The sequence below is a fragment of the Anas platyrhynchos genome, chromosome 3, assembly GCF_047663525.1.
Source record: "Anas platyrhynchos isolate ZD024472 breed Pekin duck chromosome 3, IASCAAS_PekinDuck_T2T, whole genome shotgun sequence".
In the NCBI taxonomy this organism is placed as follows: domain Eukaryota; kingdom Metazoa; phylum Chordata; class Aves; order Anseriformes; family Anatidae; genus Anas; species Anas platyrhynchos.
This window is the reverse complement of record NC_092589.1, coordinates 38,115,926-38,239,688: the sequence shown is the minus strand read 5'-3', so window position 1 is coordinate 38,239,688 and position 123,763 is coordinate 38,115,926. Positions and strand designations below refer to the sequence as shown.

General features: G+C 49.5%; 1 protein-coding gene, 2 long non-coding RNA genes and 1 other non-coding gene across 8 annotated transcripts; 1 reads left to right on the top strand and 3 right to left on the bottom strand.

Moving 5' to 3' along the window:
• Positions 1-22,887: 22,887 nt before the first annotated feature.
• TRNASTOP-UCA (transfer RNA opal suppressor (anticodon UCA)) lies at positions 22,888-22,974 on the bottom strand. Its single transcript has one exon. It is a non-coding gene; the product is annotated as a tRNA-Sec (tRNA).
• A 1,364-nt stretch (positions 22,975-24,338) lies between these two features.
• LOC119716379 (uncharacterized) lies at positions 24,339-42,983 on the bottom strand. Of its 3 annotated transcripts, none has more exons than XR_011808179.1 (2): positions 35,057-42,983; positions 24,339-33,589 (listed from the first exon to the last, which is right to left on the bottom strand). It is a non-coding gene; the product is annotated as an uncharacterized lncRNA (long non-coding RNA). The 3 variants fall into 3 exon arrangements; XR_011808180.1 differs by lacking the exon at positions 35,057-42,983 and adding an exon at positions 34,050-34,215; XR_005264290.2 differs by lacking the exon at positions 35,057-42,983 and adding an exon at positions 33,820-34,015.
• Positions 42,984-43,054: 71 nt separating this feature from the next.
• On the top strand, positions 43,055-94,628 carry LOC101797709 (uncharacterized). Of its 3 annotated transcripts, XM_005016799.5 has the most exons (5): positions 43,800-44,147; positions 59,181-59,256; positions 60,347-60,837; positions 80,647-80,700; positions 92,243-94,628. In XM_005016799.5, exons 1-5 carry the CDS (start codon positions 44,079-44,081, stop codon positions 92,369-92,371), a joined length of 819 nt encoding a protein of 272 aa, XP_005016856.1. In that variant the 5' UTR covers positions 43,800-44,078; the 3' UTR covers positions 92,372-94,628. The 3 variants fall into 3 exon arrangements, with proteins under 3 accessions (XP_071891819.1, XP_005016856.1, XP_005016859.1); XM_072035718.1 differs by lacking the exons at positions 59,181-59,256; positions 92,243-94,628 and adding an exon at positions 87,084-88,975 and having other exon boundaries at positions 43,055-44,147; XM_005016802.5 differs by lacking the exon at positions 80,647-80,700 and having other exon boundaries at positions 43,802-44,147.
• Positions 76,626-105,647, bottom strand: LOC113843162 (uncharacterized). The gene is made up of 2 exons (XR_005264289.2): positions 105,088-105,647; positions 76,626-83,598 (listed from the first exon to the last, which is right to left on the bottom strand). It is a non-coding gene; the product is annotated as an uncharacterized lncRNA (long non-coding RNA).
• Between the last annotated feature and the right edge of the window lie 18,116 nt (positions 105,648-123,763).

Genomic DNA, 123,763 nt, shown 5'->3' with positions numbered 1-123,763 from the left:
TGACTTTTTCCACAGGATCTGGGATCCTGTGGGCCTCCAGAACAGCTTTTCTCTGGGTGAAGTTCAGTTCTCATCAGCAGGCAGCTGAGAAATTGGACTCACATGGGATATGTGTGGTGAGTCTCATGCAAAGAAATGAATGTCATTGTCATTGCTTATGCCAACAGCTGTGACCAGCTGGGACACTGAAGGCAACATTGTCTACATGCATACAGCTGATCAAAGGTTGTTTTTAGCAAGCCTCTAAACCTTCTTCCCTTTTTGGGCCAGCAGAATAAGGCTTTTGACTTCCAAGCATGGTGTTTTGTACACAGAGCAGCTTAAGTCATCAGCAGGGCTCAGTCCTGAGGCTTTTTAGTCCCCCAGATGTAAGTCACCCACACTGTTGCTGAAGGCATTCCTTTTTTTGGAAGAAGAAGCTGTCTACAGGGAGGATGGGGTAGAAGGTGCGTTAGGTTACATCTCTAAAGTAGACCTTCTCTCAGGAGAACAGAATCAGTTCTTGTTTGTTTGGGCTTTTTTCTAAACATTGGATTGCTTTCATTTTTACCACCCTGTAAAACAGGAAAATACAAGATGTAACTGGTCAGTAAACAGTCTCTATTGCTTAGAAACACGGGAAATTCAAACAGGCAGCGTACCTAGTGCACCATCAAATGAACATGGGATTGGTTGCAAAGTAGCACAGAAGGGATTTAGCTGTGGTGTTGTGGCAAAGAGTTTATCAAAAACAAAGCTGTGAAGCCATAAGACCGGTTACTTTAAAGCAGGATATGTAAAGGTGAAGGGAGAGGGTAATTATGCACTGTGAAGTTGATATGATGCTGACAGATTTTTTTTCCTCCTGTAGCTTATTGGAGGAAAAGGGTTCAGGTGCCCAGACGTAGTTCATTTTATACCAACAAATCTCTTTGGTTTGTAATTCCCATCACTGCTTGACAAGAAAGGTATCTTCAGCTCTACGCTGGAGCTAATGTCTCTAAGGGAGAAGAAAACAGGCAGGTGCGAGTGTGGCAAGTGGAGGTGGTCCTGCCCATTTTTCAGTCCTGGAAAAAAAAAAGTTTTATTCTAGAGAACTAGGAGAAGAATAAGGCTTTCTGCCTGCCATGGCCTCCCTGGAGACTTTCTCACTTGGAAGGAGGTCACAGGGTTCAAAGCTGTTTCTCAAGTGCTGCTATGTAGTGTAGCTGTGATGTCATGCATCATTACAAACATGTTATTATTTCATTCATTGTTTTGGGAAATGATGGGTCTGGAACAATACACCCACAGAAGTTCCCTCCCTCATCCCAGCAGGCTCTTTTGTGAGTTACTTATGAGCTGTACCTGGCTAAATGATGGCTGTCTGCCTGTGTCTGGCAACTGTCTGTCTCTGGGGAATTTGGAGTAGGAATATTGATGGGTTTTGTAATGGGTGGAGAGCTGGAAAGGAGGAGAGGGGCAGACATTCGTGGTGTTGTGGTTTATCAGCTGCCTGATCCAAGAACTCCAGGCTGAGAAGGCCCCAGGGCTGCATTGCTGCAAGCACTGACTGCACCATCGCTCCTTTTTCTATGCGTTTGTGCCTCTGAAGCCAGTCAGTCATTTACACCTGACGGGACAGCAGAAAAACAGAGTTAAGCGGGGCAGTGTTCCATTCACTAACGTCTGCTTAGATCAGGTTTGAGCTAGACTTGGGATCAATACTTAACAAAATATGAATCATCGTGCAGGAACAAGTGCTAGAAATGAGGTGCAGCAAGGGCACATATAAAAATCTCTCTGAAGCCATAGGCTCTTGCAAAACCATCTCTGACTAGTTCCCTAAACTTTTTTTTTTTCATCTGTTCTAGTCTCTCTCTACCCATTTTACCTCAAAACATACAATTTGAACATCCCGATGGCACACAAAGAGCATGCGGTGACCTTTGCAAAGTGATTGTCTTTCCTCCTGCTGTTTCATGAGCACTGTCCGGCCTTGCTCTGTCACATCCCCGGACAGGAAGAGATGTTCTCTGTCCTGCAGAGGGGAGGCAGTCCATTTGGTTAACAAGATATACTCTAAACAAGTATTCATAGGTGCCTGTTATAAGGGATTTGTTGATCAGCAAAGATTTATGTACACTCCTGTCACCTTCTAGCCCATCTTGAACTCTCCAGTGCTGTTAAACTACTCAGCCAGGTAATTTAAAGGTAGCTCAAGCTAGCTGGCTGGAAATATTCCCTGCCTGACAAAGAACAAGATATTTCCCCACATCGTTAGATAGATCAAAACATACTTCAGCTGCCCACAAAACAAAGTTAGACTGAATCATGTGTTTTCATCAAAAGTTATCCTACCCAAAGGAACCAGAAAAACCTTTCAACTTTTTTTTTTTTTTTCTCCAGCTCTTACAGCATAGGCTCCAACCTCACCTTTACAGGAAAAACTGCTCTTTCCAGCCATGATGATCGATAAGAGACTAGGTGCTACTCCCTAAATGTAACCAATGCATTCACTAGTCCAGTTCATCAGAGGTGCCTTGCTATCTAGTCTCACCTCACGAAATGTCCAAGAGGCATAACTCCCAAAGAATCACGTAGGTAAATATGATGAAGAAGCGGCCTGTAGCACCTGACCGTAGCCAAATTCCTGTTCAAACATTCTGCACGCTCACACGACCCTCTCCATACTCCAGATGAAGTGGGAGAAAACCGGTGGGTTGATCTTCCCAGCCCTGCCCTGCACCAGCTTCTGATTACCTCCTTCTGGGTATCTGAGATGATCCAAATCTCACCGCTTCCCTGGTATAAAAATACTCTTGCATCATTTTGCAGTCATGGTGCTCCTGGTGAAGAGGGCACATACTCCAGTACTTAGCTGCCTGTAGTGACCTCGTGCCGGTATGCAAAATGAAGGTCTGGGTGCTTCATGCTAGCAGGGAAACAGAAAGGTTTACTGGAGAGGGAGCAAATTTGTATGTAAAGTTTCTGCAGAGCTAAATCAATTCCCAGGGAGTTTTTGAGCGGCTGAACAGCCTGGGGTAATCATTGCACTTCTCTGTTTCCATTTCCAGCCTTTTCTCTCTTCTCGGCAGGGACTGTCTTCTTTTCCATACTTGTCCAGCCTTTAATTTGGTGGGGTCCTACCCCACCTGAGCACCTGCACCAGTACCGTGGTATTGGTGGCCCTTCGCTTGCAGGACAGTCTGCAGGACACCTCCGCAGCTGCCCTCCCTCCTGCAATACCTGCGGGTGAAATGCAGGCAAACGCATTCACGTTAGACAGAAATCTGATGCCAACTGCATCTGGCAACTGCTCTGGCACTGCACAGGACTGCCCCAGGATTTCTAGTTATTTATAATTCTGCATCAGATTGGACCCAGTTGCTCCTGGTTAGAGATCTTTTTGCAATAACAAACTAAGATTACATGAAGAGCTTAAAAAAGAATTGCACCCCTCCAGGCCTAAATTACTTCCACTTATATACAACTGTCATATCTTTAAAGGGCAAATGCGGAAAGCTAACACTGGGAAATGTAACTCTACAACTGAGATTATCTGCCTGCCCTCTCTAGGCAATCACATATCATATCTATGAGGCCCTTCGTAGCAAAACCCAAAATTCAAGCTAAGTGGATGGAAGATTTATGTACAGAGTAGGAAACAACAGCTTGGGAGGAGGTGTATTTGAATGCTAGAGCCAGTTACAAAGACAAACCTCAAACACCATACGACTGCTTTTGCATAGCATCTCACTCATGTCTGGTAAAATCACTCCATGCTCACCCAGACTTTGCAAACTCCGAGTCACCAGCTGAGAAAGGCATGGTGACGTACACGTTACGGTATCATCCGGCACTGACAAACAATCCGCTTCCATATGTAGCTCAGGATCCATTCCAGGCATTTTATAGCTGATGTATTTTTCATGGAATAAGAATGGGAGAGCAGGGGAATAAAAACCCTCTGCGTCAACTTACCTGTCCCACAGGAGGCCTCACACTGATCATTTCACCTCCAGTGAATTTAATCAGGAGCAGGGCTACACAAGAACATGAAGGTCATGCGTTCCCTACACTTTTTGTGAGTATTCCCAGTCATATGATGAGAGAGCAGTCACGCTTCACATAGTGGCTGTATTTGGCTCTGATTATATACCTGGATTAATAATTGAAGCACTTAACCCCAGGGGGAAATGTATTTCCGTGAAGAACATAGAAACTACAGAGGGGGGAGCTCAACATGTCAAACGCCAAGACATGGAGCTGCTCATAGCCCTTTGTTCAAAATGTTTCCTACAAAGAACATTATTGTCTCTTCAGAGGCCTGGGGGATGTAGGCTTTATTGTCAACTTTCCTCTTACCCCTTTTTCAGTGATGGCACAGGAGAAAAGTGGGAACGGAGAAAGGAAAGATGAGGAAAAGAAAAAACATTTTGCATTTTTTTAAAAAATCAGATAATTTACATAGAAAAGTCTGGGTTTCACATTCTCATCCAAGAAAGGACAATGTCCATGTTTTTTGTTGTTATTGTTTGTTTGATTGATTTTTATTTTTTTTTAAGTTCTGCCTATGGAAAATATTCCCTGTTGAGGCCTTTTTGTGGTGGTTTCTTTTCTCCTCTTTCTGTGTGAAGTTAGGGGTCAGCACCTCATTGTCTTCAGAGAACAGCACGCCGAGACCAGTGACTAACTGGTACCTTGACAAGAAGCCTAGCCCATTCTTCAGCCACAATAATATCTGCCATCTCCAGCTGCCATGAATGCATGGGTGGCTCTCCCCTGGGTCTGGGCTCTGCACGGTCCCTCCCAGGAACGATGTGAGAACAGACTTTCAGAGCAAGTTGCTGAAAGGTCTCCTTCACTGACAGAGTTAAAAAATCACTGCCTATTCATGTCTCTTTGTCATTTGCTTCCCTCTTCCCGTCAAGTGTGCTGGTGTTTGATATCACTGCCTTGATGGGCTGGGGGATTTTCTGGAAGAGCCTGAGATGATCCTTCGGGGCACACGCCCCTATTGTGCCTGAATTCTGCCCTGCTTGTACTGCCAACGAATCCTCAGCAGCCTTGATTTTGGCCCTGTGTGGAAATGCTCAGGCACAGCAGTGACGAGTCCAGCTTACGGGAGCCGTGTGGTCCCTTGGTCAACCATACCTGGCTGTGCTGGAAGTGACGTGTGAGCTGCCTGCTTTGCACAGAGTGGCAGTGAGGTTGAAAGGGTGCATGAGGTATCCGAGGGCTTTGGTAACATGAGAGTCAGAGGGAAGTGTTGAAATAGAGCGTTCCTGTCTCCCTGCTTCTGTGCTCGTATCACATGCAGCTGAACCCTTTTCAATAAAATCCCAAGATTTAGAGAGACCGAATCGCTGTAGGCCTCCCTGGTTCATTCAGTCTGATGCAATTTATCATTTAACCTTTTTAAGCAAATCTCCCAGTTGCCAACCTTGGCTTCGTTTTGTCATTCCTAGAGCGGCTGAGCAGAAAGGTCAAACAGTATGAAATATACCAACAAGCAAAGGCCATTTCATCGATTCTGGATGTTGCTTAAGAAAAGGAACAACTTGCAGCCAGTGATGCGGTCCCGGATGGGCAGGGTGTGTCATTCTCCACAACCCTGCTGCAATTTCACGTCAACAGAGAGGGTCGAGGAGCTGCCTGCTCTGCTGTGTGCACTCACACTGCTTCTTGCAGGGTTTTCTGTCTTCCAGGAGGAGCCTGTAATTCACTGACTGATTGGCAGAAATTAGGTAGGAGTAGCTGAGGATCTTGAGCAGAGCTATTGATTTTCCAGTAGGATCGTGGCTCTATAGAAAGCCTGGGCAGTGGAACAACGCACTTACACAGACCATTGACTGCTGCACATGCAAAGAACCCTTTGCACCTACTCTTTGACTCTCATGCTTGGCTCAGAGGTGTCGCTTCATCGTCCTAGCCTCTGACTCCCCCAGGAAAAGACACCCATTCCCTATTAGGAATGAAGGAAACAGTCCTGGCAATAACTTGGTCCCAGCAGCTCTACTATTTTGAAAATCCAGACTAAAATTCCCCAAACTAATTGGTATTCGCTAAATCTAGTGTCGTCAGATGCTTGGCTTTCTCCTAAGGTCTTTGGCACCCCAAGGAGATTTCCCATTGCTTTCAGTGAGGTTGGAATTCTGAGTTTCAGGGAGGGAGTTTCAGCTTAAATAAGGCATAAGGAGGTTGGGGTGAGGCCTGACCTCATCCCATCTGGCCTCAGGTTACAGGGACTCATCAGCTACTAGAGACAGCTGGGAGTGATGTGCCACTCGAGAGAGCAGACAAAATCGTGCCTCTTTCCATCAGCTAGAGGCTGGTACGGCACCTGCAGTTCAGGTCTTTCAATCAAACGCCTTACATGAGGGCAGACCTCCTGAGTGGTCTCAGGCTGTTCATTCTCTCTGTACCTCTTGGCAGCTCTAAGGGCAGTTTTATCTCCTCATATATTAAAAAGCTGGAGGTCTTTGAAAAGAAAGCTTTATAGAAGTACAAAGAATGATTATATTTCAGCAAAGGGAACCCGCTGTCAAAGAAATCCACACACACAACCTTCTGTCTTCACCAGTCCCTCTCTTCTTGTCCAGTACCACCACATTACCACATTACCGACTGTCAGTTCTTGAGCATCTCAGCCATTGTTCATTCATATTTATTTCAGCTCCAACTAGTGCAGAGTCTAGAGGCTAAAAGCATTCTGCAAGATTGGTTTCAAGTAGATATGCAAAGAAAGGCAGCTGGGCAGCGGGCCTATTTCCCTTCTAGCAGTTTTTGTTATGATTTTAGATGTGAAATCCACTGATAGGGTGGAGGCTGAACTGATTTTCTGAACTGACTTGTTCACTGATATGAAAACCTCCTATTTTAAAATGAATCAGACCAAACCCTCATGATATTACTCCATGACCCAAAGGGTGGCTTTGCACATGGCCACAAGAAGAGTGACATTTTTTAGCTACATGGAGCTGAGAATTCTTCATGCACTGACTCCATTTATTCAACGAGTGATGCACAGACATGACTGAAGGAACAAATTACCAGATCAAGCAGCCTTGTTTAATCCCTGTTATAGCCCTTAAAGTTGGGCCACTTTTATTTTATTTATTATTTTTTTTAATTCTCTGCCAAAATGTATTTCTAAAGTTGTTATTGAAGTAGCTGCCAGATAGGAGGATGCAAGTGCCTCCCCCCTTTTCATCTAAGAGAATAAGTGAGTGGGATCACGCGGCATAGATTGACTCTCCCAGATGAAGATCCTAAAGCACCCTGCAATTATTAGTCAAACCTCACAAACCCTTCCTGAGACAGTATGAACCCTTCCTGAGATAGCACTAGGTCCCTTTCATTGGTGGAAGGCAAATTAAAATAGGCAGGGCAAGGGGCAAGGAGGATTTCACTTCTTGAGGATCGAGGGGAGTGAAGGTGTATCTTGTAGATCTAATTCTAAGTGATTGACTCAAGGCGATGTCACTGGAAGCCTTCCCATTGATCAAGGTGGGTTCTCAGTGCCCTGCCTGCCATTCTACCTCTTTCCCCTCCATCATTATAAACATAATTAGAGCTTGCTGAATAACATTCATGAATGGTGTATCAGTGCATTCAGCCCCTTACCTTCTGCTATCAGTTTTGAGTAACTTGCTTGTTGGTTCAGAGATTACAAAGTGAGAAGAAGCCAGTGTCATCATTAGTCTGAGCAACTGCATACCACATGCTGCAGGACCACACTCCCTTGCTTTTCCTTGGAAACACAGCATAACTTTTAGTTTTGTTTGTTTGTGAATGGAGAAATCCACCACAATCCTTGCATAAACTGGTTAATCATTCTTACTTCTAAAAACAACGCATATATTTATATTTTTTCTAGGCAGGATTTGTCCAATTTCAGTTCCCTATCATGGTTTTATTTATCTGTCTGCCAGTTTAAACATTTCTCCATTACCAAATCTCTGCTTTTACGTAGGAGCTCAGAGATCGTGATCAAGTCAGCCCTTCACCTGATTTGTGCTTAAGCAGATTGAGCTCCTGGAGTCTTTCACTGTGAGGCACATTTTCTAGTCCTTTAATCAGCGCAGTATCTCTTCTCTGTACTTTTTCCAATGTGTTATCATCCTTCTGGAATTATTCACAAATAACCTTTTCATTAGTCAAGCCATTCTTCAGATGGTTGAATAATATTTGCCTGATGAATTTACAGTAACTTTCCTATTGGTTGGTTGTATTGTTTCTGAGTTGTTAACACAAACAGCTGCAGAGGTCTCTTCTCCTACAGCTCCACTGGCCGTAGAAGACAGTTTCGTGTGTTGTTAGTCCTACTTCTGGACAAGCCAATATGCCATCTGCCATCAATCCCAGCTGGGCCACACTGAAATACCAACATGCTAACGTGTAAAAATGTTCCTGCATCTCAGGACAGAAAGGGAGATAAAAAACAGCCACTCTTGGTTAGCTCAGCCCTGCTCGTTTCCTGCAGATTGCCAGAATCCTTTGGTATGCAAGAAATTCTGAGAGAGATACAATATTATATGTCAGCTAGACTCCTGAACTGAGACACTCTTCAAAGAAGGGCATGTTTATCACCTCAGGAAGCTTCATAAGTAGCTGTTTCAGCTGATGCTAGTTACTGTATCTTCTTAACCTCCCAATCCCAGTGATTTATCTTGGCTATCAAGCCCCATGGTAAGTGGTTGTCCTAGTGGGGTATTTGCGAACAAAGAGAAGGCTGCTGTGACTTCTGGGCAAAAATTCATAGCATAGAAGGCTTTCCTCATTGAGAACATCCTCAGTTGTTCTTGTTTACAACTGAAAGGACTAGATGGCCACAAGAAAGCTTTGCCTCTCCCATAGTTACACAAATTTTAGCTCAGCTGAGTATAAAGTCCTGTTTTAATTACAAATTACCCTGACTCCTTTCTCCTCGTCTACAGTGTTTTGCTGTTGTTTGCTGCAGTGAAACAGGTTGTGGAACTTCCCCTTTAGCTTTTCGTTAGAAAGCCACTTGTTCAATTTCATGTTCTAGGCTTCAGCTGAATTCTCCTTCCTTGCCATCACATGTTTCCATTGAACACACAACTTGGTGAAGAAATAGCCCCTTCCCTATCCTGTAATCTCCCCTGACCCTACCTCAACCAGACAGGCAGTTGTGGTTGTGTTTGCTCTCAGTCTCTGAACTATTAGGGAAATACAGCCCAATCTCTCTTCCCAGCTACATGGCACTCAAATACCACCAACCTCTCCCCTTTCCCCTCCAAGGGAAGATCAGGATGATGGAAAAGCTCACATCACTGGCTGTTACTCTCCTTCTGCAGTTTTGGGTCCTTTGAAGCAGCTCCCAGTGCCATCAGTATGGTAAAAAAGAGCCTCTTTCTGCTACTTTCAACTAGAAGTTGAGAAAACCACAGCCACCTCCAGGTTTTGATTTTGAGCCAAAGCCAATGACAGTCTCCTTTGTTCCCCAGTTCTTTTATTTTTGCTGTGATAGACACAAGTGTTCTTCTCTGTGCTTTCCTTCTTCCCTCCATTCCCTCTTCTTTCTCCCCGCTCCCTTGAACTTGGCTAGGAGTCTGCAACCATTTTGTCCCTGCAGGAGAAGATGCTTCACAAGTCACCCAGACAATGCTGGGCCAAGGGAAGTGGGCAGGCAGAACCTAGGTGATTTGGCCCCACATGTTAAGACAATGGGCTTTCCTGCCATTGTTTCCCATCAGTATGTCTTACTGCAGGAGGTCATGCACGCTCTGTCCTGGAGGCTAACCATGCCCAAGAGGGAAAGGGAAGGGCCATATCAGACATCTGGGGCCAAAGACAAAGCAATTTGTTAACCACATGTGGCAACAAATGGAGCTCTGAGGGAGGGGACTGCAAGTAGCAAACTGTCTCCAGATGTTCAAAGCCAATTCAAACATGCCACCTACTGGACCTGAGCTTGGAGACTTGGTAGAGATGGGGCAGATGGCACTAAGGAACCAGGGAAAAGGAGCTTCTATACTCCTTAGGGTTTTCTTGTAAAAGAAGGTCCTTCCCTTACCTCTTCTTGACTGTATTTTATGGTCAGTGTCCTCAATCCTACTCTGCAGAAGCAAAAACTGAAGAGAAGCAGGCAGACTTGGGATGCTCCAACCTCAGGCGCAGCGGCCTGTGCTTAAGAGGTGCTGAGCAACCTTCACACTCATTAGTTTTAAAATATTGTGTGCTCAGCACTTCTGGAACATTTCGTGTCTTAGTTTCTTGGCCTCTGAAGTAACTCTGGGTGTGACAGAGAGGAAGGTGAGCTGTTTGCCCTGGGTAGAGGATGTAGAGAAGTCGGTGATTCATTACCTTCCTACACATCCCAAGGCATAATCCCCTAGGAACCTTGTGTGCTGTGGATCTCATGGAACCGAAGAAGGTAGAACTGAGGGGCACACCTGAAGTATTGCCCGTGGCTCGGAGCTTTGTCAGCGCGCTAACTTGAAACATTGTCTGTGCTGCTCATCAGCAAATGCAACCAAAGGAACTGAGAAGCCAACCTAACGCTGAGGCAGGTAAATGTTCTTTCATACTTCTTACGTGCCACCAAGGGAAAAGCATCATTGTCACAAAAACAGCTGCTATTTGTTTTAATCCCTCCCTTCTATTTGTGGTAGATTGTTTTGGTCATTTACGTTCCAGTTCTCCCCTAAAGCTTTGCCACAGGGTTTTGGGCAGGAGTTCAAGTACCTGGCAGCTGGAACCGTGCCCCTAGTAAGCCACCTAAAGACTGACATTCCAGGCCTCCCCTCATGGAGAAGAGCCTTGGTCCTCTAACTGAGCTTCAGCATCCCGAGTACAAAGCCTGTCAGGTTTCATTGTTAACGAGTGAGGAAATAAATTTGCTCTAATTATTCTATGAAGAGCTTAGATGGAAATTTACAGGGAAGGAGATTTGTCTAGAGATTATAAGGGGGAGACTCTGAGGCAGGGCTCACAGGTTTTATTTCTGATTCTGCCCCTGGTTCATTGATTGACCCTAATGAATGTTATATCTTGGTTTCCCCCATCTGTAAAAAGGGGTAATGATACCAAACTGCCTAACGTGAGTGTTTTTAGGCTTGATTAATTAACAGCAGTGAAACAATCTGAGTTCTCAGTTGGAAGATGCTCTAGTAATAATCAAAGAAATATCTCTAAGTGCCTTTGCTGGTTGGCATTCTCATTCTTTTTCATGTATAGATGACAGCCCTCAGTGAGAGAGAACAGAGCTTTCAGTCTACTGACTGGTGCCTGGGCATTAAGGAAAACGGGCGTGTAACCGAGTAATAAATTCACTGAAACTGCATTTCTTCTCAGGCTGTGAAGAACAAACCAGCAGACTGCTGCTCAACTATTTGTTAGTCTAACATTTTCAATGAATTCTTTTATGCAAACTTTTTTTTTTTCTAATTATTCACTGTATCTTTGGAGTAGTTTCCACCTGTGTGGAGTGATTGGCCAATCAACTCATATGGTTTTGTGTCTCCTTAAGTGGACAACTCCTGGGCTCCCAAATGCCTTTCAAAATCATACAATCACAGAACTGCTCAGGTTGGAAAGGACCTCTGCAGGTCTCTAATCCAGCCTCCTGCTCATCAAAGGAGGAGGTCAGCTATAAGATGAGAAGAGGTTGCTCAGAGGGGTTGACTCCTGAAAATCTCCAAGGATGGTGACCGCACAACCCCCTTGGGCCTGCTCCACTGCTGGACTCTCCTCACAGTTAAAAAGCTTTTTCTTAAAGCCAGCTTGAACCTCTTTTTTTCAACTGTCTCTTGTCCTCACACCATGCACCACAGAGCCCGGCTCCATCTTCTTGGTAACTTCCTTGTAGGAGCTGGCAGGCTGCTGTTCGCCTCCTACAAAGCCATTTCTTCTGCAGGCCAAACAAGCCCAGCCACCTCCGCCTCTCCTCACAGGGCTCTAGCCCCCGGTTGTATTGATGGTCTCTCCTCAACTTGCTGCACTTTGTCATTTTTTCTTGCACTGCGGTTCCAAAACTGGATTCAGTATTCCAGTTTCACCTGAGTACCTTGGGAAAGGGAATAATAACGTCTCTCAACCTCCTGTCCATGCCACTGTTAACACAGCCCCGGAAGACTTTGGCCTTCTTTGCCACCAAAGCATATTGCTGGCTCGCATCCATCTTGCTGCCTGCCTGGGTTCACAGATATTTTTCTGCAGAGCTGCTCCCCTGCCCATCATCCTCCAGCCTGTACCACTGCAGGGGCTCTTCTTTTCCCCGGTGTGGGACTCTCCATTTATCCTTGCTGAATTTGGTAGGCTTTCTGTCAGCCCATTCCTCCAGGGCCCTGCACTCCAGCTCCTCAACCGCCCCCCACCGCCCTCATGTCATCTCACAGCTCGGTGAGCTAGCACTCCATTTCCTCCTCCTGATAATTGCTAAAGATGTTAAACAGGACAGACCTCTGCGGTACCCCACTTGTTGACAGCCCTCAGGTAGAGCATGACATATTACCTATTACTCGCTGAGCCTGACCATTGATACCAGCTCTTTACCCATCTGATAGTCCACCCATCCAGATCATAACGTCCTAACTTGAATATTGTGCTAGACGGTGTCAAGCCTTGGTAAGTATTGGTAAAATGCTTGCCATGAAATTGCAGTATTAAAAAAAATAGTTGCATGGATTGTATTTACCTCCGTGTGTGCGTGTGTTTCTATGCAGGCACTTTTTGAAAACAGCCTTCTGAAGCACCGTGTGCTCATAGTCTAAAAGCCAGTGTGATAAGGAGGTGAATTTGTATCTTAGAGTACAATTTATTGAACATGTGTTGCGCTGTTTTCCATTCTGTGGTTTTCCATTTTACCTTTGACCAGGATTTTTTAAAGAAACTGTCTTTGTCCTTACATCCAACTCCAGTCATGAGTCAAACAGGACCTCTGCATCTGACTTTGACACAGCTATTTCTAGCCATAAGCCGTTCTCTGAAGATTTTCTATCTCCTAACATCAAAAGGAGCTCTAATCTTTTTAACCTCTGCTTTCCCCAGTAAATATCAAACATATGGTCCGCAGGAGATATGGACCACCAACAAAATCATGGGAAGCTCATGGACTTTGAGAATGGATGTGAGCAAGACGCTCCAGAACAGGATTGGCTCCATGCCCAGCCTGCGTAGGCTTGTCAACATAAGCAGTATGGATCCCAGGCACCATCCACTTTGTATACATCTAGGCTTTAAACTTAAACCAGATCTCCAGCTTCGATTGTCATATCCTTGCTACTGATGTCCTGTTCCGTCCTGTGCCTGTCATCCCATCTCCTGTTGTTTGGAGAACCAGCACAAAGAGTTGTTTTCCCCTGACACTGGGAAACTGAGGCTCGGTGTGCTCTCCATCATCTACCCTTCTTGGTGGTAACATTTTTCTGAGGTAGTCAAGAATATGCCCTGAGTGCTCCTGGGGATGCAGGGCAAGGCCAAGTATGCAGGAAGGGGGAGCCTGGCCATTTGGGGGAGAAAGAGTTCACTCTTTCTGAAAGCCTTAAGCCACTCAAGGAGGATGGTGCATGAGGGATCTGCTCTAGAGTGAAATTGGAGCTATCCTCCCTGTTATCTCGGTGTGTTACAGACTGTCCCCCTGTACTCGGCTCTGGTGAGGCCGCACCTCCAGTACTGTGTTCAGTTTTGGGCCCCTCGCTACAAGAAGGACATCGAGGTGCTTGAGCAGGTCCAGAGAAGGGCGACGAAGCTGGTGAGGGGCCTGGAGAACAAGTCCTACGAGGAGCGGCTGAAGGAGCTGGGCTTGTTCAGCCTGGAGAAAAGGAGGCTCAGGGGCCACCTTATCGCTCTCTACAGATACCTTAAAGGAGGCTGTAGCGAGGTGGGGGTTGGCCTGTTCTCCCATGTGCCTGGTGACAGGATGAGGGGGAATGGGCTAAAGTTGCGCCAGGGGAGTTTTAGGTTAGATGTTAGGAAGAACTTCTTTACTGAAAGGGTTGTGAGGCATTGGAACAGGCTGCCCAGGGAGGTGGTGGAGTCACCATCCCTGGAAGTCTTCAAAAGACATTTAGATGTAGAGCTTAGGGATATGGTTTAGTGGGGACTGTTAGCGTTAGGTCAGAGGTTGGACTCGATGATCTTGAGGTCTCTTCCAACCTAGAAATTCTGTGATTCTGTGATTCTGTCACAAGCTGGAGAGAGGAGAATGTCTGAACCTCTCGTCCCTCACCTGTCAATGATCTCCCACCCAGGCTCAGTGCAAGGCCGGTGGCAGAGCAGCCAGGCCTGGTGCTGGAGGACAGGCCTCCTCCCCTCTTTACACTACACAGATCTCCCAAATCCCTTGTTTGGGCAATTCATCTAGCTTTCCCTCCTCGGACAATGATAGGCATGTGACGACACCCCGCCACATCATTTGGAGGAAGTTGTTTGTTTCGGGCTGGCCTGTCAGCTTTGCCTGAGGACCCATGTTGGGCAATGTGCTGCGGATGCACTGTCCAGGAGTCAGGCAGCGCTGTGGTGATGAAACAGAGCACGTGAAAATTACCATATGGGAAAAATGCAGAGGTTGGCACTGCCATCTGACACAGCCGGTGCCGCGTGGGTGAGCGGATGGCTGGATGCTGTTTCTAGCTGCTCTTCCACCCAAAGTGCACCAAGGACCTATGTAAACATGCGGCTGCCTCCCCCTAACAGTACCCTCACAAATGTCATGGTAAGTGTTATTTCCATTTGCCAAGAGGTGCAGAACTAGCCTAAGGCTGTCCACGGGGCTGTGGCAAAGCCATGTTATGACCCTCAAGGACCTGAATTTCTGTGCAGTTAAAGACCGAAATCCTTCCCTTACCAACTCCATGCCACAGCACTCGGTGACAGCCAGGCAGTCACCTGAAGGCCTTAATGAGGCCTCTGGAGCCCTGCAGCGAGGGGTTGAACTTACTGTTGGATTTTCCCATCTTATTTTCTGTCAGAGAACCAGATCTCTTGTAACAACCTGAGCTGTGAACATAGGTACGGCGATATGTTTTTTATGCCAGGGTTATTTACCCAAATTGGGTCCTGTTGGGGTCAGAGGTGAGCATGGTGTGCCTCTTGGACGAGGTGTGGTGACAGCCAGAAAGCCCTGGGGTATCAGCACCCGCAGGTGCTGCAGATCCCGGCGGGTTTGGGGTTTTGCCTGGGCTGCGTGGCCAGTGGCAGGAGGAGCGAGAGCGGCCCCGCTGCCCCCACTGCCCGAGGTGTCGGCTGCCCACAGCCCAGGCTGTGTTGCCATGGAGACCTTGCCCTGATGGCCCGCGATTTCTGATCGCTTCAGTGAAAATAATTTGATGCAATCAGCGCAGACACGGGCTTGGCTCTTACCACACGCCCGCACAGCTACGCACGCTCCTGCAACCATCTTCTTTGTGCCATGATTTCAGCAAGCGAGCGGGTGAGTTGGCTTGCAAGGCACAGCGTGGCACGTCAGCCGGCGGGGATGGTTACAAACATGGCTTTCTCTGGCTCGGATTAACAAGACCTCCTCCTGCTGCTTGGAACAATGCGTTGTTACCACAACACGACATCTAGTTAGGCAAAGAAAGCCACGCTCCATCCACCCAAACTTTAAAGCTTTCCCCTCCCCTTCACCACCAGACTTTTCTCGTCAGGTTCGAATTATTTGCCAATGAGCGGTGGAAAAAGCTGGTGCTCTGGTTTGGCCTCTGCTTGTTTGCTGCCCCAACTCACCAGAAGGTGGTTCTGGGACGCTAACATAACAAGGTGCTGGAAAATGGCATTGCCCTGTAGTAAAATTCAGGCAACTTTCTTGGGGAGCTGGGCCCCAGTGGTGTCTGTTTTGTCCTTCTCCACTGCCTGGGCTGATGTAGCTGGGCTGTAATGCTGTCATTTCAGGTTTTGGTGAACTGATTGCTAAATCCCAGAGGCCACAGGCGGCACTAGGGATCCTCAGAGGACGGGCTGGCTGGGCCACCTCTCCGCATCTCAGCCCGCAGGTGAGGTAGGCAGGGAGGGCGGCGAGAGATGCTTGGTGCTTGCTCTTACTACGGCTCCTGAGGGGATCTGCGGCACGTTTGCGAGGGAGCCAGGTAGCGGATGGGTGTTGTGCAGAACTTCAGTCTCCCAGTCTGTCAAGCTTGAAAGTTTTTCCAGCTTTCAATTTTGTCTAGAGTTTCTCTCTTAAGACTCCCCCCTTCTTCAAACAGAGCCTCAACTCTGGCTGGGTCCCAGAGATAGATACCAAATGGTGCTTTTTTCCCTTTCTTTTGCTCTTTCTTCCTTCTCGTGAAGCTGGCAGACTCTCCAAACACACATCCAACCAACGCACAGTGCATTCGAAAACAGGCCATCTGGCTGAGCACTCCTTGAGAATGAGAAGACAAGAAAAACAACCCTCTTGGAGCTGGCAGCCGAAAGGCAGGCAGCCCGTACGGGGACTTGATCTCGTGGTGCAATCCAAGAGCCGTCCAATCCAAGGGCATTGCAAAAAAGCTCTTTCCTAATGAGCAGAGTACGGCTGTCTCCAGAAGCGCTCCAAGTCAACAATTTGAGTGGGATGCTGTAACTCTCCTCGCTGCACATGTGCTCATTAATTAAAGCCACTTTGGAAGATGCCCCTGACACCCCCGCCGGGGCTGCCAGCCTACCCTCCCCGAAATCCTGCTCGCTGCTTTGCAGCCCCCTGCTGGGCAGGGAACTGCAGATCCCCAAGGGAAGGATGGGGCCATCAGCATCCAACTCCTAACCACAAAATGGACCCATTGCATCGCTGATGGGCAGCTGCACAGGGAATACAACGCTGGAAGGAAGTTGCACTCCATTTGCTTTGCTGTCATTTTTTTTTTCCCATCTGAGTTTGGTAACAGCCAGAGTGCTGCAGGCATAAAACTGCTCTGGGAAGGTCAGCAGGCGACAGGAACAGAGTGATCTGAGCAGTATTGCAATCCTTAGCTATTTTTCTGGTGGTTAATGACAAGGTTCGCAGAATTAGGGTGGCTGAGGTGAATGCAGACTTGTTAGTAGCCAAATCCCTCAACAGAAGAGCAGGGAGCACTCACTGAAACCAACAGCACACAGGTTTAAAACAGATTAAAGAAGTTACATGACATTAGGCAGGGAACTTCTGGCAGCTGCTGGCCCAGCAGGTTCCAGAAGCAAACGGTGTCAGCAGGCTCTGAGTGGGATTAGACAAATTCCCAGACAACAGATCTCTAAATGGATGCTACAGGGAATAGGTGGGATGTAAAATCTAGCATCCCACCCCAACAAAGGTGAATGCTGAGGAAATGCAAGGGGAAGAGAGAGGGAAGAGCCCAGGGCTGTTCGCCCTCCCTGGACAGCCTCTCCTTGTGCCCCAGCTGGGAGCAGACTGCTGGGCTGCTCTCACCCAGAGGGGCTGCTCTTTGGTTTTCACTGAGGGACTCAGTCCCTCTGCCAGCCTGGTCTGAAGGTTATATGAACAGACTGCTGCCTCTTTAAATTATTGGAAGGAAGCTAGAATCTGATTTTGGGGGGGAGAGCTGGATTTGTGAAACATGTTTCCATGAATGTCAACAGTCACAAGCCCTGGCTTAATCTGCTTGGTGTCCCAGTAGTTACATTTCACACAGTGACATTTCCATGGCTAGTCACAGCTCTGCATCCCTGGATGGCCATTTCTCATGTTCCTGCTGTGGCTTCCTCCATGCAGTTGTGTTTCCAAGCTCAGGGGCTGACGCTCTTGATATTTTGTCTTTATTAACTCAAAAGTAGAGGTCTGTAAATGAAAAATTGCTTGGTTATGCTGAAAAAAATATTACAGAGGACAGACATAACCAGTGCAGGGCTTTAGGAACCCTGTGTTCCTTGCCACTAAGGTGGCAGAGACATTCACAGCCTCTTCCTTTTATCAACATACAATTGAGTTGTCCCCAGCTGACAAAGATGAGGTACAAAACGGAGATTTTGCATCATTATGTTTTTATACCCACTGCTTTATGAGATTTAACAATGACAGGGAGATGTTCCCAGACTGAAAAGAAAATAACAAACAGGGGCTTGGTGAAGTCAAACATACCCCTTCTTCTGCGGTGACCCAATTCAAACAGCAGTGACTAGTTCAGGGAAGCCTGGAAGTGACAAGTGACGGAGAGCAGAACTAAGTCACAGCGAAGTCCAGCACTTCCAACTCTAAACCATAATGGAGCAAATGTGAAGAGGAACTGAGAAGCTTTAGTGTGAAATAAAAAAAAAAAAAAGGGTGAAGGGGCACAAAAAAAGAGAACGGACCCATGGGACATTGAATCTCCTCCTCTGCTGTCATGATATCCTACAACTGATTGAGATCTGTCTTCAGTTTTTTACTCCCGTTGCTCCTCTTAGGAGGTTATTCTGAACTTCACTCTGCTGCTGTTTTGAAGGCTTCTGCTTCTTTGCAGCCCAAATTTATTTATGACCAGTGTATACTTGTTTTAAGATCTTTCCATTTTTAAACTCTAACCTGTTATTAGCCGCATTTAGTAAAAGTTTAGGGCATAATTCCTTTCCTCCAAATATGTGTGTTCTGTTATGCTAACATTGTCCCTTTCCTTTTTTATTTTTAACTTACAGCAAAGCAGGATAATACACAAAGACAAGATGAAACAAATGTTTCAGGCCTACATTACAATTCAGACAGAAATTTAAATTAGCTGAAGACATCAGAACAAAATGCTTTTTAAGTGCTTCCGTGCTATCAGCTACTCAAGGGATAGTTACAGGTAATATGCCTTTCACTGCCTATTGCTTCCCTTACAGCCTTTGATGTGATCTTATTAAGAGAGATTCCCTTTAGGAATGTGCTCAGAGCACTAAGCCTTGAGAGCTTGGCGTCCCAGAGGCCAGATTCCAAACTTGGTTGAGATATTTGTGAAAATAGGACTGTTGACACACAGAGACTATCGGGATATATCTCAAAGTTGTGCTGTATGTGTCATTTGTGCTTTATATTCCAATAAAAGATTTACATTTCTGAATTAGTTTTTCTTCGGGCCGATTCCAAAATTAGACGTAGAGAATGTCCAAACTAACTTCAGTAAAAAGGATGCCAGTTGGAACACTTTTCTAGTGAAAAAATGGGTTTGAAGAGAACAAATATTTTCATAGAAAGTGTTTGCTTTCTTCCAAACGTGACCCCTTCTCATAAACCCAAAAAGCTTAAAAGCAAACTAGATTTGATTGTTGGCAATTTTGGGATTGTTCCCCTCCCATTCCCTGAGCATTTTCCAATGGAAAATATTCAGGGTTTGGGTTTTTTAGCCCTTTGCTAAAATGTCAACATTTTCCAAAGGGTGAAGGAGGGGAAAAAGAGAAGAAAAGAAAAACATGTTCTGACCAGCTCCAGTCAGAGCCAAATGGCTCAATCCTGGATTTGGTCAGGCAAGTATGCTGGAGGGGAGAAAATGGGAGTGCCTTGGTTCCAAGCACAGTCTGGCTGGGCTGAGGACTGTGCATCACGATCCATTTGTATGAGTCATTCCAGTCGACATTTCACCAGGGGAGTGTGTGTAGTGGCTTTTAAGCACTTCAGGTCAATATGTTAGTTGCAAACGCTGCCTTGCTGCTTACTACGGCCACTCTGGCTCTCTGCGTGCGTGTGGGATGCACACAGGTACATTCTGTTCGAGTTCAGGTTCTCCAATATTTCCATGACGTCTCTAACTCACAGAGACAACAATAACACCTGGCACCTATCCAGACCTGTGAATTCAGCTCTTCATCATTCATAAAAGAGGAGAAAGAAGAAAAAATTGGCCTTCAAAAGCCCCAGCCAGCTATGGAATAGGGAGAAGCACTGGCAGAGCTGACACAGAGGCTGCTAAACATGCGCATGCACCATCCTGCTTCTGGTGGGAAAGGATTGGCTTCATTTCCCCAACGTGCTGCTGATCCCCACCTGCCTGCTCGGTGTCCAGAAAGCCATCCTGCTGCACTTGGGCACCTCCAGATCTGATGAAGGCCAGGGCCATCTTTGCTTCTGCCTCTCCAAGGTGTCTCCCAGAGCTGCAACAGGAGAGCTGGTGTATGGCTGTGTACCCAGATCAGGTCTTTGTCCCCCTCTAGTGACTTGACTGAAAAAGAAGTTTTCTGAGTGCTACTCCCTCCAAGTGAGACTGTCATTACTTCAGGCCAGGATGTTGAATGGTTTCCTTTCCGAAGGCTAGCAGGACATCTAAGCACCACCAGCAGGTCATGTAGTTGTACGCACTACGACATTATCCATTACCAATGTAAACAGTAATTAGGAGCTTGACTTTCTGCTCCAACAGGCTGCGTGTGCCTGCTTCCCTCCCGTGGAGGCTGGCGGTCACAGACTTCAAACGACGTCCCGCGCTCGGCCCTCCAGGAGACCCGGCCAGGTCCACGGTCACCGTGCAAGAGCTCCAGCAGCGGGGCTCCCGTGCCCAAACTCTTGCTGAGTCACAGCCCAGTCACCCATGCGCTTCATGAGTCGCGTCAGCCATCTGTCACCAGCACATCCTCCTCGCCGCTCTGTGACTCCACGGGGAAAACAACAGGAGGCAGATTGCATTCTGCTGAGAAGCCGGGCTCTCGTGCATCGTGCCGCTGAGTAACCCCTGGCTTGCCTCCTAAGCAGCGGTAAAGCCTTTGGCTCCTCTTCGGTTGGCCCTTTGTCAGGGAAGAAAGTGACACTCAGGTTCAAACGCCGAACGCTTTGGCTGACTAATGAGTGACTGCAAACAAAGCAGACTCAGGCAAGACATTGATAGTATTTTGTAAAACCTCCCAGCTACACACAAGTCATCTACACCGGCCTCTACGCCGGCGCTCGCCTCAAACCAGCAGCTAAACACAGGGAGCCCTTCTTCCTATGGCCTCGTCCCTTTCCGTGTCAGCTAAAGGGTGCGAGAACAAGGTCCTGGGGTGCCCCCGTCCCAGTTAACCTCCCTCCCGTGCTCCCTCTCAGTTCTGCCGTGCTGGGGGCACATGTGGGGGCCTCTCCCCGAGGGCAGGCCGCTCGTCGAGCTGTGCTCCTCCATCGCCGACCAGCTGAAGCCCTGCCCAGGTACGTGAGCCAACTGGGGCTTGTGCAAGAAGCTCGGCGCGGGGGGTGTTTGCATACCACGTATTCACACAGGATTTCACAAACCCTGTGCGGCGTGCCGCAGCCTTCACCGCCAGGGCTCCCTGGCCTCCCCTCCTGCGTGTTGGAAAGTCTGTGTTCGCCACGAGCTCCCCTCCAGGACAAGTCACCCACACCAGCAATCTGACCGGCCTAACTTCATCCGAAGGCGATGAAAGAGTGTGGAGTGGCTCTGGCCTTTTTTTGTTGTTGTTCTGGAGGGGAAAAAAAAATGAAAAAAAGAAAAAAAAAAAGTGAACTCAATGCCAGGCACAGCTCCCGGGCTGCGGAGTTCAGATCGCACTCGGAGCACATAATTCCCATTTGTGCTTGTGTGCACGCAGGGCGCGGGTGGGGGCTGGAGGGGGGGTGACTATAAGAATGTAATTGTCATAATTTAATCCAAAACTACTTCTTGGAAGAAAAAAAAAAAATAGGCCAACACAAAACAGCATGTTCAGTTATAAACACCACATGAAAGGGCCGTATTATGTTCTGCTGGGTAACTGGCATCTAACTTTAATGTTCTCAGCTGCCCACTACTGGGCTGAGGCCTTTCCAACCCCCCCTGCCCGCTGCCCCCCGCCAACCAGAGCCCCCAGCCAAACTGCAGCGCGGGCACCAGTTTCTGAGGCGAAATTCCTCACAGAAAGTTTGTTACGGGCAGAGGAGGCGGCCGGGAGCACGGAGCCAGCTGGGGCCCGCGGCGCTCCCGGCTGCGCATCTCCTGCGAGGCCGCAAAGACAGCAGGCATGTGGCACGCGGGGTGCTGGGGGGTGGCATCGTTTTATTTGGTTTGGGTTGGTTTTGTTATGCTTTGTCTTGTTTTATTTTGTTTGATTTTGCTTTATATTATTTATTTTATTTATAATTTTTTTAATTTGTTTGATTTTATTTAGTTATTTTTACCCGATTGCCCATCACCAGCCCGTGTGCTCACCACGGCCGCTGGCTCCTGCTTGCCTCGGGTGCCAGGCAGGTTGGACGCAATCGCAGCCAAAGCAGGAGTGGCAGCGGGGCCCTTCGCACCCTTCCCTTCTCCTCCCCGGCTTTCAGCTGGGGTGAGTCATTTCGTGCAAAGGAAGCACAGTCATCCCGGCTTAGGTCCTCAGAGGTGCTTCCCTACTTAACTCCGGATGACGCTTCCCGGCCCCGAATGCTCCCAGGAATGCCAGAGAGCTGACGATTAGTGTTGCGTTTCTTCCGTCCGAGCCCCCGTCCTGCCTGTGGGACCGGGGGACGAGGAGGAAACACGCTTTGAATCCTCGCCATCCCCTGGGGTGGGGTTGCTTTGGGGTCTCATCCTAACCGGAGGCTCTGCGAAGCATCTGTTGGAGTTGTTGCGATAGGATATCACAGAATAAATGCCTTCTGCTTGAAGAATATGTTTCCTAGCTTCACACTAACCTTTATTTTTCATGGGGCTGGGTGACATTATTAGCACCCATGCTTGCTGCTGAAGTGAAGCATCTTTGTTGTAGCGTGGGCGGGAGATGGGTTACAGTCAATATGGAGCGGATCTAGAGAATAGCTTCTGTTATTTACTTCTTTTCTGTTCTTGTAGGGTGTGTGGCACCGTTTAAAGAGATCTGCTTAGTAGAACCTAATTAAAAGCTGTGTTGTCACCCGGGCACCCTTGGGAGACTGCTGGCTTCAGCTGTGCTGAGCATGGTCTTCTCTCAGGGGATGGTCCAAAACAGAGAGCAGGGCTTGGGGAAAAGCAGTATAAGAGGAAATCTTGATTAGGGTGGGTGTCTGAATGGAGCCCCCCAGGGGCATGGTTTACTCTGGGAAAGGGAAAGGGGTCTCTCTTTTTCCCATCAGCCCAGGGTACAAAATACGGGACGTGAAGCCCAACCCCTCGCCCGAAAGGTGGAATTGAACCACTCTGTCGCTAGACAGCTACAGGTTTGAAGCCTGCACCCCAGACCACTGAGGGTCATCCGGGCAATTAGCAAGCTGCAGCGGCTGGGACATATAAAGGCAGGAGCAGCTCTTCCAGTAAGGTCAGGGCGAGCAGTGCCGGGCCGTGCCAGCCTGTGCTGAGCTGTTCCGAGCCCAGCCGTGCCGAGCCCTGCCCCAACCCCCTGCACCCACCCGGCCCAGCCCCGGCCCCAGAGCGCAATTCCCGCGGGGCAGCGCCCGGCAGCTCCCGCGCGCGATATGCAAATCTCCGGCCGCCGATTGGCTGCTCCGCGCGGCGGGAGCGGCGCTTCCCAGAAGGGGCGGGGCCGAGCGGCGCTGAGGGGCGGCTGTGAGGGACGGGGAGCCCCGGGGGGGGGGGGGGGCGCTGCCCGGCTTCGTGCGGCCACCTCAGCTTGGGGTCAGCTCCAGCTTGGGGTCAGCCCCTTCAAACACCGCTGTGTGGAAGCCCTCCAAGCCCCCGGCTTCATCCTCAGACCAAGCGTCCGAGAATCTTGCCCCTTCGCCACCAGAAGTGCGGAGCAGGCTCAGTTCATCAGCCTAACGATGGCAAAGCTCTCTCCCTCTCCTCTTTAATGCTTAATTAAGGCGTTTCGCAGTGTCTTTGGGCCTCATTCTCCCCCTTATGCAGGCAACTGCGCTATGCCAAATGGGTGCAAAGCACTGCCAATGGAGGCTTGACTCAACGCCCGCTCCAGTTAATGGGAATCCTCCCATGGAAATCAATGGGATTTTGGTTCAGGCCCCAAAGTCAATGGGGAATTCAGACGGGGCAGGGTTTGGTGCCCAGGCTGCACCGCTACAAGTAAATATTCAAGGTACAAAGCCTTGGAGAATTTGGAAAGGGCTTTGTGTGTAACCTCTGGGGTGGACGGCAGCCTAGGCTCTTGAAGCAATGCATAGTGCCTAAGACTATCCCATCAGGAAGGCTTAAAACAAACCAGTCTGAGCTTTTCCCATTAGGCTTTTGAAGGGCTCTTACCTTTTAAAAACATGCTCTTGTTTTGCCTTCCCCCCACCCCTTTTGTCCCAGCCTGACGGAACATGCAAACGTCTTTGGCTCTTTGTTCTTCCTTCCTCTAACCACCAGACCCCGATCTGTGTCAGGAGAGCTGAGCCTGGATCCCCGCTGCATTAATAAATAATTATTTGGCGCAAGGTGGGGGGCGCGGAGGGCTGTTATTCTTAGCAGCAGCAATGAAATTTCAGCAGCTGGTGACGTCAGTGCTAAAATGTCAGCGTGAAACAGGCTGGAACAAATTAAGAGCACAGCGTCGTCACCGCGCTGCCCTCCGCAGGGGCTGTGGTTGGGCGCTGCAGATGCAGCTCAGGGGACGGAGGGACAGGGGCTGGGGGGAGCTTCTCAGAAGCCTTCGAAAAGCAACAAGTCATCTCAGTCCCAGAAAGGTCAAGGGAGATGCTGCCCACTTCACTGCGTGAGCTTACAGCAGATTCCAGGAACTAGTACAGAAAAAAATAATTATGACTGGCCACCTTCTAGTCACTGAGCAAGCCGGGCTGACTCCTTCTCTGATGTCACTCCGGTGACTCAAAGTGAAGAGGAACGTGGCACGAGATGCCTCGTGTCATGATGTGCTGCTTAAAAGAGGCCGACGTGCTTGGAGCAGAGGTGATCCTGAAGCATTTTGTTACTTCCCTGAACTGTGCCACTGCATTCGAAGAATACCTCCAGCTAACAAAAAATGCTGAAGTCGGGCAGGGTGCACAGAGCTTCGACCAAACCAGCTGAAATTCCACAGCAGCGGCACCCATCCTCGATCTGGACAGGCTCTGGTTTAGGGAGGTTTTTTGGCTAGTGTTACGGCACGCTGCTGGACCCAACGCGGCCTCAGCGCAGGGCAGTGTCTTGGAGGTGGCATCTCGGGGTCCCTTGGAGCCCCGCACCTCTTGGTCCTGCCTCGTCTCCAGGGCTCACTGGTGGTCAGGGTGGCTGTGACCATCCTGCAGGGAAGGCTGAAAAGAAGTAGAGATTTGCTGGGTTAGTGTTTCTAGAAAACTGGTATGGGTGACGAAACCGCTCTAGAAAGCTAGTGTCGGTGACAAAGCCGCTCCGCGTTGTTTCGCTCCTTTCCAGAGCTGCTGCCGAGCTGGATGTGGTTACAGCAGACAGAGGAAAACGCACGGAGACATGTGCTTATCTATCAATCATGCCAGCTGCTTCTGGCATGCAGCAACCGGCTGACCACAGTCAGGAACAGAGGATGTAATCAGTTAGCAAAGGCACTCCTTTCTCAGCAAGGACGATAAGGATTGTTGGCAAGGCCGCCGAGAGTTACGGGAATAGAGGAATTGGCGAGCTGAAGTCACTTCCTATCAGCCGGGAGTCCCTGTGCTGGGAGCATTGTGTTTGCTTTCCTATTACGGCTCTCGCAGTTTGTCTGCATTCGTTCAGGCTCACAAGAGCACTCGCCCTGTCTCGGCAAACAGAAAGCTCTCGGCGAGACTGCCACGGGCTTGGGAGAAGGATCCGGGCCGGCTGTAAGCGCTGTGAGCCACGGGAGCGATTCCTTGCCACATCCTCACACCAGCAAAACACCTTGCTGCGGGGAGGTTTGCCCCTACAAAAAGTAAAACAGGCTTGACTTCATCAATGCAGGGAGGGAGTCCGTGCCAACAGAAACACTGCTTGGCCAACACAAACCCCGCTGCCAGCCGAGGGGCAGGCTGGCGAGTGTCAGCAACCCCCTCTTGTCAGCGCGGGAGGTTCCCCGCCGGTGAGATCACTCGGGGCTTTGCACCTCTCGCCCCAAAGCCTCACCTCCCGAGGGAGCAGCGCCCGTGCTGGCTGCACCTGTACCAACAGAGGATGTGCACCCGCTGGATGTGGGACCTGAACACGGGGCCGGGTGCCCAAGCAGCCTGTAGAGGGGAAAGTTGCTGCGTTGGAGGCAGGCAACACAGGTCTTGCCACTGTGGGGGCGCCTCGGGAGCAGCTGGGGTCCTCTCAGGGGTCCACTGCAGCCTGGCACGGCGAGGAGGAGGTGATCAGGGGAAAAAAGGAGCGCGTTGTCCTGCTGGGGGCACCTCAGTGCTAACGAGGGGACTGGTAAAAGCCAGGGAGGCGACAGGCCGAGTGCTACCATAGCACGATATCTAGTCCAGATTTCCTAGAGCTCTGGGTGTAGAGGAATTAAATGTCTCTGTAAGGAAAAAAACTTGTGCTTTTTGTCTCTTTTTTTTTTGGATGTGGGTGTGAAACTGATCTCTAACATGAATCCTTGACAGACAGTCAGTGGAGAAAGGATGAATCTTTCCCGAACGTGTTTGTAAATATCTCCCTATATTGTTCAGCCTCACCACTGCAGGAGACCCAAGATGATCTGTGATTTCTGCAATCTCATCTGAGAGAGCAAGCGAGTGATTCCATGTGGTAGAGACACAGCCTGTGAGTCACAGCCCTGAGTCACAGCGCCGGGACACTTCAGCATTCAGAAACACCAGTAGTGACAGAAATCAGGGCGATGAGCAAGCAGCCGTTACTCATTCTCAGCTGGACACCGCAAGCGTGTTTGTACCAGTCGGTACGGCTCTGGATCTCCTTTGTCTCCTCTTGCAGACCTGCAGTCATCTGGAGAGCGTGGTGATATGGCTCACTTAACGTGTGCCTCTGGGCACGAGATGATCAAGTCTTGTCTCTGGCTCCCAGACTGTCCTGCTTGACTCTATTAGTCTCAGCACAGAGCTATCGTGGTAATGTTCACTTCGGATTACTTCTTTCCTCTCTGGACATCAGCTCCCGTTACGGACATGGACGCACTGATCATCTCGCAGTGTTAGGCAGGATCCACGGAGAGTCTTTCCCTCTCCTGATCTCCATCCACCGACCCATGAGGTGGCAGTTTGGGTCAGAACAAGTCCCCAGGAAGCCCCATATTTGTTCAGCCCTGGCCCTGCAACGCCTGTGCGACTGGTGCACTGAATTCTTTTCACGCCCCTCGGCTCTGGTGCGGGAAATGGTTTCCGAGAGACAAAGGCTCGGCTGTGTGCGTGCACGTGCGCGTGCGGCTGGGAGAGGGGAAGAATAAAAAAATCTATTTCCAGATGGTTGAAAGGACGCGTAGCACTTTGCTGTTGGCAAAAACAACCCCTTTCATTTTCAGGATGTGTAAGGCACAGAATCGCAGCTGGAAAAAAAAGAAAAAGAAAAACAGGCAGAAAGAGGAGCAGTGGGGTAAAAATAAGGATTACTAAAGAAAAATAGCCCCGCCGTTATTTGGAAATCCGGCTGCTTTCTTTTTATTTGAACAGGGGGGAAACGTGCTTGCTGAGGAGGATCTTTGTAGAGCGGGTCCAAGTGTGTATCACCGCATTTTCTTGTTCGCTTCTTTGCTTTGCATTCCCAGCTCCAGCCTCACAGGAAATTCGGTCCCTGGCAAGCTTGGGCTCCAGACAGGAAGCGTCTTGAGGAATTTCTTCCACGCAGGTACTCTGTTTGCTTGGAGGGAAAGCACGGTGGAGATATTTACCACGGCTGGAGCTGACTGGCAGGATATCGTGCACGTTGGTGGAGTGGCTGGGAGCGCTCCCTGCCTGCAGCCACCAGCGAGCCGTGTTCAAACACCGCGTGCCGCCCTGCCTGCCTGCCTGCCTGCCTGCGGGGAGAGCGGCCTCACAGCTGGGCCCGATTCCCCTAACCCCGACAGCAGCACACCCCGACCGACGTCCCGGACACTCGCTGGTGTCAGAGAGTCAGAGAATCAGCTCTGGGCAGCAGGTTTTTAGCACGCGGTGGATCTGCCCTTGTGCTGTGCGCCTCCAAGCAGGGATTTTGGCAGGTGCCTGTGTCCCAAGTGGGTTGAGCCTCCTGCACCCCTGGGCTCTCTTCACACACCCTCCCACCTTTCTCTGTGGGCTGTGGGGAGCAGCGAGGGGCGGGCGAACCTTCAAAGCCTCGAAGGGTCTCCTCTGCACCCTGCCCAGCCACGGAAACGTGACTGCGTGTGCCCCGCTGCGGCGTGGATGAGTTTTTTTCTGTTTGTTTCTGGGGCAGGAAGTGCAAGTGCAGAGCCTCCCACTTGATGCTACGGGTGGAAGAACAGATTCACAGACTCCCCTGCAGTGCTAGTGAAAATGCAGCTCTGGCCTTTGGTGCCCTTTGTTACATAAACACAAGGAGCGTAGACATATTAATCACCCTGCCATTGAGGGAGGAACAGAGCAGCAACCTCAAATGCCACCCACTCCCCATTCTCGCTCCCATTTGATGTTGCTATTTTAAGCCACACATTATTTCCTGCTGTGATTTTATTTTATTTTTTTTTTAAACCCGGCTTCTAATTCTGGCTCTGAGGTAAGCTGTGACATACGTATCCCTCCTCTCCCCCTCCCCGCCTTCCTCCTCCCCCGGCACCCACGTACTCTTTATCACCGTCTTTTAGAAACTCTCTCCGTGCCTCGTAAGCAGCCGGATCCCGGAGGTTAGTTCTTGACTGCCCGGAAAAAAAGAAACAAAAAGAAATACATCATCATCTCTCAGAAATGAGAGCTGCAGGGGAGAGAATCCACTGATGAGCCACGGCTTCGGCCCGGTGCTCATCTGATGGGAAAGGTTTCGCACCAGCAGCACCTGCCTCGTGGGGCAGGGGATTCAGGGCAGAGCTCAGCCCCTGCTTGTGGTGTCTCTCCTGAGCCTGCTCCTGGTGGCCAGCAGGCTGCTAGCCCCAAGGCAAGCCAGCTTCACACCAACAGCCTCACGCCTTGCCCTTCCTGCGAGGTGCTCTCGGTGCTGCTGCGCGTGCCTGCCAGGCTTTGCCGTGCTCCCAGCAGGCAAAAGTTTGTGCTTTCACAGCTTGGCTTCCACGCAGCTCCCTCGGGAGGGCTGAGGAGCCGCGTCCCATCCCAAGAGAGAGACACACGCGAGCTCTGCACGTCTGCACGGCACAGTGCTCGACTGGAAGCAGCGAGGAGAGGGCTGCAGCCCGCACAGCCAGGCCACCACGGCCCTCAAACCCTCGCCTGCAAAGCGCCAATTTCCAGTGGAAGGGAGGGAGGGAGGGCAAAGGGCCCGGCTCACAAAACGGAGTGATCACAGCAGAATAAAATGAGTGTTTTTTGTTTCTTTTTCCAGCCTGCCACGTCCCCATGGGCAGCTATTTTAAAAGTTCTTGCAGAATAGCGTATCCCACAACAGCGGGGCTGGGGAATTTCCCCCCCCTGGAGACGAGACCTCAGGAAGGATTCTAGTAAAGGGCCTTCACAGAACATCCCCCGTGCTGGGGCGGCACGCCCAGCAGCTGGCAGCGCCCCGGGGGAGCCGTGTGGGATGAGGACGGCTCCCCAGGGACCCAAGCTGCTGCCGCTGTCCTCGCAGGCACAGCCCCTCGGCCCCTTGGCCTGTGCAGATGAGGCGAGAGCTGACGGGATGAGGTTGGCTCATGCTGAGCTTCGCCCGCTTGCCGGCACCATCCTGTGGGCTGGCTGCTACATCCACGCAGCCCCAAAGCCTCTCTTTCCTTCACCATTTGCCTTCGCCGGCCACTGCTCCTCACCCCGGCAGCTCAGCCGTGGCTCGCCCAGGCCAGGAGAGGCTGGGGAAGATGTTCCAGCGCGCTGTGATTAGATCTGCTCCTCCCAGGGCACTTCAGCGGGGTTTGCTCCTTTTTCTCATTCCGCACAAGGTTTTAAAAGGCTGTGTTTGTAAACAGCAAGCTCCATCTCGCTGCCTCCAGGGCATTGGGCTGGAGGCCAGGGAGGGATCTAAGAGACGACGGCGGCAGACAGTTTTAAGAGGCTGTGGCGTCCGATCGCCGCCCGGGAGAGGGCACGCCTTGCAGTTAATAACCGCGGTGTCGGGAGTCACCTGCAGCACCGGCAGGTCTCAGCGCTATTTTGTGGCTCCCTGAGGCCCAGCTTGGCTTTTACTGCAATGACCTCTGAGGGAAGCGCTGGCTGTCCCGAGCCAGCCCTGCCAGAATCCACGGGGAGTAACGCTGCCTCGAACGCCTGTAGGAGATCAATGCCCCACGATGATCAAGCAGCACGGCGGACGTGTGTTTGCACTTGACACGGTGCTGGTTAAATATTCGCCTCGTCCCACCTCTCCTTCCCACAGATTTGGGGAGCTGGGTCACGTACGGGGACGTGGGCGCTCCTGTCCTACCAGGGAGGTGAGGGCCTGCTGTGGCTTGGCGCCTGGTCACCAAGCACAGGCGAGGAGCGAGCTTAGCCAGGCACAAGCCCGAGCCTGTCGGTGTGTCCAGAAGTGCTTCTCCCCACATACTTTACCAGCAGGCACATGCTGGAGCTGCCAAGCTCCCAGGAAGGTGAGAGCCTGGAACGCTTCTCGTGGTGTGGGCAGAGTGGGCAGCGCTAACGCCCTCAGCACCCGGGCTCGTGCTTCCCTGTACAGCTGCAGCCACCGTGCCCTGCATCCCGAAGGCCCAGAGCTGGGACAGAGGGAAGAGGGACAGAGCTGGGAAGAGGGAGGAAAAAGCCTTGAAGGATGGCTCCTTTAAGGGAGGAAGCCAAGAGGGCTGTGAGGGAAGGGAGCTCTGGAAGCTGTTTTTCGCTCAGTGCCTCAGGGGCTGGTTACTAAATTTGGTTCCTGGGCTTAAATAATGCAGCGTGGCAGAGCCCAGTGGGTTTGAACGTTGTCATATCCACATAATCCTCTCCTAGGTGGCTGAGATCCCTTGTTCTCTGCCGCTGCTATCTGCACAGGAGTTTGAATGCGATGTGAAACTTCATCTTAAATAATTATAACTAGCAGAGAAGAGCCAAAGCTGCAAAGTCCCATCAATTTCCAGAGTGCTCCGTCTATCTGTGTAATTTCTAAGGTGCCAATCACCGAAGCATCCAAGCACTGTCTCATCTGGATCCGAACTCCGTTGGTGCTTATGGAGGCTCGAGTCTTAGCGTTTCATGCGAGCCCATCTCTAATGAGCAAGCCCAGGGACAGAGCTGCACACTGCAGGCAGCTCTGTTGAGGATTGTGATTTACTGACCAAAAGTCCAGTCAGTGGCTGGAGGAGTCAGGACCTCACGGTCACTGCTGGCCCGGGAAGGATTAAATCCTCTTCCCAGCACTGCCCAGACATGGGGCGAGATGCAGCCACCCCTCCTCGTAGGTCTAAGGCTCCCCGTGCAGAGATGAGGGAGGAGCATGAGACAGGAGCCAGTAACGTGGCTTTGCACCACGCCGGAGAAGGGGGAAGAGCGTGACATCCCCAGCTGTCTCCAAGCTGACCCACTGCCCCCTGCTTCCTGCAGACGTGGTGAAACACACCGAGACCTGCCGGGTGACCTCTCGCTGCGAACACAGCGAGCATTAACAGTGGCGAAGGGACTCACCCCGCTGAGCATACTGAACACACCTGGAATGAAAATGGATTAAGCCTTTCCTTCATTACCAGGGAAACAGTATTTGTTCCTAATGAGAATCTGCCAGGTACAGAGCTACTTCCCTCCCCGATCCGGTGTGACGTTTGACAGCAGGTTTTCACGGCAAAGGTTTCTGGGAGAGATGCTTTCCAAACCCCATTTGCAAGCACCACATCCGAGTCCCTACAGAAGAGTCCTCTCCCCGCCTCCCCCCATTGATCAGCCCTATCCTCCTTCCCCCATGACTGCCGGGGTATTTTTAGTGATGTTGAATAAATACATGTTAAATATTTCTCCATTAGTGACATGTCAGAAATTAAAATGACATTAGCTGGAAAGCCTGCAGCAAAGCCAGCTTCATCTAGGGCACTTGCACACAGCTGCCCAAGAAGCCAGGAACAATGCTAGCACAAAAGTCCTCTTCCTTTAATCCATTCTTATTCTCTGCAGACCCTTTCTGCTCCTTTCTCCCCATAAATCCTAACACTATCTTCTTCTGCTGCTTACTCGCCAGCTATCCCCGAGCCTCCCAAGCTTTATGCCTGAGAAGAATCTCTGTGTGATGAGGATTAATCCTCTGCAGTCACAGACATCACGTTAAGACATTTCTTGAGCCCCCAATCAAGGGGGTTGGATTTTTTTGGGCCCTTGCTAAGTCCACCATATAGCAACTCCAAAACTGCTTCCATAGCTGGAAGTCAGTGTATCTGCAGTTAGATTTCTCCATCCATACCCACAGCTGTGTTCATCTTATTCCATTTAATCTCCACTCTTCCACGTACGCTGTCTCCTCACCTCAGCTAGCCTTCGTCCCTGACCTTAAGCCATGCCCACCGTCAGGCACCCTGCTCCTTTATTTCAAACCTATTCCTCCCTAGACACCACGCCTCTCCCCCACTGCTTGTGTTGCTTCACTTCTCCCCCACCCCATGCTTCTGCCCTCCCTTCTCATGACCACCCCCCTGTCCTTTTCCTGCTCTGTGCCCCTCCTCAGCCTGCCCTGTCTCCTTGTCTCATCCATCTTCCTCCGAGATGGACATCTCTGCTGTCTCGGTGGTTCAGGCAAACAGCTCGCATCTCCTCCGAGTTGCCCAAGGCAGGAGCTTGCTCTCCTTTGATGCTGCTTCCTCAGGTGCCTGGTGTGGATCAGCTTGGCATCCAGAGCGTGGAGGGAAGCCTGCACAATGCCAACAGCCCGCGCACCGTAACAGGAGAAGGTCAGCTCGGGAGCTCTGTCACAAGGCAGCCCTGGATAATGGATGAGGTGAAGCTCAAGCTGGAAGACACTGACAGACTGCAGCTATCAAGCAAGCAAAAATATTTATAGCTGTGAACTGCAGGGTGACTGATTGTGCAGGGCAGGGAAAAGCTGCCATTAAGGAAGAGGGAAATTGCAAAACAAACATCCCCTTTGGGTATTTAGTAGCACACCCAAAAGATTAACATTGATTACACCTCCCTATTAAGGAGCAAGATACTATGCTGCTTTCATTAACCAGGTGGGCTCCGGATCCTCGGCTGCTTCCCCCCAGGTATCAGGTGAGACATCAGGGCTGGCATTCCCCGTGGCATAAGGTTGGGCTCTGCTGGTTAGCAGGCTTACCCTGAGGCCCTGCTCTTCAAAGGTAGTTAGGTTTCAGGCAGCTGACATTTTTTAGATGCTTAAATCTTTCGGGGCTCTGAGCCTTAGGAGCTAAGAGGGCGACTACAAGACACCAGATTGCCTGGTTCCAGTCTAGTGAACGTCAGTCCTGCTGGATAAATGTTGCTGTTAAATATCTGCACGATGTCAAATCCTTCTCCGAGGCTAGGTCATGCTGCAGTTGCCTGGTGTTGCCTCTCTTTACCCTTTCTTTCTGGAGGAGCGGGTGATAACCAGTGTCAAACTCCCAATAATGGCTTTGACAGACCATGTGGAACCAAAATCATTTGATAGCTATTAATTCCTTCAGACAAGCCAGCCTGCTGCTTGGTGGGTGTTTTGTTTCACCTGGGGGGCGGGTCGGGGACATGGGAAGAATTGGTGCCTTTCCCAGACTTGCACAATGACAGGCTTGGAAGTAGGCCCTGTGCAATTTCAACTGCTCCGCATTGCAAGCATCGGCTTCGGGGCTGCTCACTTTTTGTTGTGGCAGGGGAAGGAGGTGCAGGGAGGAATCTGGCTGCTGAGGCTCGGATGCTGTGGGATTTTAGCAGCTCAGTGGCCTTTTCGTACCAGTTCTGAAGTCACAGGTTTCCCAACACTTGGCAGTCAGTGAGGGTTGCACGCAGGTAACACCTCTGTTCCACGGTGCAAGAAGCCTGCGGAAACAGGAGCAGGAAGAAAAGGTTGAAGAAATTGCTTCCTCCACCAGTCTCCTGCCTAACGACCTGCCTGAAGAATTACGCGGAACTCAGACCCTTCCTCCAGGCCAACGCTTCCCAGAGGGAAGGGAGATATCCTAGTAATGGAATAGACTCCTTCCGCAGGCTTGCGACCAGTCCTTCATTAATGACAGGATCTGATCCTCCCCTCCCTCTCAGCTCAGCACCTTTAATCTCTCTGGAATTGAGCCAGGCCTCTCCGATCTAGGAAAGCAAGGGACTGGCTTTCTCCAGTGAAGCTCTGAGCCAGGAGAAGCTCCTGTTTGTGCACCACCACAGTCTCACTCAGAGCTGGCTTGCTGTGTGCTGTCACCGTTGTGATTACAGAGCACAGCTGGCCCGCATCACTTTCTGATGGTCATGTTTTAGGTCAGGTCGGGGTTTGTAGTCTGAGCACCTGGGATTTGATTAAAAACCCCTGTGATAAGGAAGTCTTTAAGAAGTTGCTCCACCAAATTTCATAGTTTAGCAGTTCTGCTGGAGCAGGCAGGGGTGGTGTGGTGGGTGCAGTCCTTTGCTGTTTCCGCAGGCAGAATGAGGCAGCCCTGTTTTTAAGGATTCAGGTAAGGTTGCTGGGGAAAGCCATCCCGGGGGGAAGACTCCAGTCACCTGAAGAGCGAGTAGTAAAGTGAGTGGGTGTGAACAGAAGTGCCTGAAGCTGTTTTATTACATGCCTGGTGCCTTGCTCCCCAGGGAAGAGCTCCCAGATAGTTGCTGGTTTGGTTGGCCCCTGCCCTTTAATCTGAGTGTGCCCAAATGGGCTGGGGGCTTTATTTTTGTATTACGCGTTGCTTTCCTCCCACTCACTAGAGCTTTCCTCCTATATGCCTGTGGCTGCTTTTGATGCTTCTCTCCCCTCTCCTGGCCTCTCTGTTGGGCAAGCTTTGTGGTTTGCCACCTTTCCTTGCTTCTTTTCCTACATCTTTGATGGTACAAGAAAGCTTCTGGTTGTTTCTCTGTTTGCGTTTCGCTCTCTGTGGGGTTGTGTTTGATGTGCTAGGAAAATAGCACTTTGGCTCTTTTGAGTCCTATTCAGTAGCAAATTAAACATCTAATAAGGAGTGTTTCAGCAAGTGAATGCAAGGAATAATGTGAAAAGGATCTGTTCATTCTTCATATTTCTCAGCGTCATGAAGACAAAGATATTTGCTATTTCCCCTCACGATAAAGCTATCGGCTGTATTTACTTTGTACTCTGTTCTTAGGTGACAAATTTTATCTGACAATTTCCACGAGCCTTGCCAGTGCTATTTATTTAAATAAATTTCACATTTGCTGCTGTGCAAAAGGCAATTCTCTCCCTTTTGCAGCTTGGGGAGCTAGAGTACTTAAAAGCTAATTAGCTTTTTCAAAACTGCAGCATAAACCAGCCTTAAGAAGGAGAACATGAACCTCACGGTCCACCCCTTTCATCACCTTCATTAGTGGTGTGTTCTCCTCCTCCAGTTAATCAGCACTCTGATTTTACTTGAGGTCATGATCATAAAAAGATCCGATTGTTGTTTTAAGCATCTATAATTAAAATGTGTGCCTACATGGTGACCTTCCTCATGATGATCCAGCCCCTGTGCAGGTGCTAAGATGCTTGCTGCTGTATTGAAAACAATGAGGCTCAGGGGTTCAGAAATGTGACTGAGGGTTTGGGAAGTAAAAGCTCATCCTGTAACTCCATTTTTTTGTTCTTGTGGCCTTGTTCTGAGCCTTAGACAGCGTGTTTCCCTGGTTGTTTGCCCCCATCAAGTTTCCTAGGGTTTGGAGGAGGCGGTGGCACTGTGCAGGTGACCTGTCCATCTGCTTGTGGGTTAACTCTGTCACCACAGACCAGGCTGTGCCCTGGAGTTTGGATAACAGTGTCACAGCTTTTTTTTTCTCTCTACTAGCTTATGCTGTCAAAAATATGCGATCACCCCTTTTCAGTAAGGGAAACAGCTGCAAACTGCAAAACAGGAGTCGGAATTGTCTCTGTGGTGTGCAATGGGTCTTAACGTGCCTTTCCTGGAAGAATCCCACTCTGCCCTAGGTGGCCTGGGGACACTGCCGAGTGCCGGCTGCGGCGCTTCCCGTAACCCAGCGGGGTTGGAAGGGGCAGGCACTCGGCGAGCCCTGACAATGGGAAAACTCTTGGCAGGGGCTTGCGAGCGGCCCCGGTGTCCCAACTCCTGACGAGAAACGGGCTGCACCGCCGCCCGGCGATGTGGTGGCGTTTCGGGGGAGCTGCGGGCTCCTTTGGGGTGTCCCTGCTGGGGGTGACAGCGCCCTGTGTGTGTGTTTGTGGCGTCCCCTCATCCCTGCCCCTCGCCCCGCCGAGCCGCCTCAGGGCGGGCAGCCTCGCCCCGGCGGCCGTTACGGCCGTTAGAGCCGTTGCGCGGGCCCGGGCGGGCGCTGCTGCGAGCCGCTGCTGCCCCCTGCCGGGAGCCCGGGTGGCTTTGGGGGGGGGGGCGGGTTTGTGAGGGGAGCCCCGTGCCCACCCGCAGCCGCTTTGGGTTAGGGAGATTGACACAAATCTCAATAAAAGTGGCTCTCCAAACACCTCTGAGCTTGGAGGAACCACGCGCAACCCAGTTGTGAAAATTGACCCCCAGGTTTTCAGTGATTCAGGGGAAAATTGCCTGGGAAGGCAGAAACTCGAGGTTAATGCGGAAGGGAGGGATGAAGGCGCTTGGAAGCCGGGACTGCTGATCAGTAGTCAGCCAGCAGCGTGAACGCCTATCCACCACGCTCCTGCCAAGAAATCCTTCCTACACAGGCCAAACTTGATACTTTTTCCTGATATAAGTACATAAAATTCTACAGAAGTATATACAGATAGTATATAAGTGTACACATCGATACTGTATGTGATACAGATTCTGGACACATGGATGCCAGCAAGTGTTCAGGGGTGCTATATCTCCATTGCCTATGAAGCTATGAGCTGATTCCTGTTAATTTATTCTTGCCATGGGTTTGGCCCGTGCCAGTTCACACTCTTCCAGACAATTCCCAGGCATGGCTCAGGGAGTCAGCGTGGGCCAGGGGCTGTTCCCAATAACCCCTTTGGATCAGACTGTCTTGCTCGAAGGATTAAAGAGTTTAATGTTATGGGTGCAAGCCATCCTGTGCCAGGGGCCTCAGTGCCAGAGAACAGTCCTAGGCACGTTTAATTTACTGGTATAGACGTAGTCTGGGAGCCCAAGGGATTAGGCAGGGGTTTAAGGGTTGCATGCCTGGACATAGATGCTTGATTTCTCCTGAGATCCATTTTATGGAGCATTGTGTTTTTTTGTGGACATGGGCCTTGGTTCTTTAACTCTTCTGCCACCTTAGCTAAAAAGCGTGGACTCCTGGTGATAATGAGCTTTTAGAGGTTTTTTTTTCCTAAAGTAAAAATTTTACTTTCCTAAAGTAAAGTGTGTTGTAATTACACCGTTGTATCATCACTGCCATCGTGACAGTGGCATATAACAACAGTGAACTCTGTTTAATTAACATTTTTGTTATATTTTTAGGAACAAAGGTACCCAAAACATAAGAGGGGAAAAATAAAAAAAAAATATGAAACAGCAATTTTTCAAAGGCTGCCTAATTTTCACCAGGCTGTGTAGAAAAGAGCTCTCTTTGCCTTCAGGTTAAACCTGGAGATTGTAAGATTACGCTAATTTTGCTATATGAAATCATGGAAGCACTGGATAGATTTTGCAGAGGAACACCACTGCAAGTGTGTTCAGTTGTACCGGTCCTGGTGGTGTAACGTCTCTTGGGAACGGTGCTGTTGAATGTTCACTGTGTGAGTGGCACAGAAAGGTGTCTGACAGCTGCAAACCTACGTTTATGTGCAGGAACATAATTTCTTTGGTGAGGATGAGAATTACAGTGCTCCAAGTCACCTGACCCATCTGTCTGGTCTAATCATAGCTCCATTCTTTACCTCTTTCAGGCTGTTAACCTCTGACTCTTACTATAGCCTGAGCTTCATTTCTATCAACACAGACACCACATTAGCATCAGAATACGTAGGCCAGGGCTTGGTGATGAGCACTGACATAATGAGTATCTTGTTACCTGTGTGAGTCTGGTGGGACCACCACTGCACTACGTGATGTATGACTTGGGTATCTGTCTGTCTGTCCCGCCCGCAGCAATGTGCGTGTACGCATTGGGATGGCTCTGGTGCTGTGGTGATGATTTGCTATTGTTCTTGTTCTTTGCTCCACACCTATGAGGGTCTCCCACGCACCTGCTGCATGTGCTCCTATGTGAGGTGTGAGCAGGCTCACCTGGGGGAGCTGATTGCTCTGTGTCTGGGCTCATTGCTCGCCTACCAGGGACCTAGGACACAGCTGAGTAGTAAAAGTTTTTCAGAAACAAACTCCAGAAAACTATCACTGAATAAATCTAGCAATGCTGGCCGTGGTGTGGAAGCTAAGACAATTTATTTCTGCGTTGCCTCACCCGAGTGCAGTCAGGCTGGGTAGAGGCCCTGCTTCCATACCTCTGGAGGGCCAGGACCCTGGTGGCGGGCTGTGACAAGTGCAGTGCCCCTCACACAGTGCTGGGCAACGAGAAGGCAGCCCTGGGTGGGATTTAGGGACACAATCCCGGGCTGTAAGCGCTGAGGAGGGAGCATGTGGAGCTTGGGATCGTGCCCCTGGCTGCCTGCCTGGGAGCCACCCAGACCTTTGGCTAGCAAGGCGCAGCTTCCTGCTAGGTGCTTGCGTATGTGCTCGTCAGCCCGAAGCGGCTCCGAGCTGCTCTGTGGCAATCCCAGTTCCTGCCATCAGCCCACGGGAACTCAGAGCTGGGAAAACCCCCAAGCGCCTCACCCACCCGCCAGGCCTGGCTGGGAAGGGCTGAGCTGCTGTAGAGGCCAAGTCGTGGTCTATTGTGCCCTCTGGGGACGGCTCGTGTGTAACACAGGCAAGATGAAGCCTGCACGGCTTCTCACTGGGTTTCTCCCAGCCGGGGACCCTCCGTGGGTCAGGTTTATAGGACAGGAGCCAGCCAGCCCCTGCCTCTGCTCTGACAGTGCCTCCTAGCTCAGAGGTTTTACCCTAGAAGCAAAGGGACGTCAGGGAGGAGTGTGTGGTAAAATGTCCGTGACATTATTCCGCTCCCATCCCTTCTCCTGCCCCCTTTTCCTACTAATTTTAGTGCTAGCGTGCTTGCATGCAGAGCTTGCTGTTTCTGATCCCGAACTCATTTCCTCCTTCCCAAGGCCGTTTTCATCCTTGTTTATATAGCCACGCTGCCTGCAGAACTGTTCCAACTGGGATTTCTGGTGGAGAGCTTGCCAGTAACTGTCCATAGTTGTAAGAAACCGATAAAGGTTTCAGCATTTGGCCCTGGCTTTTAGAAGAGCCAGGGGAATGCACAGATGCAGCGTGCTGTCAGAGTTCAGAAAGCAGAGGACAAATGACAGGCTTGTGACTTATTCTTGTTAGAGAAGTCTTCCTTGGCAGGTTTAGTGATCTAAGCCTTTGGGGCAGAGGCTTCTGAGGACAGGTCGTCTTGTTCTCCTCCTCCAAGTGCCATTTGACTGGGTGCTCGGACCCCTTCTGCTGGCTTCTGGCTGGTTTGTGGCCACAGACCCTGAGTCATGAGAGCACTCTTTGTTTCTCCAGCTATTTTAAGGGCCGTGTGTTTTACTTCCGAGCCTTCCTCTGAGGACTCTGCTATATTTTTACTGCTGCAGAGGTCTCAGGCAGTACTCGTGTGTCTCTCCCCAGCCTTCCCTGTCGCACTAAGAGCATCTCCACAGCACAGGTTTGCCCAATGGCTTCAGTGGACACAGAACTGTTGTCCCCTGACTGAAGAGCTGGAGGTGGGGTATGTGAGGCTGCTGGGCAGTCCTGGCAGTTCTGTGAGGCATCACTGGTGTCCAGCTGGTATTTTCTTATGGAAATTTGAGAGCTCTGGCCAGGCCTGCATGAGGCACTGTGGCCAGGAGCCCCCCAGGCTGGCTCAGCCAGGTCAGAGCATGAGTGCAGCCAGGCTGTTCGCACCGAGGCACCCTGCTCATGCCAGGGATGAACTGCAAGGCAGCAGGATCAGACTTGCTCCTTCTGGAAATTCTTCCTGGAATTTCTTTCCCCAGTGAATATGAACATGGCTTTTTTTCCCACTTTCCTTGGAAGTACTGAAAATGCTCATAAAAGCAGATTTAGATGGGGTGCCCAGCTAGAGGAAGTGGGAACCCTCTTTGATGTCAAAAGCTGTCTTGTTTATACACTTGGTATGAGCCCAGAGGCTGTCTGGGCAGCCGGGAAGTTCCAGACAGGAATTTTCCCCCATCAAACTAGCAACCATAATAATATTTTACCCTTCTGCAGAGAGTGAGTGCTTGTTTCCTAGTGCTCTTTCTTCTGCAGGAGCCTGGGTCTCTTCTCTCTGATGCTGCCCTTCTGTAGTTTGAGGTTTCTTGTCTTTGACCTAAGGACTTTGAGTCTGAGGCAGCTGATGAGTAGGCTGGCCCTCTCTGGGGGGTGGGATGCACAGAGTGGATGGTCCATGTATCTCTAGACTGGCTGCACAGCAGGGCTCAGGACTGCTGTGCGATCCCAGCTGGGGATTGCTACCATTGAGGTGTTTGAGAAGAAACAGGCATCAGGCAGTTGCAGTGAGCGTATTTGGAGCAGAGGAGGTCAGAGACCATTTAGCCAGAAGTCATCATTCCTTTTTGCTTGCTTTTCAAGGAGCCAGGCTGCCCTGCTGTCCTGGAGCTTCCAGCTGCCCTGGAAGTGCTCCCATGCACCCCACAGCCCCGTGGGTCTCATGGGGTCCCTTTGGGGTCCCCTTTTGCAGAGGAACAAATGTTGGCAGCACCAGCTAAAGAAGCGTGGTGTAAAGTGTGATGGCAATGCTGTCTCTCCCTGGTTCTCAGTGTCTTAGCCACATGCTGACTTTCCAATTGGCCCTAATCATTTGTGGGGTGAGAGCAGGCACCAAGGGGATTGATTATAACAGGTATGGGGCTGCCCAGCAGTGCTGTTAAGAGGATCATCTTTTTCTTACTGCACTTGTGTGGCCTGTGCTGGCATGGTCAGCGCTTCTCTGTCAAATCTAGCTGTTCTCTATAAATCTATCTGTTAAGGTGACAGCAGCCTCTTTCCACCTGTGGGCACCTGTAGCAATGTGAATGGCTGGCAGCTGGCTCGTGGACAGAGCCCGGTGCCCTTTGCCATGCAGAATGCCCCAGCTGCCTCTTTCCTCAGTTGTACTGTTCTGCAAACAACTCTCATGGCTTTTATGGGCTCTCTGCTTTCTACCAACACATGCTGAACTGCAGCTGAGACAGCTGGAGGATGGCCCTGCTTGGTGGCACCATTCAAGACGTGCCCAGCTTTGCACCCACATCTCCAGTCTCAGCTTTCATCTTGCTTCTGCCTTGCTGCTCTCTCTTGGCAAGCGGATGCTCCTTCTGTGCCCAGCACTGTCTGCAGCTCTGCTGTTCCTCTCGGACATCACCCAAAATGAGAGGAGATGGATGGATTTTGTTTTCTTACAGCTCACCCATCTCCTTCTCCTGGTGTAATAAGGGCCGATGCCCAATAGATGGCACTTGAGGCTCTTCCCAGACGGGGCACGCTCCTGTTGCGGCACAGAGGAAGGGAGCCCGAGGTGGGCATCATCCCCAGGTGGTTTCCAGGGGTAAAATCAGTGCCCCTTTCCTCGTGAGCAGGCTTGGGCGGGTCTACCTGGTGGGGCCTTCTGCACCCACACACTCCTGATCTCTCATCTCACGGTGTGAGTGGTACACAATGGGGAGCACAGGGTGCAGAGGTGTTGGGTTGTCCTCTGGGCACAATGGGAAACAGCTCGGAGGGATCTCTGTGTTAAATTAATCCTCACTGCACTGTCTGCACCCACCCTGCTGGTCAGGATCCTCTCTGAGGAAGGTGGAGGAAGCTGTGGCTCCTCAAGAGCTAATGCAGTTCTCCAGGACTGTTTTCTCCATGCTAGCAGCAGGTAGTGACACGTGGGTTTTGTGGAAGTGAGGCGGGATCCTGCCACAGCCCTCTTGCTCTCTGTCACCACAACGCAATGTGTTCTTGCAGGGGAAGCTTGCCACCCACCTTCCTTTGGCTCCTGGCCTCGCTGCCAGGAACTTAAACAGGTTTTTGAGCAATGCTGGAGCAGGCGTGTGGCCTTGTCATAAATGTTATGCAATGAATTTTTCATGTTTTTATCAACTGACCAGAGGAAACTTGGCCTCTCTGACGGGGTTTGAGATTTGGGTTTGGTTTGAACCCAGTGTTCAGATCAAAACCCCAGGAGTGAGAAACCCACAGGAACCAAAAAGCCAAGCAGACTGATCACGTGAAATGCTTGGGAAGCGAAACCACTGAATTTTGCATAGCTCCAGCAGTGTGATCTGGTAACAGGCTAGGTTACACGCCGGGGCAGTCTGGGAGCATGCAGCCAGGGGCCAGGAGGTACAGCTCGTGTTCTTGGATCTTCCACGGCTTTCCACTGTGACCTTCAGAAAGTAATTTTCCCCAGTCTTAGTTTTCTCCATTGGAAAAAGGAGAAAACTTGCTCCTGGAAAGTATTTTGCTATCCTTGGGTAGAAGTTCCTTGGTAATATTCTGCAGCCCGTATGTGTGTTTCTGATGCATGGTGCAGCAGCACAACCCACTGCGCCCAGCTCGTGTGTTGAGCCTCGTTTTTGGGGCAGGGATTGCATGAGGAGGAAGAGCTGTGGCAATGGGGCTTCTTTTACTTCGGGGCTCTGCAGTTGCTTGTTGCTGGCTGCAGCAGTGGATCCCTGTACTGTGTTCAGAGGAGATGGATTCTCAGTCATCGGGCTTTTGGATGTACCTTAGTTATCAGCTAGGGGTCAGGAGTAACTCATACCTCACAACAGATGTGCTGCTGCATGCCTGTATGGAGGATTTCGGCTTTCCTCTGGCCTCTAATTCTCTCCTGTCAGAGGCAGGGTGCCAGGCTGGTGAGCTGGTATATGCAGTTACCTGTTGTCCTGTGTTCATGCGATAAGGAAACAGAAGAACCTAGGACAATGAATGGTGACTTAGAGTCTTGAGGTTGGATGGTGAGTTCAATTTTGTGTGACTGGGGGGGAAAAAAACAAAAAACACCTGAAAATATGTCCACAGTGTGAATGCAGAATTCAGAGAGCAAATACAGTTTTACAAATGAGTTAGTCTACTGCAGGCATCTGAGGTGGCACTGCTCAGAAAGGCAGGGAGGTCATTCTCTGGCTCAGACTCCGTGCCTCTTGCAGTCTTTCAAGAAGAGCACTTTGCTAACCGGAGCTGGCCTGAGTCCCTTTCCCCTAAATCGAAGATATTTTTCTTTTCTGCAGCCAGCACTTTACAAATGCCCTTTCCTTATCTTGTTACAGGCGTGCTGGCTGAGAAGGGGCAGCTGATCTGTTCACCAGCCTGTGCTGCTCCACAGCTTGTACGTGAGCTCTGAGCCCTCCTCAAGGCTGCCGAACATTTCCCAGGAGAAAGGCTGGGACACAAGGCTCTGCTGGCCCCAGGGGACTGGTAGCGGGTGAAGGGAGCCTTTCACCTCGACACGGGGAGCTTGTATGGCATGGAGCTGGCAGTGCCTAAAAGCCCTTTGTTAGTCCTGCAAGCTCCTGCCTCTGTGAAACCTTCCGGTGGCTTTCTGTGGGGTCAGAGTGGCTGGGAGCGTATCGGGCAATCCCTGATAACTTTTTGCTGGCTGTTTGGCCAGGGAGGTGCTGGGGACCTGGCTGGGGACACAGACCCCTGGAGAAGCGGCTGCTGCAGCTCTGTAGGGCTGCTGCAGAAGAAGAGGCCGTGGTGGTGGTGGTGGCTTCTACCTGAGGCCCCAGTGCTGTGCCTCAGACCTGGGGGATCAATGAGGTGTCTGGGACCCTCTGTGGGTCCCCCTGCCCAGGCAGTGCCACCTCCAGCAGCTCCCTTGTGGACACCCCCAGGGACGGACCCCTCGGGGCAGCCCTTGGCAGCGCTGCCCCCCTCACAGCACCGCGGCGCTCCCCTCTACCCGGAGGCCCCCCCCGTGGCTCCGGGCGACCCCCATCACCTCTTAGACCCCTTCTCCATCCCCTCCTTTCCCCTCCCGGGGGGCCGGGGCTCCTTTAAGCGGAGGCCCGGCCCCGGCAGCGCCGCGGCCCGCCCCGGCCGCCCAAGGGGCGCCGCGGCCCCGCTGCGGGCAGAGCGCGGGGCGGCCGCGGCCGTGCGGGGCCGGGGGGTGCGGGCGGAGGGGGGGGGGGGGGCTGCCGTGAGCGGCCCCGGCGGCTCCTCAGGAGGCGTGGAGGGAAAAACCACCCCCCTTACAAAAAAGAGGGAAGTTTGGTGTTTATTTATTATTATTATTATTAAGGTTTGGGGAAGGGGGGGCCTCGCCCGCCCCCCCCCCAACTCCCACTCCCCAACCCCCAGCCCAGCCGCTCGGTGCGTGCGTGTGTCGAAGCCCCCCTCGGCGGCTCTGTACCATGCTGAAGGTCCTCACCGAAAAGCTCAGGAGCCAGACTCTGAACGAAATCCAGCCCTTCCAGCTGAAGGTAAGCTCTCTTCTGCATCGGACAGGTCCCGGGCACCGGGGCTGGCAGCAGTTCCCTGCCTCCTGCTGAACTCCCCCCCCAGAGCCTGCTCCAGCAGCTGATACAGGTAGAAGGCAGGTAAAGGCAAATGCATGTGGCATTTCTCACTCTACAAGTGTTTGCTTTTAACGGGGTGCGCCTTTAACAGCGGAGGCAACTGCGTGGCTCTCCAGGTAGCTTTGTGTGTGCGTGTGGCTGTACCTGAACCCCCTGTGCTGGGTGCTGGGCACGCACGGTTTGCCTGCAGTGCCTTTCGGCTCAGTATTTGCATTGCTCTCCCTTCTGGTCCAGGAGGCTGCAATCTGAGCTGAAGTTTGCCGGCTGGCCCCGTGCGTTCACCCGTGGCTTTCCCAACTTTGCTTATGTCCTTGTTTAGCATGCAAACGGCAAGCTGGGATCACGGATCCGGGGTAAAGAATATCCGAACCTTTCCTGCTAAATGCATGGAGGAATTTCTGAACCGTATGCAAGGGGGCAAACATGGAGTCACAATGAGCTCCGTTACAAAAGGTTTGCCAGGTTTGATTCAGCAAAAGTGCTGAGAATCGAGGGGTGCCCCCTCAAATCTGCAAAGTTACTTTGGACCCGCATCAGTGCTGCTGGAAGTGTAGTGCCTGGCCCCACATCCAAGCAGGGATGTGGGAAAAGTGGCAGCCCTCGTTGCCTGGGATGGGGGCTGGGGCTCCATATACCAGGCTGTGGTGGAGCCTTTTGTATGTGTTACACAGAGGAGGATTGCAGCGCGTCTGCACTTCTGCACGGTCGCTCTGGACAGGCTGATGGCAACTTTGTTAGGAAGGGTGCTGATGTTGCTTCAATTTTCTGTGCCCGTGTACTTCTTCCAGAAGATCCTATCCCTCCTGGGGGTGGAAAACTTAGATCTGGTTGTTGGAAATAAAATAGATGATGCTTTGTGGTGCAGAACACCTCTGTGCAGAGGCTGTGGGGGATTTCTTTTGAATGCTGTGTTTCTGGGGCTTGTGGCTGGGGTCACCACCTTTAGCTTAAATGTTTTTCTTGGCTCCACAAGTTGTGAAACCATGAGATGCTCTGGAAGGAGCTCTCAGGGATGCATAGAGCCTTCAGGATGCTTGGGGGCACACGGGGAAACCCACAGGAGTGGGTATCTGCAGCCATTTTGCTCTCATTGGTGCCAAGTTTTTGTGCTGGAAACAGGTGGTCTGCATTTTTGCAGGCTCAGCTGAGAAGACAGACCTAAGCTTGTGCTGTCACTTGCAAGCAAGCCTAATGCCTAGACCATCAGGCTGCCCTGCAGCCTGCCGTGGGGAGTGGTACAACGACTGGTATACATGCATGCGGGCAGAAAGCCAGACTTTCAAACCCTGGGTTTATGTGTGTTTTGTAGGCCTTTGGGGACCCTGTGCAGCTGCCTGGTCTTATTTGAGCCTCGTACCAGCATACTAATCACTTAACGGAGCATGCAAAGCTCTCTCGTAGGTGTTGGGCCTGATCTCTTTGCAGGTGTGGACGTGGGAGAGGTGCCATAAATGATGAGCTTCCCGTGGCTGTGCCATGCGTGGAGCCCGCAGTGAGTCGGGGTGTGCTGCACCATCTCTGCCCTGCCCTTGGATGTGTGCGGGGCTGCCAGGCGCAGGCTGGGCTCGTGTCCTCTCAACTGCCTCATCCTCAGCTGTGGCTGAGGTCTGTGCAGGTGTGCGTGTATTTTGGCATGCATGGTATGTGCCTTGTTTAAAAGGTCCCATCCTGCTGTCACTGAAACTGGGTGAAAAGTTAGGTGTGAGCATAAAATCACGTCTGCAGTAGTGTAAATGGAGAATGAGCAGCTAGTTTTGGTTGGGTATGTACTGATCTCCATCTACCCCTGAAACCAAGAGCTTGCTGAGCTTTAAAAGCAGCATGGTTAGCAGCTGTTCTCCTTCATTACCCACTTGCTTTTGCACTTTATGACCTTTGTTGGAAGTTCCCAAATTCAAGGGAAAACAAACTGCTGTTGTGTTTCAGGCTTGCAACAGCACTGCAATCAGGCAAAGTCCTGGGAGACCGTCCTTGGGTAAACTGTCAACTCATTTTTGTCAACTTGGGAGATCTGACCGGCCTTGGGTTGGCATCCAAGCTTTGGGAACCTTTTCGGGATGAAATGTCTGCCCGCTCTGAAGATCTCATTTTGGTACCGTGTTGAAATTGAACTGAATTGATCACGTGTGCCTGTGATGGGTCTTTCTAGTCTTCACCCCCGTGCAGAAGATGAGCGGTTGCCATTGCTTCAAGTAAGCGAATCCTGGATGCTTTGGAGTGATAGTAATGGACTTTCCTTTTTTTTTTTTTTTTTTCTTAATAGCTATTTGAGTGGGAGCCTTACGTGTCAGCCTGTTGTTCTACCTCTTGCTTCCACAGTCTGGTGTTACTTGCTAGAGATTAGGCCAGATTCAGAAATCTCTAATTTCTGTCTGGCTGTTAGAAATCGAGTGCCGGCAGCAGATATGAATGTACAGGTTAGGTAGGGGTTATCTCTGATAACAGGTGGCATCTGGGTCTTCCAGAGCAGGCTTTGTGGGACAGGGGAGAGGAGTGAGGAGAGGAGGCTGTGCCACACGGTAGTGACGTGCTGCAAATAAGGACAGTGAGAGAGACCTCAAGACCTGAATTTTTGGCTGGTTTTCCAGTATTAAGCCTATTTTTTTAAATTATTTTCTTTCATAGCTTTGGGCTGGTAGCCCTTCTTGAAGTACAAGTCAAAGTGTTCGGGGTGGCTTTTGAAATGTGTGTCCTGGGGTTGCAGTTTGAGATAGAGGCCTGATACTGGGCCCTCAGAGTGCTCTCCAGCCGACTCATTGAGCTGTCTACAAACAAAACACCTCGTTCATCCCCACAACCTGGGGCAGGGGGTTCTCAGACAAATGCTTTTTTTCCACATCCCTCCTCGACTCTTGTGTCGCTGTGCAGTTGTGTAGTGGATCAAGTGTAGGTGTCTGTTTTGTAAGCTTTGCTTGCAAGCAAGCTCCTTGGGGCAGGGAGCATCTGGTTGGAACAAGTCTGCACATTGCCAGTCAAACTAAGCCCTTAATTAGTGGCCTTAGGTGTTATCAGAATGAAACAGTTGGATTGTGGTGTATAAAATTAACTGGCTGCAACACGCAGCTTAAGAGAGCTCAGTGCTTTAAGGGTGGCAATTCCATTCCAGCTCCGCTGTCAACACAAACAACTTTGGAGGCGATGCGACTGGTGCTTTCATCCATCGAAGTTGCCGAATTACTTGTGCATCGGGCACACTCTGTGGCTGGGGTTAAAACTGCCTGGGACACGTTTGTCATTTGCTTAATGTTCTCTGCCGTGTAATTCCAGCCCTGCGCTTGCTCAAAAGGGAAGTGCGAGGCACTAACAAAGGCACCACGGCTGCTCTCCCCACACACCCTCGGAGCCAGTAGGCAGCGATGGGGGCCAGCGGTTCGTGGCAGGTATTTCTGCAGGTGTCTGCGTCTGGAGACAGATCTGAGACTGGCTCAGGCTGGCCGGCCCTGAGGAGCCACTGGGAATCATCCCGATCCCGTGTGAAAGGGGTTCAGTCGGCCGTGCACAGTGAGCCTCAGGCTTGCAGACAGCAGCTTGTGAGTGACTGTCCCAGCGGTAGCTGGTTACTCTGCAGAGCAAGAGGGCTAAAAAACTTCACCTTTTCCTTCTCGTATTGAAAAGGAGCGAAGTAGCATCTTTATGTTGATGCACAGTGGGTAGACGCTCAAGGATTTGTTTAAGGGCTCAGGCTTTGTATGAATGAGGGCAGATTAATTTCCTTCTTTCTTTGGGCTGGCTGCCTGTCACGTGCTCGGCCAGACACTGCTCTTCAGCCTGGCTGAAGACAGCTTGGCGCAGGGAAAACTTAGCTTCATCAGTCCCTTTGGTGCGGGAAGCTGTTCTCTCCTTTGCGGGTTTTTGGCGTGTCCCGCTGAACAGGTTCATTGCTGTAGGACTGTTTTACACCAAAGCTTTACCATTCCTCCTACTAACACCTGGTAACAGTGATAATTCAGAACTAAAATGGTGTTAGTGAGTTAAAAATGCTAGGGTAGGTACTTAGCTGTGGCAGAATAGAGCAGCAAATCCCAGCCTCTCAGCTGAAGTTTCTGAGACCTCTGCCTGAGGCCTTGTAAAATAATAGGTCTGCAATTCTCTCTACTCACTTCTGAGTTCTGAATCTTCAAGGTTTGTTGTCATCTCTGTGCAGTCGTCCAGCACCGATAATCTTCTGTAATGACTTAATTCCAGAGAGTGAGGCTTCAGGAAAATAATAAATCTTATAGATTCGGCATAAGGGGAACTTCTTTGGGATAGTTCAGTGAGATATCTGCTCAGCTGGCCTCGTTTATGACTTACTTATTTGGACCTAGCCTAAATTTTCATATACAAACCCCTCTACTGTCACAAAGAAACCTCATTTTTCCTCTTTTTCCCCAATTCTTGGTTTTATTTGAATGAGAAATTGAATTCTGAAAATGTAATCTTATGTATTTAACTTTTGCTCTTCAGTGCAAACGGATTAATCCATCTTACTTCGCTGGACACTGCCGTTCTACTTAATTTTCTGCTCTTGTGCATCGTCTCACAGCTCCTGAATTTATGTTGCACTGTTTGGGATGTTTTCTCAAGCAGAAATATGGCTTATATTTGAAGTGAAAATAGGAAGCAGACCTAGGTGACCAGTTATTTTTTTACGGCTTTTGCAAAGCAGTGGGTTTGTGTTTTTTTTTTGTTTGTTTTTTAGGTGCAAAACTTACATCCACTTAGGACATCTCTGTGGAGTTGGCCGTAGCATGCCAGTCTGGCCAGCTTCTCTGGCTGTTCCTGGAGTGTTTCTGGGGTCACAGAAGTGTTACCGGGCTGCCTTAGTATGGGAACCAAGGGCTGCGTTCCCTTTTCAGTGGGAAATGCGCTCCCACCCACAGTGTAGGCAGCGCCAGCCCTTTCTACCCCCAGGCATTTATCTGGAGCCCCCCGTTCCGTGGGATTGGGGTTGCTGGGTGACCCGACCCGTCCTAGCAACCAGCACCGCAGGTATGTGTGCACTGGGGGCTGGTTTCTTCCCCAGTAACTCTTGTAGGTGGCCGTGGGCAGATCCCACTCATCCTCTCAGCCCCGTTGGGCAGCGCAGCCAGCCGCGATGGTTTCCAGTAGGCACCAGCACCACCCACAAGTGCTCAGTGTGAACGCCCAGGCGAGGGTTTAGAGAAAAGCCAATTAGTCGTGACCTTTATCTTTGCAGAAAGCATTCCCTGTGAGGTATGGGCTCTGCTGTGACACAGCCTGCCTCCCCTGTGGCCCAGGCCTGGAGGTGAAGGACGGGTGGCCGCATCTGACCTGTGCGGAGGTGTCTCTGTGCCAGCCCAGGCCTGTCCGAGCTGTAGGGACGTGGCACACAGGTGAAGCACAGCTCATGGAAGTCTGGTTTCCTCTGGATCAGCTTGGGGTGGACAGCTCAGGGTGCCTCTGGGCATTTCTCTGCCCTCTCGCTGTGTTCTTTGTGCTTCCCAGACCCGTGGTGACCTCTTCCCTGTTTTGAGGCGGCTTGGCAGAATGGGACTGCTGCCCCATGGTCCCCTTGCCTGGTGTGGGTACGGCATGTGAGGAGCTCACATCGTAGCCTCTCCAGTCTGGCCTTGATAGCCTGATGGGGAGTGAAATACTGTGGGCACTTGTTCCTGGGGGCAGCCAGCCACCATCCAGGCTCGCTGTAGAAGCAGAGTCCTGCTGCAAAGCCCCTTCAGTATGCCCAGGTTTGGGCTGTGGTGTTGGGAACAGGGATCGACGCCTGTTCTCCACTGGAATGCATCTTCCAAGGGGAGGTGTCCCCCAGGCTTGGTGGACTGCAGGGCCGTGGCTTGTGTTCCTCAGCAAGCTGCCTTCATACGGGGCTAAGATGACTGGGTTCAGAGCTAGAAACACCTCTGAGGAAAAGAATAACCAGTGCACAAGCCAAGGAGCTGTAAGAAGGTTTTAATTAGTAATGGCCCCCATTTTTGGCATGGATGAGGCTTGTTGCCTGGATGCAAGGCAGATGGTCCTTATCTGAATTTAGACTTCTGAAAGGGCCTAAGATACCTGGATAAAGTACACCCAAGTACCCCAGCATTCATGCATATCCCCAGTGAGAATAGACAGGCCTTGGTTTCTGACATTTCCAGGGAACAAACTATATTGATTGGCCCCGGGTAGCTGATAAATCAGTTTGACTGGGCTACAAGCCTGGTTTTTGAGCCACTGTTTCAAGGAGAGCACAAAACTCAAGTTGCTAATGGCATAAGGGCCCCTCCTCTCCTTTTGTTCAGAAATAGGTCTTACCCTACTTCTCCCTAATGGGGTCACACTGTTTCTCTAATGTACGTGCTTTGTATTTGTCTTAAACTGATGTGCTTACTTTTTGGAGGTTACTCTCAGAGGTTATAATCTGCTGTGTTCTGCATGGGTATGATGAGAAGAAAACTTCCTTTGATTGAAAGGGGAATTTCCCGTGTGAGGAAAGCTGACCAGCGGTCAGCTCGCTGCTCCTCTTTGCTGAGAGGGTGTCTAGATATAAGCTGGGAAAAATACAAAGTAATCTTCCCATGTCCTGTTACCCAGTTATTGTGCACAAAGCCAAATGGTTGTTCCAGACAGTTGTCTGCAGCCAGCCTGTTTGTGTGCGTTTTATTTATTTATTTCATTCCAAAGAGTTGGTTCTTCAGAAGAAATGAAGAAAGTTCTGTGGCCAAAGGGTAATTAACAGGGGAGAGCAGTGGTGTATTTGGTGTAGAGCATATGAAGTGACATAATTTAGAGGCTTAAAAGTCAACTGCTCCTGTGTGCATGTACATATAGTGTTTTCCATAGGAACTGCTTTATTCTGGCTCTGACAGATCACAGTTCTTGGCAAACCCTTGACTGGCATTTTGCAACGCTACCTGTTGCTGAAGGATAACCTGATATTTGTTTTGAAGCTGCTGCTTATTAATGCAATTTTGTACCTTCTGGCTCATATATCGGAAGAGTAAACAATAAAATCCTGTATTTGTGCCACTCATCTGTAGCCCAGCCTTCCATGTGCTGGATGAAGAGACCACCACCTTTGGCCAGATCATCCCAAGTGGGAACCCCTGGGAATCCCTTCATGCCTATTGGGAACGGATCTGGTACACACAGGGAAAAATTTGCATTGTCCTACACCTTCCTTTAAAGACATTTGACCGGTTGGATCTTGAGGGATGGTTCTATGTTACTGTCCTGCTCTGTGGTGAAACAGAGCAAACCTGGTGTAAATCCAAGGAGATGAAACAACTTGTGTCTGTGTGCACTCAGAAGGGTTAATGTGGGATTTCTAGAGGCTGAGAAGCCTGAAACGTCTTGTGTGCTCCAAATGCATTTTCCAGCCTGACTGTAAGGCATTGTTCCTTGTGTTTGCAAATCTGGCTAACGCAGTGCTTTATGGCTGAGCAGAGGTGAATGTCAAGCGAGGTCTCCCAACACAAGCAGCCTCCCCTCAGCTAGCGAAGTATCTCATGGCATTGGCAGTTGCCCTCTCCGGGTCTTGAGGGAATGGAAAAACTGTTACCAGACGTGGTGTTCGTGCCAGCTCCTGTCCTCCCCTCACGTCCCGGAGAGCTGTCAGTCCACGATACGCCGTGTTGCTTTTGGTGCATGCGTGAAGTGGAGGTCCAGCAGCAAATGGGCTGGAAATCGCAGATGGAGCTAAGTCACCCTGTGGTCCTGCAGGGTGGGGGAGGCCCCTAACCTAACGAAGGTGGAGCTGCAGTCTTTAATCCTTCAGGCTCCTCCTTGTCTTTCTGGCTGCTGTGCTGTGTGGTGTCAACACTGCTGAATTACACCGCTCCCGTGGGATGGGAGCCAGGGGAGTGCTGGGGCTCGGTGCTGGGAGCTGTCGGGAGCTGACCTTCCTGCTAGGGGGTCCCTGCAGCATGGCTGTTCTGGAGGTTGCTGCTGCTTTCTGCCACGTGCTCCTGACACTTCATTTTGGCATTGTTTGCTTTGCTAGTTCCCTTCTGAACTATGTGTGTGAAATGCAGTCTACCGTGCATGGTGTGAGAAAGGTAGCAGGTGGATCCTAGTCCTCCAGGAGAATCCTTGAAGCTTGGATATGATTTAGGAGTTCTATCAGATTTGGGGTGTTTTGGGTACTTTTTGTTTTCTGCCTAGGGGGCTTTTACAAGTATTTTTAATTGCCAGCAATCCTTCCCGTGTCCTCTCACCACACAGGTTCTGCTGGTGGGAGCAGCATGTGCGTATATCAGTGATGTCTGTGTTGGTGGCCTCCGCTGGGTGGATCTGGGCTTGTTCTAGTCTCTTTGCACATACTGACTCTTGGAGGCTTATCTTGAGTGGAACTTAAAAGGGTTATCTGGGTTGTGTTGCTCTGACAGTGTTCAGGTAGAGCTTCTGGAAACATACCTGGAGTGGATGTGGAGTTGCCAAGAGCTGATGGAAAAGGCTATCGCTGATCCATGTGCATAAGACCTGATCCCGATCTGTTGTGAACCAGCAGAGCCCAACTGGAGACATCAGCTGAATTCAGCTCCCTGTGACCACGGAGCATGAGACGTGTGCTGTTCCTGGTGACTTATGGAACCCATGTGCTCTTTGGTGCTCTGTGCTCTGCTTCTCTGGGGCCGTGGTGGAGCACCGGGACTTGCTGCTGTTCTGTGAAAGCCCCTGAGGTGGTTGTCTTTAGCCATCCCCTGCAAAATGACCTCAGCTTAGTTCTGGGAAGTGGAGGGGGAGGTTTAGAAGTGGATGTTAGCAGGTGCTGACAGCTGCACGAGAGCTGATGTGGGGCAGCTGAGGCAGTGCAGGGCCTGGCTGTGCCCTGTGGGTCTGGTGTGAGCTGTGTAAGCCCGGCATTTGCGCCCCTTAAGACCCAGGTAACCCCACTTCAGCCTGTTCTGCTGGAAATCAAGTTCAGTTGTCGTTTGAGAGAACAGAAGCTCAGTTCCCATGTTCTGTGGTTAATTATTCTCCCCACTTGCATCCTGAGAGTTACCAATTGCTCTGTCCCCACACCTGCTGGTGTCTTGTGTAAGGTAAGCATTCAAAATAAAAACTCCTCTATTCGCAACCTGTGGTCTCTCGAGTGACTCTGCCTCCCTCCCTCACATCTGGGAAACCACTGAAGGTGAAGCAGGCTCTAGGCAGGAGGCAATATCTGACTGTGCTCGCAGCTTTCCTGCAGAAACAGGGATGGCTTTGCTGCCTTTGGTATGGGACAGGCCTGGAAAACATGGCATTGGGGAGTGCTGTGTCCCACCAGGCTCGCCTACTCAGCCAGACAGCTGCTCTGTCAAGCAGGACGGCGCTCAAGGGTAAGGAACCCTGGGTCTGAATCCCAGCCATTTGCTAGGAAATGGCTGAAGAAGTTTGGAGGCCGAGCTATTATGAAAAATTAAAAAGGAAAATAATAGTAATAGAAAAAAGCTTGCTAGAAGGATTTTCCGAAGCCGGGCTGTTATGGTTGGAAACCCAGCTGTTGAAGGACCCCAGCTGTAAAATCCACATGCAGTTAGGGCAGTCATATTTCACTTGTGGATGTTTGAAGGCTGAGCTGTGCCTTTCCTCTAATCTCTAACTCCACTGCTTTTCTTTAGGAGAGAGGAAGCATTGCAGCTTGGTTTGCTGGCATTAAGTGGTCCTTGTAATGCCGAGTATCTCTGAAATAAAAATTAAAGGAGAGCTTGGAAGATAAAGCAAGTTAGATGTTAATTTTGAAGGTCTGTTTGAGTCACTCCTTCCCTCTTCCTCATGTTGTTCCCTGGCTTGTAACTGCCTTCCAGCATCTCCTAGTCTCATTTTCCCACCCTCTAATTCAGAGTTTCTCCAGTGCTGTAACTGGAAGGATGGCACCTCCCTCAATTCAAGATCAGGCAGCGTCCCATGGCAACTGCTGCAATTGTTGATGTGGAAAAATAACAGCGGGGATATTTAGTAAAATTTTTTTAACTAAATGCGAGTAGGACGGCTGTGTCTGTGGCAGCTGCTCTGTAGGTAGTGTGGTGGGGAGAAGGTGAGTGAGTACTGAGTGCTGGTTTCATTTCTTCAAGCCCAAGTGTGAAGAAATGGAAACTGGTTCCCCAGAGCAGAAGTAGTCTTTGAGCTCATCGTCCCTTTCTGCTGCTGTGCCAGGAACCGGTGACTGAGACCAACTCAGCAAGGTCTCTTGGCAGGGTGCGTGGACGGGGCTTGGCTTTGCTGCAGAGCTTCCCTGGGGTGCTCCAGGGAATGAACCTGTGCAGCAAGCGGCCTCGTGTGTGGTAGCACAGGCAGCAGCGGCCTCCCCCGAGGTGAACTCCCTGCCTCCTCCCAGGGAGGGATTGGGAAGGATGCCCTCCGGCCTGCGTGCCTCTGTGATTCATGCTGCAAGGAGGGGAACCCAGCTGCTGCTTTGGCTGGTGCAGGGAAAGCCCGTGGCCATGGAAGAGCAGGATTTTTGTGTCAGAACAGACTGCAGTCAGCACAGGGAAGAGCTTCTTTGTCCTCCCCAGCAGCAAGAAAACATCCTTGCCCAAATATTATCCCATCCGGACCCTTGCTCATGGAAATGGCAGCCTCTGCTGTGCCGAGCCACCCTGCTGGTGTGGTTTGGGATGGTGCAGCCCATCCTGGTGGGAAAGGTTGGTTCCACCTTGGAAGTGAGAGTGCCTTTCCTTTTGGGAGCTCCCAGATTATCCTAATGGAATTACTTCTGATCATATGACAGCAAGTTAATTCCTCTTCCTTAAGCGAAGCCCAGGAGGAACTGCAGTTTAACAGGATGTTTTCTTTACTGTACAAATACAACAGGATTTCAGCCCTTTAGACTCTAAGGGTGACCGGGCCTTTTAGGGCTGGGGCGATTCTGGCTGCAGCTAGTTACCATTACTCATCTGACAAGCAGTAATGTGGAGGAGACAAAGATTTTTCTGTCTCTAGCTGCTCCTTATGCCTGCTTGTTTGTCTTTTATGTTAAATCTCTCTAAATTACAAGCTTTATGCTCGTTTCTCCTTAAATACCGTCTGGCTATGCCACACGAGCCCATCTCTGCACACTGGGGGTTGGTGTGATACCAAGTGCACGGGGCAGTAACCTCAGTGAAGGACCCGGCCCTAAGGCTGAGATCCTTGTTGGCAGGAGGCTGAACTTCAGATCTGACACGTTTCCAGAAGGAAGACTGGAGGGTGGATGGGCACCCACGCTTGTTTTTTTGGCTCTTTTTGTGGCATGGCTTGTAAACACTCAGCTGTCCATGTGAATTGGAGATTTTCTGCTCTTCAGTTGTGCACATTGAAGTACAGAGCGTGCTGGGTACGGTCGTGGGCAGCCTGCTCTTGCTGATCCAGCTTGATCAGGGCTGAATTAGAGGATTTCAAGAGGTCCCTTCCAATCTAAACAGTGCTGCGAACAAATTGTGATCTAGTGGGATCTCTGATGTGAAGATCAAGTTTTCTTTTATCCTAGCGTCACGGTTCTGAGTCGGTGTGGCAAACAAGGCTGTGCTGTCCAAGACAGAAGTACAGCTGTGGCTAACCCAGGATGGAGAGCTTTCCAGGCAAGCTGGAGGCCATAACACAGCACCCCTGTGTTTACTGGAATATTTCTGAAGAGACAAAAGTTTCGCTGTCAAAACCTAGGAAGAATAACAGGGAGAGCGTTTATCTCCAACTTGTCAGAGCATTGGTCTTTGGCTCTCTGTACCTTTTATAGTTCCTGCAATTTTTTGCTATCTGTACAAATGTCCAGTCCTTTCTTGCTCTTCCTTTAATCTTTGCCTGCGTGGCATGTGATGGCAAAGAGTTTTGTGTGTCCGATTTGAACTTTGTGAGATTTGTGTTTGTCTGCTACGAACAGAGTGGTTCCCTGTTAGGCTTGGAACGTGGGAGCTTGGATCTCGTACGTGGGAGCTTGTGGAGGTTGGAAGACTTCATTTCCCAAAGCCAGGATGTAACTTGTGGAAAGATTTTCTAATGAAAGGATAAGTTAACAATGCTAAAATAGGAAGCCTTGCTAAAAGACTTCTGGGGAGGATGGTATTTCTGGTTGAAGGATGCGAGGACGAAGCAGGAGGGTATTTGTGTGTATGTAACCCACACAAAATCAGAAGTGAGAGGACTTTGGAAAGGCAGTACAGGTCATGGGACGTCACAGGCAACGTGACTTCTGAGTCTTGTCATCTTTTTACTTCATTCATGCATAAGCTCCACAGCTGCTGGATTTTAGGGCTCCTTTGCAGTTACCTGTGATGTGTACAATGAAAACCAGTGGGTATTCCAGAACAAGGGTATAATAAACCAGTAGGAATAAGGAAAGAAGTCTGAGTGTCATGAGAAATGTGCTATAGGTGTGATGTTCTTCTGTGAGAAAAGATGGGTGCCAGGAGTGGCTGAATAGATGCCTCTAATTGCATTGCTTCTGAAAAGCACTTGATATATTGCTCATAAGCACCCGCTCCGGTAACCAACTGCCGCTTGCTTTTTTCCATGGCTACCCTCAAGAGGTTGATTAGCAAGCTTGTGGGAGCCCCCTTTTTCCATGAAGCCTTTTGTATTCTCCTACCACCTTAATTTCTTTGCTATATATGGTGAGACTGAATCCACAGGTTTGGTTTCTTCTTGTTTGTAAGAGGGTTTCTCTTCCCAAGGCAACTCAGAGGGGTTTAATTTTGGGCTGCCTGTGTGACTGGGGAGAACAACTTAGTGAAGACTAATTATCCATGATGAAATCGGGGCCAGCTAAATTGCACTTGTACGGGAAGGACTGAGTGTTTTGGAAGCCCAGGACTGGTAGACAAACATCAATCATTGACTTAAATCCAGCTCCTATTTTAATCCTCTCAAGCCAGTGATGTTGTTCAGTAGCTCTCTGACCTGCACGTGCTAGGTGTCACTGCCTCTTTCTGGGGAGCAATGGCACGCCGTGTGTCGACATTTACACAGTGCAAAACCCAGAGCTGGGAGGTTTCCCATGTAGAGACCTTAAACCTCCCTGAAAATCCTGCGGTGTCCAAATGCTGCTGTTGTTTTGTTTTCACGTGGAAGTGAGCTACAAACTGAGGTCAGTACCTCTCAAGCTAGAGTCGGAGCCCGAGCTTTTGCACTGAAGATGAGGCCACTGTCCAGCAGCCAGCACAATGGCACCTCAGTGTCAGCTGCCCCGTGAGCTGCCACGGCACAGACAGGGTGTTATACCTGTTCTGGGGACAGCTACAGGTCTGTTAATTTGGCAGTGCTCCTCAGCACCAGCTGCATTTGATAAATAACACGTGTGTGAGTACAGACAATTGTAGTTGCAGTAGAAAAACTGCTCCCTGCATTGACTTCAAGAATATTAGAAATGGGGGTAAATCACAAATCACCCGTTTGTGATTTGACAACTTGAGAAGTCACTTAAAGACCAGCAAGGTGGGAAAATATTTTCTGGCTTCTTAAAGGGCAATGTAAATATGGAAGGGTGTAAGGTAGTTCTTAAAAAAACAAAAGTGGCAACAGACTTCTTTGGGGGTTTAACAAAAAACAACCCTGGAGGATGGTGACAAAGTAGGTGGGTTGACTTCATGGTGCCAAATTTAGTGTCAGTCAGTGTTGCTCTGCTGTTCCTGCTATTTCTCTGCATCAGCTGTACATCAGTCACAGGCACCCAGGTAAGCGTAGCTGCTCTTTTGGGTGTCTGGGGGGTGAAGCACTCCAAGGATGTTTCCCTAAGAACAGTGGTGGAGAGGAAACGGGTCCCTATCAGTGTGATGGTTGCTTGCTGCCTCGCCTTCTACAAAAGTCAAGCACAGCACATCAAATGCCTTTAAAATGGAAACACAGCATGTAATCTTTTGAAACCTATTGCCACTGGATACTGTTGTGGGCAAATAGCTTTGTCCGAGTCTTGCAAGTTAAGAATAATGGGGATGTTTGTTGGTTTTCTGGATAAAAAGGCGTGAGGGATAATAAAGCTCATCTTGCAGTGATCATGTTATTCCAGAACTGTCTCTTGTAAATGTTTCTTCTGAAGTATTGCATTTTCCTGCAGCTCACTTGGTTTTGGCACACAGTGAGCTGAGTAGCTCAGAGGTTGGGTCTGGTGTAATAACTTCCAGGTATGCTGCATGCAGCAGAACAAAAGTCACTTTAGGAACAAGGTAGGTAGGGTTTCCTCTACGTAGAGCCATCTCCTGCTGAGTTTCTGATCCAATCTGCAAAAACTTACATTCAGGTCTCTCAGCCCTTCTCAAGAGGTAGCTACCGTGTTCAGTTACCAGTAGGAAGTGTTCAGAGTAAGCGGTATTTGGGTATGCAGTAAGTGACGTGCTCACGACCGTTGGCTGACCCAACGCGAATGTTTCTGAAAATCCCTGACAGACAACATCCACGAGGTGCCATTTCTCTTGGAGCAAATATTGAAGGGTGTTCAGTGGAGCTATAAGAAGTGGTAGGGAGAGCATAATGTTGTTCACACTTTTATTTCTATGACATCCTTCAGTCATGCTGTAGGAAAGCAAGATGTCTGTTCTTTGGTGGATTACGTGTGTGCCTTCAAGGGGGAAATGTGGGTGCGTAGATGAGATGGCCAGAGTTAACGTGCCCCATCCATATGGGTGCCTTGCACGATGATAGCACTGGTGACAGGATGTCTTTTTATTTTCTTCAGAGGAGGGTTTGGAGATTCGGTTGCCCACGTGATGGGGATGTGGTAGGCCATGGTGGTTATGAGCTGGGTATCTGGGGAGCCGGGAGCAGGGCGCGTTCGTTGTGCTTGGGAAAGAGTTGGTGGTGCGGCGAGGTGGAAATAGCGGTAGGCTGTGTGTTTGGTGTTGCTGTCAGTAAGAGGATGTGATGGGAGCTTGAGGTTGGGAGATGAGGGTGTGCACACGGGGAGGTGCTGCGGCTGGGTGTGTGCGGTTAGGTGGGGGGACGCCTGCAGGATACGAGAGGGGCAGGAGGGGGAAGTGGATCGGGCAGCAGCAGGGCGATGTTCGGTGTTCACGATGAAGCCTTTTCTTTCTCCTTGCCCCCTAGATCTCCTACCCCCCAAGTGATGAGGACAGCGACGACTCTGAGGGAGAGAACCAGGAACTTGTTCAGATCGACAGAGGTAAAGGGACAAGATAGGAGGGTCCTGGGATGCTACAGCTGAAGTGCATTTTGCTTTTTGCTTGGGTTCGTGCAAGTACCTCCTTTACAGTCCCCACTGTACCCCAGCCAGATACATTAAGTCAGGCACCTTGAAGTTTTTAGGACCTCTCAGGGAGAAGCTGATGGAATCAGATGCTGCAGTCACACTTTTCTTACCAGAGAGAGAGATCATTAACCACATGTTCAGCCGCCAGTACTGCAGATATGGGGCAGGCAAGCTCTCCAGTCAAGTCACCAGCAGAGCTGGGAGTACACATGTATCTTCTGTCGCATGATTGTGTATCTGCATCATCTTCGTTCAAAGCTTCATCTTCCTTGTCAGTTCTGATCTTGACCTTTTCCCCATTCCCCTGGACTCGCTTGTCTAATTATTGCCCTTCCTCCTTCCTGTACCACGGGTATTGGGTAGCTCTGTTGTTGAATCTAGCTGGGGATCTTTGACAGAAGGGAGGTTTTGGATATGGTATGAAGCAGATTAGAGCTGTGGATGAAATCTGTAGTAAATGTATCTGCTGAGTTATGCTATGTCTCTGCTGTTTGTACACGCTGCGAGTTTTATCACAGTTTATCACAAGTTCAGGTGGGTCTTATGCAAGGGCAGGAGAAGTCAGATTCCTGACCTGTAGGGCATGTCCTGTCAAAATTCAAAGTCCTGCTTCATGTACTTACTCCAGAAAGAGCTGAGCAGAACAGGTAAAGCAACCCCAGGTTATGGCTGAAGGCAGGCTCTTTTGTATGTCAAGCTTTGTAATAAGAGGACTTTTGTCTCCAGAAACCAGATCTCTCCTATTTGAGCTACGGGAGTGCTGCTGGTAGTAATACAACTTACATGCTTTCTCTGCCTTACTTAAAGTAATTTAACAAAGATCTGGAAACTTTCAGGGGGGAGCATTCAGCAGGGACACTTCTTCTGTGGAAGAAAATGTGGGAAACAGCTCAGAAGCTTGCTTGGAAGGAAGTAAAGAAAATGTGTCAGGAGAAATCAGGCCTGGTTTATGCCATGGGACTCAGATACGCTCTGTCATTCCTCTCTCTCTTCTTCCCACCAGAGAGAAGACGGAACTGTACCTTGACCCCTCTGGCCACCAACCAGCTCCAGAACCAGGAGAACCCATGCTGCAAGGTGCGGGCCCTCTTCCATGCCAGCCTGGACCGCCACAGCTCAGAGGAGGAGCTGGAGCGCATCAACCGGGAGTTTGCTGCTGAGAAGAGGAAGTGGTCCCAGGTCAGCAGGCTCGCCTGCTGCAGTGACAGCAACAACACCTCCTCCAGCGACGAAGAAGTGAAGAACTTGTGCGCCATGTCCTTCCGGCCCGTGGCAGAGCAGGCTGATGGGCTGCATGCCAGCCCGAGCCCCGTGCTGTTCAGTGCCTCCCCTCCCAAAAGACTCCAGCCCCTGGTGCGGAGCACGGCCTCTAGACCTTTAATCTTCACGAGCGTTGGGGCGGGCCTTGAGCAAGTCATGCCGTGTAAGAGACATCGGCAGGGATACGGGGATAAGGTCCGCAGGCCCAGCCTTGACCTGGAAAAAATGCAGCAGGTAAGGCAGAGCTTGACAGGAGGAAAGCAGCATTGCTTGAGAGAAGCGAAGATGGAAAAGCGTTACGGAGGCAGGGTTCAGTAAATTCAGAGGATTGCTTCTTGTGTTTATGGCTTCAGAGGTGTAATTGGTGCTCTTGCTACAGCTGAGCTGTCCTCTTGCTACTCATTAGGAGTGCAGCACCCACAGTGTCCAGTTTATCGCGTGACACAGGACCAAAATCACTGGAGATAGCTTTGGGCAGGTTCCTTTTGCTGCCATGAGCTGACCCGTACCACTTAACTCCAAAATGAACTAACTGCTCAGGGGCAATCTGTGTAAAGAAATACCTGAGTGGTGAAAGTAAATGTGGATTTCATTCCTAATGTTCCTAACATGCTCTGCTGAGGGAGGCACACAGGGCATGCCTGGTGCAGGGGGGTGGGCTGGCCTGGGCACTGCTCATCTGGTGCTGCTCTTTTGGAAGGTGTTGCTGCGGAGTTAGTATTGCAGCTTGCTCTTCATCATTAGTTTTCCTTCTTGCACTGGTAGAGCATCAGCTTGGAAGAATATCTGCAAACATCTGCTGCCCATGGTAAACAGCAGTAAGTTAAAGACAGTTATTTTCAGCTCAGTTTCCTCTCACTAGGGAGGAATTTTGCTGCCTTTGGTTGGATATACTAGTTTTACCCCCATTAAGGGTGTCTCCTTTAAGATAGACCCCCTTAAAAAGAAAGGGCTAGGTATTGCTTTCCCAAGGTCTATGAGACCCCTGCGTTCCCTCGTTACATAGCTGCCTGTTCTCAGTCCCGCTGGCAGCATGCACACTGTGAATACACACCACACAATTCTGTTTTCAGTGCCGTTTTCCTCATCGCCCTCTCATACCTTCTTGCCAAGTCTCTGCTCCCGGAACATTGAAAAGGCCCAGTCTTGCATTTCACATCACCCAGATCTGCCACAGATACTGACAGACTTTAATTAGGCCCTCATTCTAATGAGAGGAGACAAAAAAGCTGAAGAGCCTGTGCCCAGCCTGTTTTTCAGAGTGCGTGTGAGTAAATGGAGAAGTTTTTCTTTTTGCCCAGGTGCTTTCTCTGACTTGGATGCTGGGCATAGCACCTACCTGCTCTGCCCTTCGTCCCCTTCGGCAGTGTCTTTGGGAGTGTGCTGGCAAGGGCAAACTGAGCAGGTTAGAGGCTGACTTGAATAATCCTTCTAAACCATTGTGGTTTTTCTGGGAAACCTTGTAAGGATGACTCGCTCTCTGGTTCATTGTCTAACCTCTGTGATTCTGAGTTAATTGTAGCAATGTTTTTTTTGTTTTTTTTTTTTTTTTCTGAAAGAAGTTGAAATCTAGTCTTTCTCTCTTTAATAGCATTTTTATTGTAGATGTCATTTCCACTTCTAGGATGTGGAATCCCTGTTTTAAATAAAGGATATTAAGCTAATGGCTTTTGATGTTAGAAATGTACTTTTTTTTTGGGGGGGGGAGAAAAAAATGGAGAACCCATGTAAAGTGAGATGCAGCCTGAATTTGGTAACAGTCTGGTTATTTCTATTAGTTTTATCTTTTAAAACTTGTTAATTTTCAGCTGGTGTGATCCTGAGGCTTTATGATTCTAGATCAAGGAAGAAATACAAAGTCTCATTCACTGCATGTCTTTGCTTGCCACCTGTGCTTGTTTTTGCTGTGAAAATAATGAGAGAAGCGTTGTAGATGCAGACTTCTGCTGACTTGTTTCTTGAGACAGGGATGTGAAATCTGGTTTTGGTTTTGAGTTCTGCCACAGAACCCTTCTGTGAAACTGGGCAAGTCTTGCTCGGTATCTTTACTCCCCACCTGTGAAGCAGGAGCAGGACGTTTCTTTCATGGTCTGTCTTCGTGCTCCACCAAAAATGCCTCTTCTGAGCTGTCTGGGCAGCATGTGGCTTTTAGTCATGAAAACAATGCAAATGAGCAACGATAGCACTAACGGGCTGCTCTGAGGCTCCATCTGGGCCCCGAGCATCAGGCTGTGCTTTGTGATTTGTATCCTCGCTGTCTCATGTGCTTGCCCACAAGAATACAGCTGATAACGTTGATCAGATAGAGACCTTCCTGAGCAGCAGATGTGGTCGCCGCTCTCTTCCCTGAGCCTTACTTTGCATTCCTGTGGCTCCGTGGGGCTGGCAGATTACACGGTATCAGGCGAGATGAATGAGTTTTAGAAGCAAGTAAGTTCTCAGATGAGGAGATACTTTTGTGCACGTGCTGGGGCTGCATGAGGGCAATTGCCAGGCCTGTTTCCCACCCCGGCTGGTCAGCCTCTTCCCTACTGAGGCTGAGCGAGGGGAATTCAATGCATGCTTTTCTTCGCTCCTCCAAAGGACTGGAAAATTAGCTTAGGAGCCTTTTTTTTCTTTCCCTTAATTGGGCTGAAACGCCCTGGCTCGTGCGGACACCCGTGGTGCTGCAGTGAATGCCCTCTCCCAGCTGCCCCTCGGTCGTGGTCCTTGGACGGCAACCTCATTACACGCAGGCCCTGCTGCCAGCCACTTGCCGTTTAATGAAGGCCGTGTGTGTCCCAGGAAGACTGGCACTCTGCTAACGTGGGCAGACCTGGCTTATTTTGGGCAGTGCTGATTCACGGGGTCGAGGAGAACAGGGAAATCCTTCAGGGCTTGAGGTAGAGGCACCAGGGTGCACAGGGGTGGGCAGAGGTGTGAGGAGGTCCAGGGTATGGCAAAGGCTACTTGGAGCTGCTGAGCTTGTTCCAGGGGATGAGATTAATTGTTCTTGACATGCTGGGTGAGAGGATAGAAAGGAAGCAAAGGGCCTCTCCTCCTGTGCCATTTAGCACAGCTTGCTGGAGCTCCTTTGACTTTCCAAGCAGGTGAAAATAGATCTCGGTGCAGCGTGCGCAGGGAGGGAGATCATAATCTAAGGAGGGCAGCTTTGGGTTGGCAGGAAGAGAAACCGAAGTTGTCCTCGTTTCTCCGTGGGCAGGGTGCTGGTAGGGAAAACATCGCTTTAAAATACAAAGCTGAGTTTGCATACCTGCGTGCGTTATGCTAGGAAAGGATTAGGTAGCCCTGAGCAAGTGAAGCTCTTCTGTTATGATTTAACTGCATGTGTGAGTAGATAATATCAAGCATCCACTGTCTAATGGAGGCTTAATGCATCATTTAAAATGCTTTGAGACCCTAGGATGAAAAGGAGCAGCACAGAAGAGAACATACCCTGTACTAGCATGTGGGTTTGTCACTGCAGACCCTGTACTCTTCTGGTAGGTGAACAGTTTCAGTGCTTGATGGGTGATGGAAACTTTGCCTTGGCTGTGTCTGGTGGCCTGGGGCAGCGTGAACTCTGATCAGGGCTTAGCTGTAATACCAAGCCCAACAGTCCTTCTGCTGGGTGCTTGAACATCAGCATTTTGGTTGGACTGGGCTTGGCAGATTGACCAGCACCAAAAGCTTGCTTTCAGCGTGGTACTGGACACACAGAGGCTGCAGGAAAGCAGGCGGCAGGCTGTCATCCCACCAGGGAGAGCAAGGAGCAGCGTGTGAGCCCTGGTACTTGGGCTTCGGGCTGGTAACGCATCCAGGGTGAAATTTCAGCTCCTTAGCACAGCTGGGCTTTGCCCTTGCCTGCCTCTCGGGGACTTGACAAATAGCTTCCAGACAGGGAACGTGTGAGCTCGTGAGTCCTTTTCACCTCTTGGCCTCCCGTTTGAATCCAGCCCTTGTCGGTTACTGCAAATTGTTATCATCTGTTCGCTCTCCTGAGCTCCCCTCTCTGTGCTCGGGGGATGCTGGAAAACGCAGCACTGGCGCTGCTGATGCTCTCGTCTCTGCTGAAGCAACGTGGTAAGGAAACTGTTGCAGAAACGGCTTGCGCCATTACAGGGTGAGAAATCTAGCTTCTGGTAACCTCCTGCAAGTTTGCTTTCATTTTTTACCCCCCAAAATGCTCAGCAGCAGCCGTTCCTCCGGCACCAAAGCCCCTGTCCGTCTCACCCCTGCCAGTATTTGGTGAGGAAGTAGCCTGTGAAACAAATGCTGTGCTGCAAGGCCATCCCAGCACGGGAAGGTCTGCAGACAAAAAAAAAAATAAAATGCATCAGCCTGCTCTAGGGTATAGTTCTGTGGCAGGCGTCTCTGGGACTGGGGATGTGTACCACAATGGGCAGCGGGCACAGCGGGGGTGCCTCGTCCCGCGCCTGTTTGAAGGAGGCGAGGAGATGTTCTCTGCTGTGTTGACGTCTGTTGTAAGGATGCTTTGGCTCAGAGCCCCCCAGCTGACGTCTGCTTTGCTGATGAAGGCATCTGCAGTCCGATGCCTACAGAAGGGAAGGAAGGAAGGGTGCCTGCTGAGAACACCCTGCTCTGGGAAGCAAGGGGAAGGCACGGGGAACCCCACCCTGCCTAGGGGAGGTGATTGTGCCTCTGCCAGGCAGCAGATATCTTGGTCTCTTGCTGTGCATCCCCAAGTGTGCTCTGGATGGTTAATTCTATCTAATCCCTGTGAAAACATGCTGTAATGGAAGTGCCAGTGTGCTGCCAGGGCTGGATGAATCAGAGTAGAGAGTAACTCAGGTAGAGGTTAGCCTAGCTGCTTCCTGGAAAAGGTAATAGTTTTCTTTCCTCTCCCGAAGGAGGTGAGTGATGTCTTCACTGATGGTAAGGCTGAAGTTCACCTGCTGCCATGGTGGCTGCTTCTAAATGCCAAGGGCAAGCCAGGTAGGCTAACCCAGTCCTACTCTGAAGTTTTCATCATACATCAGCATGATGGAGGTTAGAGCAATCTCGTGGGATGGCTGAGGTTTGAAGGGACCTCCGGAGGTCTCTTGTCCAACCTTCCTGCTCCAGCAGGGCCACCTAGAGCCAGTTGTCTGGGACCATGTCCAGACAGCTTTGGAATATTTCCCAGGAAGACTGAACGACCTCTCTGGTTAACCCGTGTCAGTGCTTTGTCACCCTCATAAATGCTTTCTGATGTTCACCCATGTTTCAGTTTGAACTCATTGCTTTTTGTCCTGTCACTGTGCACCACTGAGAAGAGCCTGGCTCCATCTTCTTTGTACACTTCAGTATTTGTAGACTTTGGTAAGATCCTGAGTCGTCTCCATGCTAAACAGTCCCAGCTCTCTCCACCTTTCCCCATAGGACTCCTCTCCAGCTCTCTAATCATCTTCGAGGCCATTCACGTTTCAGGTGTGCTGCTAGCATACTCCCATTCTGATCACACATCTCTCCTTGGACATCTTCCACCGCTGTGTCAGCCCAGGCAGTGTGTTGGCTTATCCATTTCTAGGGCCAAACATTGCTGCTGTTCTCCCTTAATCCCTTCCTTGTTTTGCCTGAGTACTTTTTTGATCTGGTTTTGCAACATGTGCAAAGGGGTAACAGTTCAAGAGGGAGCTGGACGAATAAACCAGTGTGGGAGTGCTTTTGTCTGGCAATACTCATCTAGCTCTTCTTCCTTAGATATCTAGCCATGTCACTTCACCACCTCTTCCTGGAAGCCAGCATGGTGAATATGGCTATCTGGACTATCACAGGGCCTAGGTACTACCTGGGCTGTGTCCAAGCATGAGGCAGGAGCAAGAACATCATCTGGTGAAACATCTGAAACCTGGTTTCTGGAGGTGCTGCTCTGGGTCTTGAAAGAGAATGTGGTGACTGAATCAGTTAGAGTGATACGGAGTGTGCTAGAGAGCTTGGATGAGGCAACAGAGGAAAGGAAATCAGATGTGGCTGCAGTCTGGGAGAATGTACTGAAGAGAGATCTGAGGGAGAGGAGGAGGGAGAGGAGGATAGGAATGGGTAGAAACAACTATAGTGTCTTTTCTTTTTTGTGTTCAGGTTCCCAAAGGGACAATAATAGCACCTGGCACCAGAGGCAGTAAATTATGAGCCCAAGGTTAAAGCCGGTGGCTTACCGTTTAGATTGGCAGGCTTGCTGGCTACCTTCCCAACCCTGCTGTCTTTCTTTTTTCTCTAAGCTCTAAAGCTTGGTAAGAAGGTATTAGGCTAGAGCTGTTTCTTTGGCTGCAGACCAGGGAGAGATCAAATGGGCATATGGGCACCACTGGCATGCGTCCTTGGGATGTGACCAAGGGAGATGTTCTGGGCGATACTGGTGATGCTCATGTGAGGCCTCAGCCACCGGTGTGGGCCTGGAGGGAGCAAACGGGGCCAAGGGAGCCTGTGCTGGGCCATCCCAGGGTAACTGGAAGAGGTGCACTAGTTCAGCAAGTGAAGAGCAGGCGGTGTTTCCTTACTAAGATGAACCTGAACACATCACCTCTGAGCAAAAAAACAAAACAAGCAAAACCAGAAGGTGCCTCCATCTGAAAGTGGCTGCCAGAATTTCTGCTCGTGAATGGACCCTGACTGCAGCAGCGACACTGCGGGTCAAAATGGGGTTTGAGGTGGGGTGAGAACGGGCTTGGGGTTGGATACCCGAGGGTGTCCATCCTCTTGGCGTGTCTCTGTGCTGTCTTTCGCGTGTTGCCTGCTGCGGGCCCTTTTTGAAGAAGGTTTTCCAAAGGATGTTTTGTTCCTTGTTTTGACACAGTACAGTGCAGAAGGAGAATGCTGGCGCGCTCTCCCTCCCTCTCTCTCTCTGAATTCAGCCCAAGTAGCCTGAAGGGCCTGGCGGATTAAGAAGTTTTGCTGCAACCTGTTTATACTTTTCAGCAAGACCAGTTAATAGCTGTTGCCTGTCAGCGAAGGTCAGGACCTCCTCTACAGCGCTGTCTTAGAACAGAGCAGGATTATCCTCCTCTCCCTCATCCTCGGTGTGGCTGGGCTAGAAGGAGTGCCTGGGTTGGGTCCCATCGTGGCTGCTTTGTTGGCCCGATACCTCTCCCTCCCCGCTCCTCCCTCAGCATGTGGCTCATTGTGATACAAATATCTCATCAGTGCCTGGGGAGGGAAGGAGCTCGCAGGCGGCTCTGCCATATGCTGCAACTGCCTGTGTTGTGTTTGGGCTGCGGGTGAATGGATCTCTCCTCAGGCGTGACAAGATACATCTCTGGCCTGTGGCAACAACCTCCGAAAGGGAGGAAGCCTCACAGTTAACTTCTTGAGGGGATGGGTGAGGTGAGCTTGAGGAGATAGGGAAGGGTGAGCAGCTCTTGGGAGACAATTCCTGGTGTAGTCCAGAGAGCGTGTGGCAGTGGGGTCAGCTTTCTGACCACTGTCCTTTGTTATATAGTTATATAGGGAGGGAGGTGGTGGTGGTGTGGGTTTGGACATGGCAGAAACAGAGCGGTCTTGTGATGGCACAGATTAACTGATAACACCAGGCTGTTGTGCTCGGTTTTTGCTACCACAGACCAAAAGCAGGCAGCTTGTCCTGGAGCATGTTTGAGACTCGAAACCACAGCAGCCATTAACGTTCAGTGGCTGAGCTTCTGAGGCCAAGTGTGTGACTAGAGCAAACACTCTAGGAAATACCGTTTTTTGAGAAGAGCTTTGGCGTGGTAAAATAGCCAGCCTGGCTGTCAGCAACACAGCTGTCCTTGGCGTGGGCTGGGGTTGAGCTCCGATTTTCTGCCTTAACTCTGAATAGCCTCTCTATTGTTGGCTGACATGAGAACCGCGCTGCTGGGCTCTGCTCTGCCTTTCTGTAAGCCTGTTGATGTCGCGGGGAGTTTTGGGCATTGGTCCACAGCTCATCTCGCAGGAGGAGGCACTCAACGGAGCCATCTACTTCTCATGTAAATGGAAAGAGTGTTAAACCAGGGCGGGTACACCTCTGAAACCCTCTGCCCTTCTCCAGAGTTGTGTTTTCCTAAATGCAAGGTTTGAAAAACATACATGTCCTGGGGACCGCAAGTGAATTAAAACAGCACAAATTAAGATAACTGAAATAAACCCTATCAAGTTTTCTGTTTTTTCTCACTGAAAATGATCCTTTTCAATCTTCTGTTGGACTTAGCTTGCTCATTTAAAAAAACTTTCCATAGTAATGACTTTGCAAAGCTCAGGATTCTCCGGAGTGTTAGAAACGTAATGTAAATGAGAAGTCTGTGGTCATGTCTGTGCTAGGACAGAAAATTTATTTTTGTTTCTAAAAGTATGCCTGTGTTTTAAAATCCTCCCATAGCCTTGCAAGGTATAATTTCACCTTAAGTTTTATCGTGGAAAAACTAGGTTGAGCAATTATATAGAGGATGAAACCCTGAGTTATTTCACAAGTCACTTTGCAAGTGCTGTAGGCATGCTCCTTTTTGACAGCATAGATAAGTCTTTTGCCTACCTGTGGAGAGTTTAGAAATTGCCTATCTTGTGTGTTGCTTCACAGGTTTGTCAGACGCTCCTACGGGATCTGGAATGATGGGGTGTGTGGGTAACACAACTAAGAAATGAGGAACAGTTTAACAAAGCATTTTCCAAAATTTAGTGCTAGGGAATCCGTATGGTTCCTAGTGTAAGTATCCCTAAAGCAGAGCCAGTTGGATGCGTGGTTTTCTTAGTGCCCTAAGTCTGTACTTGTTACCTTACAGGGGATGGGGTTTGCAGCTGGGGAAACCACCACAGGTCAGCAAACACCACTGGGTTTGTTCAGGAAAGGCTGCTGCTGCTGTTTGTACAGGAAAGACAGACGAGCCTCACACAAGAACGTGGTGTACCTGCTTAGGTGATAAGGCTCTGCGCTGAGCGGACCTTAATGAAAGTCTTGAAACCTAAGCTGCGGTGCTTTGTTCAGAGCTCTGGCTGAAATAGCACGGTGGCAGTGGTACATGCATTTTCATTCTGGTTCGGAATTTGATGCGCTGTAAAATGAAGCTCTTAACTTGTTGTTTTCAACTTAATATAATTTTCTCTTGTTCCCTGAGTGGCATGTCCAGCTCTGTTACTTTCTTAGTGTTGTTAGAGGAATGGGTGTAATTGTGAGCAGTGGAAGTGGTGCTCTTGGAAAATACGCTTTGATCAAAGAGAGATACTTGTAGCATGGCATCGTTTTAGTATTCTTGTATCTCTCCTTTATATACCTAATGTTCTTCTCAAATCTGTGACTGCTACAATAATGTGAGAAAGGTATTCTTCACGTGTTAATCTCTCTTGTCTGCGTTTTGCAGCCTCTTTTGCTATGGGCAGTTATGCTGAACATCCTATGGAAAGACCATAGAGGAGGGGTGAAACGGTAAACCACAAGAAGCTGAAAAAATCTGATTGTTATCTCGTGATGTGGCAGCTGGTAGGGTTAGAAGTAGAAAGGAGCACTAACTACCGCTGCAACTTTGAGACTTTTCGGTGTGGCTTTGTCCACTGTATAAAATGGTGCTGAGCTGAGACGCTGGGTCATTTGCTTTCCAGATGCAAGCATCTCAATCACTCTAAGACCCTCAAAACTATTCATATAAATGTGGTATAAATTCTTGCTTTTATTATCAACCTTTCTCTCCACAGAGAATCGTAATGAACTTGGCCTTGAGACATCCAAGTCTGCCTTTGTACTCTGCTCTTTCTTCTTTTAATGAGATGAACTGAACTTTTGCCCTTCTGCAGTGTGGTGGGTGAAAGAGCTCTCTTGGTCCTAGGATGTGACCGTTCCACAAGCATGACGATTGGGGAAAAAGGAAGTACAGAATTATTTTTGTGTTATGATTGATGTGCGTGGTCATGAGTACTGGCACGTGTTATATAGGCTCCAGTATGTAGCTTGCAGGCTGTTACGTTGAAGATTTATTTCCAAGTGTTTGGAAAGTAGATTTTGATGCAGACAGCAGAGTAGCATACATAAAGTCAGCAGTTCTCCACGTATTTCTTCATGGGAACAGCTTTAAGGGTGGTGGTGCTCTGCTGATGCCTGCTCAGAGGTATAGTGGCCTGCTTCTGGCTCTGGGCTGGCACATCACTGCTTTTACACAGGGGATGTTCAAAGAGTCTCCTGTGCTGGCACCTGTGGATAGAGACACTGAAGATCGGTACATTGAAGTGTCCATGGAAAGTTCTGCTCGCTGAAATGCATTGCTCCTCACATCAGAGGGGTTTCTGTGTCATCCTGAGCCACGTGCAGCCATGAGGATGTGGACAAAGGGGATGCGATAAGGTGTCAAAGCCTGGTGCTCATCACCAGCACTGAAAGGCGCCATATACCTACTTAGAAGGAAGGACAAAGCACCTGGCAGGGACATAGTTGCCTCTGAAATCCCCGCTGCTCTCATGGGTACAGGCCCAGGCCAGCCCTTTCAGAGCTGGTGGGTCAGACGCCACCACAAGCTCTGAGCTTCATCCCACAGACAGCACCCCAGGCCCTGTGCCGCAGGGCAGGTGCGGGCAGGCACCGCTGCCCTGGGACCTGGCTCAGGTCATGGGCATGGGGAGAGTGGTCTCTGAGCACAGTGGTTAATTACATGCTGTATAAGTGGATTAGCTCCCTGGAATAAGAGGCCTTTATCCTATTAGCTGGCCAGCCACTTCAGCACGTTCCCTCCTCAGTGCTGCGTGTGTGAGGTTTAATGGGGACAAGTAGCTGGTAGAGTGGTGAAGGTGGGAATTGTTGGGCCACCTCATCATTTCTTGCTGTGGTTAGTAGTGCTCTACTATTGCCACTTCATGGATATTTATATGAAGACAAAAGTTCTCTGGTCTGTTAATCATCTTTAGGCCTGTAATTTCTAATATGCTACTTAGTTACATAAAATTATTTTCATGTGCCCTTGGAGACAAATGGGATCTCACAGATAGGCACAGTCATGTGAAAGGAGAAGATGCTGAAATGTGCTGCGGGCTGTGCAGACATGATATACGTGTGTGTGTTTGTGTCTCGGGAGGGGAAGAAGTGGGACTCTGTACCCTGTGTTCAGACTCGGTGGAGCCCAAGCAAGCCCCATGGCTTGGGATGTTTGCTTGTTTGTTTCTTTGAGACAGGCTTGTTTTGGCTTCCCAGAGCTATTTACGCAGTCAGTCAGCATTTGGCTTGTTTAAAGCTTCTCTACAAATCCCAAGTTCTCATCTGGAGATAGGACCTTGCGTATTTTCTGTTTCAAGTTGCCACTGTGAGTGCTCCCAGCAGCTAGAACCAAGACAGGGGTTCCTGAGGGGTGCATCCTTTGCTGCACTCAGCTGCAGAGATGATGGGGGGTGATTCTAAGTCATCTTTGGAGGTTTCCATTGTAAAGAAACTGTGAGCCTTCAGTGCCACTGAAAAGTCCTTTCTGTGATTTAGTGTAGTGAGCATATCCCATGTTGTCCTATTTTGAGAAGCTCCACCAAGACCAGCCTTCTAAGGATCCACAGAGAAGGTGCATATTCCAGATTCTGCCCAGACAAACCTATTGATCTCCACTGAATGTCTCCCTTAGTGGATTAGAGATGGGTACTCTCTGTTTTTATACCTCCTGAAAAGTCCCTTTTGCTAACTGTACTCTTTAAGGTAGGTTTTGGGGCTGGCAAGCGGGCATTCAGAGTTAAGAATTTATCCTTTTAACCATAGATACTTGATCTTACCATCAAACACGTTCAGGTTGGCTCTAAAAACATAAAAGAATTATCTTAAAAATCTAGAGACCTGAAACAATTGTGAGCTGTTTAATTTTTTTTTCTTTTGCTGCCCATGCGTTACAGCTATGCTTTCCTCTGCCGGGCAGAACCTGTGCGAGCATGCACTCTTCTGGAAGCCTGATGTCCCAGATGTCTGGGCTGTTCGCTGTCTGTCTGGTATGCATGAGGCCCCGTGGCTGGCCCGTGAAACCACAGAGCCTTCGGAGCGACTCGCAGTGTTTGCAGTTAGCTGAGGGTGCTGGCAGGGTCAGCCGGGACACCCTCTGGTAGTGCCTGCGTCCTTTGGGCTCGAAGCAGCCATCTGTGAATTCTCTTCCTCTTTGTGTCCCTGTAATGTCACAGCTGACAAGTCTGTACCTTTCACTGGTATTTTTGTTTTTTTCTTCATTCCCAGGGTATACAGCTGCATGACTTTCAGAGCCTTCTCTGTGTCCTTCTGCTTAGAGGAAACTGTTTACTCTATTGCCTGACTTGTGCTGATGTCTTAACCCCTTCTTGGTGCACTCAGGAGATGGGGTTTAAGCAGAGAGCAGCAGAGAGGTCTGGGGCTGCCTTTCCCAAGCCCCCAGCACTGCTGTTGCCCGTGTACTGCTGCCAGATAAAGCAGCAGGAGGCAGAGTGCCTTCTGCCCTTGTTCTGCCCGTGGCAAAAGCCCATGGGGAAAGGAGGGCTTTGGAGTCACGTCCAAGCCAAGGCTTTGCAAGCTGGAACTACAGAAGTGAGACAAACTATAGAGACATCAGATGATAAGTTAGACTAGGCTGGACGTTCCCTGTGGACAGCTTTGGAGCCAAGGCCAAGAATGAAGGGACAAAATGGTCACGTTGGCAACCCTGAATTGAAATCCTTGTAAGCTTTTTCTCAGGAGTTGCTTCCATGCCTGCCAGCTGTGAAACCAGAGCCCCCTCTCCTTTTGCACCCCTCCTCCCTTCCTCAGCTCAAATGAGCCCAGCATTTGAACTCTGGTGACTTTGGCATGTGCAGATGAGTGATAGGGAATTAATGAATCCTGCCCCTTCTTTTTATTTTTGTTACTCCACAGGTGCTGGTGTTTTCAGTCAGGTCCGTTTCCTGAACAAATGGAGTTCTGCATTTTTTTTCAGGCCTCAAAGAAAACTCAGCAAGGGATTTGGGATTGGCGAGGAATGAATAGATGAGCCATCTGATGTACCCTGCAGATCAGCAGACTCGGACTCTGCCAGACCAGCAGGGGAAGTGGCAGCTGAGCCAGAGACGCTCCATACAGAGTGTTCGGTTCCCCCATCCCCAAATTCAAATCAAAGGGCTAGCAGTAAAAGTGCCAGGGCAAATCTGGCCTGTTGATCCATGCCTAGGGAGACAAGGCTTCCATACGGATCCATAGCATATCTGGAAACAGTACGCCACAAAGATGACTGAGGAGCAGTAGAAAACCAGAGTCACAGACAGGCTGGAAGTCCATTTGTCTAGACAATAACTGTGTAAGTAGGTAGCTGTGTTTGCATTAGCTGTGGCTCCAGTGTGATATTAAGGGAGAGCTTGAAAGAACAGCTTGTACATGTAAGCTGAACCATGTTACTGCTTTCTAGGCCTTGGGAGTGGTGGGAATCATATGCTCTGCCAGGTGGCAGACCTTGTTGGCCAGGCTTTGGCTCAAACCCTTCCATAGTGGGCACTGAACACACCCAGCAGCCACTCTGCTGCAATCACCTGTGTGCCTTTCTTGATTTAGATTTGACTGACTTGCTCTTGTTCAGAGAGTAATCCCTTGTGGGAAGACGTGCTGTTTTGTGGTTCAGGGCCATCTCGTATTTGCTGTTGGTTTCCACCCTTCTCTCTCAGCAGTGACAGCCAGACCCCTCCCAGTAGTGCTCACAATGGGGTGACCAATGACATCATGTTGGAGGGGATTTTGTGACCACAGAAGTCATTTTGTTGTGGCTTTCATGGTCCGCTGTTTGCCGAGCATATGATCCCAGGCAAGTCCCTGCAGTACACATTTTTGGAAGGTCTCATCTGTTTTATTTATTATTTGAATTTATTCTTAGTGATCTCTTAGTAATCAGTGTTTCCTCTGCTGCCCTGTGCAGAGGTACTAAGCGGGACTATTGAACACTAAAATAGAGGCGTTGGGTTCACAGTACTTGCTGGGCTCCTCTGTCTTGTAGAGATGAGGGCCTTTTATGACAGTGTTCAGAGACTAAATGCATTGTTTTGAAAGGGTTTCAGATGGATGGAGGATAAATGTGGCAAAAAAAACCAACAACTTTAGTGACTAATTTGATGGAATATAAGATAGAAATAACTTCCAACAAAAATTAAAGCTTTTCAGGATATTCCACGATATCACCACAGCTTACAGCCTCTGGATGCTGGGATTTGTTTTTGTAGGAAGAAACTGTTGGCCAAACCACTTGAAATAGCTTGCAGTTTAGAGTGCTGTGAAGCACTGAAGCTTCTGGTGGAGCAGCATCTGGCTTCTGACATACTTGTGATTTAAGGCTGTGGCTGAAATGGAGCCTCCTGATGCTGCCCTGCTGCAGGGACTGGGTGTACGGACATGTTGGGTGATGCTCATCTCCTAGCAGCACTGCTCGGTCCCAAGGAATTTAAATAAGAAATCCATCATCAGCCTGTAAAATAAGTTAAAAAGTCTTTTGCTTGCTCCTAGCCCATGCCTTTCCTTTAATTCAGGGGCCTCCTGCCTCTGTGACCCTCTGGGTTGGCTGGAAGTGGGACTGGAGCAGGGGTGCTGCGCAGCCGCCATTTTGTGCAGGGCCTTGCCTCCTCAGCCCCCTGTGCCTTACCCCTCTGCATGCTCCCCCTGCCTCAGCCACGGCAGGCAGGTGGTTCAGTGGGTTTCTGTTGGGTTTTGTCTTTATGGACATTGCATCACGGGGCATGGTTTTTTGCTTTCCGTGTTCCTTCACCTCAGCCTTCTGCTGTGCCCTAAGGAGTGCAATTTCTCTTTACGTTGTAATGTTTCCTGGTGCTTTGTAGAGCTTCCTCTTTCGGTTCTTTTTTTCAAATGAAGCCACATCATCTATGTTTATTTTTTGTGATAGACACTCAAGTTTTGACTGCCTTGTTTTTCCTGGAAGACTGGGCACAGCTGGGAAGCTGGCAGGTAGTGTTAACAGCATGGAAGCAGAGCAAGTTAGAGAACTGAGACTTTTTTTTTTTGATTTAGTCTGCTTAAAACTTTGTGCTGCCAAGAGCTTTAAAATGCCAATGAGTGTCAGACATCCGTGCCTTCAGTCAAAGCATACCAGCTCTTCTGTGGATGGTCCTCAGCAAAACCGAAGAAAAGCACAGTGGTTGTCCTGCTGGATGTTCTTCTGAAAACTGGGTTTTGAGTAAAGTTACAGCACATCTAATGAACACAGGCTTATTTCATTATTATTATTTTGAAATCTTTTTCATTAAACAAGTGAAAATGTCTTCAAAATCCTTAAGTTGGAACAAGGAAGTTGTATATCATTATGTAGCATTTCATAGAATCAGTCAGGTTGGGAAAGACCTCTAAGATCATCTAGTCCAACCTTTAACTTAGCACTGGAGTCCACAACTAAGCCCTGCTACTAAGTTCTAAATTTACGTGTATCTTGAAGACCACCAGGGATGGTGACTCAAAATGAAGTGTGCAGATTTAATGTAAATTAAATAGGTTAAATTGAACTGAAAGTTCCTATGTGCTCTTGCACCAAATCAATTAAAATTGTTTGTGAAAATTATTAATATTTAAGCTGCATCCAACTGTATACAGGTCCTTAGGTTTAAAACTACAACCAGATGATAAGGTTAAATTAATAATAATAATAAAACAGCAGGCAATAGAACTGTTTTGTTGTCCTGTGGAGGTGGTGAAAATGAAACCATTATAAAAACAGAAACACGCATATAAAAAGCAGATGTAAGATGAAGGGTGTTTATTAATATACAAGCTGATCCTTTGCACTGTACAGAGATTGTCCAAACTCTTAAATATTTGAAAATTAAGCTGTGATGCCTGCCTTTGAACTGTTCATTGTCAGAGTTTTAAATATTTACTTTTGAACCCCAGTAGTGTGATATGAATTCATCCTTCTTGAGAGTTATGCTATTCCTAGAATGACCTTGCCTTAAGAATACCTGTATTTTGTCTGTTAATATATATTACAGTCCTCCTGATGACACAGTAACTTGTCTGTAAGCAAATACAGGCATGCAGCACTTACTGTCTGGGTTAGGTTCAGAACTGCTCAAATCGGTGTTAGAGGACTTGAAGCACTACTGCCTAATTGGGGATTTCTACCGAAGTGAGGCTGAATAAGAGGGCTTTGCTCTGAGAAGGGGCAGGGGTGGTGTTTCATCTCTGCTGTCAGTGGTATTTTGATGGGGCAGGGTTGTGCCGCAAAGCTACACGTACCAGTTCAGGAGTTCCTTAGTGTGTTACTCGGTAAATGTGCAAGCCTCTAAATGATCACTTCCAATCCCTGCAACTTTATCAAGAGGGAGGGAGTCACTGGTTTGTGAGCAGAGAGCATTTGTGTAACAGGAGGTGGGATTGGTGGGAGGGTTCTTAGCTTGAACTGATTTTGCTGTTTTCTGGGAGTTTAACCCTAAAACGTTCCAATTTTAGAGTGAGGCATAACTTGTGTGCCCTCAAAAAGACTTTCCACATTTCCTTAGTCATGTCATTTCCTCCTTTTAAGTAGAAGCCACAGCAGATTGTAAAATAAACTTTCCATCATGTAAATACCAGTGCTTCCAAGTTGTAGGTCTCAGCTCTGATGCCAACAGTTCTGTTTGAGACCAGCGGGAGGGACTTTTTAATTGAAATAGGGAGGCTGAGCACAGGCGCTGCCTCTCTTCCTTCCATTTCCCTTTCTGCAGGTGGAAGAAAGACTCAGAAACCAAACCCTTCTGTTCATTCTGAGCTCTGCTACTAATATTCTCCCTGACCTTCAGTAAATCTCTGTTCTTCTTGCCTTAGCTCTTGAAAAATAACATGAGGAAATAAAACTACGTTTCCAGATTGGACTGGTAGTTAGGAATAATCCCAGGGCTACTGAACTGAATGCGTCACCTTTGTTACAGGCTGGTCACTCCTGGCTTTAGGCTACTGCGAGTCACGTAGCCAAATTGATGTTACTTCATCTCTGCCTGCATCTATGCAAATAGGAGTTAACGAGTTGCTGCATCTCGTGGCTGGCTTGTCACGTGGAGGCCTCCAGAGGGAGGATGAGGAGAGGCTGCCCTGGAAAGTTCCCAGCTGTTGCTAGGCTCCACAGCGTTGCTGTTTCCTTATCCAAAAGGCTACGCTCAGGTTTGGAGAGAAAAGGGGAATCCAAGGGATGGAAAACTCTGTGAAGATGCTTAGCTTACTGTCTGTAAAGCATGGCTTTGCTATGCTGGGTGCAGAGCGCGTGTGGCTGCAAGAGGTGGAAGCAATTTGTTTAGATAAAATAACATTCAATACCTGGCCGCCTATTTATTCATTCTCAGCCACAGGATCATGTAGCTCGCTTGTTCTCTTTCCCTTCTGTTCCTCCCACTGTTGTCTCTCTTCTGACACTCTTGGACCTTTGCAGTGATGCTGGAAGAGTGCAGCACAAGTGGTCTTGTGCTTCCAGTCTTAGGGGATGCAGGGAAACCCATCTATTCCAGAGGGCCTCCTCTGCTGAGCCTTGTGCTCTGCTTTTACAGCCTGCAACCACAGGGATGTCACGTTTTGATTTTATTCCCGAGTCCGTCAGGAGGCACACCAGAGATCACGATTAACTAATGCAAATTGTTAGGTAGGATATTGTGCTCCTGCTACACAATGCAGCCTCTTTGAGCTGTGGCAAATAGCATTAAGATCCTTATGTGATTAAAGCTCCTCATGACAGCATCAGCAAAAAGGGCACCTCCGTTTTCTGCCAGAAGCATAGAGATCTTAGGATACAGCCAAGCACTTGAGTTCCTCCTGGTGGAGTCTGGCAGCTTGTCATCCACCCACGGCTACTTCAAACTTTTCAGTCAGCCTTTGTCATCTTCTCTAAAGGTAGCTGCACAGCTGTAATTGCTGTCTCTGTTGTTGCTCCTTATTTGTCTTAATAAGAGGCCAGGGTGCACACACTGAAGGTCTTGCTGCCTCCGCTAATTTGTAGTTGGGAAACTGCTTTGTGGCACCCTGATGGAGTCCTCAGGGGATCTGTGGATGGGACTGTGGTGGGGGTTGGACTGGGAGGTGTGTGCTTCTCCCCTTTGGGCAGGGGATCCTGTGGTGCTGCTGAGGCCTTGTGGCATGCAGTGTCACAGCCTTGCTCCTCCATCTGTAGGGGTTCAGCCAGTTTAGAAGAAAAGCTTACAGAGAGACTAAAATTTTGCAAGACCTCACAACTCCTCATATTACTCTTCCCAGCACCCTGTAGTTTGTCAGCCCCACCAGATTCTTCGTGCTCCTCGGTCTTCTCACTGAGTGAGGAAAAAAAAAAAAAAAGGCAGTAACCTCCTGGTAAATACCAGCCTCCCAGTAACTGCCTTGCAGCATGGCTGGGAAAGGAGCCCTGCATTTTTATAGGACTTCTCAGAGAATTACTTGCTCAGCTGGACAGCACAGGCTTGGGTCAGTTCAGCCCAGCAGTTCCCTGTGTCTCCTCCTGTCTGGTTTGTGCAAAGACCTGGTGGTGTCCTTTCAGGTAAAACGCCTTGGGGCTGTGCTGACAGGGCAGCACAGACCTAGGGGTAGAGGCATCAGCTGTGGCCACGATTGAGTCCCTTGATGAATAACAAAAGGCAGCGTTGGGTTTCACCTGCAGAAGGATTAAAAGAAAAATCTCACAATCCTTACAGCACCTCTCTTCATCCCCATGCGTGCTTGGACAATGAATTGCATTTTTCTCAGACCCCAAAGTACCCATTTACAAGTTTCAAGATGTGCTGCAGTGTCTGTCTTTATTCCAGACACACGTGCATGCTGTAAGTGTGCTGAGGGATGGATTTTGGATCAGAGAGGCTAGTGCATATAGAGAGAGTGTGTGGGTTTCCAGTCCCCTTTCCAAATTTTGGGTGGCTGTGTGGATTAACACTGTAAAAATGCGTTTGTGGAGCACAGAATGACAGAAGCTGTTGGAGGAGTGGGATTCCCACTGCGCAAGTACATTCTACTGGAAAAAAAATAATATATTTCACCTGAGCACTGTCTTCAGTTGTTTGTTGTTTTGTTTTTTTTTTGGGGGGGGATGCTATAAGTGTATTATTTTTAAAAGTGTTGCGACTCTTTTATTCTTGCTTTTATCTTGTCATTTTATTGGAAAAAGCAGGAAGACTACAAACAAAAGAAGCAAGGAAATAGGAAGATCTCGCTATTTACCGTCCATGTTAGGAGGGTAGTGGGACGTTTTTCCACAGGTCTTCTGTCATAAGAATGTCATCTGAAAAACACTTCAGTTGCTTTGTTAAAGCGTATGTGTGTGGAGGGAGAAGTGTTTTCCCACCCTTTACACAGCTTTCCAAGTGGAAAGTGTAGAAAACAGTCAGGAGCTAGGAAAATCTATTATTTCTTTCAAAAACTGCTGGAGACATTTCTTCCTGTCGTGTCCCCCTCACCAAGGTTTTCAGTGTAAAAAATGAGGTACTTTTAATGGAGAATGTGTTTTCTCTTCAAGCCTTGTTTTTCCACTTTGAGTGTTTTTTGGGATTTGTTTTTTGAGGGGAAAGAATGATTTTATTCACTTGCCAACTTTCAGAGTGCTGCCTCAGAACTGGGATAGAGCTGCAACTCACACATGTATTCCTGTAGTTACACTGAAGTAATTACTGTTTCAAGTACGTCCTGGTGGCTGAATGGTGTGGTTCATATGTTATGATGACTTTAATGGTTCTTACAGTTTATAGCAAAGGGTTTTAGGGCTGTGGGCAGGTGCTTTTTACTTCTTTTGTAATTTGAAATAAACATAACGAAAGTAACTTGAATAATGGGAACATCCACACTTGCATTAAATAGGCTATTTTTTTCTTCATAAAAGGAAGATGAATTCACCTGCTTCAGGGCAGAGTCTAACCACCAATTGACAGAAGTTAAGAAGAAAATTCCTTTCAGGCAGTTGTTTCATTTCCTCCTCTTTGGCATTCCTTGTACTTCCTTTTGAAATCTGGGGTGTCAGCCACTGTCTAGGCTGGGTGAAAGAATCTCAGATTCGGCTGATTGTTTGATGGCCACTTCTGGTATTTCTTAGTCCTGTCTTTCATATCTCACTTAACCATCCATCCATCCATCTTGTTCGATAATTAAATATTGATGAAAAGAGACTCCCTACAATCTCACTCTTTCTGTTCCCTCATGTTTCTGCTACTAATCCCTGGATTCTAATTCTTTTTCAGAAGATGCTGCTCAAGAAGAATTGTGGAACGAAGACTAGAGTAATTAAAATTCGTGTAAGTTGCCCTTTACTGGTGCACTTCCCTTCATCTTTCCACAAATATCTGAATGTGGTGATTGTCATCAAACATCTACACCTGCAAGATTATTTCTGGAGGTTTCCTTTGGCTTGATCAGCTGCATAACAGAAGTTGCTGATCTGGAGTAAATAGACTCTAGTAGCAATTCAGGTTGAGTGCTGATGAAGCTAATCATGCAGAGGCATTTTCCATTTTGGAGGCCATGGGTTCAAAGCTTCCTTGGAGCAAAACTCTACATCTCCTGTGATGAACTCATGTTGCTATGCATTGCTGTCCTGTAGGGTGTTGTTTGGATCCTTCTTGACCAAATGTGCTGATCTGGGGTAGTAAGTGGTGTTTGGCAGGAGTGAGTGTCATTGGTGGTAGACAGCTCTGGTCAGGGACTGCGGCAGTGTACTGCACTGGTGTCTGCAGAGCAGTATGGGATGTAGGACTGGGTGATGAGAGTGCTAGATTGCTTGGATGGCTTTGCAGCTGGGGTGGCAGTGCAGTGTCTGAGCATCTTGCATTCTTGACTGCACATGCATGTAGCTGGTCTAGGTTTGTTCCCACTCTCCTGCTTGTACTTTGTGCTGTCTGCACCTCCGAGTCTTCATGTCTAGCACCCCACCCCTGACTTTTCAACCACCCCATCTCCTGTGTGGGTACCTTGGATATCTTTCAGTCAACACTGTATGGCACTGCAGGAGAAGCGTGTATGACCTTGCGCATTGCAGCCAAAACAAGTGCCTCAGTCTCCTGAGCCCCTCATGATCCTCCACATATTTGTGATATGCAGGCAAAACCAGCTCAGGGGGAAGAAAACAGATATCCTTTGTGATTTGAGAGGTGGAAGAGCAGGTGGGGCTGGCTAGAGCAGGAGCAGAGCTGGATGGTGTGTCCTGGACTCCTCGTGTACCTTCTACCATTGTCCTGACTTGAAGCAGCCCCCACCGTGACCTGATCCTTCTGACTGCACCACAAATCCTGACCTGTTCTGTATCGTCTTGTGCTCCTGCCTCCGTTGTTTTCAGTGGAGCTGTCTCCCCTGTGAGCATTCCCCAGACGGTGCCTGTCCTTCAGACCTATCAGCAGTCTAATCCCGTTCTAGTCTGATGTGTTTATCGCATTCTTCTTACCCCTGCCCCATGTGCTTTCCTTTTTCTTTTTTGGTTCTGCTTGGGTGTCCCTGGACTGGGGCACCGTGGCGGGGTGGTTCCCCAGGGCCCAAGCTCATTACTGCGGCTTTAAGAACCCCTGGAGAAGCTGAGAGACAGAATTATCCCTTAGCTCCCTGCTGAGCTCGCCTCAGCTCACGCTAAAATAAACAGCAGGAACGGAGGGGACACCTTTCTGACAGATGGCACGGTGTCCGCGGGTCTCTGGCCAGCCCTGTCCAGCTGGGACAGCGCTACCTGAGGCGCTCGTGCAGTTTCCATGCCGACAGCGTGTGGTATGTCAGCCTCTGGCCTGGTGGCAGAGGTAGAGGAGCGTTTTGTGCTTCCATTTTTCAGGCGATTGTGGGAACTTTTGTGTACGCAGCTCAGAGAGGAGGCAGCAGGCCCCTGGCTGAGTATCGTGCCTCAGCTCTGGAAGCAGATGAGGGAGGTCGGTACCTCTGAAGGGTGATGCTGTGCTCACACACAAAGGGAAACCTCAATCCAGGCTTGGCATGGCTTTCCTTCACAGTGGTGCCCCGGGACAGGACAAGGGGTAATGGGCACAAACTGAAACACAGGAAATTCAGGTTGCCTGGAGAACTTGTGGAGTCTCTGTCCTTGGAGATACTCAGAACATGCCTGGGCAGAGGCTTGGGCAACATCCTGCAGCCGACCTTGCTCTGGGCAGGAGCTTTGGACTAGAGCCTGCTCCACGGGCACCTGCCAACCTCAGCCATTCTGTGATTTCTGGCTTTTTGCCCAGCACTCTGAAACTCAGAAACTGCGAGCACACCAGGGACCTTGGTACACTTGGGAGGGTTCTTCTGAGGCCCTCTTGACTGTGGCCTCTTGCAGAGGATGGTAGTGGGAGGCCAGGTGAGAGGCCTGCTTGTGTTGTGTAGCCCAGGGAAGCCCTGATGTACAAGTGCTCTTGTTTCAGTACAGGTGAAGAGCATCCAGCCTCTCACTGATCTGAGATGGGCAGTGACCTCCAGACAGAGTAGAACTGTGGAGATGCAGCGAATAAACCAATCTGAAGGGCAGGCAGAGAAGCAGTGCTGCCTAAGGCATTTTTGCGAGGGCTGTGAATCGGAGATCCTTGCTTTCTTCCCATGGTTCTGCTGCTGAAGAAGGAGGGAAGAAAGGATTATGTATGTACCCCGCATGCCTTGTTTTTCCCTCCAGTGTGAGGGTGATGGTGGCAGTGACCTGCCAGCCAGCAGACATGCTTAGCGCAGTAATGTCAGTGAAGTGTTTTCATGCTATTCTTGGTGAGGACAGTGTCTCCTGTGGTTGTGAGATAACACACACTTTTAAAAATACCCCTCTCCTGACTGGTATTTTTATTGCCTTGATGTCTTGGGGCTTTGCTGGCGTGTCCGGACCCAAGGTGATGCTCTCTCCTGCATCATCCCAGCCATGCTGTTCTTCCCTCTTCTGCTGGAAGAGCCTCCCAGATGAATGTCAGATGGAAGAGCCCTTGGGCACTGGAACACTGTTTCAGCCCTTGGAAATGATTTTGCTCCTAGAGAGCCTTTCTGGAGCAGGTGGCCCAGGCTGGCCTTTGCTTTTCCATGTACTGTTTGAACACTAAGATGCCACCTTGTCATTGTCCCCTGTGCTTAAGCTTCCTGGGGGCCAGCTCAGATGGTGTTAGGCTGCAGCCTTTCCACTCGCTCAGCGGTTCTTCTTCTCACATGGGATGATGAGGCAGCGATGTGACAAGTCTCTGAACCTAGAGGGATTCAGACAGATTAATAAACCTCCCAAATGTGCGGCAGCTCGGTCATGTTTGAAACGTTTTGGGGGAATAACAGCTTTGAGAGGGCAGGGCCTGTAAGTGAGGAAAAAATAGTGTTAAAAGAAATCTCCCTCCTGTCCCTCTGCCTGCCTGCCTCCCAGTGAAGGATAATGGATCAGGAGAACGAGGCCCTGTGGGCAGGCACACAGAGACAAATCAGAGGTGACAGCGTGCGTATGAAGTATGGATCTGTGCAGAACGGGTGCACGTAGCACAGCATGCCCCAGTGCAAGGTGAGGGGTTGGCCTCCATAACCTATCCGTAATTCCAGAGTATGTCCATAATACCCCAAGACTTCAGTTGTCCAGAGCCTCTTGGGGTGAGGGTTGCAATTCGGTCACTTATCTTGTTCCTCCTTCACGAACTCCTGCGTGCAGCCTCTAAATGTGACTGATGGAGCTTATCTCAGGAGCAGGAGCTGGGCTTATCTCAGGAGCACTAAGTGGGTAGAAGACACAGCTAGCGAGCCCCTGGGTGTCTTGAGAGCTCTTGTTGGGGCATGCAGAAAGAGTAAGGATTTCAAGGCCAATCTGATAACCTGCCCAATCAGAGAGGTGTTTTCTGCTATGTAAAAAAAAAATAAAAAATAATTTTAAATCGGAACATAAAACTCCTGTGCTCTTGCCTTGATCATATTGGTGCTTGAGAACACCCTCGGCTTGGACATGGGCCAGATCCCTGGAATGACTTCCCCATCTCTTATCTCTCACATCTGTATCCTAAAAGACCACTGCAGAAACATGCTGGGTTTTCTTCCCCTGAAACAAGGGACCTTTTCAGCTTGGAGCTGAGCAGGAGATACGCTGGCCTGAGTTGTTTTGGCTGAGCTGTTCACAGATGCAAGGCGTGCTAGGTGACAGTAATATTGGTGCAGACCTCTGGTTCGGGCTGCACAGGAAGCAGTAAAGGTTTCACAAGAGGTCAGAAGACCCTTTGTGTGTGTTTAGCCATACATACATGTATATTGCCCCTTCCATTGCAGGCTCCCAAGGTGCTTCGCAAGCATGGCTAAATGTAGCATCCCAGAGGCAGATAAATATGATAGCAATTTCAGAGTGGGTTAAACTGAGAAACCAGCAAAGATTGTGACTTGTTTTAAGAGGGTGTGAGGAAGGCTGAGGTTTCAGCTTTGATCTTCAACCCCCATTCCTGGAGCTCTGTCCTTCTCCATACTGTATCATGCAGTCTGAACACTTCCGATATCTCAGGGAGCAGAGATCCCAAACTGCAGCTTCCTGTCAGTTTGTCCAACCCTCCTGGTTGTGTTCAGTATGTGACTGAGTGCCGAACCGAGAACCTGCCCTTTAGAAGCAGAAGGACTCACCTTCTGAGTCGCATCCTTGGCTTATGTGCTGGGCTCTGTCCCCTCGTGGGGATTTTAGCACTCCAGTTACCTAGGCAGGCTTTTGTCTCCTGTTGGAGACAAAAAAAAGATCGCTCATCTCTGCTGAGCAAAGTGGAGAAGATCCTCTGCTAACCGAGGGCATGAATGTCCTCTGGCCAGTTGGTGAAATCAGCTCCCCCTGTGCTCCTTCCAGCCAAGCCACCCAGCTGCCTGCTGAAGATCTCTGTGCAGCGATGGCAAGCCCTGGAGAACCCCAGGCCATGATGTGAATGCTTCCTGACAAAAAGACTTTGTCCAGAGTTTTCTCAGTGTGGGGAAGGATGGGATGCCTCCGTCTGTTTAAAAACTAACCCAAATATATGGCTCCAGACACTGTTTTATTTAGCACTGCCTTTATTGGGTCTCATAGCAAAGGCTAACCAGCCTCCAGCCTGTCCGTAGCAGCTTGAGGAGGGACTTTCACGTCTCTTTCCTTTGCTCCATTAAAGAAAAGAATGTTTATTGCTGCCTGCTTTTCATAAATTCCTGCCATGGATGCTCTTGCACCCATTAAATCATGTAAGTGCTTGCAGAGGAGATGCTGTGGAATAACCCAGAGCTGTGCAATCCACACAGCACTGGGAAAGTAGCGAGTGGCTGGTGAATTAGGATGCTGAGATCCTGATTTCAGCTCAGCCCTTGGCTTGGGTGGGTCTGGTTTAGGAGCAGGCACAGGGGGAAGGTGGAAAGGAGGTGAGGACGGAGGTGCAGCCTGGAGACACGCTGCTCTTGGGGCAGCCCCATGTGTCTGTGGTGGCTATGCTGTGGTTCAGGGGCTAGGGAACGTGGCCAGGAAATGGGTTGTGGGGTTGAAAGAGCTGGGTTTGGAGGCGTTGGGGTCACAGAGGGTCGCAGTGGCCCTGCCTCTCCTTTTTCTGGCGGAGCTTCATGCCCAGGATGGTCGCTTGGGCACGTCTTTCACCGCTGCATCCAGGCCCGTTGCTCCCCTTTGTTCTCATGGCTGTGGGAACCTGGCACCCATTCCCGATCCCGGTCCCCAGCGCTGCAATCCTTTCCCACACACCTCTTCCATAATACGCCCGCTTCCTGCGCTTGGCTTCCACGGCTGGAGCGGTTTGTCCAGAGGCAAGCGCGCTGTGGCGGCATGTGTTCGCAGCCTGCTCGTGCCAGGATAATTAATACTCACTTTGCAGCGTTAATTTGGGCTCCCTTTAAGTTCAAAGCAGAGCTCTGCTCTGTGCCAGCCTGCCTGGCCGCAGGGAAGAGGATGTCCCCAGGCTCACATGGGGAGCAGCACGTGCTCAGGTAGGCACCATGTGCTGGCCTCGAGAGAGGAACCATGCCTGGGGCTCCTGGCCTGAAATGAGGAGGATGATGAGGGCAGGCTGCTGCGGTTGCTCTAGAGGCAGGGAGGATGCTCCTGCCCCACCGGGAAGAGAGGGGAAACTGGGGGTTCGTTCACTTGTACCTAAGGGATTTGTGTGGCCTTCAGACTGGAATCTTCACTGGGACCTTGGGGTGGTGAGGTCCCAAACTGAAAAACCCTCTGAATGACCCGTCTGTGCCTTTTCATCACACACCCTCCATCCTTCAGGTTGTCAGGCAGGCAAAGTCAAAGCTTGCAGGCAGCTTTCTCAAAGACACGTCTCAAAGATGTGTGAGGGAGGAGAAGAAAGGCTTGTTACACCGGTGCCAGCAAGGGCCTGGAGCTGGAGCTGGCCCGTTCCTGCTCTTGGGCAAGTGACCAGCAAGCGTTTGCCCAGCCCTTTGAAGTGCCTCCCAGAAAAGTTCAGTGTTGTCTGCCTGGTGGCACCTCTCGAAGTCTGGTAGTTGCCATCTGACAACTCTGTGCACACATTTGCAAATGTTGGATGGATTTTTTTTTCCCCCTTCCCTTGAAGAGGAACAGCGAGGTGTTTGTAAACTGCTGAGCTGGTCTCTGCGGCGTGGTTGCGCAGAAGGAAGTAGGTGTCAGGCAGCCTCGCGCTGGTGGAGGTGACAGGCCTTGTAGGGAAGGCTCATGGAGAAAAGAATAAAACAGGGCTAACTGCAAAGTTTTGCTCTTCCTCATTAGGACAGCAGCTGGAGTTGATGTTTTTCTTAGAAGAAAAAGGAGAAGAGTGGTCCTAAACTGTCATGGTCCATCTGGCTGTTCCCTGAAGTTAAACCGCACGTGGACGTGGTGGTGATGGAGAGACCTTTGAGAGGGAAGGGGCTTGCCTTTGGAAAGTTATTTCTTGAGCTGTTCCGGGTTTGTGACTGGAATAAATTGTCAGAGGCCTACAGGAGTTAACGAAGAAGCAGCTAGATGTGAATTGCTGTTCCACGGGAGGAGCTGGTCCTGCTCGTCAACGACTGTCCTGAAAAGTGCCTGAAGCCAGACTGTCACTGAAGGGAAATTATTTCTCATCAGGAGGTCACAAAGCACAGACATGTTATTCATCCTAGCTGCCTGAGTGTGGTTTATGTGTTGTAATCCTGCCTTATGAAGGAGAAACTGCGGCACAGGTGATGAGAAGCCGCTGCTTGGGACCGCGTCCAGGATTACAGACGTGGCTCAGGGGTCCCCATCCCCTGCTTGCAGCTGCTGGTTTCACACATCAAAGCTGCGGTGTCACCAGTTTCTCTCCTAACAACGTGGCGTGGGTGAAAGGCAGGAGGATGAGGTGGAATTAAAAGCACTGCACCTCTCAGGGCTCCGCCGTGACTCGTTCAGCTGTTAGCAGGGCGGCTGTGCCCCAGCCGGGCAGCATTGCGGGCAGGCGCCTGTCTTTGCCAAGGCTCCTCTGGGGATTTATTCCTTTCCACGCGGGGTGGTGGTGGGAATCGGATGCGCCTTTACAACTCGCAATTACATGCTGCCTTTCATCCCAAAGGACTTCTTAACAAGTGAATCTACGGGCTGCAATGGGATCGTTCACCCACTGCTGAGAGGCGTCCACCGCTGGAAGACAGGAAGCAGAGAAGGGACTCCTGTGCTGGCTTGGCCCTGAGTAGGGAACGGGTTGGCAGAGCACACACGCTGCTCCGATCTCAAGTCCTGCCAGGATCCTGGAGCTCTTATGAAAGACAGCAAAGAGTATTAAGCAGATCTGTGTTTCGTATCACCCCTAGCACACCACTCCCTTCTAGGACATTGTTGTGTTAGGTAACTTCATTTTTCCCCTTCCTTTGGGGATTGTAATTCCCACATCTGAAAGTGCGCTTGGAGCCACGCTTGCCTTTGCTTCATCCAGAGAAGAGAACCGCGTTTCTGTGAATTATGAGTCCAAAATGAAGTTATTTCACAATCCGCGTTTTGGATATTTTCCCAGACTTCATAGGGGCAAGGGAGGGGTTTCTAGGAGCAGTGGGCTTTTGTGTTAGTAATTTACCCTTCACCTGTTTATCTTCTTCCTATGTAATTCTTCCTTGCCAGAACGTAAAGTTATGTCCCGGGTGGTTTATGCAGCAGTTGCCCATGTCTTTGGCTTTCTGAGGGCTGCTAATAGGACTGAAGTCCTGCATCCCTTCTGTGCTGTCTACTCTCACCCTTCTCCGGGGCACCTGCATCCAGTCACAGTCCATACCATCTCTAGCTGTGCTTTATATTGATATGTTTGAGATGTTTCAAGCCGGGTTGCTGGTTTACCAGCTGTATTTAACGGTGGTAGCACAGTTGGTCGCTACAGTACAGGTTTGTAAGTTGAGGGCCCTCCTTGAGGTGCGGGCGGACAAGGTCCACGTGAGGGGGCACAGCTGCTTTGTAGTTTTGAGTCAGGAAGAAGTGGGTGCATGCCAGGAGGAGTAAGGAAGAGTTGCAGGTGTACCAGGGGTGAAACAAGGTGTGTGAGAGCAGGTGAGCATGCACACAGGGCCGTGTGTGTGACAGGGGGCACCCAGGCACGGGTGCCTTCCTGCCGGCAGCCGCGTGGCTGTATCTCGGGCTGTTCTCCAGCTGTGTAAATACATTGCTTAACAAACGGAGGGCTCTGGTTAATGATTGCTGTTAGCGCGGGGCCCATATTAGGCTCCGTTTGGTGCCAGCTGCCCGGCTGCCTGGATGCCATCGGAGTGAAGGCAGCCGGCTGCAGTGTTGAGGAGCCTCCGCAGGAGCCGGCCTGGGCTTGCTCAGCAGGGGCTGTCAGGCAGGGCTGTGGCACGCTCCCCGGGGCCTGCTGCAGCAGGGGCAACTCAAACTGCCTTCTGGAGAAGAAATGACATCCCCGGTGTCACAGGCTGGTGCTGGGCGCCCAAGGGGAAGGGCAGGCTGGCTGGGAGGCAGCTGGCCCAAGCAGCAGGACGGGAGGGACGTGTTCCCCGCTCTGGCAGCTGGCCCCATCTCTCTCCTCGTTCTGGGAACAGACCTACAGGGCTTTGCCTCGCACTGCTCAACGTGGCCAGACCACCACATGCTGTGATCCCAAATGGTGTCGTGGGCTAAGCCAGATCAGGCCTGGTCATCCCTAGAGCAGGATACGAGCTCCAGAGAAAACACGCAGTCCTGGGGCCGTTTCGTGCTGGTGCTCTTTCCTCCAGCAAGGTCCCTAGCAGAGGACGTGCCCTGTCATCACTAATGGAGCAGGTTCCTCACGGTGCCCTGGGGAGGCTTTTTGCCCCCAGAAGGCCCAGATTGCAGCCCCACGGCTCCTTCCTGCCCTGAGCCTGGTGAGGTCCGTGGACAATTTTCGTCTGTTCTCTGGAGCCGTCTCTCCCCAGCCTCTCTTCCATCTGCCGTCCGCCAGAAATGAACTGATTTCAGCTGCCTTCCCTAATCCCGTCTGGCATTTCAAAATGGAGGGGACTGCCAGGATCTTTGTTCCCGCTCCCTCTTGGCACTGGCAGGGGACCTTCTCTGCTCTGCAGAAGGACAAATGTGCTGATTTATTCTGCCCCTTAGCTTTGAATAGGGGTTGCTACGTTACCCCACAGCTCTGGGGCTTGCCAGAGCACACACCATATATAACCCCACAGCAGGTGGCTATTGAGGAAAGGCCCTTAAATCTGCCTCTCTTGTTTCTTATGCTGCTGGCCAAGGTGTCAGGGGGCTGTAGCAGGGCATGATTTGCTGGCTGAAACTCCGGGCACGGCTGATGCCAAGCACCATGTTGGCATTTTCCATTCTCAAACGCCCATCTCAATTTGCAGAGGAGGGACCAACCAGGCAGGAACACGCTGCCCATGCTGGCTTTTTAGAAGCCCTTTCTGACAGGAAGACTGCCCCCTGGGGCTGAGCTGTGACCAAAATCCTGGCTGTAGAGGCTCCCAGATCCTCCTACACACAAGGCCAGGCTTGGAAGCTTTCTTCTGGTGTGAGCGTTTGGGTGAGCTGGACTGTTTGGGCAGCTATCCAGGAAAAGCTGTGTGCACCTGTCCTATGATGACAAGTGAAAACCCATCCAGGACAGAGGCAGGTGGTACCCAAACATCAGTGCGCCGTGCTGATACATGGTTGCAGCTGTCTGAAAGACCTGACTTGGAAGTGCCTCTGTCTTAGAGAAAACAGCAGAGTTGGTGATTGCTCCTAAAAAGCCTAATTATTTGAGAAACAGCCCCTTAGTGCAAGCTGGGTGAGGAGATGCTGTGGATCTTGCTAGAAAGGGAGTGGAAAAGGCAACAGGGAGGCTGTAACGCCCAAGCCAGCTCTCCTCTTGCTGGACCTTTTCCACTCTCCATGAAAACAAGTGACACTTTCCAGCAGTGATGGGAGTGAGATGAGTGGTGGGGCATTTCCATGAGCTTCTGAGCTGCTGAACTTTTTTTTATCAGCAGCTTGCACCTGTCTGTTGGGAATGAGCTCTGCAGGAGATGAGTAAGTACTCTGCTGGCCCAGAGAGCGGTGGGACCTCCTCTCCTGGCCAAAGAGCATCTGCAAGGAGGTCACCCCATTGGTGCTTCTGCTTGCCTATGGAAAAAAACACAGTTCCTGAGATCTAAATGGAAAATACTTCGTATGTTATGGAGTTGAAAGGTTAATTTGGTATCGTTATTCCTCTGGGATCCGTGGGTCCCAGGAAGGTCTAGTGGGGAGCAGCATTCCTATCCTGTCACGCGGTGCATGGGTATTTCTGGTCTCCTCACTTCAGATCAGCTCTGACCATGCTCTGAACACCAGGAGGGGAAGGGGAGAGAGTTATCTTTGGAGGCCATGGTACAAACCAAGCTGCAGAGCCTTCAGGTGGGATTTTTTTGCACCAAGCGTTTCCCAGCCATTCCTCACTGATTTGTTTTAGAAATGCGTTAAACCATGGGTCAGGCAGTCCCAAAGCTTTACAGGTAATGTCAGCTTCTGTAGGTCCTGCATGTGTATCCATTTCATAGCCAGGACTGTTCTGGGAATCTGTCTTCATTTATTTTTTTCTTTACACGTAAGCAATCCTCATTCAGGGAAATTCCCTCCCAGGAGGCCTGGACAATAACTGGCATGAGACAGAGAGTTGGCTTGGGTGTCACCTTCTAGCCTACACTTGAAACCCAGGGAAGGCCTGATTTCCAGACGTGCAGAGCATCTGGCCCTTAGGCTGATTTCTACAGGAGTCCAAAGAGCTCTAGAGCTTCTGAATTTCAAGTCTGCCCACAAGAGACTGGAGCTTACCCCAAAAGCCAGTCAAATGCTTCTGGGTGTGAAGTGATTTCAGGAGAAAGAAAGAGCAGAGAGGATGCAGGTGGATGGGAAGTGGGAAAATTTAAGCATCAAATAAAGTCTATCAAAGCAGAAAAAGAACAAAACAAAAACACACACACACACAAAAAAAAAAAACAAAAAAAAAACAGGTAAGGGGAAGTGTGGTAAATGGGATGGGAGAAGAAACAGTGGTGTAGCCTAAACTGTAGAGCCAAAGCTCTGGAGCATTTCAGTGTCTGGGACTTCATGGATTGAGAAAGAGTGATCTGTAAATTATTACTGGAGACCTGTTGAAAAAATAAGACTGAAGAGTGAGGGTTCAGAGGTGGCCTGGTTTATCTCCCTGCTCTGAAAGTGTATATCCCTGCTTTAAAGACAAGAGAACCTGAATTCACCTCTTCCATACGATACACTCTGGCAGTGATGCTTTTGGGACTCTGGGTTTCCAAATTCATCGCTGACTTCCTCACCCTGTTCCATCTACCTGGATGGCTACAGGTGCCATGAATCCATGAGGAGGTATGGTTGTAGCAGAGAGGTGGGGGCAAGACAAAGAGTTTGAAGCAAGAACTTCACTGCTTGCAGCTTCTGTCAGCACTGACTTCATTCCTCTTTTTATTCCCCTGCAGAGCATCAATGGAGGCCGCCCGCCGCCCCACTTCGTGTACGATCCATCCACCTTTGCCTTCCGTTCCCTCAGCACCTTGAAGCCTCTGAGCCCGATAGCTCCAGTGGAAGAACCGTCATGTGCCTACTGAAGGAATTTCTCCGAAAACCTCAGGAACTATCAACCAACCGCCTGCCGGGCAGTGAGAAGGGCCGTGGTGATGCCCAGGGAGGTTGGGTGGGGGGAGAAGGGGGCAATGACACACCTTTGCAATACAGTCTCTCTGGCAGCAGGAAACATACGGCTTTGCAGCAGTGACTGCTTTTGTACCATTGCCACTTCTGAATACTGGTAATTGGAGAGATTTTGTCTTTCAAGGGCAAAATGAGACAGTCACAAACTGCAAGGGCAGCCACCAAGGCAAGCACATGGATGTGGTAGTTGAAGATATCCCCGAGGGTTTCAGAGGCTAGTGTAGTCCACGTCGCGGCTGTGATGAGTGATCAGGTTGTGACACCCAGTCCAGTCAATTTTCCAAGAGTACTTGGGTCTACAATGCTTTGGTGTAGACCTGACCCTTCTCCCAGTCAGAAGTGAGCTCAGGATCGGAGACAGGCTGTACAGGGCTTCCTGCAAAGCAAGAAGATCTCTCTCTGAGATTATGATCACATTCACCTCAAGCTCTCTTGAGCGGAAGACTCCAGGAGAGGGATGTGGGACAGGGTACCTGGAAAATCTAGTTGCATGTTTCAGTTGTTCTGCTGGCAACTCAGTAACATCTAAAATAGGATTTAAATGTGAGGAAATTCTAAAATGGGGGCTAGGATAAGGTTACAGAATGGAGGGTCCATGTTCAGCCATCCACAGGAAAAGAATGCCCACCTTCAGTCTTGGTATCACCGGAGAGAAGTGGTGGGGTGATCTGTGTGGTCTTGGGTCTCTGTCTCTGTTTTGTGTTACACAGCATTTGTCCATGCCATTGTCCAAGTACTCTGCTGCACCTTTGGAGATGCTGAAGGCAACTGGCATCACCAAACTCAACCAAATCAAATGTGTCCAGCAAGTTTTCCCCTCCCCTGATGGGCTGGCTATTAAATTCAGACAGACCCCGCTTCTGCACCAGTGGAGCGAGCATTCCCAGATGTAGCATGGAGTGGGAGGAAGGGGTCTTTGTTTTGTGGTCACCTGTTGGTGGAAGAAACAGGAGGGGGTTTTGAATGAAGCTGAGGGACAGTTCTCCATGGACGCTCCTACAGGAGGTAGGATGGTGCTTGGCCTTTTTACCACTGGAGTTTGTCTGGGGTCTGGCCTTGAGGCATGTGGGTGCTTTGTGCTATGAGGCAGCAGCAGCTAATGGGAGAAGCTCTTCACCATTCTGTCATGGTGAGGCAGAGGAACAAAACATTTCCTCTTGGTGCATCAGATGAGTCTTCATTGCCAGCACCTGGTGAAGAGAGTAACCTCATTCTCCCCTTGAGCCTGTATCTGGCTGGGTGCAAGTAATTTACTTGTCTGGATCAAGAGGAGCAACTCTGAGTAATATAAGGTCCATTTTAGTTTTAAATCTGTTCCACTGTGAAGGTTTTTGATGGCACTCTGGATGAGACCAGTGGTCAGTCTAGCTCCAAGTAGGAGGCCGCAGAGCGAACCAGCATGCATGGTACTTTCTGGGCCCTTCCCTGAGACAACTGGGGAAAAGCCTGAAGGCCACCAAGGCCTGGGGACCTGAATGCCCCACCACTGCCCTCCTCCCTCCCCAGGCAGAGCGGCTGGGCCAGGCAGTGAGGGGATGGCTGTCCTGAGGCTGCCCCAGCTCTGCCTGCTCCTTGCCCCCAGGCCATCGCAGCTCAGCCACTGCTAGGGTTTGCTGGTGAGGTGCCTCGGGCAGAGTGCTGTGGTTCCCTGCAAAAGTCCCTTCTTCCGACACAGGCCCATTCCTCTACTCATTCCTCCCGTTCCTGTAGAGCCTCTGCTTATCTTGTTTTGATGGCACACCTCAGCTTTTTATCTGCTGCCAGATGGAGCTAGCCAGGGCAGGACGGGAAGCATCACCACCTCAAACCGAACCCCCATGCTCATGGGAAGGGACAGCCACAGCCTGCTACCCATCTGAAGAGGCACGTTCCCTGTGCAGACAGTCGGGGCAGCAGCCCCCACGGCCCCCTGCTCTCTGGCTTCCCTCAGCACTGCTGAAATGGGAGCTGCTGCAGTGCTCGGCCCTGGAGCTGTGTTCTGCTGGTCCATGTGTGCTGCAGGCTGCCTTCCCTGGGGGTCCAGGGCTGCGAATGGGATGTCCTGCCGATATTGTTGCCTTTTAGTACTTTTGTAACTTTTCTCTGTCTCTTCTTTTTCAATCAGAAGGAAAAATAAAAATAATGAAATAAAGCGTAACAGCTGCTATATTCACACCTCTGGTGGGTCGCGTGTGTCTGCTGTCTTCTGGGTGCTTATGGGCAGGGGTGTATGAGGTGATGGAGCAGAGCAAGCTGTGACACAGCACAGACAATCCCAGGCACTCCAAAATCACAAGCTGCGCCTGCAAGAGGGTGGCCTCTAAAAACATACCACCAAGAGCTTTTCTAAAACATTTTTATTTTTAAATAAACCAGAACCACAGAAGAGACCTTAAGGACACTTAATTCCACCCCCCACCATGGGCAGGGACACCTTCTACCAGACCACATTGCTCAAAGTTTATCCAGCCTGGCCTTGAGCACCTCCAGGGATGGGGCATCCACAGCTTCTCTGGGCAACCCATTCTGGTGCCAAACAGCCCTCATAGGTCAAGATTTTCTTTACATCTAATCTGAATCTATGCTCTTTCCATTCTTTGAAGTTGGGCCTGGTACAGAATATTGGCCCTCACTGCTGCTCCCTCCAATAAAAATCCTTTTGGCTTTTGAGCAACCTGCCTATTGCACAGGGATTGAACATCACCTTGCTGGAGATCTCCATTCCACAAGCAAAAGGGGGGTAACTCCACATCTGCTCTTGTGCTCATGATTTTATGCTTGCTAAGTCTTGTACCTCTTTCCCGAGTTTCTCAGCAGTCCCTTTGTCCACGGCAGAGCACTCGTGCTGCTTTCCTCAGCAGCATTGCTCTAGCTCATCCTTTCCTCAGGATCTTGCTCAAAAAACACTATCTCAGGTACTTGTAACCTGCGTTCCCCTCCTTTGCTATCTATCTCCCTGAACTAAATCCCATCTCTTCCCTCATGCTCATAGCAATTTATCTTAACCAACATCTCACAAGGCCTGAAGAGCTAACCCCTTTTTCAAGGCCCCGCAGAGATACCAGCTTAATTTCCCTGAGCAGCCCTCCTTAGGCTTGCTCCCAGAAGACCATTCCTGCCCCTCCATCCAAGCTCCCACCCTCTCTCGGCTCTGTGCCATCCCTCTTATCTTGCAGCCTCCCCTCTCTGTCATCTGCAGCTCGTTGTTAATTGGCCTTGGCCTGTTTTCCATGGGCTGTGAGGTGCACTTGGTGGCTCCCCTGGGCCCTTTGCTCCTACGTCCTGTATAAGATTATTGTTCTCTGTGGTATTTTTTTTTCCAAAACAGCCTGCCTCTTCTGTGTGCTTATCTCAGAGGCCTTAGACGTAGTTCAAGAATTCACTCGCCACCACAGCTTCATCACCTGTTCATCGGTAGGCTTGTTTGTGAGGATATAATCATATAGAGGGGTGTGTTTATGTTGTATCAGCTGTGCTCTGTGCTGGAGTCCAGCAGAAAGCTGGCGCGGTGCTTCACGGGGCGCAGCCAGCTGCGTGGCCTGCCTGAGCTGAGCCGTAGTGCTGTTCGTGGTGCCCTCAGGGCTGTAGTCGAGCTCTGCAGCATGTGTTGGGGTCACATTAGGTTGTGCCCACCCCTCACCTATCCCTGTAAGCTGGGTCTCTGTGCTACTGACAAAGCAAGGCGGTTTTTGTGGTGAAACAGGGTGGTAAGCCTTGATGCAGTAACAGCTCTGAAGCTGAAGGAAAACAGGTTAACCGTATCCACTAAGCTCTTTGTGGTAATTCGTCGTTGTAGTTACCAGAATACCTTACAAAGAGGGTTAAGGACATCAGTCTTGTTTGGATGCTGGACCCTGGCATGGGGGAAGGTTTCCTGAAGACCACCGAGGAAGCCATCAGAAATGAGAGCTGTGGTCTCCCGAGGGTGTCTCATGGAGTGCGCTCCATTGCTTCCTCTGGCATGGGACTTTTCACCTTTTTGGCTTCCAAACTACCTCATGTAAATGCTCCCCCCACTGCTGGCTGTGAGGCTGTGGTGTGAGCAAAGCAACTAGCAAGTGCGGTCAGCTTCGTAGAGGTCCCTCGGGACCTTGGGTTTGTTGGAGCTCCCGGCTCCACGGCGAGTCCTCCCACCAGCTTTGGGTTGTGGCTGGTGGGAGGGAAGCCTGTAACTTCTAAGCCGAAAGCTTTCTCTGCTCTGATCCAATCTTGCTGGAGACGTGCAGGTGTTTCCCTTCAGAGCAGAAAACAAACCCTGCAAAGAGAGGAGGGCTGTTGTGCCAAGGTGCAGCTCAGGCGCCCTGAGCTCAGCTGTGTTAACCATCTGCAGGAGAGTGAGCGGGGACAGGCAGCTGTTTGAAGAGCTTGCCCATGGCTTCTCTGGGATTTAAGTGGGACCATTTAGGCTAATACTGTTCTCCAGTTAAAATAAATTAATCAGGTTAGTGCTGTTGCCTTATACAAATAAAAGAACTGAGCTCACAGCAATGGCAAAACGGGTTGTTATATGTGTAACCTAGCAGGTGACCGTTCTCTTTGCAGCCAATGCACAACATCAGCTCTTCTGCATTGTCTGTTTTCTTATGTGTATGTATACACATACACACCCACATGATATATATACATATGTATGCATGTGTGTTTCACTGGACTGCAGAAATCTCTGTACACTTACAGTCACCCTCAGGCAGAGTGTCCTGTGCCAGGGTCTTTGACATAGCTCAATGTGAAGCCCACCTTGCAGCATACTAACCATTTGTATGCTAGAAAACATGATGATGCTGGGAAAAAAAACCACCCACCACCCTATTTCCAACTGAGTGTTGACCTACCTACCAGATTGACTGGGAAAATGGGTGAAATCAGCAGTGCTGCTAAAGCCAGGGTTCTCTCTCACCCCAGCCTAGATGGAGGCCACAGAAACAACGAAGATGCAGAACTTCCAGTTGGATGGACCACATCCTCCAAACAGCTCAGGGCTCTCCCTTTCTGAAGCTGCATATAGTGATGAGGTGCAGCGCTGCCTTTAAGGGTGTGTAATAGGTTAGGGTTGGATGGGGTATGACTTACAGTGTGGCTGCACAGGCACAGAGTGCATTTATACTTACTGCATGCTATGCATATTTTAAGTGTAAGGAAGCTTTTGACTAAAAGCAATGGGCATGTGTTCAAGCATTGGCAGGGAGGTTGACCCATCTGGGGCATGGGCAGAAGAGCTTGTGCTGTGTTTGCAGATGTCTGCAAGTAGTGCACATTACATATATATTACATATGTGAAAGCAGGGGTGGTGACAAGTATTTCTTTGCTGTTGCAGTCTCAACCATTTGTGGTAACAACTGGCAGACTTCTGCAATGTTCCATACCAGTACTGTATAGGAAAATAAAAGAAAAAAAATTATGAATTCCTGATCTGTGTCCTTGAGGCACTTGGAAGTTTTCACCATTGAATTAAAAAGAAAGAAGCACCTGCACAACAGTGACTCGAAACAAAGCTACCTCGTTACAAAATAGAGAGTGATTGTATGCACTGTTCCTCCTCAGACAAGACCTTCAGGAACATCAAATAAAACTAGCAGGTGGCAGGTTCAGAGCAAACAACCGGAGGCAGTTCTGCGCAGAGCACGGGGTTGCACTGGGGAACCCAGGATGCTGTGGTAGCTAAATATTTACCTGGATACAGACATGAAAAGAAAGAAGGAAAAAAAAATCCCCCAGGAAACATGCATGCATGAATGCCATCTCTGGCTGAGGGAGGCTGAGTGGTGAGAAGTCTCCTGGGGTAGGTTGCTGCGTGCCAGTCCTGTCTCACCCTTCTCTGGGGCAGTCGTCACTCCTGCCAGGGTCCAACTGTGTCCACAGGGGCACAGTCCAGGCTCAAATTTCCCACCTATCCCCCCTTACTGGGTCAGGTGTGTCATGGGAACAAAGTGAGTTTGGTTTGAGCACTGTTTCAGGTTTATAATATGTATATTATATATGCAAAATACTTCTGGAGTGTAAGAAAAACCCTGGGCAAACATCCTCCAGTGCCTGGTAACCCCCATGCAGAGGGAGCAAGCCAAAGAGGATGCAGCCAAAACATCAATGCTCTGCAGAAGGAGCAAAGCATCAATGTCAAGAACTACATTTAAGCCTGTTGGTATCTCACCATTTCCTGAGCTAGATTTCAGTGGGCTTATTCAAGAAAGGGGGTGAGGAAATAGAAGATGTAGGCACTTTGGGAGCTAGCGAAGGCTGTAGCTGCAAGCCAGCCTGATGGGACTTGACCACATGTTTTCAGTTAACCCGGGACAGGATGTGCAGATAGCTCCGGACACATGAGGAGCCCAAAAATCTGTTTTCCTTTTTGTGGCTGCTCACATCACTGCCTGCTGTAATAATAGCTCGGTCTGTTAGTGGGTTGGCCGGTATTGATTGCATGTTCCCGTCTGACACGTTCACAGCGTAGTAGCTCCAAGGTCAAACGAGTGGAGGAATCGAAAGCCCCACGAGAGCGGGGCGCCAAGTGGGGCAACGAATGGAGACAACAAAGCCCCTTTGACAAGGAAAGTAGGAGGAAACTTCTCCCGAAGGATCCCATGGGAACTTTGCTGTTCTCACTCTGATATGTTGTGCAGAGACACTGAAGTAGGCTAGCCAGCACTGCTCCCAGGCATCTGTCCTCAGTGTAGCCTTGGAGCATGCTGGCACCCCACACCAGTGGATCTCATGGTCTTTGCTGCCCACAGAAGGGTGGTGAGACTTTAGTGCCCTGTATTGCACTGCTGCTGGTCCGAGACCTGGCCTTGTCTCCTCACGGCTCTCCTGTGTGTCCACTTGACTCAACCCTCTTTTTCCCTGGCCTCCATGAATGCCCCTCCTCTTTCTGACCCATGTCTCTTTCATGTCTTCCGCTATTTCTTTACCCCCTCCTGGTTTTGGGTTCTTTTAAGGCCCAAAGGCTTTGGCAGTGGGGTCTTGGTGCAAGACAGTGGTCACAAATTTTTCTCATCCTTGTTCCCTTCCTTGCCCACCTTGTTTCAGTCATCAGTGTCCGTGATGAGAAAGCTTTAATGTAGACAAATCTGTGTACCCTGCCTAGCAATGGTTGAGGCACCTTTGCCTCTTTTTTTTTTCCTCCCCCAAAATGATATCCACCATGAATGGTTTTGTTGCCAACAGGTGATGTTTAGCAAAGACCTCAGTGAGGACTGCCCAGCAGACCTGGCTTCGGGCAGTGTGACCAAGCCACATACAGCAGGACAAAACCCCGGTTGTATAAAGCTCTTTTAAACCCTGAAAGCCTTTGTCAGACCTTCAGCATGAAGCATTCACAGCTCCTGTTCTGAAGTGTGATGTTTTGTCCTCTCCTAGCTTTAAACAGTTCCCCAAAATAAACCCACTGCTATTTACCAGCATTGTTTTCCTTCTTGTGTTCAGTGCTGATAAATAATCAGACCCATTATATCATATTTGTGTCTGCGCTGGTAGAAAATAATTACAACAATTACCACCAAATCAAAACGCTTCTGTTTCTCCTGGTGTCATTAGCACGTCCCAAACATTTTGTTCTTGTGGTTTAAAGTGCAGTAATAACCCAGCCCGAGTGCGACGCCCGGCTCGGCAGCGCTTCCCAGCACAGCAAGCTTCCCGGCTGCGATTGCCTCCAAGATGCTGCTAATTTTCAATCACGGTGTCAGATCCTCTCCTACCGCAGGGAGAGCAACTGCTTAGCCTGTGATTTACCCAATTTATTCCGGTAATAACCGGGCTGGCTGTGTAGCCATCTGTCTGTTTTACGTGCTCCTCCTGCCCCCAGCCTCTGCCACCGTGCGGACAGAGCGCTGTCTCAGTCCTTGTGACAGCGGGGAGAGGAGGCATCATTTCACCCCAGCGATGAAGGGGGTCTCTGTGTGCTTGGAGAAGGGGACCAATGTTCCCTTCTCTTCTCTGCCCAGAAAGAGCAAGCAATGCAGCCCCTCTCTTGTGACCTCTGGGCACTGGAGCTGCCAGGCGCGCTGCCAGCCGGGCTGCTCCCTGCGTATATTTCCACCAGGCAGGGAAGGAAAAACCCATTCTCGGTAGGGTATGGTGGGTTAGCAGGGTCTCAGCATCGCTCTGGCCCAGGCTGGGAGAGCTACGGTCACTTTGAGAGGAGGAAACTGAGTCAGAGAGCAGTGAGGGGGAGGACCTGGCTCTTGTGACAGGCTGAGCTTGTCCCTGCTGTCCCCTGCTCCTGCTGAGGTCACACAGGGGGAAAGAGCCAGAGCCAAGGCTGGAGCCCAGGCTACAAAGCCTGTTGCGTGTTTTACCCCTATGGGAGAACCAGGATCATGGCCATGAGTAGGACGGAGGGCTTGGATCTGGAGACAGAGACCTGAGTCCTGCTTCCCATTGCACGGAGTAAATCCTCTGTGCTGCAGTCATGTATCTGAGGGCAGAATTTCATTTTGCAAAAATAGCGAGTGGAAAGACAGATGTTAGCCTGAAATTGGGTCCGTAAATATGAAAAGCGTCGTGGTCGCATGCCTCTGTCTGTGAAGATAAACACTGTACTGACTGGATCTTTATAAAGCCTTTAATTGGAGAGCCAAGTCCTCTGTGCCCTGTGTAATGTTATTCAAAGAGGCCTGCACGCAACTCCTTCAAAGCAGATGTTAGACAGGGTACAGCCCTAGATCAACAGTCATTCAGGATCAGAATTGCTTGAAACCGCTGGGTAAAATCAAATATAAATAGAGCAGAGAGCATTTGAAGCAATTACGATCTCGGGGGAGATTCCTTCCCTGTAACAAAGCCAAGAAAAGGGGGGACGATGCATCATTTTTGTAATGCAGTGAGGATATGTAGAAGCTGGATTACTCAGAAAACTCTGAGCAGTACGTATGGTTCATGTTAAACCACCTAAACTTTCTATCTCTGATGGTTTCCCGTGGCTTTCAGTGCTCTACAGACTGTAGCCTGGCGATTGCCTCCAGGAGACAACACAATATTGGAGGTAAACAGGAGTTGTGTACTTCTTGTGCACACCAAAACACTGAATTTTCCTGCTATTTTGGTAGTGCTGTAGCACTGCACAGACAAAAGCCCCTCACTTTGAGGAAACCAGCAAATCATTCAGGTCCTCAGAGAAACCTGTTGGTATCATGAAGGCTTTGCCCTGCATCTTTGGAGCCCACCTGGATGGTCCCACTGCAGGCACGTTGTCTTCCTTCAGGGGTACCAGGCTGCTTTTCCCAAGGCTGCTTTTCTATAAATGAGGCATTTGCTACCAGATTTCCTAACTCAGCAGTTCAGAGGAGAATGTGCACTGTAATTGTGGGTCATATCCTATCTCTTTGTGCCTCTGCCCATATGCTTTTGGCTTAGGGCAGTGCTGCCCGAGTGTGTGACTACAAACAAGGTATTTAGTCAGGCTTCACACCTCGCATCTCTCCTCCGGGCAGCTTCACCCATGTGCCAGGACGTGTGACAGCTGTGCCCCTGTGCAGAGCCCAGAGAGGAGCCTGAGCTCCATGAGGGGATGGCATGGTGATTGTGGGATTGAGAGTGGGATTGCCTTTTTCCCTCTGAAAAAGCAAAAGTCTCTTGATGGTTTAGTTGCTCTGCCCTCTGGTAAATGACCTGGGCTTGGCCTGCAAGGAGCAGGGATGAAAACATGCAGCGCATAGCTCAAGTTGGTTATTACGTGGGGGCAAAATTAAAGCAGTGAAGGTGGACCTGTTGCTTTTGTGGATTACAGGGTGTGATGCTGGGAAGTCACCTCATGGGTAAAGCAGAATTGGGGAGGCTGGAAACACCTGATGGTGCAGTGCCCCACAGGCAATGCAAAGCCAGCAGCCCATTTTGGTCAAAGCAGACATCCTTTTGGGAAAGCCTACCCAAAGTGGAGATGCTGCTCCAAGAGCATCCTGTGGCCCACCAGCTAATGACACTGTAATCTGTCACAGCATGGGATTAACCAGCACAATATTACTGGCCCTGATGACTTCAAAATCCCAAATAAGGCCCCCGATTTCACAGCCCCATCTTAAAAACAAAACAAACAAACAAAACCAAAACAAACAAGAAAAAATAACCAAGATTAAAAACTGCAGTTTGAAGTCTGATTGCTTATCTTCTATTTCGGTTCTTAAAATCTTTGGCTACAGCTGGGGCACATTTTCAGCTTCCCTTCGCATCGCAGTTGCAAGCTCACAATAATTACTGCCAAGAAGGGAGTTGCTTGGTTATTTATTTTTTGAAGGAACCTGAGATGTTCATGTATTTACATTTACAGGGAGGGGGGGGACTAACACTTCTCCAGGCCCCGGGAGTTTGTTAAAAATTGCAGGAGCCACTGATATGATAACAGATTAACCTCAGACCGAATTATGTGCGTGGTTACTGAGCACCCCGTCTAAATGAGTGGAGATGCCTTTTCAAGGAACCCTGCACGTTTGCAGATGTGCCGACAGAGCAGTGTTTCCATTGGAAATTTTGGTGAGGAAGGAAAAAACGAAGAGGATGGTTGGACGTCTCATCTCCTCTCAGGAGGACTGGGCCACACTTTGGTCAGGGTGGCTGGAAGCCGGGACACCAAATGGCCGCCGGCCGTCTCTGTGGGGCTGAGGGGCTGAGCAGGAGTGGGAAGAGGCCCCGAGGGAGGCCCCACGGGGCTGCCTGTGCTTCACGGAGGCTGCAGCTTTGCGTGCTGTGGTCCTGTCCTCCCCTTCTCCTCTCCCAGCTCTTCCATGGAAAAGTGGAGAGCTCGCCCCCAGGAGAGGCTCAGCACAAAGGCTCCTTTGAGGGAACTCAACAGCGGCATTTTGCTGGGAATTTATGGCCTCTAGATACTGCTCTGGGTTTGAATGCAGAAGAAGGGGCAGGAAGAACTGAAGAGAAATAAAAAGGGGGGACAGCTTGGACAGGACAAAACAGGAGCAGCCCACATGTCACATTGGCACCCCGCATCTGCCCACCACACCCAGCTGGTGCTTGCGGAGAGGCCCAGAAGAAGCTCCTGGTTTGTAGAAGAGAATGAATATATGGGGTTTTAGAGCCCTAAGGGCTGGTTTGCTGGAAATCTTCCCAGTTGCCTCTCGGGGAGGTTGGTGTCAAGAGGCCAGACTTGCAGGTGGGCCGAGAACCTGGCAGACCCTTGGTCCTGTAGGATTTGTACCCAATGTCTTGGGCAGGCCAGGCCTGCAGAGGAAATTGCCCAAGCAAGGCTAACCCCTGGGTCGTGTGAGCACAGATGGCTTAAAAATGAGGTAACAAGACCTCACAATACCACACCTGTGACCAAAACCATGAGCACTCCTCCCCTGGGCCAGCCAACACATAGGAGCTGCCAGGCTGCACCCAGAGCAGCCACCCTCGCTGGATTAGATGGAGTTGTGCCTGACTGACACCTGTGAAACACTTTGGGGAGAATTACAGAAATATAATGATCCTTCTGCTTCTGGGGAGGATTTCCCAAAGCTCCTGGCTAATGCAGTCCAACTTCACACTTCTCTTTACCGCTTCTGTTCGGCAGACAGCACCGGGTGCTGTCGGCTGGGTGGCAGGGTTAGCTGACCCTCGGGGTTAAAACAGAAAATCAGGCCCTTCAGAAATAATAATAAAAAAAATCCTAAAAAGAAGAAAACAATAAAAGAATCCAGCAGTTGATATTTAAGGTGTTATGAGCTGCTTTTCAAAGCCTGTGTTTGCCTGTGCAAGAGCAGAGGTGCCTTCCTCAAACAAAGCTGGAGAAAAAAGCACCGTCCCCCGAGTTCGGGGTGCTCTGGAGGGCAGCCACGCTGAAACTGTGATTAAGTGTTTTGGGCCATGCCTTTCACTGCAGCCTGCCAGATAAATATTTACAGCTGACCACGGAGAAGTGGGGGGAAGGAGAGGAGAGACATCTGTAAATTCTTTGGAGCCTTGCCGTCTTTTAATTTTAATTATTTTTTGTTGCTTTTCCATCCACAGATCATTGTCTCTTTTTCTCAGCCCACGGATCACTAAAGAAGGGATTTTTGTGAGAAAGAGTTTATTTCTAAAGCCTCAGGAGCCAGATCCTGATTTTAATGGCTGTGGTGTAAACTCCAGAGCTGCGATAAACCAACCTTGTGAAGAGCAGACAGCAACCTTTGGTTTACTAACCAGTGTGAATCTGATGTAACGTTATTGATCTCGGTGGATTTACTCTCTGTCTCCTTGTCTCCTCCCTTGTTTTCTTTGCAGTTGTCCTTACCCATGCAAAATCAGTGCCTATGTGGCTGTAAGAAGCCAGTAAATCATGGTGCTACACCCACTTCATGTGGGTATAAATGACTCCCTCAGTTTGGCCTCTAGTCTGAAAATAAAGCAAGTCTTCATGCCCAGTAGGACAGCTGATTATCAGCAGCACAGAGCAAGGCTCTGAAAGATGTCCATAAAGTCCTCCAAAGAGGGGGCAACCAGGAAGGACTTGTGGAAATGAAGGCCCTCAACCCTGGGGGCTCTCTGCATTTTGACGTATGAATATATACGTCCTGCTCGGAAACATATGCAGGAATCTGTAGCTATAAAAGCCACCGCACCACCCTGTAATCCAGCCCAGATGTGCCTCTCCTTTCATGGCGCACTCAAGGGACCCCTGTGAGCCGAGGCAGGCAGTGATTGAAAGCATTGTTCGGATTTACTCACCCAAATGAAAAGAGACCCACAGCAGACTCTTCGCAGAGGTCCAGAGCGAGGAGGCTGGTAGGAAGCATTGGCTTCAAGAGGGGCACCAGTGTGAGAGCTGATGGATGCTGGCCTGTGCTGTCATCAGATGCCTTCTGAGGTCACCAGCACAAGCCAGGAGCTGGGTGAGCTTTGGCCTCTCTGAGCGACAGGCGTTAGAGCGTGCAGTGCAAACCCTGGTTGTGCTCGGGCTCCCAAAGCTTGGTGCAAAGAACGGTGCAGACAGCTGAGCCTCTGGTGATTCAGGGGGGTTACTCGCCTGCTTCAAGGCTTTAAACCTGGGAAATGGCATCTGAGAAATAAGATGCCGGGCTGGACTTTGATGCTGACCTGTCTGGGAGAACAGGGGAAAGACTTCATGGTTTGTTGTGGGTTGTACTTGCAAGCGAGACACCAGGATCTGCTCCTCCCCACGTAGTAGCTTATATGAGGACAATCAGAGATTTATACCCTCTGTTATCGGTGACCTTCTAAGTAGCCAAAAAGTAGCATTTCAAAAACTTCGGCACTCACTGCAGAGTCATCTGGGAAGTTACTCCTTCTGTTACTGTCATAAAGCTGCAGAGCTCCAAATAGAAAGCTCAGAGGCAAAGGTCTCGTCCCCAGGGCTCCGCAGTCTCAGTGCAAAGAGTATGGTTATAAAGCCAGTCACAGAGTCCGGGAAGTAAATTTATGGCTGGGAAGATGGATAAATAATACGCCAAGATCAACAGCAGTGGTAATGTCAGAGTGTACTGAGCGGAGTTGCTCTGCTTTTACAGCGCTGTGACCGCTGGGCAACCTTGGACGTGAACATGCCGATTGCTAGAGCTTGCTGCGGAGTCAAGGCCCCAGCATTTGCTCCACCTCCACCTGATGAGATTTCGGCTGCCTTAATGGGAGGGAGCAGAGACTGATTTCCCCAGCATGGCCTTGCTCGTGGGGTCAGTGCTGGGTTGGGACAAGCACTGGGGCTTTATAGTCACACTCTCACGCGTTACCTCCCCAAAGCTCCCAATGGTGATGTTACCTCGTGGAGCGCTGACAGGGCTCTAACTCTTCTTTTGTAGACCATCTGGAAGCCTCTCGGGCCTCCAGATGTGACGAGAGAGGGACTGGGCTTTGTGTAGCTCTTGGGTGTTTGAAGGAGGCAAGAATGAAAATCTTTATATATATATTTTTTTTTCTTCTCCTCTCAACTTTCCCATCCTTTTACTTACTTCTGATTGATTTTCTTCTCCCAGTCTGGAGAGTAAAGTCACTTCAATATTTACTTCATTCTGTTCCTGCCACGTCTGTTGAGCATGCCCTAGGTCATCCCTGCCAGTGGTAACCGAGCTCCTGAGGGGAGAGGAGAGCTTGTATGTAGCCTCAGAACAAGGCAGCAAAGCAAAGAACTCAATCCAGAGCCTGAACCTCCAGTGGAGAAGAGGGAGCCGGGGGTCTGCAGCCCTGTCTGACCCCCTGTCCCATCTCCTGGTGCTCAGCCAGGTCTTCCCACTCATCAGGGCCATCCGAGGCAGCCGCGACTGTGCCCATGCACCCTGGCACCGCTGCCTCCTTGCCCCAGGTGTGTAGCTGAGAAGCAGCTGGAGAGCAAGTGCTTTGGGGACAGCTGAAAGGATCCTGGAAAATTACCACAGGGGAACCCGTAAAGGGCAGCATGGGACACAGCGTTCTGCTCAGCCCTTCTGCTTGTGTTAAAGCACCTACATCTGCCTGAACACTGGTGCTTCCCTCTGCCTGCTGACACCAAGCAGCCAGGGGCAGCACGGTGTGCACCCAGGGGATGGGGAGATTTGGGGATGCCCCATGTCAGCCCGTCTCACCGCAGCGTGTGCTGGGTCAGGTTTCAGGGCTTGTGATCTGCTAGCATGTGTGTGTTTTTAACTCACTCAGCAGTCTTTCCAGGAAATTATTTTGTGTCAGATGATGGGGTTTTATCCTTCCTTTGCTTTTTGGAGGGCAGGGGTTGGAGGAAGCTGTTGATTCGATAAGCTGCAGCTATCGCCCTGCTATTCCGGCCCGATGGCTGTAAGTGCCTGGTGCAGCTCTTCTCCAGGCAGCAAGCTGTGAGGAGCAAGGTCCTGCTCACAGCTTTGGGCATAGGTGGCAGGAATTAGCCTAGAAAAGCATCTTGGCTGTTGAACTGCATTTGGGGATCCTTCCCACTTTCTTCTCCCTTGCCCCATTCATTCCTTTAGTTCCAAGTTTTGACACACTGCTGAATCGAAGCATTGGCAAACTGTATGTCCATTAAAAAACGTAGGGGAGAAATTGAAGATCTTGTTACTGAGCAAAAGGCAATTGAGCAGGCAACTGGGCAAAAGGCAATATGGAAGCAAGGAAAACACAGGAAATTGTCCTGGCATGGACGTCTGAGCTGAATATTTCTGCTAAAATGCTAATCAGTCAAGCAGTGTTACTTAAATCAATTGTGGTCCCAGAAATGAACAACTTAATATGGAATAAAGGCCTTTCTACCCCTTGGAGCTGCTTCAGGATCTCTTCAGACTCAGGAAGACAACATTACTTTAAATAACCTCATCTCTCTCTTTGAGCCTGCTTTCATATAGACATGCAGTTGAGCTCCTCACCTTCAACAGCAGTTGGTATTCTGGAGTTTGAGTTATGGCTTACAGAATGGCAAGGATGAGAGAGAGGCAAGGATGAGTGAGAGGAATTTCCCAGGAATTCACACTAAGCACAAACCATGGATTCCTCTTACATCAGATTTCACTTTCTTTGAGCTATGACTTGCTTTAATTTCTTCCCCCAAATTGCTAATCTACAGTCATGATGCTGGTCCAGGGAAGCTGCGTTTAAGAAGTAGGTGGGTGATGCATTGGTGATCAATGCTTTGTTCAAAAATGCTTTGTATCCCTTCAGTTCCGTGGCTGTCAGAGGCACGTGGACTCAGATGTACAGCTACTGCAGTGTCAGTACAAAGCTACAAAGAAGCTAAACTGAGGAAAAAAAAACTAATTATCCATAAGTTGTCATCTCTGAAACAAAAAGGGTGCAGAGGCTGTGAATGGTGTCATTCAACAGGCAGAGGATTTCTGCTTGGAGAATGACTTGGGATGAAGAGCACATAAAGGGACAATGAAATTGTGAGCTGCTGTTGAGACAGAACGCTAGAGTGGCAAAGTCATTGGTGCCTTGTTATTTTTTCACTGTCAACAGCTGTCTGTGAAAACCACAGGCAAAGTGTCCAGAGCAGGCTTACACAAAGTATGACAAATAGCTATTGCCCTTGCTTATTTTGCTAGTTCAAGGGCAGAGATCTATGTAACAGATCTCATAGATGTGACCCTGCTAATGGTCCCCGGGGATATGAGAAAGATATCATGCAATACAATGTCTTTCCTTTTCTCTCACTGTGCTTTAAAAATAAACAAACGCTAAAATTGCTTACAACCGCTTCCTGTCCCTTCTTCTGAACAATTCATTCTTTCACCGGGACTTTCAATTCTTCTGTTTATCAGTTTTTGAGCGGTCACAATTTTTATGACGTTCTTTCACCAGAAAGGCTTTGTGCACGTGCGTGTCTCTGTGAGGTTGCACATTGTGCATTATGTCCAGCTTGGATCTCTCTGATGTCCATCGTCAGTGGCAGGGGAACAATAGCGTGGCGGGTTCAGCAGGATGTGTGCGCGTCTGTGTGCGCGTACATATGCAGTGGAGGTACCATGCTGCAGATCAAAGGGAAAACGAATCTCTAAAATGTTTAGTTTATAAAGTATATTGTTGTTGCACTGCTGCCCAAGGTCTTCAAAGGAGCCCAGATTTATTGCCTCAGCACAGTTCAGAGATACTTGCTGCAGATTAAAAATGGATGAAATAGGAAGGGGGCCAGGCGTGTAAATTACTGAGTAAAAATAGGAGCTGTACATTTGTTTGCTATATGAATTTGGGTTTTGTTTTCTTTTCCCCCGCTGGTGTTTTTTCCCCTCCCCCTTTACGTTCGTTCCTTAGAGCCACGGGGTCAGGTCTGTGCTTTCTTGTGTGGCCACATGGAGTATGTCCTGACAGCTCTGCTATCTCTTAGGTAGAAACTGAGATTATCCAGGCATGGCTCTCGGAAAGGAAAACTCACTACAGGCAAATCTGCTTCGCTTTTATTACTGGAGGTACCGTTTAATCTCAGCCCCTGACTGTTTCTCTCCCCACAAGTCCTTTGCTTGGAGAAAAGTTATCAACTCAACACATGACAAAGAAATTAACTCTCCTTTCTGGCCACAGATTTTAAAGCACTAAAATATGACTTCTTTTCATCTTTCCTTGCCTGCACTGAGCTTTTTTTCCCCCAGTTCCAGTGAAAAGATAGAGGAATATTCAAGCCACCACGGTCTGGCTTTGCCCAGGAAAGGAGCAGGGCTGCTCACACCCAGCACTAAGAGTAAACCTTAAACTGCTTTTCCTTACCACCTCATCTTGATAACCTCCTAGGCAAAATGTGCAGGCTGCGTCCTCACTGGGATGCTGGGTATGGTTTGCAAGGCAAAATCTCTGTGTCATGCAATCAGTACAGACAGAGCTTCCTCCTCCAAAAGTTCACACTGCAGATAGAGAAGAAGGTCACAAGGTGGGAGATACAAGTCCAGAGAGGGAAAGTGAGGTACTAATGGATTTTGAACCAGAACTAGCACTAAGCCACTTGCGCCCCATTTTATGGCTGCAGTCACTGAGTCATACTGTCTTTGTCAGTTCTTTGAAGGTCTCCCCAGTCATCCAAAAATGCATGCTTTACAATGTAAATTCCCCTATGCAACTCCTTTCTAGTCCTTTCTAGCAGCCTTACAGAGTGTTTTTTTAAGGGCCAAGATTCAGGATCCTACATCCTCTTGCCCCATGTTTGAGGGGATCATTGCCTTCATGCTAAACGTGAGCCCTAGCTGTGTGACACGTACAACAACAACTATGGAGATAAACACATCATCCACACTGTGACCCTGTTTGGTTTCAACACCCCCAGTTTGGGATGCTTTGTGCCAGTGGAAGACATGGTTGAGCACACTAGGAGCTCGGGGATGTCAGCTAGCATCTAGTAGCTCTCAGCTGAAGAGCTGGAAGCGATGCCCATCTTGCCAGTCACCAGGGACCCTCAGACACACCTCTCAGCTGTGTCTGTGGTGGTTAACCATATGGAAACTCACACCACATCCATCTTGCCACCTTTTACCTCCACATCCTGCTGTCAGCTACAAAGACCACCACACACTAAAAGACAGTTGTTTCCAGTGAGGTTTGTGTATAGATTTTAATATCATAATTATGGCATGTAAACAAAATACCACTTCGTTATTGAAACCATACTGACTGAAGCCAAGCTCCCATGCGAGAGAGACATCTGAGTTTAATTGCTGTTAAACCTCTGCAAATGTACTGTCAGTAAGGCACTGGAACTATTTAACACACAGATCAAAACAACTACTGCAATCTAGAGCTGGTGCTGGAGATGAATCAGGCTGGGTTTCGCCCATCTCACTGTACAACTGATTGTCAGTGGGATGCTTGCTGCATTTTGGCAGCTGGTGGGACTGTGCTGTGCCCGAGATGTCCACCTCTGACCATTGCTCCTGGCCTCAGCCCCATCCAGTGATTTCACGCGAGCTGTCCTCCTCATGGGAGCTCAGATGAGACGCAATTCCTCCGAACAACCCTGATCTGGGCTCCCTCATAGCTGGGAACAGCAGTGCAAGTGCCAGCAGGGCCACGGGTCCTCTGTAAAGACAAGATGGAGGCGGTGCTGTCCTTGTGAGGGATGCCCACGCCTGTGACAGCCCCGCTGCCTCTGCGGCTGCTCTGTCACCGACAGCTTGGTTGCTGGGCTCTGCTGATGACATCTGGAGCTATAGCATATACAAAGGACTATACAAAGCAAAAACATACACATGAGAATGAGATTAGGCTCTTTTGAGCCTCTTCCAGGCCCAGCCTCCCCCAGAGCTCGCTCTTTGCGTGTTTTGCTTCACTCACTCAGAGGAAAAGAGCTTGGTTAGAGAAGAAAGAAGAGGCTATTTCACAGATTAATCAAACCTAGATCTGATCCAGGTGCTGCTTCCCAGGTCTGTTCAGAAGGGCCTGGAGCAAGGGGCAGCAGCAGCATGGTGGCACTGCTGGGGTCTCAGCTTGGGAGCTCCCGGCCATGGCACCATGCTTGGCTGCTGGTGAAGACAGATAGAGCACCTCATTTCTGGGCCTGGCCCCGCTGTCTGCCTCCCCAAATGAGGCTACTGCCTCTTCAGTAGCCCTCTGTGAAAATGCGGGGTGCTGACATCTTCATTTCTTCAGGGAGCCTCAAAAATATCTGAACATCAGGCTCCAAGTGAAATCCATGAGATCTGGAAATAAGCAGGCCTGTGCTCCCACACCCAGAAGTTTGGGGGGGCTCGCCTCTGCCTCCCCCCAGCCTGTGCTCCCCTGTGGCATGGAAAGCCAGGGGGGTTTTGGGGGGAGCTAAGGGGGAAGGTTGTGCTCAGAGGAGATGCAACATCAAAGTCCTGGCCACACACAGCAGTAGATATTCTACAACTTCTTCCTCCTTTTTTTTTTTCTTCTTTTTTTTCTTCCTTTTTACATTTTTTTTTTTTTTCACAGCGATGGGGTGCCACCCTTGTTGGTTTTGGCAGTTCCCAGTGGGAATAATTACATCGTGCATGCCTTAAATTCCCTCTTTTGCAATGACAACTGGATGCAATTTCCTTAGAAGCCTCACAAATGAAGCTCTCACATGGTTGGAAGCCATTCAGTGAGTGCTGCAATGTGTTCAGAGGTGGCTGCCTCTCAGCAGGACCCCAAGTGATTTCTAGAAACCTTTCCATAGCCTGTCAGGCTTTTTGGGACCCACTGCGTGGACAATACACCGAGTCCTAGGCAGGACCTTTCAGCTAAATGCCAGCGTGTCATTTCTACTCCGCAGAACACTGAGATAGCTTGGTTGGAGGCACACTCATGTAAGACAGTGTGAAATGCAGACCTGAAGTTTTAGAGGTTTCACATGTGTTTGGGATTTGGCTCAGGAAATGCCAAACCAGAACCGAAACCTGTGCTTGAGGTTTGATTCTGGTTCACACTTAACATAAATATTACTCCTGCTGACCAGACATTCCCCTGAATATCTCCACAGAGCTAAGGACAAGTCTCTGCAAGGTTTTCACAACACTGTGACCGTGACAGCAAAGGACTTGATACAGCCCAGAGGGTCCCTTCCATTTGTGTTGTCCTGTGGTTATGGAGCAAGGCTCACCACAACCAGCTGCTTAGGGAATCCTGCATACGGCAGCAAAAAGCTTCAGCAGCTGGTGTTGTGGGAATTACTGGTGAGACCACATACATGTGCACCACAATGGGATATTTGGTCAGAAGAGGCCAGAATCTTTTTGATCCCGAGACATGGGGGAAAGGATAAATACTTCCTCCAGCAAAAGGCTGGAGGGCATGGAGCAAAATGGCCTCCTGGCTATGGGAAGCGCCACCTCACTCCTGCCCGCCATGCTCTGCTTGAGATGGGCAGCATGTGTGCTACGTATTCTCCAGACTACTCCTGTTACCAGTGGCTTGCGAAGTCCTTCATGCCATGCCCCACCAAAATGCTTGAACAGCGAGGGACAGTCTGCAGGGAGCTACCAGTGTGCTAATGAAAAGGCATGATAACCAAAGAGGCTGAGTGAAGTTCAGCTCCTTCCACGTAAATGTCCGAGTGACCTGTGAAATGTACAGCCAGAGAGGAGAGGAGGGAGGATCGGGAGAAAAGACAGTGCAGCAAGGACTCAAAAAGCAAGGTCCTGGGGATGCAGGCGACAGATAGAGGGGGAACAATGTGTGTTGTGGTTGGAAGGAAGGGGTAAAAGAAAGAGAGGGCACAGTTGTGTCATTTGTAACAGATATTTAATTCCAAAAGCCCAACTTTCTCCCTGTCTGGGGAACACAGGAATTAGCTCGGTTATTAACCAAACACTTAGGCCTAGCTGGAAAGTGCAGTGCAGTTATTTGGAGCAAGTGAGGCCTGGCCAGCTCACCCCTCTACTTGAGGACATGAGCATTGCCACCAGGTCTCTAATGCTCCTGGGGGCTCACAGGACATCTCTCTGTGTCCAGGCCTTGTATGAGAGCCCCGGCCAGCCACCACGTTGGGGGGCTTGGCGGGTGGACCATGGTGAAGAGATGCCATCACAGCCCCTGAGCACAGCTGGCAAGGAGCTGCCTGGAGGGCAGGAGCGTGTGGAGGGGTAGGCATAGCCTGGTGGTGGGCAGCGGGGACATTTTGGGACCATGGGATCTACTGACCCAAGGGGCTGCCAACCCTATTCCTTCCCAGCCTCTCCCTCAGCACTTGGTAAGCAGCGCTGCCTTTCCAACAGCTGGGCACAGCAGTGGCACGCAGGTACTGCTGTGTTCATGTTGATGTTGATGTTTTTACCATTTTCTGGCAGCAGCAGCGTCCCGTGTGTCCATATGGCAGGGCAGCCACTTCTCCTCATGCAGCACAGCATCTGCCAGCCATGGTGCCTGCAGTCCACCAGGCGTCCGGAGCTGCTCAGCGGATGGTGCAAAGTGCAATACAAAACCCTCCTACACACGCATTCCTACGCATGCAATCAAAACTGGGGGGAATGCGAAAAAATAAACAGACACTCAAAGCTGAGCTTAATTTTCCCTTGGATCTAAGCACAAATCACTGCGGTGACTGCGTCCTTCAGTTTATTCAGAGAGGGCTGGGCAGAGCTTTGAGTAAAACACATGCAGAGATGCTGGCCTAATGCATATAAGGCTCTGTGGAAACTATGCAGAAGGGGCCAGGAGCAAGGTAAGCATATGGTTTTGTGGTGACTCAGGTGCTCCGAGCCAAACCCTGCCCTGCCATCTAGGACTGTACAATGCCTGAGGGCTGCTGTTGGCCTTTGAGGAGTTCATCAAGGCTGTGCTGTATTTCTGTGGGTGCTGCAGGCTTGTGTTCTGCACAGTACTGCAGGCTGGTGCTGTGGGATGCTGGTGGGTTAGGATTTATGGAGAACTGGGGACAGGGGAAGAATGTCTCAGTGTCAATATATCCAGTAGAAAAAACATCTTTCTGTCTACAGGGTGGGAGAGGGAAGGTACTGGCCACACTCAAACCCAAGAACAGCTACAGGATATGATAGCTTTCTGATCTGTCTGGTCTGCTTACTTGCTGTGGAAAGGAAATTTGCCCCAAAAGGAGGGAAGCAGGGTGAGTTGTCTGTGGTTCTCACATATCCCTCAATGATTACTTATTCTTGGAGAGCATCCCTACCCACCCAGTCATCAAAGCATCAGGTACTGATAGCCTGAGTGCTGACCTGGGGCCACCATAGCCCAAAATAGAAGAGTTCACTGCGCTGTGGCCCTCATGAACATTGGCAGTGTTTGGAGATGCAGCCCCGTGCTGGTGGTGCCTGTGTGGTCTAATTACCCTTTATTGCTACTCTCGCCTGACTGCTTACTTGCATGTTAATTTATTTGTCCCAAGATGCGCTTGCGCATCTGTTCCTTATTTCCTGTGTATGCATTTGTTTTCTTGCTAAATGCTGAAAGAAAAGGAGATGAAATGTATTGAAGATCTTGATTTACAGCTTCAGTCTTTCCCTAAATCTGTTAAGAGCTGTGTTCTCATCTCCCCCTCCTCTCTAACCTCCCTGATCGAAGGATGACATCCAGTGAAGGCATAGCAAGCTGTAACATGGACATGCAAGCAGAGACAGACCCCTGTTACTCTACCAACCACAGCAGATAATGGGAATTATGGAAAAACAGACCCAACACCTGATCCTGGGTGTATTTCTTGCAATGTCTTTACCCACTGTTGCAGCACTGCACGCTCACTGTTCAATTCTTCCACCAACCCTCCCACATCACGCCAGGGCTGATGACAGCACAGGCGATGTGCAGGGGCTAGCTCAGGATGTAACTCGTCTGAAGCAGGTGAGAGCTGCTGTGATGAGGGGCTGGAATCACCTGCAGGAGGGCACGTCCAGGAAAGGTCACTGGGACAGATCCCCCTGCACCAGTGCCACTGAAGACCTGCAAGCCGTCTCCTGGCAGGAATTACACCACTCTTGAGCTCACTGACCCATTTCTCCTACGCTTACCCCAGGCCTTTCCTCACAATGCCACTGAAAAACCACGAATGTCACAGGAATGGCATTTCTCAGCTTCTAGAACGATCTGAGTTTTACGATGCTGCCAGTTTGAACAGGCTGTGCTAAAATCACTCGCCTCACTTGACACCTGCCTGGGCTTGGGCTGGGAGAGGAAGCAGTGAGAGCAGCCTGTGCCCGCCAACCACCCTTGGCCTCTTTGGGGCATTTTGCCACAGCACGGCTCAAACCTGCGTGTGCTGGGGCCCGGCAGAGGCAGGAGGAGCTGGAGGCCCTCTGGAGGAGGCAGCACAACTGGTGTTCCTGCCTGGACTAATTCCTGTGGGGGGGACGGAGGGCAAACACCCCTCACCTTCAGTTTCACTGTGTGCCTTTCAGAAGCCGCTTCCTCACCCACAACACGCAAAATCTGCCTGGCAGGCTGGCAACTGCAGCATGGAGGAGGGAGGGATCCTGCGTGCCTCTGGTGTCCCTCCTGGCAAAGCCAGCCTGAGCTATTCATCGCAATACACGAGCTGTGGACCTCTGCAAGGTTTCCCTTTGCCCTGGCTTGTCCAAGGGCATGAGCCCACCCGAACCATCCTCTGATGCCACCTGAACCCAGCCCCTGCATGGAAAAACGCCGGCCGTGCCACAGGATTAAGTGAAATATCATTCCCAGCTTAGCAGACAGATTTGTTATGTATACAATGAATTACCAGCTCTTTCAGTGCAGTAATTGTTCACACATTGTTTCCCTGCCTCTTTCACTATTTTTTTTGTGATTCATGCTGTTTGGTTGTCCAGTTGACATTTCCAAAATGAAGTTTTTAAGCCCCAGCCTTTCTCCCCTCTGCGCTCCCCTTTTTGTTTGCCTGGTTTATGGGCCTGAGAGAAGTGTTTCCAATCACGATAATATCTTCATGTTTTGTTGACAAAAGGTCAACCTAGGAATAAGTCAAACTGGTTTTAGGAAAAATATTTGCTTATTTAGTAAGGGGATGTGTGTTGGAGATCAAATTTATGAGGGTGAAATTGAGTCTGGTTATTTAAAGGACTCTGAAATAAGAGCTTCCCACCCACTCACCAGGGGAAGAACAAGAGCTATAAATTGCTTTAGGCTGGAGGGAATGTAGAAATAAACTCAGTTTCTGTGCAAAAGGTAATAGGATCCAAAGCAAGAACTAAAAACAGAGCTCAACTGACAACAGCCCGTTCACTCCCTCACACGCAGCCCTCATTCCACACTATCGCTCCTTACAGAATAAAGGTCATAACTCTCCTCAATAGTTGAGCATCCACTTCCACAACAACCATCCTCACCCACTGGCCAGACACTTACTTGGACTTACATGCGAAAGATACAGAGGTTTGGTCCTGGAAATCTGTTTTGTAGCGTGCTTTTTTTTTTTTTTTTTTTTTTTTTTTTTGTGTTTGACTTCAAATTATAGTTCTAAATCAGATATTGGGAACACTTCCATGAGCTTTGGGCATGCCAAGAACCCTACCGAGTGCCGGAGGAACCACCTCTTCATTGAACTTTGCACAAGCAGCACCGCTGAACGAATACGTCTGGAGGATCGTGGTAAAAGGACTTTTCTCTTTTCATTGAAAAGACAAGCAAATAGCGCAACAGGTTAAGTCTCAAAGAACATGAGTTTGAAGAGAGGAGGTACTATATACATAATTATTTTGAAATATGTATATTTATATGCACATGTATACTTATATGCACATATACATGTATGTGTTTGAATAATTGAAGCTGAAAAAGCCCTCCGGGGGTGATCTAGTTTAGCACCCAGAAAACCAAGCCAAGTTAGGTGGCATTGCTCAGGCCCTTGTCCAGCCAAGTGTTGAGCCCCTCCAGGTGTGGAGACCCTACACCCCTCTGGGCACCTGCTCACCCTCATGGGGAAGACTTTTTCTTAATATCTAACAGGAATTTCCCTTCCTGCAGTTGTGACTGCTGCCTCTTCTCCTAGCACATATAGATACATGCATATACACATGCACACAGGTATGATTTCTTATGCTCCTTCTTCTTCTATGCATCCAACAGACAGCAAGCTAAGCAAAGCCTTGGTCTGGCCCAGTGCAGCTATTCCTCTTCCTAGTAAGCTCCAAGCAGCTGCGGAAAGTCTGTCATTTTCCTCCTCCTCCCCCGGCTTTTGCACAGCTTCAATTCCTTTGTATTATTTAGACACGTGCCTCCCTCATGGCTTGGGACATGACTTTTCTTTCCTCCTTAAACATGAAAAAAAAAAACCTGCTGGTCAGGTCTTATTGATGCTGGATACTTGCTAAAAAACACAGCAACATTAAACAAGTCTCTGCACATGGTATGGAGACAAATTGCTCTTATGGAGTTTAACGGGTTTGGGCTAACCCTACAGCCATTACAGATTTCAGCAGGACACAGATAGAGGGGAGGGAGACAGAGCAAGGAAATCTGATTTGCTGTAAATGTTGTATTGTTTTTAGACAAGATAACGATATTGGCTATAGATACCTGCATCTCTCTCTCTCTCCATAGCCACCACAGAAGTTTTTCCATAGTCATTTCAAGCGTAGTTTGTATTCTGCCTTTTCCTGCAGAAGAGATCCAGTCATCCTTTCGACTCTGCCTCCTGCCCCGAACACTACCCACATCTTCAGGGGGATAAGATGCTTGATGGCACCTTTCAATCCAGGCCAACAAAGCTCTTCACAAATGTGGCAAAGGCCTAGACCCCATGCCAGCATCCCTCAGAAAGACCAAGGTTTCACTCTCTGGGTGCATCTGCATTTCTGTGAAGCTGACCACATTTTACTGCTGGGCAAATTAGGCAAAGAGAAGAAGATGCTGTAGGAAAGTCAGATGCTGCTAATAAGCCAGGAGTTGATTCTGCCTGGGCCTGAGCCTAAACCTTTTAATACTTATCTACATATTTTGAACAGCAGAAGAGAATTTGCAGATCATCAGTGCTTCACGGTGTGTTTCCTCGTGTGACGGCTTCACAAGCACAGATGACAGTTCTCAGGCAAATCTGCTAATTTGGAGAGAAAAAACGGTTTCGTCTGTTTTGCGGTGAGACACCTGAGAAGCCAAAAGGGCTGTTTCAGGAGGAAGCACAGAGAAGGTCTGTGTGCTTACAGCTGTGCTTTCAATGCTGGAAAATAAATCATCTTTCCATGACAGACCCCATTATAATTACCTTAGCATGGAAGAGCAATGAGGATGTTCCTGACTTGCGGGTTGCTGTTTTGTGAAGAGGTGCAATGGGAATGGGGTGGTTAATTGTATTTGGGGAATAAGGAGATGAATGACTAAGCTATGAGATTTCACACCAATATTCCTCCACCTTGTTGCAAAGAAATGTCACCCCACCCTACCTTGAGATGATGGCTCTGTCATTTCCCCCTGAAGAAACGTAGGAGAGCAGATCTCAGGACTTCCCTGACTCTGCTCTGATTAGGGAGAAGAAGGCAGGGATGTAGCTACCCAGTTACCTCTCCTCGTGCCTGCTCTTTCTGCCTGTTCAGTACCAGCAGCCTGCAGTTTGGGAGCTGACCCTTCCAGCTGACGCCTGGCCAAGGTGAGCACGCACACTGCAGAATCAGCCTGGGGCTGGATCTAAACCAGGCAGAACCTGGCTTACCCGGGGAGTTGGCTACCTTGTCCTGCACTTGATGGCTCTCTGGAAAAAAGCTCCAAGAAAAAAGGGGCAGCTGAGAGACCCAGCAAAATAAATATTTGGTTCAGGTTCCACTGCGACCGAAAGCCCCACTCAAAACCTCAAAATACAGATTCAGGTTCAGTTTCTGCTTGGGGAGGTGAGGGTGAGGAAGAAGAGCATGGTTTAGACTGGTTTCTGGCTCAGTTCACCCCCTTGCAAAATCATTTGGGCAACTCAGGAGCAGGATAGAAGGAGGAAGGGAATGTTCTGGAGCACAGCTACGGTGGAGGTGGGCTCGAGGACGAAGATTAATGAAGGAAGTGGCTCAACACAACATGATTCTGCCCCACAGGGGAAACTTGAGCTGAACTCAAAGTATGGGCAGAACAGAGGAGCACCAGCAGCAAAGCAGGCCAGATTAAATCTGGTGGGGGAAAAGACACAAGCTCAAATGAAAAGCTATTTTTCAAGGAAAGGTTTCAAAATGTATATGGTTAAAAAAAAAAAAAAAAAAAAAAAGGTGTCTGCTAGTCCCTGGATTCTGCACAAAAATAAATTAATCCATTGCCAAACACAAGAAACTGTAACGACCTACTTGGTAGATCTTTCCCTTTTGGAACTGACTTGACTCTGCTCCACTTGTATTACATGTGCCAGCTCTTACGGTTTCCTTACTTATGAAGACTTCACAGTTCACGTGGACATTAATTTTTGTCAGAGTCCATATGTTGCTTTTAAACCAAAGTACTGCACACGTTGCGTGCTGGCCATGTGGCCAAGACCTCAGCAAATGTAGAGGGTAAAACATGATTCCTACAAAAAGGGGGGACTCGGTGCTTTTGACTCAAGACTGTGGGAGCTGCTGAGCCATCTGCACTGTGTCCAAGCACTCTCATCACTTGGGTCAGCACAGGTGGGTTTTGACCTCCTATCCCAGCAGCCTAACATCAACTCAGCTTCCCTTGAGCAATAGTCTGCCAGATGGAGCCATATCATATGCTATTCTTAGCAGGAATAACTCATTTCTAGGTGTTACAAGAAACTGGATCTGAAATAGGTACTCAGCATAAACAGACGCCTCTCTTGAAATGCCCAGACTGCAGTTTCAGCACATTGCGTCCAGCAAAAGCATAAAGTTGAGTTTCAAGTGGTTTAACAGGTCAAAAGAGAAAAACAAACCAATATATTCATGTTTGAAAGTGTGCATACACCTGCATATACATCCACCCAGCTGCACAATCAACAAAACACTTCCACAATTTAAAAGCATAACTAAGCCAATCAGGCTGATATATAGCCCTTCCCTCTAACTTAAAGCATGCTTTCCACATCTTCCCTTACATCCACTCTGAAAATGAGAGCTCCTAAGACAGCACTTCATTTTCAGAATGTAAAAAAGAAACCTAAAACCCCCATATCATGTCTGCAGCTATGTGCGGTGTGTGTGGATAATTCTGTGCCCCAGGACAGCAGAATGTGCGCTCTACAGATATCAAAATATATAGTGCTTTACGCACAGGCTGCGAACCAAAATGTCTTGCAGCCAGCTGCCCAAATATTAGGTGCTCCTGGACCTTAGGGCATTGATGCCCTATAAATTTAGGAGTATTTATTAGGTGAATACAGAACTGGAAGTTTTGTAGCAGTGGAAAATAAGCATGATAATGAGGTAAACACATGTTGCAAAGAAAATACCAACTAATCGTGTGATCTCTGCAGGAAATAGCAGCTTTAAGCAGTCACTTCTTGAATGCTGGAGCAAGGCCTGCGAGCTGGCTACAGGATGGTGCACTTGTTAATAACATCCCTCTGCGTCCTGACATTTTTTCCAGTACTGTAAACCCAGGTTGACAAGAAAGTAACCAAAAGGTGTTTTGCTCCTTTGAAGGCTTTGAATGGCCGTGTGAATGCTCCTTTCCATTCCAGAAAGGAGAGAGCATGGGCCTAGTGTCAGTTTTCTTTAGAGAAATGAGAAGCAGTATTTTTCAGGGGCCCACAGACAGCCTCGGTTACAGCTGGGGTTCCCTTCTTGCTGGCAGAAGAGACTTGAGGTACAGTGAGGTCTGTGCATCGTGAGCTCCATCTGGAGGTTGCTTGTTCTAATCTGTGCGTTTTGAAAGGAACGGAGAGAAAATCCAACAGTACTGGGTCAAAATCAGCAAGCTCCTTCTGCAGGAAGCTCACAAAGCACTTGCTTGGGGTGTAGAGCAAGTTCCTGATGACTTAATGCCAGATATCCAGACCTGACGATTATGCTCAGCTCTGCTCTGAAGCTGTCAGCATGTACAGGACTGCCGGGACAGGACTGCATTTGGGGTGAGAAACTTCTGTGAGCTGTGTCATACGCTCTAGAATCACACCCATAGCTGGACATATCGCTGCCACCTCTGCTTGCTGCTTGCCTGGGCACTTAATGTGGTCAGGAGCGTAAGGTGCCCCAGCCCCAGGCCGCTGTGCAGGTCTGGGGGTTTGCACAAGGCCTAACTACTTACAAAGAAAACACCACAGGGTATTCAGCTATAATTTTACACGAAAAGTGCAGGATTTATGTGGGAAAAGCACCTCAAGTAGTCCAGAGGCTGAACCTGCTGAAGTTTAAGAGCTGAGCTTCTCTAGCACGTAAGGCCACGAGCTGCAATGGCAGCTTGGTTGTCAGCCAGCTGTGGAGAGAAAAAATGGCTGTGTAATTAATTGCCCAGGGTGGTAAGCTGATGTGCAGAGAAGTACCCAGCCGGAGTTTACATTTCATAGACTCTTCACATTTTTTACCCATGAAACTAAGCAGCCTTCTCCAAGTGTTGGGTATCGAGGGCTGCATGGGTTATTTCCTCCATTTTTTCAGCACCATTAAGAATCAGTTATGTAGGCCTTCTTCCACGGCAGGGTTGTAACAGGGAGCACCGCATGCCGCTTAGGAGAAAAAGCAGGTCTTGACACATACACAGACCATCAGGAGAAGATTTTTGACTTGCAACAAGAACTGGTTAATATTGCCAACAGGATATAAAAAATTTGAGGCAGAGCACACAGGAATAAGATCACAGTGATGACCCATCACACAGGCTGTGAGAAAGAGGCTGATGAAAAGGGGAAGGCTTATAGCTGTACAGATCCCTTTTCATATACTGTGGTGGCCTCTCCTTTCCTGGCCACATACTGGTTTATGGCTATCTTTAGAGAAGAAAGAGATATTCAATCTCCCCTATTCAGTGATGTATGTACCTGGCTGAAAAGGGAAAATATTCAGATTTGTCCTGTTACATGATGGTGGGTATCAAGTACAAACCTGATTTCTGAATGGCAAGACAATCACTGATGGGGTGCCAACAGCTTTCGAATGGGTGATTTTTCCACAGCTGATACAGCTACCATGGCATTTACTGGAACCATCCTGTGGGGACCACCTTTGGGTATTCGTAACACACAATGCAACAAAAGATGGACCACCGACAGAGAGCGGGTTTTAGCATCAGATCTGTATGGGAGCACAAGCGAGCTGCTATGAAAAGAAACAGATGGGGAGCTCATGGGCTTAGCCAGCACCAACTGCCCAGGCCTTGATCCCCAGAGATGTGCTTGTTGGCAGCAGGGCAAATGCAATTTGTCTGTACTACAAAGCAGCCTCCCAATGAAAAGATACAGCTTTATGCATACTATGATTTTGCTAGTTTCTATCCTTTCATAAGCAAAAATAACACCCTCTAGGGAACCCAGAAATCATTGTTTTGAGACTTGACATGCTGGCTGCCTATTTTGCAGTAAGGGTGTACCCACCTGGTGGGCTCTTTTTTTCTGTTTCCCAAGAGGATAAGTAGTGAACTGTTGTTTCTCCTGTCCTGCACCTGTGCAGGCCCTCTGCATCCACAGTGATTAAAATGAAGAGCCCTTGTGAACACCTGGAATTGAACTAGGCTCTGGAGAAAGTCTGCTGAGATTACAGCATAAATCGAGATTGCAACAACCCTAAAAAGTGCATAGCAGAGCAGCTCTATCACCAGGAGCAAGGAAAGGGTGAGAGAAACCAGGCCTGTCAGAAGGTGCAGAATGTGGTCTATGGTCCATGACAAGAGACCAAAATTGCTTTTGGTCTCTGCTTTTGCTCAGGGGCAGCACTGGGCTGGAATGGATCCCTAGGCAGAGCAGGGGAGGGCCCAGGGGTGGCTGGGCAGGGACAACCGGGCCCAGCAGTGCCCAGGGGGCCAGCAGCCCCATGGTGGCCTCCTGGCAGAAGCCCACGGCCCTGGGGCATGCTCAACCTCCTGGCACCCCAAGCTGGACCTGTTCTCTAATCCCAGCAAGCAGGGCACCCAATCCTGCCCTCTGCCTTTGTTCAATACCTCCATTCACATGTAAACTTTAGTAAGAGTTCAAGAAATGGATAAAGTGCTAATCCAGTTTATACCCACACATTTAAATCATGTGTGCTTTTTTCTAAATGTATGCAATATGTACACAAGTACACATTAGAAGTAAATCCATGCATAATATATATATATATTTGTACTCTCCTTCAGATACCTATATTCATATACACAAGAGAGAAGAACATCTATTGTTACACATTAGCATTTCCTGCTCCAAAGAAAATGGGCAACCAGTCAGAATGGGATGTCTTTTGTCATCCTTTGATAAGGTGCCTACTCCCACTTTGAACATTGCTTTATTCTTGCCTCTAATATGCTTTGGTGCCGAAGAGTTAGTTATTCAGAGTTACAAACCTACATTCTTTATAAAGTGCTGAAATTGCATGAAAGTGGCTCTTTGTTCATGGACTGTGAGAGGTAAAGAACAGGCTACAATATAAGCAGACTTTTGCAGGTTATCCTTTCATCATTTCTTCTGTTATCCTCTAATTTGAGATGGGCAGTGCCATACTCTGCAGTTCTTCAGTGCTTCTAC

Bases quoted from the DNA above. Each gene is read 5' to 3' on its own strand.
- LOC101797709 (XM_072035718.1), top strand. From the start codon at position 43,190: ATGGAGCTGGCAGTGCCTAAAAGCCCTTTGTTAGTCCTGCAAGCTCCT. The intron at 44,148-60,346 runs GTAAGCTCTCTT...TCTTCCCACCAG, and splicing joins TCCAGCCCTTCCAGCTGAAG to AGAGAAGACGGAACTGTACC. The intron at 60,838-80,646 runs GTAAGGCAGAGC...ATTCTTTTTCAG, and splicing joins ACCTGGAAAAAATGCAGCAG to AAGATGCTGCTCAAGAAGAA.